This window comes from Corvus kubaryi, unplaced genomic scaffold, assembly GCF_017639235.1.
Source record: "Corvus kubaryi isolate FWS band 111438036 unplaced genomic scaffold, C.kubaryi_AGA036_p1.0 37260, whole genome shotgun sequence".
In the NCBI taxonomy this organism is placed as follows: domain Eukaryota; kingdom Metazoa; phylum Chordata; class Aves; order Passeriformes; family Corvidae; genus Corvus; species Corvus kubaryi.
The window spans coordinates 2,755,920-2,892,869 of record NW_024581077.1 but is presented as its reverse complement, the minus strand read 5'-3'; the positions used below and the strand labels follow the sequence as shown (position 1 = coordinate 2,892,869).

The 136,950-nt window shown below is 43.5% G+C and overlaps 3 protein-coding genes and 1 long non-coding RNA gene across 8 annotated transcripts in view; 2 read left to right on the top strand and 2 right to left on the bottom strand.

The window, feature by feature from the left end:
- The first annotated feature begins 26,617 nt into the window (after nucleotides 1-26,617).
- RAB30 (RAB30, member RAS oncogene family) lies at nucleotides 26,618-75,347 on the top strand. 4 transcript variants are annotated; one of them, XR_006015368.1, is made up of 6 exons: nucleotides 26,618-26,698; nucleotides 58,278-58,378; nucleotides 59,788-59,871; nucleotides 64,569-64,752; nucleotides 66,895-68,274; nucleotides 70,144-75,347. XR_006015368.1 is itself a non-coding variant. In XM_042024047.1 (5 exons), the coding sequence occupies exons 2-5, from the start codon at nucleotides 58,286-58,288 to the stop codon at nucleotides 67,143-67,145; spliced, it is 612 nt and encodes a 203-aa protein (XP_041879981.1). In that variant the 5' UTR covers nucleotides 26,618-26,698; nucleotides 58,278-58,285; the 3' UTR covers nucleotides 67,146-75,347. The 4 variants fall into 4 exon arrangements, 1 of the variants encoding a protein (XP_041879981.1); XR_006015369.1 differs by having other exon boundaries at nucleotides 66,895-70,982; nucleotides 71,482-75,347; XR_006015370.1 differs by having other exon boundaries at nucleotides 66,895-73,608; nucleotides 74,277-75,347.
- Nucleotides 75,348-79,953: 4,606 nt separating this feature from the next.
- Nucleotides 79,954-89,258, bottom strand: DDIAS (DNA damage induced apoptosis suppressor). Its single transcript, XM_042024040.1, has 6 exons — nucleotides 89,153-89,258; nucleotides 88,919-89,043; nucleotides 86,848-86,976; nucleotides 85,695-85,856; nucleotides 84,484-84,601; nucleotides 79,954-82,701 (listed from the first exon to the last, which is right to left on the bottom strand). Exons 3-6 carry the CDS (start codon nucleotides 86,958-86,960, stop codon nucleotides 80,212-80,214), a joined length of 2,883 nt encoding a protein of 960 aa, XP_041879974.1. The 5' UTR covers nucleotides 86,961-86,976; nucleotides 88,919-89,043; nucleotides 89,153-89,258; the 3' UTR covers nucleotides 79,954-80,211.
- Nucleotides 89,259-89,453: 195 nt separating this feature from the next.
- On the top strand, nucleotides 89,454-119,877 carry LOC121662660 (prolylcarboxypeptidase). The gene is made up of 9 exons (XM_042024045.1): nucleotides 89,454-89,846; nucleotides 105,330-105,470; nucleotides 107,237-107,338; nucleotides 107,666-107,847; nucleotides 108,575-108,732; nucleotides 109,341-109,513; nucleotides 110,985-111,149; nucleotides 112,292-112,479; nucleotides 116,757-119,877. The coding sequence occupies exons 1-9, from the start codon at nucleotides 89,469-89,471 to the stop codon at nucleotides 116,959-116,961; spliced, it is 1,692 nt and encodes a 563-aa protein (XP_041879979.1). The 5' UTR covers nucleotides 89,454-89,468; the 3' UTR covers nucleotides 116,962-119,877.
- Nucleotides 119,878-129,542: 9,665 nt separating this feature from the next.
- The window catches only part of LOC121662662, an 11,201-nt gene continuing 3,793 nt past the window's right edge, over nucleotides 129,543-136,950 (bottom strand). For both annotated transcript variants that reach the window (XR_006015365.1, XR_006015366.1), the window contains one exon: nucleotides 129,543-135,327. This is a non-coding gene — a long non-coding RNA (uncharacterized LOC121662662). The remainder of the gene's footprint in view (nucleotides 135,328-136,950) is intronic.

Genomic DNA, 136,950 nt, shown 5'->3' with positions numbered 1-136,950 from the left:
TATTTGGGTCATTTGGGGTTTTTTTATAGATGCAGATATAGGTTCTTCTGGCATAAAACCCGCTAAAAAGCTTCTAAACTAGACCCACATATAGCACACATGACTTGAGAATCACCAGCAACTGATAATTAAGGAAGTTTTGCTGGATAGTTATGAAATTATAGTACTACATAAGAAAACATATCAAGGTAAGACACCTTCCAGGAATTTATTACATTCCGAAACATCTAGAGTTGAGAATAGTCATGCTTGTGTTTATGTGTTTGTTATGAGATGAATTTTCTTAGGAAGTTTAATAAAATTCCTTTAAACTGTTTTCAATCTATATGAGGATGGGGGCGGGTCGCGCCGGGGGCAAGGACCACTAGGCATCCAGAAATGTTCTTGCTGCTTTTCATTCTGGAAAAGTGAAAAAAAAAAAACCTAATTGAAAATGCATCCTTTTTGACATGTCTGGAAGAGGAAAACACAGACACTAGAGAAACAAACACAGTGTCGATTTTTAAATATTGTTTTAATGAGATGTAAATTACCCCTCCATGTATGAGCTGAAGTCCTTTGTTCTCCAGCTGAGATTCTTTTAAGGAAGCAGGCCGTGTTTCTCGGTGGGCCTCGCAGACGGTGCGAAGCTTTACACTTTCTTCAAGCCTCTGCTGTCACCAGCCTTGCACTCTCCAGCAGCTGATTTCTGGAACAGCCTTGACTAGAGAGGTTTGCCAATGTAGCTGCAGTAGAAGACCTGGTAAACCCTCCTAGAGACAGGATCCAATTTAAATTGCTTTAGTAACTATCTCTTGTTTATACCAGAACTGCAAAGGGTGTTTTGCTGTTAAAACCACACCTGTGGATTTTTGCTGGCAAAGCTGTATTGATTGGCAAGAGTTGTTACATCCTGCTACTGCTAAATCAGCAAAACTTTTAAATGTAAACCAAGCCCCTGTTGTCTGCCAGCCAGATTACTCCTTCTGTGGGCTACACAGGTGTCAGGCAGCTTCTCTCACTTTTATTCACCTTTAGAGTTGTACCTTGGTGACCTCTATCCAAATAACCACAAGCTTTTTCTAACTGGATTATCTCCTGTTTACAGCTAAGCACCTGGGCTGCTCCGAATGCGGAGAGCCTAGTTTTGTTCACAAGGTCAAAATACAGGAAACACTGGAATTGTGGATTTGCGGAAGCACAAAAAATTGCAGTTTACTTTTCCAGTGAATAGAGGTGAATTGGAGATGCATGATGAAGGAACCCTCTAACATTTCTTTACTTACAACATTTTAGGTATTGTAACTTTTCTTATATGGTTTGGGTTTCATAGCCTCAAAAATTCTTAAGACATGATAAATATATTTAGTAAAAGATCATTTGCTGGGTTGATTATTAGGAAAAATTCAAATACAGACATACTGAAAAATATGTTTAGTATGTCTAGACAAATATACTAATCTGTATTGCCTTTCACAGCTTTGCAAGACAGTCCTGGCAGCATGTAATCTCTGTAACATTTTCATTGCTATGGGTTCATCTTTACAGGAGAGCAGACAGACCTCAAACAGCAATGAGCCAAGATCAAAGACTAAGGATAGATAGGAAAGAAGCTGTAGGATCTAAATATTACTGTCTTTGTCAATCTGCACTAAATACCATGGCAATTAAAAACAAACAAAAAAAGAAAAGTAGATGTCTGAGATATTTTGGACAGTATTATCAAACCTAGTATTTGGTATGTGGATATAACACCCAAAGATGTGACAGTAAGTTTTGTGAAGCACATCTTTATTTATGCTGACTTCAACTATGTGGGCTGCCACTAAAAGCCTGGCCCCAGTGCCTTGTGTTCCTGGTGCTAGAGACTTCCTGTGTTCCCAGGAAGGTTTGTGTAATCTTTGGAAACCCCATGTTGTCACAGCTAGATTGTTACTAGTACCCAAGTTGACATGCCACCAGCTCACCTTCTGAAATGACATCTTGGTGGATATTGGGAGACTGGAGAACTCAAAACCCAGATATATTTTACTCTGGCACATCTGTGTCATTTTCAGCTACCCAGACAGATATTTATTACCATCTTCTTTTAGCTGGGTGACATTTTGCTGGGCAAGGTTCTGGGTTGCTACAGAAACTGTCTCTGCAGATCCATTCAATCAAGCAAGGCTCTAGTGACAAGACTCATGCTTTCAGCAGATACATAAATAATTCACATTTTTGCTGGCCAGCTCTCTGTGCCTTCCCTACAAACAGGCTGGCAGCTCCAAGGAAAGCAGCTGCGATTAGCTGGAACTAATATCTAGAGAGTTAAAGGCATGTTTACTAAAGTATACTATATTTTGGAAACATTTTGCCTCAGGGCCTAATTTCTTTCTCTTTTTTCTTTTTTTTTTTTTCTTTTTTCATTTTTTCTTTTTTTTTTCTTTTTTTTTGAGAAGGGCATCCCCAGCAAGCCTCTCTGCCAACTGTTTTCCAGAAAGATAATGGGGAAGACTCCTCATTTAACTAAATCTGCTCCTATCACTCCCCATCACACTCCCCCAGCTACTCCTCGTGCAGTACAGCTGCCAAGGAGGCAGCTGGCTTTGTCACGTAACACCATGGAATTAACCTGGAAAGGATTCCCTGCTGTTTCAGCTCTGCCTGGCTGTCCCTGCCTACGAGCAGCCATCGGCACAGATAGCACTGGGTACCCACAGCAGTGAGGGACTCACAACATTGAGGCTCTGTTTACGCAGGGCACCACAAGTGCTCGTTAAAACTTGGCGTTAAGCTGGATAACTGAAATGCTGCTTCTACACACAAATTCAAGAGGATTCCCTCTGTAAAAGTTGTAAACCCTTGTCAGTCTGGCTTCTTCCATCTATGCAAACTATCTGTCCAGTATTTAATCCATCCCCTTCTCAACCACGCTTCTGCTGTTCGGTTCTGAGAGTTCAACTCTTCCTTCTGCTACATCAACATCACCCTTTACAACTTTTTTCTATGAATGTGGGATGAATGTCAACAAATATGGGATGGATGTCAAGGAGTAGGGGATAAATGTCAATGAATATTGGATAGATGGAGTCTGCAGCAGTGTTTGGGTGAGCCAAGGTCTCATCCATCTTCAGCAAGAAGAATTCGCCCAAGAATTTTCTGAGTAAATTCCATGCAGTTAAATAGTATTTGGGTTGTTTTAGTGTTTAATGTGGCTGCAGCTAGCCCAGCCTCTGCTCAAGTCATGGACTGACCTTTTTTTTATTATACAGTGTGGTCTGATAAGAAGTCCTTTAACACTTCAGTGTGTGCTGGTTTTGGCAGAGGTAGAGTTAATTTTTTTCACAGTGGCTGGTGTGGGGCTGTGTTTTGTATTTGTGCTGGAAACACTGCTAATAACCCAGGGTTGGTTTCGTTATCCCTGAGCAGCACTTACACAGAATTAAGGCCTTTTCTCCTCCTCACCCCACCCCAGCAAGGGAGCTGGGGGTGCACAGGAACAGGACACAGTCAGGATAGCTGACCCCAACTGATGCAAGGGATATACCAGGCCATAAGGTGTCATGCTCAGCATATGGAGCTGGGAGAAGAATGAAGGAAGTGGGGATTTTTGGAGTGATGACATTTGCCTTCCCAAGTCACTGTTACCTGTGATGGAGCCCTGCTGTCTTGGGGATGGCTGAATGACTACCTGCCCATGGGAAGGGGGAAATGAATTCCTTGTTTTGCTCCACTTGTGTGTGCAGCTTTTATTTCACCTGTTAAACTGACTGCATCCCGGCCCACAAGATTTCTCACTTTTACCCTTGTGATTCTCTCCCCCATCCCACTGGGGCAGGAGTGTGAGTGAGGGGCTGCATGGGGTTTAGTTGCCATCTGGGGTTAAACCACAACAACGTCACGTGTCTTTAGCTGTCACCTGCATCTGCTGACAGTTGTAGGTGCCAGATCACTGTGCTGGGAGCTGCCACCTGAATCACAGCCCCTCCTGCCTCCCCTGTTCTCATCACAGCCGTTTCTGGCTGTGGGATATTCTGGGGGAGGGTTTGAGGCTTCTGTGCATTGCACCAGCTTACTAAATGTTTGAAGTTGGTATGGTAGAATGCATCTGATTTTCCTAGGTCCCTTTTTAGAAATATTCCTAGTCTGCCAACTCTGTGGAATAAAGAGACTGGAAAGCTGTAGACTTCTGGTTGTGGTTTCTACTCCAAACAGCGACAGCACACAGATCCACATGAGAGTAAAGACCTAATGCAGTCATATTCATGCAACTGATATTTCTGCCAAAGACAACAGTTGCAAAGTATGACAGGTGATGGAAGGTGTGTTGTGATTCGTTTTACTTCACAGTTCCTTGAAGATCTGTGAAATTGGGAAAACCAACTGCTCACCAGCTCCTACTCAGCCTATGTGTCCAATTGTTCATGCCTTAGTGTCTGACTTTGTGCTGGTCCCTACTGAGTTGCAGTCCTGAAAAGGTTGCTCTGGTCACTAAGTTTGCTTTGAATTTAAATCCCATCCTTCATTATAACTTCCCAGTAAACTCTCAGTAAACTTCAGGCATGTATTTTCTATTCCATCACCTACATTGTTAGTAAAATATTGCAAAAACTTGGATAGACCCCTGTAGCCACCTTTCTGTGCTGAAACTGTATGAAACCAGATTTGTACTGGCCCTGTAGGGCTTTTGGCTAGCTTGTTATGAACATTCACCATGACAAAAATCTCACTGAAGTCCACATATCTGATGATATCTACAGCTTTTTGCTTATTTATTAATCTTGTTAGTCTATCATAGAAAGAAATTTGATTGCAGTCGTTGCTAGATGTAATTTATACCTGATGAATCCATGGTAGCTGCTACTCCTCTCTTTGTTATTTTCCAAATGCTTACAAATAACTCTTTATCTACTCCAAATTGAAGGAACTGAAGGTGGCTGGTCTTTAATTTGTTAGTTCCAAAGACCAAACCCATCATATCCTACTTCTTATTGATGGTATTGAAGTTACACACCTTACAGTAACCCACTAGAAATGATGGAATTGATTTATATAATGAATTTACAGCCTGCACCACTGTGTGCTCACAGTGACTGAGGACTTGACTAACAGAGGAGCATCTGATCTTTGCACTAACACTGTAAAAATCAATTGGGAATGAAAAAGACAGTGTAAACAGCAAGCTCTGAAGAGGCAGAGCTACTCCCTTATGGCTTTATGGAAGCGGATCTGAGATGGATGCCTGCAGGTGCACATCACTCTGCTCTGACAGTGAATCACTGATAAATATTTTCTGAGTACAGTTACACAACCAGTTCTGCACCCCTTTAGAAGTTGTAGCTGCTTTGCTTATGGGACTGTTATGTGAGGCAAAAGCCCTACTCAAGTGGACATTTTCAGTGCTTTTTTCCTCTCCAAGAATCTGTTTATCCATGCAGGGTTTGCTATTGGTTTGATAAGATTTTTTTCAGATAAATCAATGTTGCCAATTATTAATGTCTTTGTTATCTACTGTGAAAAAAAAAAGAAATTGAGATGTTGGCAAAGATTTGCAAGACATTCTTTAAAATGTATATTTGTGGGATTTTTGTTTGGTTGGTGTTTTCTAATTAAAAGTAAAGCTCCAATTTCTCTTTTAACAAAAGAACCCTGTCCATCAGAAAATGCTTCATTTGGCAGTGAGGTGCAAAGTAGTTTTCCCAAAATCAATAGATAAGGTAGGTGGTGTCTTTCTTTTTAGCGCTTCATTTAGATTAGAAGGAACACCTTCTAACTGAATTGAATTTTATACTGCTCCTTGGGCTATTTTTCTGGGAAGAAATGTGATTCTAGGCTAAAAATCTCCTTTCATTTGCCTGAAAGTGTCCATTTTTGGAGTTCAGCTTACACTACTAGCCCAACAATAGCTTTTTATAGTGGTGAAAAATCTTTTTGTGTGTATCGTATTGCAGAAGGTTTCCAGCATTCCTCTTGAAAGCAGAGCAAATCTGGTCTCAGGATAATGTTTTAAGTCTTACTTAACACAGCTGTGGTTCCAGCTTTAATGGTTCCAACATTAACACCCACGGAACCTTGAGTAGGAGGCAAGACAGGCACCCTCCCTCTCTTTTCCCACTCCCATGATGGATGGCTTGAAATGTTATGCATTTCCCCACTAACACAGCTCTTCCCTCTCTAATTTTCAGCCTGGACAAGAAAACCCATGGATCAGAAAACAAATTATTCTTTCAGTGCCCCCAAGCTCATGTATTCATTAAAATACAACTATCGCTAGTTCAATTGAAGAAACACTTCCCAGAAGCCCTTCTCTCCTTTTCCCATCCTGGACAGCCCCTGAAAAATATCAAACCACAGTGGGCTGGACACCGCTGCCACGGTAACCACATAGAGGGTGGGGAGACTGCAGCATTATCAGGACATTATCTCCTGTTATCCAGAATAGGCTCTTCCCTGATTCTTCAAACAGGATTTTCCTGTTACTGTGTGTGGGCTGGGAGGTTTAACTACATTCTGACACTTCCTATGCTATGCGTGCAATTGTCTCCCAGAAATCTTCAGGGAAACCTTTATGCAAGGAGGCGAGGCGTAAACCTGCTCGGGAGAGTAGTATCAGTACTCGACAAACCCAATCCTTCTAGGGGACAGCTGTCATCATCACAATACAGCCAAGTGAGCAACCACCCCCCTCAACCCTTTACATTAAGGAACAGTTTTTGACTTAAGCCTATTTTGTATCTTGTAAGAAGATTAAAAGAATTAAAGAGAAACCAAGTGACCTGTTCAGTCCATTTAATATTAAGCCTATGACACATAGCTTCATCTTGTACAGGGTCAGAATAAACAGAAGGACTTAATGACTGTGCACATTTTATGCTGCTCTTGAGGACCTCTAAGCTGGAGTACCCTGCCTGCATCCATCTCCAGAGGATCCCCAAAGCCTTGTAGCTGCATACAGATGCCACCAGCCACAGTTCTTGGAAAAACCACCCTATTTTGGTTATAGCAGAGTAATCACTTCACTATACAGAAAAGGAAAGCTCCCTTGGCTGTGTTGCAAAGGCTTTGTGGAGTTGGAAGGTGGCTGGCGGTGGGTAGGATGGGGCTAAAGTCATGGCACCCCTGCAGACCCTGCCCAAAGGGTCCCACACAAGGTCCACATGAATCAGCACTTTCATCAAAGGTGTGAGTAGACCCTGCTCATCAATTGCATCAGTGCAATGGTAGCACATTAGTGTGGGGGACATGGTGGGGACAGATAATATGGCCTTGAAGCAGAGGCCCTGCAGCAGATCTGTGCCTGCCAGCCCATTCCCCAAGACTGAAAGACAAAGTGATACAAGCACGATGACTTCTTCCGGTACTGGCCATGCCTAAAGCCCTTGCCTGTCCCTCAGTAAATGCCAGACTAAGTGCAGTCATTTTGAGGACTCCATAGGCTCTACAGTAAAACAATTCACTGGCCAACCTAAATGGAATGATTACAGAAGTACTCACAATGTACTTCTTCACAACCATCATAAAAGTCCCGGGCTAATTCCCAACTGGTTTTACAATCTGTTTGCCTGAGTTGCTAGCAGGAAAAAAACTCCAGCTATAGTTTATTTGCATGGTGTAGGAACATACAGCTGCCTAATATCCCTATTTATTTAAGCACTGTGTTTGTTTGATATGTACATACAGTAAATATTGTCAATCATAAACAATCCATAATGAACTAACAAACTGTTGTCTTTACACTGGGAGCAGCTGGTATATTGGGATATACCATGAGAATCAGCATTTGCAGATGTGCCAGCTGAGATAGAATTGAGACAGGTCACTGGCCTCATCACAGCCAGTTGTTGCTTTGAGCTGGGTTTATATATGACAACACTGTGTTTGGGGATCTTACACATTTTTAAACATATGAAGATGAAGGTAAAAGTTATGTGTTTATGTGTCTAATTAACCACTTCAGTGCTGTGAAAGGAGACACAATCTAGCCACATAATAAAACCAACCCACAATAATCCATATATGTATATACCCTACATTTTAAATTATTTAGGCTGCAATTTCACTTAAGTCAATAAATTTGCAGATTTGAATTATCCAGTCACCAAGTAAGTACAGCAAATAAGCAGCATATATACATACTGATGAGCTGGTTATTTACAGCAGAACTCATTAGCAAGCAGACACATTAGTAGGTTGCTCAAATAAAATCTTTTTAGATTTTCTCTATCTGCATTTTCTTCCTGATAGCAGAAATTCTGGCTTCCCCTTTTGTCCTTTCCCCCTTGCTGCTTCCATCAGGAATAAGAAAGTGTAAAGGTACGTATTTGTTTCACTCACACTATGTGAAACACTGCAAAGTGTACACCCAGGCTCATAAACAGGTAAATATGCTTTGTTCAAGCTCTGCATCTGTTATAAAGGGCCCCATGGTGCAAAGTGTGCAAAGGCACAAGCATTTATAAGGGCAAAACTCAGACTGATTAATACAGTCCAACAGGGTACATCTGCTGAGGTGCTTTATGAGTCCTTCTCTTTTGCCTTGCCCTTTTATTGCTTTTTACCTCTGAACTCACCTTCTGCAAATGTGAGTGATCAGAAGAACAACTTGATGCTTCCAGGCCAAAGTTTAGCAATGGGTTTACATTCAAATCTTTATGTTCTGCAATTTTCTCTTGTCATGTAAGTGTGCAAATCTACTAAGTGCAAATCCACTAAGCATGGGGCAGAGGAACAGCATCTCCGGCAATTAACTAAGGAATTCACATTATAATCCTGCAAGACACCTTAAGGCAGGCACCTCCTCATTTTGGAGGTAATAAACATATATAATTATACTAGCACTCTGGTGGACTCAGCAGATCTTTGAGGTGGACCTACCTCCAGTTTTCCCTTGAAACAAACATCCCAAAACACAAAGCTCTTAACTTCAGAAATCAGATTTTGTTCAACATGAAGGAATACTTAAAAAAAACCCCAACAACAATAGAGAACTCTTCAAGTTAGGCAGAACAGAAACAGAAACTTTCTAAATTAGCTCCTTGTTAATTTAGGTTCTTTCTTTCAAACACTTCTCTGTTCATCTTATCCCTAAAGTGGTTCACCCAACTCATTATGCTTAACTGCACCAAAGAAAAGCATCTTGTCCCCTCTCCAGGGTTGCAACCACAGCTGCAGCATCCAAGACAGAGGCAGCATCTTTCCCGATGCCAAAACAGCCTGTATGTGTGGGGTATGCCCAGCCCCTGCCCTGGAGAAATCTCTTATCTCAGCAGACCTCATCACCAGCTGTAATATGTATGTTTTATTACACACCATGTTCCAGGGAACACAATAGATGGTGAATACAAAGAGAGCAGGTACTCCCCTTGCAAGCTGCAGAAGGAGGCCTGAAGGCGGTGGCTGCTTTGCCCTGCGGCGGCTGGTTTAGATGCTCTGTAATTGCCTGTTTTGTCCTGTTCCAAACCAGCTGTGTGTCCAGGTAGGTGTTCATTAGAGGTGAAGATATTTGGCAATTTTGTGTCTTGTGTTGACTTAAGCATGTAAATGAAGGCACGTTAGCAAATCCAGAGTGCACAAGCATGTTTATACTCTATATAAACAACTACATTGTCTGTATTGCAAGATAGGTATCTCTTGTGGTCACTTTTATTGGGGATGTAGAGCCTGTGTAATGTCAGGGATGTAGGTAGTCACTTTGGAGATGGGTGCAAGAGGCTGGTGATTTCACCCCAGAGCTGTATGCCCTCACAGACTGTGACCCAGGTTGTGGGCTGATGAAGTAAACACATCTCATGTCCCATGTATGCATGAATCTCACAAAGCACGTTAACCCAATTTACTTAAAATTTCAACAGACTGATGAAAAACAAAGCAATGATCTATATTTTAGATGATTTAGACTGTGTTTCCAGTTAAATCAATAAATTAGCAGATCCAAATTATCCAGTCACCAAGTTACCACAGCAGATAACCAGGTCACATTATGAAAAAAGTAAAAAAAAATTAAGCTTATCTTGGAATATAATGAAGGTCTAGTTTTCTTTTAACCAGAAAAGCCCAGCTACTCTTTAGCTAATATTTCTTTGACACAGTTAACATGTCACTGGAAGACCCTGTCATTACTGGGCATAGGAGCCTGTGGAATATTAAGTGTATATTTTGGTCTTTGGCCAGTGAAATGATCCAAGCAGACAAGAGCTATACCTGAGCTCAGTTCAACAAGTGCAGTTATACAAATGCTTGTGACACATCCTTAAATCTCTCTGCTTTTACATGTTAGCAGTTTTACATTGTTTTTGCCATCTCTATGCAGTTACAGAGTATTTTGAAGATTTAACATGTAGACAGATGATGGTTGAATCATCTCCAACAGCAGTTTTCACATAGCACTGGCTTCTTCACTGAGAAGAACATACCAGTGGCAGTGTTTTCCTTTTTTAGCAACTGTAAGAGACACAGTTCACCCTCCTCCTCTCTGGCCATGGCTTAATGACACAATAAATCCAACGTCAGGGCCCTCGGCATTGGACGAGCTATACCATAACCTGCTACCCAAGGTGTAGATCCAGCTTTCACTCACACTGTCAGTTAAAATTTCTTTAAAATTTTGCTGATTTCTTACTGACACACTTAATGTGATTACAACTACTGCTCTCTCTGTGCCATTGTCACTTTATGTCAGATTAGATACCAGCTACCAGCTGTTACAAAATTCATATGAACTCCATACTAGAGATACTTAATTCAATGGCAATGTGGTCGTGTGCCCACACTGAACTGGAACCAAACCCATATGCTTGGAGATCCATCACTGCACACATCCAGTAATAAAAATGATGGAAAGAGTCTCATACACGCACTGCTCACACTACAATTAAGACATCCTTTCGCTGAGAAAAAGTTAAAAAACATGAATGGTTCAAGCAGCTGTTTATTTCTTAGGATCTCTCTCTTTAAAGTCATTTTGGGATTTTACCAAATTAGGTGCTCCTACATAAGGGTGCAAGGCACGGTGTGTAAGGGTCATGGTTGCGAAAACAGCTGTGGCTCCTGGCTCAAACTGCAAATGCAGGACCTCCATCAGTATCAATTTTGTTTTACAGAAATAATGAAAATTTCTTCAGCACAGTATGTCCTTACATTCCTTCTTTTCTTGTCAATCACTGTCATGCTCTCAGCATTTTTAAAGCACTCCAAATTCTTACTGTGGAGGAACAGAAGAAGTAATAAGAGCTCACAGTTCAACTTGTTAGCTTTCGGCCTAAAAAAACCTAGGCCGTTTGGCATTTTGTAAGAGGACATTCCACTCATAGCTAAACAGTTTTCTTGTACCAGTTGTCAAGGGGATTTTAAAAAGCTTCCCATGTTCTCCTCCATGTGTGAATGAATATTGAGGCTTGAGAAGACATGGTGTGCTGTTGGTTTTGGTTGTAGTATTTCAGGGAAAGGTGAGGAGAGAGAAGTGGCATCATCACTGTTTTAAGTTAGTTCTTGAACTCCTGGTTACTTGTGCTTAGTTAGATTTCTGAAAGATAGAACTGCTCTGGGCACTACCTCACATTTTCTGCTGCTTGAAGTTTGATCTTTCAGTATTAAAAAATGGCATTTTTTAACCACTCAAGTTTTGCACTGTTGATTTCTCTCAGGAGAGTGACATGTCTGCCCCACACATGATTGTTGTACCAATATGTCCTTGTTTCCCTTGCCATAGAAGCTGCAGCATGTGTTGATTGAGTAGAAAAACAGACGCTGTAATAACTGTGAAGACTTCTAATCCTTACAGTCTCAGCTTGTTTTAATGCTTGCCTTAGCTTAACTCAATAGAATGACTGGCACTGCAATAGCATGTACAAGGTTGTTGTTTAATAAATCTCTTTCCCTTGGCTTTTCACAAGATGAAGCATCTCCATAGCATTGCTGCAAGGCAGAAACAAGACACATGCAGGAAAGAATAAAGCTTGTTTTGATGATAGGAAACTGCTTTTTGAAAGAGCAGACCCTCCTCTGAGCACGCGTTCTCTTCAAACATATCACAACTTCCCTGTTTCTAAAGTCCATCCTGTCAATTCCTTCCTTGTTGATTTTGGCAGAAAGTTCAGACAAATCAATTAACTGGTGACAAATCTCTGCTCTAAGAAAGTAAGATCCCACTGAGAAAGCCAAGTATAGCCATTAAAATGTTCCACAAGAAAATGTATCATGTTGCATCTGTATTTACTTGTCAAAGACTTTGCAAAATTCTGTGCCTTGATGAAGCAACTGTCAGTTGTCAATATCTAAAGGCATTGCATTTCAAATCTGGAAAACTGTTGGCTCTTTTACTCCACCGATGTAATTCGGCTTGTTCCACCTTCTTTCCTCCTTCTTTATAGGATAATAGCTAAAATGAGCTGCTTCTAGGAAGGCACGATGGCTGTAAACTGGCATATACATTATGCATGAGTTCACACCGGGTCCAGCCATGGGCAGGACCAATAAGTGACTTACGACACTGTCCCAGAGATGAACAGGAATGTCTCTCTGGCAGAAAGGAATTAACAACAACACAGCCCTGCAATCTCCAGCTATTTGGCAGCACACCCAGCAGTCTGCACAGCTACTAGAAATGCAGCTCTTTAGCAAAGACCTTATGTCAAAGTTAAACTAAACTTAGCCACTGTAAGTTAGGGCCATCCTAATACCGTCCCTGCCCGGCTCTGTGGGGTCCCGCGTGCCCCCACAGATGCATGGGTGGGTTCAGTATTACAGTCGGTAGCTAAGAGTCGAGCAGGGCATTTGCGTGCGTTCCAGCAGGAGCATTTATTGCTGCTACACTGTCGAAAGTAGCAGAAGCAAATACGAAATATGATCCCGAGGTTCACAGTTTTGTCCGGGGGCGGGGAAAAGGCAGGACTACGGAACGGGGACCAATGGGGAACTCTGGGGGAGTGACGATGGGTAGAGGCTGCCAGCCAACCGGGGAATCCAAACTGGGACAGATTAACAAAACAGAACAAGCATCCCGGGAGAAGCCCTTTCTGGTCACCCCAACATAACGTGGTTCCCGTGGTGCTAAGGACCCGTCTTACTGAGAACTCTCTGTCCCTTGTAATGTATGTTCACCGGCCACCACACCATCCAACCTGCTCTACCTAAGCCTCTGCTGTATTCTGTAGAGAAAGGATCAAATACCCAAGGAAATACCTCACGTAAGATTTTGTGTTGTTTTCAGGCACCTACTCCATTTCATCCTTTGAAGGGACAGATGTCATATTGCTGAGATTTCACTGGCATTAGGGCTTCTCTCCAAAAGGCAGTGAAATATAACCTGGTGGAGCATTTCAGTATGTACTTTCCATCTGAATCCAGAACTTTGTGGACTGCTGGACTCATTACTCTACGGGAGGACAGTTAGGTACATACAGAAAATTCAAGTAATTAATCCCCCAAATCAAGAATTCATTCATTCAAACCTAACTACATACAGATGATTTTTCAGTAAGTTATTATAATCAAATCAGCACTGATGTGGATCAAACCTTTTCCCTAGGAAAGAACAGTAATTCATCCAAAACTGGTAAAACTGGGACCAGTTCAAGGGAAAACAGTTGTCCAGTATCATCAATCCAAATCCCAGGGGACAGGTCGCAAACAACAAAGAACTTGTACAGGGAAGGCTTGAGGGTTAGAGATGACTCAATATTTCACTGCATCATTGCAAACAGGAAGAGGCTATTTTGTAAGTCATGGGTCATTTCCATAACTTGAAAGCCCATCTGTATACAAACAGGTCATTACAGCAAGGAATCACACACAGGATTTTCCATGTTATTAACCTCAAGCAGAGCACAAGTGCTGGGCACGCTTAAATCCTGCAGAAAGCTTTGTATAGTCTGGTGTAGACTGGAAACTTCCAGAAGAACCACAGTGTATGCTGGTGTCATGAATACACCCTTGTGTCTGCAATAACCTTCTCTTATCCTCCTGACCCTTTTCCTCTAATCCTTTAATCATTGTTGTGGCATTTCTCTGTGTTTAAATACATCAAACACACTTCTTGCACCATGGACACAGTTTTGGAAACAGGTTCAAAAGGCTTGATACCTGCAGATGAGGAGGAGGTGAATCCTCTGCATGTTTGGTATTGCCTGTCTTTTGTGGAAGAGAAAGCCAGATGTCATCTGCTGTTTGCAGCCTTTGTGAAGATGCCTCTTCAATTTTTTGCTTGAGTTGGTCCCTAGGTTGCTCTATTTCTGTAAACAGAGAGGAGTTTTACCTACTCGAGTAAATACTAAGGCTGGATCTGTGCTGTTCTTCTGCAATAGTTCAATACTGCTGGTACCCAGGTGTTTGGGTTTTTTAATTAAAGAACTTTAGATAGGAATTCCATTTTGAAAATAATTTCTGAGTGGCAAAGAAACTGAAATAAAGGACAGAAATGTTTGAATTTTTGGTCAAATCTTTCAAAACTACTTAAAGGTATATAGGAAAATTCTGAACACAACATCTAATTCAGAACATAAATCACAATATATTAGAACATGAAACATTTTCCATCATCATTTACTACTACTTTTTTGAATAGCTTCTCAACAGGTCTCCAGTCAACAACAGCCTGAACTACTTATTCACTCACACATGGTCCCATGTGGAATTCCACTGATTTCAGAAAAGTTAATGGCTGTCTACTAATTACGTGACTTTAACTGTCACACTTTATTCCCTTATATGTGAAATCAGATCCATAAAATCTATTAAGTGTTGCAGACCTTCAAAGATGAGGCAGAGTATTACCCAATGTTAGCAGCAGCAGCCTGCAGGCACAGCAGCTGAGCTGTATCTCAGCTAGATGTGGAGGTCAGATATCTAACTTTGAGCTAGTCTAACCTCTGCTTCCTCTGTGGTCAACGGAAAGGAACAGACATCTCAAGAGACAAATTAGTCTCCCTGCAATACAGGCACAAGAATTGAGCCCATTCCTACATAAGCTACTCACATAATTAACTATCTAGTCATTAACTGTAGCACATAGTGGGACTCCACGTGAGAATAATTATGCACACACAAATGCTCTTTGGGCTCAGGCTCCTGCTAGCTTGTGTTCTCTAAACTTTCTTGAATTAGGGTAAGAGGTGCTGAAATCAACCTTGGGATGTGTGCAGTCCTCTCCACAGACTGCAAGGAAAGCCCAGGCACAGACTGGGTATCTGTTAGGTGTCTGAAGTTCAGGGAAACTACTTTGTTCACTACTAGTGTCTTACGTTTCAATCCCTAATAAATGCTAGAGCATTGACAACTTATGCAGTTATTTATTTCAAATACTTTGTTCCTAGGCAGAAGTAGTTCCCAATCAAGACCAACATTATTTCAAACCCATCTTTCTAAATTTGACTATATTTGGTTAGTCTCACCTGGAAGAATAATGCCAGAGGAAAAAAAAAAACCAAAAACAAAACAGTGAGGAAAAGCTGAAACTAAAATCTTTGCTAGACACTTTTTTCTTGTAATTACTAACTAAAGATGAAGTATTAGGAAATAAAGGAAGCACTACAGCCGTCACGCTCAATATTCACACTGTACGGTGTTTAAACATTAAAGCAATACATAAACGGTCTTAGAGCCACCCTCTGCTGGTGGACACCCACCGCTACAGTGGGCCAGCACGAACAGCAGCCTCTCCAGTTTGAGAGCCAGCAGAGATCAACGCCCCCGACGAGCACTTTGCAGCACCCCGTAGTGTTCGGGTACCCTGAAGACCTGAGCAGTGTCTCAGGGGAGCTGGGGGGAGCTGGGAGGGGGAGGGACCGAGGGAGGCCTCTCTGTGCCCGTTCGCGTTACAGGGTGCCTCGGGTTCTGCAGCGGGGAGCTCTGCCGTTCCCTCCCTCCCTTTACAGCTACATCCAGACCGGGTTTCACCTTACAGCCATGTCCCTAGGAGTCTGCCATGGAAGAAGACATGAGCAGGATTTATGACTGCTAACACAAACCGTGCTCTCTTTGCTAGTCTGCAAGCAAAACAGGTGGGCTAGGAAACCACAAACCCTGCCCAAACAAGCCCTGTACTGACTTGCACAACCACCTGCATGCATTCATTTTATTTAAAATAAAATACAAATCTAATGTTTCTGTTTTGAAAATTAGCACTTCTTTTATGTCCTTTACTGTTTTCTAAAGAAATAACACAAAGCCACGTATCTTGGACTCAGAAGTGTGAACACATCTGCTGATGTCAAAATCAGGCCATATGAAAATGGGTGAATAGTTAAAACTGTATCAAGAAGTTGCATTTATCTATGGATGGCTTCCAATATAATCCTTATTAAAGAAGGAGCAGTAGTTGACTATGATTATGAATCATAGAATTAGAGGAACCCTACAGAAGTACTGCTAAGTCTTTGATTCTCCTTGTTAAAATGTGTCAGCAAGCTTTCCAAGGGATAATAGCTTTCAGACAGAACACCGTAGACATAACGAGTACAAAGGGCTGGGTTTGCTCAGCCTGCTGATGGCTTTTTGCACTATTGTATTTCAGCGGTGACAGGTTGGTTCCCAGCAATACAGTGGGTCTGCATCTTCCCTGGGCATCTGCAAAACACCACTTCTGTGCTGGAGGTATTTGAGGCAATTGGCTACAGAGATCTGTTTTTATTCAGGTGTAATCAGTTTACGAAATAGAAGGTACTACTTTAAAATTTTAAAATGAAAAGGTTAAAAATATGAAACTCAGCACATGAAGAGCACTTTCGGCCTACTTTTGAAGTGTTATTACATCTCTTTCCCCACCCAGATTCAAGAAGGAGGGCTCTTTCCTCCAAGCGTACTTTTTTCTTTATAATGATGGGATGCTATAGGCGGAATTCTGCAGCCACCAAAATCCCCATCTCCCCACAGCTAACAAATTATTACTATAGGGAATTATCCTAGGGTTTCTCACACACTAAACACTGAGTGCAATGTACTATGTATAGGTGACAAGGAAAAAGTAGAAAAGAAAAAAAAAAAAAAGGGAGTTGGGAAAACCTGTGTGTTGGCACACACCTACGTATTAGCTAGAAACAAAATGGTGATGAAAACCAAATGCCATCTGTGGATGGTGGATGTGAGCAAAATAATGCCTTGCTTTTCTTGCTATGTCACTGACTGCTGAGCAGTAAATTCAGGAAAGACTGGGATAGCTATCCCCTTACATCCACAGAGGTGAACATTACCTGGAGGTTGCACACATAAAGCACTGCCAGAGCACAGGGAGCATTCAGGGTGCATGTTTCCTTTGGAAGAAATAAGATGATAAATTGACAGTACCCAAAAGGCAGAGCCACTCATACCAGAGAGAATGACTGAGGCAGGCATATTCCAAACCTAGGATCTTGGCTGATGTGATTTGTACCTAAACTTACCTTCAGGTAGCAGAAAACTGACTATAGCAAAAGGCTGGGATATCTGAGGTACCATCAAACCCATGCGAATGAGGCTGCAATGCCACTCAGAATAAACAGTGGCAATGCCACCCATCCCAGAGAGCCACATCACTCAAGTGTTGACAGAAACTTGTGAGAGACCCCTCACATCCTTGCTTTCATGGCCAAGCCTGTCACATGCCTCAGTACTCATGACAAGGTTAATCCACCCTCTCAAGGATGAGAGTTTAAAAGACAGATGTGAGCAGACACTTTAACAAAACAGTTCACGCCAACTGTATCTGTTGGGGACCAGACATTTGCGTTTGATTTGTTATCAAGAGGGAATAGCTTCTCCATCCCATGAGTCTGCCAACAACACAAAGCTCCTCTCCTCTTCCATGATTCTCCCAATTTACTATATTTTAAAAACTGCTAAATTATTAATAATACATAAAACAATGTATACAAATGTATTTAAAATATACATTTTATATACATATATGCCTAGATTTCCAGATATGTAAACAATTTACACTAAAAAAAAATGTATTACTATTGTATAAATATTTATAATGAAGAATATTCATTTATTCTCATTTGACCTAGTAAAATAAACTCCATTTCATCACCCCCGTGTTTCCAGGAGGTAGCACTGGGACAGCAGTTGCTCCAGTCACAATCTGCCCTGGAGATGAGAGGAGCTTTCTGTGGGCAGGAATTTTCAAGAGGCCAAATGGACCTCAATCCTATGACTTAGTGAAGTGTGACTGCCCTTCATCCCTGGTGATGCACCACACCCACCTGGCTGCCAACTCATGTGAGGATTGCACCTGCCTCTACTTCATGTTTGTTTCTCCAGAAAAGTTAACAGCAGCAACAATCTAATTCTTGGGGGACGCAATTACTCTCTTAGCTGGCATCCACTGAGGCAGCACATGTACGGTGAAGCCACCACATCTCTCTTGAACAGCTGCCACCTCATTGTCCTTGTCAGAGGGTAACACTCACCATCATCAGAACAGAAGAGTTCACAGCAGTGCAGCCTTCACTGGTAGCAGGAGCACTGCAAAGATGTTGATAGGGAAAACTGAGATTAGCTTTTCACCTATCATATGTGAAACATTTTAGTACCTCGTTCTCTCTTTTGCCGATCTACTCTGCCATTATTTATAAAATTACATTTGGCTATGTGTGTAGGGGTAACATGCAACTCCCTATATGTAAGAATTAGTTCCATCAAAGGAAAATATATTGGTAGTCTCAGTAACAAAACAAAAAACAACCCCAAACTTAGAAGAAAACTGTTCCACATCTTACTCCAGCGCTGTTTGCACAAGGATTTGTCTGGACTACACTGAACAATCTCTCATGCTGCTTACAGACAGCAGCAACTCTTGAGCTACTGCTGCCTGGTCAGAAGGCTACACACAGCAAAACCACAAAAAGGCTCTGTCATGAGACCTAACACAGAAAAACATAGTTAACAAAAGCACCCACGTACACAAGGGACACTGCTGGTCCTCTTCCACAAAATTAACTACATCCTTAGATGCATGATTTAATGAGCCAGACACTTCAGCAACAAGCCCAAGGACTTCGGACTTCTGACTCCTGGCATGCACCCAGGTACCTGTTTTTTGTGCTATGGTGCAAATGCTCTCAACCAGGTCACAAACCCAACTCAGGTTTCATAAAGCCACAGAACTACAAACCTCCTCCACTTCTACCATGACCCACAGAAAAGCATACCCACGGCAGGGAGTGTGTGTTAACACCCTGATTAAGACACCGATAGCTCTGTATGCCGCTCCAGGTAGTTGCACTGGCGTGAAAGGGAATGGTGTACTACAGCATGGGAAGGCAAGGGCAGAAGGTAACACCAAACTCCTTAAACTGGCAATGGCACTGCTGCCTCTGCTTCGTGCAACTGCGTTTTTTGAAAGCTCAAAGCAGGAAGCTCAATACACCACCTAGGAATGCATGCCCAAAGAGACCCTACTAGAAACAAAGTAACTGATATGCATGACACCAGAACACGAGAGTAAGATACCTTGAGCAAGGTTGCTTAAGTCATCAGCAACCATCTCTATGCTGGTTTTGAAAAACCTTTCCTGTATTGTGGCATGTCAGCCCTATTAAGACATGAAGAACATAGCCTTCTCACCTCGTGAGCCCTAGGTGTTGTGCATGCAGAACAAGGTTCAGAAATGATTCTGGGTCATGCAACTCAGCAGGTAAAGTGACCAACGCTAGCGTAACCATCTTTAAATCTCTGCAAGAGCAGTGTAACATTATCTTTTTCATAAAGTTGTGCATCAGGAAACCAAGTGCTGCAAGAGTAGCCACTGAATTCATGAAGAAGCAGATTTGTGTAAACCTGACCTATGGGACTGCAGCCAAGACATGAAGGTTAGCTCCTCACTAGCAGTCCACTAAATTACATCCTTAGGACACTGCAAGTAAATAACTTGACAGAATGGAGCAAGTGAAATCATGTGACTGGAAACTTGGCTAGGAACCTGAGATACTTACTGTTGCTGCCAGTTTTCCAGGAAGAGGCATTTGCAAAGAAACAGCAAAAAAAGCCCCACTCAAAAAATGAGAGAGTCAACCAGTGGTAATGTACAGAAAAACTAAAAGCTTCGGTGAAGAGTCCAAGGCAAGGAAGAGAGCAAACCAAGGGAACTGTGGCACAGGCAACATGATCAAATGCTGCGGTCCTAGGAGTTGCATGCTTTTTCACAGTACAGCAGTACTTCCCAGAAGGAAATGGTTTGTGTGCACTGAGGAATGCTCTGACTGCAATACTGTTGTTTAGGTACTCACACTGCCCAAGCTTGTATTTTAAGCTGAATCATATAGGAAGCAACGTGCAATTTTGCACCACTACACTCAAACAGCTGAAGAACCCAAAGACACCTGCACACATGACCAGGGATTCCAGTGTATCAGTTTAGGTGCAGGACTGCCTTTGAAAATTAATAATGGTGCATCACTTCACATAAAAATATAGTTGCTAAAATTAAATTGTAACCTCTGGTTATGGCTTTCACTCTCGCTACATCCAACACTTTTCCCCTACAACCTCACAAAAAAAAAAGGGTCAAGGAATGGTGTTGGAAGCTTGCCATAACCACAGGCTCATATTGCCTTTGTCAAAGGAGGTAATTTCCCAAAACGTATTCCTTCAACAAAGATACTTAGTGAGCTTTTAATTTCAGTAGAATTTATGTGACTCTTAAAAATCCTCTGCTCTTCCCCCTCCCACCTTTTAAATTTTTTTTATGTTGAAAGAAGTAAAAGCTAGTACCATGCTTGAATATTTGTCAGCTCATGGGCTGCTCTCCTGGCACAGATAAGCACATCAGCTGAGCAGTATCTATTACCAACTCAGGTTTACCACATCACAACAAAAATAGCCCTTCCCAGGATTAATGGCAACTGAGTCAGGTACACACCAAGCATAACCTCAGTGTGATACCTCCACTGCTTTATGCAATACAGGGTTTGATCGAGCTTTGTGCTGAAGAGGGCAGTGCACACTCAAAAGTACATGTAAATATGCACTCCAAGTGTTTCTTGTTCTACATGGAAGTGCTTGGGGCACCCATCGTGTATATTAAAGCCAGAACAGTGGCAGCCAGAAGATTTATGCTCAGCCCTGGAGCCCACCTGAGCCATGTTTGTGTGCCATTATCCAGCAATCCAGGGGTGGGAATGCTTATCTTCAGTGCAGAGCTGCAGTCAGCCAGCTGGCTCTGCAGCAGTTAGGTGGACTGAGAAAAGCTGTTGTTCCAGGAACTAAGAGTATTTGACAAAAACTGAAGCTGTTTGGGTGGTTCTGAGCTGGGCAGTGGCATACATCCTTTTAAAAGAAATGTGGTCTGCCTACAGCCTTATGGTCTTCAGTGGTCATGTCAGGGCATCCCACCTTAAGAGATACATCCATGTGTAGCTAACAGCTGCAGAACTTTTGATTCTCCTTGTGTTTAGAAAGTTCTCCCCACTGCTAGTGCACCTTCCCAAAAGGCAGCTTCCCACAACTGGAGCCTCTGAGTCTCCTGTACTTGAGCTACTTGCAGTTTTTCAGTGTCCTGACTAGCACTTTTAAGTTCTGCATAGTGATTATCTTCCCCAGTATCTAAAATAAAATCAATTTCCTGTTTCAGTATTAGATGAGCTCTCTTTTCAACTCAAAAGGGTTTGAAGTTGTGGAAGCAACAACCTTTTTCTCTCTACTGAGTTCTTTCAGATACCAGATATTAGGAACACAGGGACTTGCAGCAGCCTGCACACCCTTTCCCTTTGTGTAACTGCTATTGAACTGCTGCCATCTCTCAGTTGAAGAACATGTCCGTGCTAAGTTGACTCTTGACTGCTCTTACAGCACTCTTCTTTTTGCTGAAAGACAAAAAAAAAAAGGGTAACACTTTATAATTAGTCATTAGAATTATTTCCAGTCGCTTTACGCTCTTTTGGCTATGCACAAATACTAGGCTCTTCCAAATATTGGTTTAACAGCTGCCTCCCCACAATTTCATTGAGAACACTTTAAAAAGGCACAGAAGCCTTCCACTCCCTCCTGTTTTTCCAGGCTCCCCTATCAAAGAACAAAGTAGAGTACACAACGTATTTTTAGCGTTATCATTAAGATACTTGGAAACAGTAACATGATATACAAGTACTTACCTGTTCCACCCAGCTGAACTCATCCTCTCACCTTTCCTCTTGCAGCTCCGGAAACTTTTTGGTAAACAGCTCAATGGGAAACAACTAAAATCAACCAACCTTCATCACAGCTTCTTCATCCACTATCATCTGAGCAGTAACTTTAACGTGAAAGAATTTACACCCCTTCCCCCATAGGCTTTGAAATAAGCAGTTGGTCAGTGACACTTCCACTCCTTCCTCCAAGGGGACTGCAGACAACTAAGTTTTAGAGCTGGGGTAATTAAGAAAACACGATATTAAAACAGAATTTATGTGCCAAGACTAGCATAGATGGTATTACCCTTAGAAACCATATTCTACTTTCTGTTTGAAAGCACATGCAAATCTTTTCATCCAGTTAATTTTCCTACCAGGGCTGACATTAGGCCTGGTAGGAAATTTCCAAGAACTGAAACAACCCCAACAGTTCTCTGTGCTGCACTGACACAGACGTTGACAGTGACAGCAGACCTATATCACCACACATCTTAAAATTTATGACATGATATATCTGTACACTTCATCTCAAAATCTGTGTTTCTCATGCAGCCTGGCTTTCTATACTACCCAGTGCATACTCAATTTAGAGCATCCAAATGCTTGAAGTTTCTTTAAGAGGAAACTTGTCACGACGAGCGCTGAGACACAAAGACAGGTTTCTATGTATGAACTTAGATTTCTTAGACTGAGCATTTTCTTCTTTAGGCGAAGTCATCACACATTCCTACTTATCTTCCTCATCCCTCCTTTGGGATCTTTCAACTGATTCTTCAGGTCAGCAAAAAGGGTGGTTGCTTACCAGAGTTCAGTGACCAGAATCACTTCAGTAGCAACGAGAAGCCATAGGTTTTGCAGTGTAGGATGTCAGCATAGTAAAGTACACACAAACCCATCAGCATCACAGGCTGAGGACCAGACACACACTGGAGTAAGTTTTCATTAACAGCATTAAAGCAGAGCACACCAATCTTTAAGAAATGCCAAAGCGGGTTTTCAATGCTACTGTCAGCTTGTACCTCTTCATATGAACTGCAGACACGCCACTTATTTCTTCAATAGGACTGGAAGCTTCTTACAGACATTGCAACTAAGGCCTGTTGGGTCAGGATAGATCTGGACAGTAGCACTTTCAGGTGAACAGATTATCCAAGTCTGAGACACTTAACACAGATTTCATCATTAACATCTCTGACACGTTGTGATCAACCTGCCAATCCACACACTGGCAAGTATAAAATCCCCCAAAACTGACCAAAGTGAACAACACACACAAAGAAAACTCTTTTACTTCTCTCTTGCATCAGGTGTTCATTTGAGTAGTTTCTGAAGTTGTTTCCTTTTTCGTACCTCAGCTGAGACATCAGTGGCATCTACATCTACAGATAAAGAAGATATAAATAATGAAATACAATTATCTGTAAAGCGGGACGCACAGCATCCCCCCCAGAGCGGCAGCACTGACTGCAGGGGAATGGGGAGGGAGTGAAGGGAACACTGCATGTAAAACCTATTGTTTCTAAACCAGTTTAAGGGAACATACTGCCATTAGGCCAGCAGACCATCTTGGATGAAGATTTCACATGCACTTTTTCTGACAGTTATAGAAAAGATAACCAAGCTTGACCCAACTATTCAACTGCAACACTTATCAGCCTTACCAGGTATCAGCTGCAGAGATAAAAAGCATAGGCCTAAAGTCTACAGTGAACAACTGTTGTGACAAGTCATCATTCCAGTGCCCTTTATTTCACCCCCAGTTCACCTAATCTAAAGGTATCTGCGTAGAAAAGAAACAGAATTAGAAAAGAAATAAGAGGGGCTGTACTTATAATTCAGAATTCTCCATATATATGGAACTATTGATGCTATGAATTTTATTAACAGAGCCTTACACCCTCACCATTCCTTTTCTTCAGAGAGGAATATGATAAAACAGGAGAACCTGGCTGTGAGGAGAAGCACCCTCAGGACACTGGACTATTTGCAGGACTGCATGCAACCAGTTCAGCTCCTTTAACTAAAGGGAGCTGCACCTAAAGTGATAAAGGAACAGCACACATTGCTGTAGTACCAGCAAGTCTTGAAAGGCTGCAATGTTCAGGGGAAGTAACTGCACCAGAGAATATCTCACAACATCCTTTCTTCAACACTTTTGTATCCTGGGGCAAACACGCCATCTCAGTTATTGTGTAGCAATAGTTATTCTGTAGCAATACCCTGAGCAAATGCCTTGTACTTACCTCCAGGAGGAGCCAAAGTATCAAATAAACCCTTGTATCTCCGTTTTACCTGAGCAGTAACACCAGTGGTAGTAGCCAAGACTTAAAGCAAGCCTGCAAAACTCTTCACGACTCTTCAATTGTCTTCCTGGCATAATAAAGTGCTTTATTTCACAGGAATCAGCTGTAACTAGAAACGGTATTATTTCACAAGCCACGCAATACTTTGACAATCTTCCCTTCGGGTTTTGAGCACAGGCCTTCCACACATGGTTTCAGGGAACTCCAGTCGCCTTAAGCCTCACAGAGCTTAGATTACTCTCATCTGGTGAACATGTATTTCCCATTCCCCAACACAAAACACTAGAATAAGCAGGGATAACGTTCAGTACAAGAAAGCCTAAAACCATTGCTCAAAATTGCATCCTACTTCCCCCATGCCAGCCAGAGGGCTGAAACTAAGACAGCACCTAGTCAGGTGGCTAAGCCATGCCAACCTGAGACAGCAAGCACAAGTAAAATAGGGGGGCAGCAAGTTGGCTTGGCTGCTCCCATACCACGCTGAGATGTCTTATACCATCTCGTCTGCCTTCTCAACTTTTTCAAACTTGTTTTATGTGTCTATGGACATAGAATTATACATTTGGGCTAGAAGTAACCTCAAACACCATCTGGTTCTAACCCTCCTCTGCCATGGGCAGGGACACCTTCCAGTAAACCAAGTTGCCCCGTGCCCCATTCAGCCCGGCCTTGAACACTTCCAGGGATAGGGTGTCCACAGCTTCTCTGGGCAATCCTCACAGTAAAGAATTCCTGCCTTGTATCTAATCGAAACCTACCCTCTTCCAGACATACTAAGGCCTTTAGAAGGAAGCAAAGCTCCTCCTGCTGGTCACACCAAGAAGCATGTCTCTGACACCCAGACACCATTAGTGCAATTATCAGACCTCAGACAGAGCCACCCACAGCCCTTAAAAAAACCACTTAAACCAGCGAAGCGCAGGCTGTCACCTGGCGTACGACAAGGGCATGTCCCAGTCTGCTCCCTGCTGACGGCCACCCCACCAAGGCCAGCCCTGCTCTTTAACCCGCAGTCCGTACTTCGTCCAAGGCCCAGACACCAAAGCTGGTACAGCCCCGCCGGGCCCCTCTCCCCGGAGGAGGAGAGCGGGGGGCCACAGCCCCGAGAGCCACCGGACCCGCCCCGGCTCCTGCGCCACAGAGCGGCCTCCCCGTTCGCACCCAGCACCGCCCCAGCGCCCACACGCCCCGGCAGCCATGACCGGCCGTCGCTGCAAGGCCACGCCGCCCGCTCCTGCCACACTCCCACCGCAGCCGGACGGGCCCCTCCAAGTCCCGGGACAGACTCGCACCCCACGGCCCCGCTCCCACCACAGAGAAGCGCTGCCCCACCCAGAACCGGCAATCACCGAGTGACAATCGGCCGTGTCCTTCAGAGCCCCCCTCCCTACCCGCCGCGGCCCTCCGGCTACTCCTCCTCAGCCTCCCCCTTCTTCCTCAACCGCTCGCACAAGCTCTTTCTTGTCCCTTAAACCAAGACAGGACTACCGCCCTTCCCCCTTCTCCGACATCTTAACCCGGCTCCCCGACCGCTCCTCCCGAGCTAAGCGTCCCACGCCACCAACATGGCGGCGGCAGCCACCTCCTTCCCCACCCCGCTACCCAACGCGGCCGCACCGCACGGGATCTGCCGGGAAATCGAGTCCACGTCCTGAACGCTGCCGCGCTATTACTATCCGAAGAAAACTACAAGCCCCAGAAACCCCCGCTGCCAAAGGGCGCCAGCCAATGGCGAGACGGCAGCGCGGGCAGTGGCCCCGCCCCGGCGGGCGAGAGGGGTGATGTCATTGCCCAGCGGGGCCGCGGGGGCGCGCCGCGCGCCGCCGCTCATTGTGCTCGGCCGGTGCCGCCTCCGCTGCCGGACACGGCGGGGGGGCCGCGCTCCCGCTCCTGCGCTGCCTGGGGCGGGCGGCCCTGCGCACATCCCCGCAGACTGCTGCCTTGCGCCGAGCCCTGCTGCTCCTATCCTGGGCGTCCTGGCTCCAGGGTAGCTCGACACCGTTCCGGAGGGCTGCGCTGCACGGCACGGCACGGCACGGCACGGCACGGGCAGTGGGGACTGAACACCCATTCCCGAGTGGGACTGCCTTGCGCCCAACCCTGCTGCACCCATCCCGGGGAGCTGCCCTGCGCCGGGAGGGTGGTCAGCACCCATCCCAGTGGAAGTGGGCTGCCGTGCGCTCATCTCCGGGGTCAGCACCTATCCGGGGCGTGCGGGGGCTGCAGCGCCCAGCCCCGCTATCCCCCGCGTGCGGCGGCCCGGGGCTGCCGCTTCTTCCCATCGCCGCTGACCGGCTCCTGGCTCCCGCCTCGTTTTATGGTCGTGGAGAGGGAGGAAAAATCCCAAACCAGGTGAGTTCTGCGCGCATCTTCTCTTTCTGTGTGCTTTTCCTTGTCCTGTTACCCCCTCCCTCCCAGGCCCCCATCTCCCGATGCCCTTCCCCGCACTGTGTGCTCCTCAGCGAGGAACAGCGCTGCCGAGAGGGACTGCGCTGTCGTTCCCTGGTCCTGCTGAAAAAGGAGGGGCGCAGGGACGGAGGAAGCGGGGAAAAAAACCCTAACCCGCTAAATGGTCTCATCCCGCGGAGATGAGTCCCCCTCGCCGCCCTTCGGGCCCGGCGGCAGCTCCGCGGCCGCGCTGCGCGTCGCGGAGCCCCTGGGAAACTCCCGCAACTCCGGGATGCTCCGGGCGCCCCGAAGCTGCGCGGTCCCGAGCCGGCGGGGAGCCCTGTCTGGTTTGGCTCCCTCGCTGGATAAGAGTGGAAAATAAGATGGATTTTGAATTGCTGTCGTTAAGCGCTGCAGAGCCTGCGAGAGCCGGGCTCCTGCGGACAAAATAAATACGAGGTGTGTTTTAGGATGGTTTTTGGGGCGTTGGTGTGCTGTCGTGCGGCTTCGTTGTTTTGACACCGCTATTCCTCCCCCCTTTCAGGGAAACGGGGGACATTTGAATCCAACTGACTCTCAGTCCTGGCTGTGTGCAGTTGGTCCAGGTTTCTTCTCCAAGTCACATCTTGAGTTAGTATCTTAAAAATTCTTGGTTGACAGCCTGATGTTTTATTTCAGCTTCCAAACCACTGCTCTGATCTTTTTCAATTTTATCGTAAATATAAGAAATGCCTATATTTTAAACTTTGTAGAAACTTTGTGGTCCAGCAGAGCTTCATTGTCGTGTGGCTTTCTATTCGTTTCACTGTTCCTTTCTGTTTGTGAGGTGAAATTTGGATTTTTACTTGAACAGTGCTAAGATATTAGTGCAACATACAGATAATTTTTCCTTAGTATATAACATCAGAAGGTTTTATCCCCTTTTATAACTGAACTACTTCTGCAGTTGCTAGTGGACTCTAGACTTCTCATATTGTGCTGGTGGCAATGAAATGTGTGCACACAGAGGGGTCCTGCTTGCTTCAAGTCTGTCAGTATCTTTCAGTGCCCTTTAAAGTTAATCCTCACCAAAGCCCGACTTGGAGGCTGTTCTGAGAGCAGCAAGAGTGTGCAGCTGAGTTGATATTTTTAATTTTTTTTCCTCCCCTGTGCTTCATATTTGCTTCTGCGCTTCTCTTGTGTAACTGGCGCTGTGTGTCCTCTGGCAGGGCTCTCCCTGGAATTGCAGTGCTGGGGCGTGGGTAACATGAGTGCAGTGGGGACAATGAAACTCCCTGTTTGGTTTGCTCAAAGTGTTTGTAAACACCCGCGCGGTGTTGGGGTGTCTGTGTGCAATGGACGGTGTTTTACAGCTTCCCCTCTTCGAGTGGAATAAATATGCTGCATCCACACCTCCTTGCATTTGTTTTATCTGTGTTTTTTCCTTCCTTCCCCTTTACTACTGACTCAAAGGGGAAGAACAACAGTGCACACAGGCGTTGCCTTTGGTTGGTCTTTTTTTAACATTTTTGTTTCCTGGAATGGCGTTTTCCTCCTTATTTTACAAGCGAGGGAACAGATAATCTAATAGAGGGTTTCCCATATTGGCTGTAAAAGGAGAAGTTTTATAGCACTGATTTTGTTAGCCTGGTATAGAAGGCACTGGATATGAAGTGATAATTTGAAACTGTAGCCTGGGAATTGTTCTGGGAAATACTGCTATAGAAGTTGGTGAGAACAAGCAAGGAATCCATGGCTGGTGATGTCGCATTTAAGTAAGACAATTTTTGTGATGCCCCTCTTTCTTTATCCTGTTTTCATCTTTCTGTATGTATATATCTTGAACAAAACAAGCATAAATAGCAATACATATTTATATATATTTCAATATTTATTACATTTGTTGGATTTAGAAATACTTGTGACAATGCATGCTAGCATTTTCAAGCTGTATTATACTGTATCAGGAGGTAGATTAAAAATGTACCACAGAAATCTACACTGTATTAATCAGATTAAATTTTGCCTTTCAGCAACTGAAATACAGACACATAAGAAGGGACCAAAAGCTGAAAATCACTCAATCTTTGCTGTGAAAAAACTCAGATGAGCTAGGGGATCCTTCCTCTTGTCCTGCAAAGACCTAAATGCAGTGTATGTGTTTACTCTGATTCAAGAATTCTCTGAAATGCCAGCTGCTGGAAGCAAAGAGAATATCCCAGGAAGGCAGCACTAAATATTTCCTCAGGTCTTTTACTTTTTTTCCCCATTTCTTACTAGTGTCCAGTGTTTGAAGGGAAATTCAGGGTTCGGTGGTCTCATGGTCATATTCTGCAGAGTTTTCTTGCATTTTAGTCCTGTTCCTCATGAAATTGAGTATGATGCCAATTACTGGCTTCTTAGTCAAGCCAGAAACCACACCCTTGCAAATTGGTTTTATGAGTATCACCCGTGTGCCCTGAACTGTGTTAAATTGCCCATCCCAGAACTGTTGCTGCCCTGGGATGTTTGGGTGTCACCCAACCTCATGTACAGGGGAACCCAAAGACTGGTGAGATGAGAGGAACTGGGAAGGGCCAGAGCTGAGCCAGCCTTGCTGACTTTTAAGCTTAACTTTCCTCTTTGCTCCAGAGATGAGCTAGGAGAGGACAGGGATTTCTGTAGCCTGGAGTTGAGATCTGGTGAAAGAGCTGAAGTTCCTGAAGCAAGAGATGGATGGCTGAAGGTGGCTCTCCAGGGAGGACCTGAGCAGTCACTTTCCAAACCGGCAAGGGGAGAAAGGCATCTGCAAGCAAACAACCCCCATTTGTCACCCTGCTGTGAAAGAGCTTTTCTCTGTTGACTGATCTGTGCTGTACTTCCCATCTTCCCAGACCCAGCTGCAGGTGGTAGGTGTTGCTCACAGCCTGAGCTGGAGTGTGGTGGCTCTCTAATGCGAGCTGTGGAGAGCTCCTGGCTTCAGCTCTGGAGCTGTCTCTGTTTGGTCCTTGCTGGGACAGCCAAGCTGGCATCCATCAACTGGCAAACTGAGACACTTGCTCTAAGTTTTGTGGTGTGTCCCAGAGAGGTGTATTCACAGCTGGGTTTTTTGTGGGTGGTATAGGTTTATTGGCCTTTTCTTATTTTTACATAAAATAGCCAAACAAGGAGTTACAATAGCCGGGAGCTAGATTGATTCCATTTCTCATTTTAAGGCTTATTGCCTTTTTTTCTAAGGACAGGACAAGCAGTTTGAGTGCAAGCCTTGCTCTGTGTGAGTACAGAAGGAGGAATGGGGAATATGCTAGGTGCTAGTTCATGCATGTTGTCAAATAACCACCCAGGCAGTGAGAAAGTAAGAGAGATTCATTTCAGCTGTGTGGCTGGCATGGCAGGAGTGTGGAAAGTAGCACAAGATGGGCATACCTTGCAGTAATGAAGCTGTTTAGGTACTGATGCTTGTATGGATGTTTGCAAAACTTTGGAACAGGAGACTTAGGAGTCAGTAAAATAATTTTCTATATTACAGATGGGTTTCTGACACCAAAAACATTGGCCCAGTTGGAGAGGTCTTGGCGCAGAGACGCTCAGCAACAGCTCTGCTTTGGCTGGAGGACAGATGAGATGACCTGAGGCAGTGTTTTGATTGACTTTCTAGTTTCCACAATTTCATTTTGCAGCAAGTCATTTAGCTTCCTGCTCCCTCCCAGTGCTTCTGTCAATAACTAACTAAATTCTCATTTTATTTTTAATGGCTCTTACAGTGGGAAAGAAGTAATCTGTCATGTTTGTCATACAATCCTGATTGGTCTGTGCATAAATCATGAATTTAAAGTGAGGGGAGGGAAGGGGTTGAGTCAAATATTCCTCAGGTGCTAATATGTTGAAATAATTAGGGCAGAACAAGGATCAACTTGTCCCTTAAAATCACTGTCAGCTTTTAAACAGAGTCAAGACCACATTGAAGTCTGCTGCTGTTGCAGTAGTTTCGTGACTAATCTACGCTATTAAACATTGGCCCTGCATAAGGTATTGGTGAGATTTATGTTGTAATGTCATTTGATTTCACCTTGCATAGATAAAAATAATTAGAGAGCTTTGTTGCTTTGAGCTGAGGAGAGATATTTAGGCTGTGAACAGCTCGAGACTCACACACCATTTATCATCTTGCCTCTCCTGGAGTTACTGCTCTCACTACACTGCAGAGGTACACTCTTCCCTAATATACTTAAGGCAAAATTTAAACCTATTTAAAACCTATTTAACCTGGCTATTAGTTTCCTGAGAAAATTAGGGAATACCTGTACAAACAGAGGAGAAAACCTTCAGTAAGGTCTCACAAATCTGCTGCCCTTTTAAACATCACAGGATACCCTGTTTATTTTCTTTCCTTTTAGCAGAAATACTGTCTTTTAAGCACTGCTGAACTAAAAGTTAACTGTAAGCTTTAAGTATCTGAATAGTGTTTTCTTTTAGACCTTGAAAAGAGTAATGAGAAAAGGGAAGAGAGAAGAGGAAGGGGAGGAAAGGCTGTACCGGCATGAAAAAAGATGAGCTTGTGCATGGTTTCTTAAAAGACTGTATCCTGCAGGCTGAATTTAAAAGAGAAAAAAAAAAAAAAAAAAAAGGTGTTAGAGTTGCCAAAGTACAGAAGTTGAGCGGTGCTTGGGTTACTGTGTCCTGCTAAAGATGTCCTCCACAGAGAGAGGGACTTCATGCAGGGCCTCAGCAGCCCAACCCACTGCTGCACTGTGCTTCTTCTCCTCTGCAATGAAGGTTCCAAAAACTAAATTCTGCTTTTTCAATTAAGCAAAATCTCAGTTACTCAAAGGGCAGCACGTGTGCATTTAAAGTGGGAGTATTTCTTGATATAAATCCAGGCTGTTGTTTGCAAAAGAGAATTGTCATGGAACTACCATCCTGTAGGCTGGTGCTGAGCCTTGATGCCAATTTTTTTGGAACAGTGCAGAAAATGAATCCGACTGCATATGAGAGTCTCGCATCCCCCACAGTAACAATCATTTGCATGTGCTTTCCTGAGTGTTTTGGACCAAAATCCTTGCAGCCAAAAAAAACCAAAAAGAGCTTCTATTGCTTTGGCAGGAAGGATTACCCTGTTACCTGGCTCTGGAAGGATGGGACCCCTGTCCAGAGTAATCAAGCAGTTAAGAATAGAATATTTTCTATTCTAAATATTGTTGGAATATTGGAAGTTGAAAGGGACCTACAAGGATCATCTAGTCCAGCTGCCTGAACAATTCAGGGCTGACCATAAACATGTTGTTAAGGGCATTGTCCAAATGTCTCTTGAACACTGACAGGCTGGGGTATCAACCCTCTCTCTAGGAAGCCTGTTGTAGTGTTTTGCCATGCTCTTGGTATAGAAATACTTCCTCATGTCCAGTCTGAACCTCCTCTGGTGCAGTTTTGAACCATTCCTATGCATCCTATCACTGGATACCAGGGGAAAGAGATCAGCACCTCTCTCTCCACTTTCATTCCTCAGGGAGCTGCAGGGAGCAACGAGGTCACCCCTTTTCTCCACACCAGACAAGCCCAAAGCCTTTGCTGCACTTCATAGTGCTCTTGCAGCCCTGATGAAGCTGTGTGGGGTTGTACAGGATGTTTCACTACTCAGTGGGATGTTGCTAAAGAGACAGCACCAGCTCCATGGGACTGCTAATGTTCTTGTTCCCACCTGCTTTCTCCTTGCTTGTTTTCCATCTGCCTGAGCCTCTTGCTCTAGTGCAGCCACCCCAGCTGCACTTTTAGGAGCTTGGATACTCCCAGGCTACAGATAATTCTGAGGACTAGGTATAAATGCAGACTCTTAGCTGAAGAAGATGTGATGCCTGTAGGAAACAGATTATTAAAGGTGCTGAGTAGAAGAATTTGTGTCTGGTTAGAAGATCACCCTACCTCTGCTCTTACCTGAGACAGGTGAAACTTTAAGCACAGGAGCTTGTCAAACCTTCCTGTCTTTTCAGTGGTCATTCTTTTGCTCCAAATAGTCATTTATCCATAAATATGAGTGTGATGAGAGATCCAGAAAAATCTGTGCTCCAGAAAAATCTCAGATCCATGCTCGGGATGTAGACCATTAGTTGAGACATGAACACCAGCATTCAGATTTACAACCAATCAAAGAACAACTTAAAGGGATTGCCAGGATTAGAAAAGAGATTTTGGGTTTGCTATGTTGCAAAAAATGCTTTCAATAATGAAAAGCGGACTTGAAAAATAATCATTAGCACTTTTCTGTGATTTAAATTTCATTGCCTGAACTCAGAGAAATGGAAAATAGATCAGTCAAGGCTTTTCATCTAACAAGTTTTTAAAGAAAGCCTGATTTGTGTCTAATTAGTGAGAATTTCTTCATGGTGCTTCTAGGACCTAAAGCATGGTGTTTTCATGACAGCTGTGGCTGCATGGGGATATTTACTGAAGATAACACCCTTACTTGAAAATGTAGTGAGACAGCCTTGTATAACCTGATTTGACATCAAGAAATCCACTATGGCATCTCCATACTGTGTGCTCTTATTTTCCTGTTGCTTTCTGATGGTAGAAGGGAGTTGTAAATTCCATCTTCTCCAACACTGGAGATTGAAACTTTATTATAATACCTACTGAACTTGATTAACTGAGAGAGGGGACAACTGCCACTTAAAAAAATAATTATTTTTCTATTGTTCTTGCATTACATCTATTAATGCAAATACCTGAAAAGTAAATGTAGGCTTGAAAAATCTTTCCTGGCTCATTTGGTATCCCTGCTAGTCCTCTGGAGACATCAGACTATTCCACCCTGTGACGAGTAATCTCTAGACGCGAGAATCAGATAGCCTGAAATTGTGGTGGGGGTGTCAGCTTATTTTGGCATATTGAGAAGAAGGTTGAGAGAAGTAACATTAGCCTTTTTATTCTTGCATCCCCCCCCTGAAGTTCATGGTACAGCATGTCCTGTGGAGAAAAGGTATAAATTCATATAAACCTGTGGTAATGAGTTTAATTAAACCCCAGCAAAGACTGGAGAAATCTCTAGCTTTCACAAAAAGGTAAGGGCAGGTTTGGGGTGTCCCTGTATCTATGGACTGCTGAGGACCTCAGAATAGTCGAGTATCTGGTTCACTGGAGATACAGCAACAAGTTTAACCTGTGTGATAATGGCTTTGGGCTCTGCTGTTCTTCTCTGTAATCCCTTTTTCTGTGGCATAATTACAGAAAGTGCTGTTGCTCTGAAGGGGGTGTTTTAACACAGTTTGCAGCTAATTCCATTTTTTTCTGTCTAAAATATACTCAAGTGCAGTGAGTATCTGCACCATTGCAATTACTCCAGCCTTGTTGGCAATAGCTGTCTCCTGCCTGTAGCCAACAGAAGATTGTGGCACCCTCTGATTTCTCACATATAAAAATCCTCACTGTAAATATTTGCTCTTTGTGTTAGGTGGTTATGGGGGGATTTTTTAACAATGTTGGGTCTATTGAAAAAACCAAACATGTAAAGACTGCGTCAGAGCTGCATGTACCAGCAGCTTGAAACTGTAGAAGCAGAGTCGGTGCCTGATTTCTCTATTGCATTTGTCCTTGTTCTGAACAATTTGTTCCTTCTAAAAAGGGAACTGTGCCCATTCCCTTCAAGTCAGCAGTATTCACATTTCTAAAATGTGGTAGTAGCATTTTGCTTGGATTGATGTGTTTGTGGACACATAGAAACCCCCCAGATAAACACAGGTTTCTGTTAACTCTTTAATTTCAGCAGGCAAACAGGAGTCTAAAGTTGAACTCTTTAACTCCAGGATAATGGATTTCTGCTCGACTTATTTGGGAGAAGGAGGCATGAACATAGGACTCAGATGGAAATTGCTGTGTGGGATCTGTAGGAATGAAGTCTCATCTTGTGTTGTGACCTGCTGTCAGCATGCCCATAGCACCTTGTGCAGGGATGTAGTGCATGTTCAGTGCAGAAACAATCAGTGTCTTTTAGCAGTTGTTAGCTCCAAATTCTGTCTTTTGCCTACTACCCAAAATTGGAAAATAAACTTAAATATATCCATATCGTGATCCTGAGTATGATTCTCAGTATTTCCATTATGTTTGTAAATGACTTTTGCTAATGTAGAGTGTTTCCCTCTTCTAGGAAATATTTTTTCCTTTTATTTTAAGTAGCAGTTCTGTTGTCACAATTCTGCAGGAAAGCTGTGTCTTGGTGCACTTGCACTTAGCTATGCAGGTCACTGGTCCCTATGTGTCACTAGGAAGCACCAGCAAAATGGTCTTGAAAAGCATGGCTTGTGAGAAGTGTCTGCTGGGTCACATTGGACATCCCTGTGCTGGAGATGCTTGAGATTGCCCTGTCCTGTGCCATAATACATGGTTGTTATGGACCACTCCTGAATTTTCTACTGCAGATGTGAATGTAGTATGGGGAACTTGTAAAGCTCTTTCTCAAGCTGCTGTCTGGCCTTTGTGCGTGCTTCCATCATGAGTAACTTCACCTTGCTCATTGTGAATGTTCAGTCTTTTGTCAAGGACTGTCACATATATATCAGTGTTGTCTCTAATCTATTGTGCCTCTGGATTGGGAAACTGCTTGAATAAGTCAGTCTTAAAATTAATCTTTTTTGTTAGGTTAACTTTTTGGGATAGTGTCCTCGGGCTGATTCATTTTCCAGCCATGTGGGTGGTTAGCTGGTATTTAATAATAATAAATAAAGGCACGTTTAAAACAAATCCCCCCTAGTTTAGAATTCGCAACTGAAGAAATTCAAAATAAATTGAGTATTGATTTGCACAATGAAATAACCAAGGAAAACATTCATTGTGGGCTGAAGCTAATTCTGTTAGAGTAAAGGAGGCTGATTGTGAAATAAATATTAAGTAAAGTATCTCATTAAGTTCCGCAGTTTTGCAAAAGCTGTTGCCACAGGGAGGAAGAACCTGGCGTGAATGATTGTTTGTTTACTGCAGCTGTCAGTCATTGCGGGGGTGAGTGTGTTGCATCAATTTGTGGAGTAGCCACTAGTAACCAGGTCATTCTGCTTAAATGTCAGGCTTCTTGCTGGAAAATGTGTGAAGCTACATAAAAATTCTTTCCATCATCTTAGCACATCTCTCACAATATTTCTCATTTTGCTTGATGACATCAGTTCTTGGAGATACAGAGGAAGGTTTTAAAAATATCTCCTGGGCAATGCTGGGTGATGCTTAGCTAATGAATTTATTGATGTCTGTCTGATACTCCGGAGGGTTGGTCCATTTCTCGTTCTTCCTCTGATGCACTTTTTGAGTCATTAATCTCTTTATGACTGCTCCTGTATTGTGTGTATAGATTGGGTTTTATTATCCATGATAAGGTCTTTGGGATAGAACTTCTCTCTGTTAGTCCCCACTTTCTACAGTGAAAAATCTGCAGTTCTGTGCAGTCTGTAGGTATTACTGTAATGTGAGTAACCAGTGCTGTAACTTGGGTGGGAATAGCCATTAGTGGTTTTGGGGAAAGACAGTCTCCTTAATTTCATTGCAAATCAATTTATATAATTCACAGTTTCCTCTAGTAATTACATATTTTGTACTTTGAAGGCAAGACAATTGAATTCTGCATCTCTCTTGTGTTCATTGGCAAGTTCCTTCTAAACTTTCTGTTTCTTGGTTGCCTTGATGCATAAAATCAAGATAACCTCAGAGGGATGCCTTGAATATTCACCAATTATTTATTGTATGCCACTGAAGAAAAGTGTTGCCAGCAATGCTAATGAACTTTATTACTCAGCCCCTCTGCTGCACATCGATTGGTATTTCAAAGATCTGCAGTCTCCACAGTGAGCTCGAGCAAATTCTTGACTGGACTTAGCCTGTAGATGACACTAATAACTTTGATTTATGTGGGGCTTTCCCTTTGGAAGAGCTCCAAAGAATTTTATAAACTGCAATGCAAGCCATAGTGTAAATATTGCCTTAGCAGCCACCAGCTATCAGAGGGTGCTGTGTGATGGATATCGCAGTGCAGCTGGCAGCTGGATGTGAGGGGATAGCAAGGAGGAAAAGGAATTCTGCAAGTGTTGGAGATGACATAGGGAGAGAATTAAGAAAAGAAGCAGGCGCTACCTGAATTCTGATTTTTATCTTTGATGTGACCAATTCGTAGAGATCAAGGGACTCTCATGTGGAACACGGCATTTTTGTCACAGCCTCATGGTGCTGTGATACTGGTTCAGTTCAAGTCGAGCAGAAAGAGCCTTGCTAGCAACCAGGGTTTTCTTTCCATGCCGTGAAAAAAACCATGTGTGTTTCTGGATGTCTTAATTAAGATACTGGGGTGCAACAATGTGATTTCAGTGGTTCTTCAGGCTGGTGTGGTTGGCTCTGTGATGTCCTCTCTTGCAGAGGCAAAAAGCACAGTTGCTTGGAGTTTGCAGTGTATATGATCCAACAGACTTGAAAGCACACCCTCTTACTCTTAAGCTGATGTCCCATTAACCCTAAATCCTTTTAGAAAGCGTAAATAATTTTGCAAAGATGTTGGGTTAGAATTTGCTGCGTTCAGTTGGGTTTGTTCACTGAACGGTGGAGCCTTGGCTTCTCCCCTGAATCATAGGTGCCCAAGTTGTGTTGTCTAAATAAATTGTTGTTGTTTTAGGTCCCAGACACCATCACCGGAGAGAGATAGCAGAGTCAGAAGTGGGTCATTTTGGTTAATTCCTCAAAGGTGGGTGAGACAAAACAGTGCCACCCTGTACAATGTGATCTGCCAGACCAGTTAGGGTTTTAGTGAAACTAGGCACAGGGCTCAAGGTGTCAGATCACTCATTAGTAAAGGGGTGGTTCAGCTTTTGTGTCCCATGCGGGAGCATCTCTTTTAGAAAGGTTTTGAGCACTTTCCACTCTGGTAGCTGAGTGCTGCAGCTTCAAGGGCTCAGAAGCAGTAGACAGAGGCCCAGAAACTGGATAGCACAAATGAGTTGCTAGACTTGGAAGCTATGATTGGAACTGTTGGAGAAGAAATGCATAAGTGTGCAGTGTGGCTGCTAAGTGTGCTCTTGGTTGACAGGCATCAGTGTCCTAAACCACCAGGCAGCTGTAGCCAAACAAAAAATGGCAAGACCAGAAGTCAGCCCAATAGTGACAGGGTGGATGCTGATTCTGGCCTCATCCCAGCCACCTGGGGATCAAAAGAATTGCATAAATTATATTGTTCTTTGTAATTTTGCCAAAACACTCTTTCCTTCAATAACTTTTAGGTCTGTTGGCCAGGTTAGATGATAGCAAAAGCTTGTTTTCCTTAGAAAACAGGGCTAAAGTGTGTGTAATGCTTTGAGGAGCAGGAAGCTTGTTGAATTCGGATGCTTGTTTGGCAGTGCTTGTCCAAAGCTTGCCTGGCATGGAGAAGAGGTTGCACTGTATCATGTTTAGGCTTGGTCTGGGCAAATGAGTATTTCTGTTGGAGCACCTAATGGAGACCTCAGCAGTCAACAGAGCACAGTTTGTGGCTTGGCTTTCTGCCTGGCTATAGGCTTACACCAATCTTCACAACAAGAACAAAATGTGAAGTGTAATTATAGCCTGATGGATGAATTTATATTTTTGCTCTATTCTGTTTCTGGGACTATTTTAATGCCTCAGTGTCCAAGATTCTGGTCTTTCTAGATATTTAGTTCTGTATTTTCCTAGGCCATACCTTTATATATATATATATATAGATAACAGTCAATGAGAGCATTAATGTTTAATTCAGTACATTTTTCAGTTTTAGGATCCCATTCATCCATATTGCTGTAATCGATTCCTCCTGGAAGTGCTGTGGTAATTAGAGGAGAGAATGATTTGCAAGCAGTACTGTGACATGTGTAACCAACCTGTCTTGTTTAGAGCCTTTCATTATCTTAGCTTATGACTATAATTGTGTACCATCTCAAGGAGGAGTGTGAACTTTTCATTTGCATGTTAATAGCACTTTGTCTGGGAAGGTGCTACAGGGATTCCAGCAGTGCTATGCGGAAAAAATAACGTGTCCAGTAAGCAAATAATTTTGATGGTTAGTGGTTCAGACATTGCTAATAAATAAGGGTCTTTTTTTCTTCTGATGTAGCAAATGCATCTTTCAAATGGGCAAGGCAATTGGTATGGTTTAGGAAGAGAATTGTTACGGAGAACTCCTTCCTGTAATCGGCATCTGTCTCTTCTTAGGAAAGAAGAAAGTGCTCATTACTTGTGTACCCTTTTGAAAGGGAGAGTGTATTAATTGAGTCTTAATATGTGTTGTGATACACAGAGATACATTGGGATGAGCTGTGTGCTGAAACTCATTGGCTTTCTCATGTGCAAGAGATGTGAACCTTGTTTGGCATTTCAGGGCTTTGTCCCAGGCTCTGACATTTTGTTCTCCAACTTCTAGTTTTAAAAAGGAACATATGTGACTTTATCCTAAGCCTGAAGTGGGTTCCAGTGTGCCTCAGTGTGTGATTGAGGTTGCTTGTCCTCTTGCAAAGAACAGGCTCATAATGGCTATTTTGGTGCTCCTGGGAAAGTAGACTCTCCATCACACTTCTGCTTTTGCGTGGGAAGGGCTCCCTCTGAATAGTCACAGAAATCCCTGTAAATATCAAAAATGCATCTTGTGTCACATTTCAAATCCTTCATAATTCCCTACTCTGCTGCTGTTTGCAAGAAACCTGAGCCACATGCTTTCATCTCACCATCACCTCTCAGCCTGATGGATCCAGTAGGAATTGCTATTCTCTGTAGGTCAGACCTGGAGGAAAATGGGTAACATGGGTGTAACAGCTTAACATTTCCATTTAGGAACAGTTGGATAAGCCTCAAGAGGGGAAACCTGCTGCTTTACATTAAGAGTGACCACTCAAGCAAGATTTCTTCTGCCTCCTGCCACTGTGTATTGCTGCAGCATCCCGTGGTCCATCGCTGCATCCTGAGTAACTGTCAATGGCAAAATGCGCTTTCCACCTGGCAGAGCTCAGTGCTTGCTGATGGGTGACTACAGGTTATGATCAGTAACAGGTAGGGAAAGGCCAAATAACAGCAGTATTTTTGAGCAGGGGAAAGCTCAGTGAGTGTTTTCAAAGAGACCTGACCAGCTGTGAGGGAGAGCATGGTTGACAGGGCTGCTTTTGCTTTAAGAATAATTAGTGGGATGTAGGCTAGGCAGTAAAATGAATGTGAAAAGTAATAACAAGGAGTTGGAGCCATAGAAGAAAAACTGGAAACCCTGAAGATACAAATTAAGCAAATTGTGCTTTAACAGGATCTCATTTTTTGGGGGGTTTTTTTGAGTGGGGATGCCAGTGATGCAAGATGAGATCTATCAAGGCTAGAAAAGTACAATTGCAATAACTGAGATGTGAGAGGATGCTGGGTAGGATTAATCCTGAAGGAACTTTTTTTTTCTTTTTGGAAGGCTTCACTGCTGTACTTCTGCAGGAAATAACTCTCTTGCCGGCTGAGATTAAACCAGTTCTTCACATGAATGACCTGTGTGAACAGTGAAGTTGCAGGTTGGTGAGGCTTTGGTTGGCAAGGGAAGGGCTGTTCTGTGAGCAGAGGGAGGAGAGGGTTTAAGAGAAGGTGGGTGGTGTCTGTTTTAAGCTGGAAATCTGAAATCTTCTTAGGTAAGTATCAGCTACTTGAGAACTGCATCAACCAGTTCAGTTGATGCATGTAGAACATTAAATTAGGGTAGGGAGCATTTCTGTTGGAGTCTGGGGACAGAGGTGGCACTAAGGCACTAGTGGCTAGGAGAGGATTTGGACAATTGCAGAGCAATGGGATGTGGCCTGTCTGCATGGAGAAGTGGTGATGACCCCAAGAAAGGCTGGGCCGTCATGGGTGGCCTGTCCTCCAGCACCTAGGAGTGAGTGGGAAGAGAAGATAGAAGAAAGTATTGTCTTCTCTATTTTGGTAGCTCTAGTTTTTATACAAAACTTTGTTAAAAGGGGAAATTTCCTGAATATGGCACAAAAATAGTTCCCATAGTAAAATACCAGCCCTCTTACAACTTCCTTGGCAGACAGACAAAAATGCGCATAGACAGCATGATACCAGGGCAGAGGAAAGTTGGTATTGAGACTGCAGAGTGAAAAGATGATCATCAATGATAGTAAAGAAAAGCAAAGCAGAGTTGGGGACGTCAGCGGGGAAAGAGGCTGGAGAGGTAAAATAGTTCAACAAAGATAACATGAGGCACAGGTCTGGTTTACATGGGGTTATTCCTGAGTTCCTCTCTTTGGACAAGTCACCTGATCTGCTACTTTTTCCCCATTTTGCCTGTGTGTACAGAGTGCTCAGAGATTGACAATAATTCTTAGTAAGGCATTTTTCTATAGCACAGAGTATAGCCAGGCAACCAGCCTCTAATAAAAGTTTTATCATGGTACAGGCTTGAAGTTACTGTTAATGATGAGGAAAGGGGAAATATGTATGTACTGTCTATGTGCAACTTGCTCTCCCTTTAAAATTTAAAGGATGTACGAGGGGGTAGTGTGAGGTGGAAAGTGTGCTCTCAGTAGTTAAATGTTGAGTGAAGCTTTTGACCTCAACCTTTTAAAAATGCCACAAGCTTCTTTCAGTGTGATAGACCAAACAAAAGTAATATATTCCCTCAAAGCACAACTCACATATATGTTGTTGGAGTCAATACAACCTTCTGTGCAACCTAGTGTAAAGAAAACTCGTGTCATTAACAAAAAGGAGCAAATAACAAAAGGGAGAACAGTCTAAGGAAGTGTGTGAAGCAGACACACCACACAAATAGGGTCTGTAACACTCCTCTGGTGCTCTTACATAACTCAGCTAATGTTCAACTTAGTTTCAGGTTCAAAGTGTTGTTTGTTGTAATGAATGAAGGAATACCTTACCTTTATTCTATATTACTTATTTAATTGTGGCTTTCTAATTCTTATGTGCTTATCACAGCCAGGCTCTGGATCTGTCCAGGAGTGTATTTGTGTTGAGGTTGAAGGGGATCATGTTTGTAACCATGCTGAGGCTTTATTTTGCTGGCTTTGGGGCAGACATGAGTGGACACAGACCTGCTCTAAAAAGCACACACTGTCTTCACTGACTTTGTAAGTGTAATTAATGTACAAAAAAAAGCAAACATGGTGCTTTCCATGTGACTCCCATTATCTGCAACTCTTGTGCTGTACCTGGGAAGTCTCCCTTGGTGCTTGTGCAATTTTGTGGGAAGGGAGAGAAGAGGTTAATAGTTGCCAAGAAAAGAGACCCAAATCAATTTCAGGGAGCACTTGGAGCCGCTGGCTGTAACTTTGGGCAGTATGTGAGGCTCCTGCAGAGCAGCATTGAACGAGCTGTGAACCAAAGCATGGGGTTAGCAAGCCCACAGTGAAAACTTCTATCTCCCCACTGGAGGGGAAGTTCTTCACTCCAAATGCTACATAGACTTTTTTGGATGTGGAACACTTGTCTTTGCCATGAGCCCACCTACGTGTCTATGCCAAAATGATACTCAAATCTGTCCCCTTGCATTGCACCACAAATGGGATACTTGACCTTTAATGCCTAATATTCCCCGATTGTCTTGGATTGTTTGGTGCTGCTGACAGCAAACCAAAAGCCTATTTGTGACTTACAAATGCATGTTCTGTTACAGATGGATGTGTTAGCTGGGGCTGTAATGACTGTTGTTCAGGCTGGCACTGAGATTTGCATTGGAACCTGATTTGTGCTCAGAGTTTGAGTTTGGATTCCCAGATCCAACACACAGTCTTGCTAGGATATGCACCTCCTTTGCAGTCTTAAAAGCAGAGGGTGTTCTAACTTTTGGCAGCGGTAACTCCATTGCTTTTATCTCTGTAGGTAGCTGGCAGGTGTCATTCCAGAGTTAGGGATAGTTTTTGCCATGTGTTCTTCCCATCTTCCCCTCTGGGCAGTATTTTTCCTGCCCTTTTTTGCTGTGCTGGGCAGGGATACTCCTCTCTGCAGTGCAGCTGGCTGGGCTCATGTCTTGGTCCTCCAGGAGCATCTGCCTAGACATCCTTAGCCCAGATTCATCCCATATTATTCTGTTCTTCCTGTTTCCCCTGTCTTTTAAACCGATAAATTTTATTTCTTCCTTTTATAATCATAACCTAAAATTGCCTCATGGGTTTTTTAAACCACCTTTTTTTTTCTATTTAAACCTAGATTTTTACAGCTGTAGCATGTTTCCTTTCACCATCATGTGTAGCAATTGAGAGTACTGCCAGCTAAGCAAATATCCCAATCCAGATGAAGCCAGTTTCACAAGCCTTGTTACCCTGCCTGGATTCTTTACCACCACAGCAGCTTCTCTGTTGCTTTTTATCATACATGTATCCAGTAGTTCAAGTTGCCTCCATTTAGGTTGTTTTTCACGTGACTATTGCAGAGACACTGGGGTGCTTTGGCTACAAGGGAGCAGCAGCACACGTTAAGAGGGAAGGGTTTTTTTTTTCCTTTGGAGAGAAGCTAAATAGGTTGGAGGACAGAGTAGTTTTAAAAGGTGGTTCAAAGCTCGAATTCTTATGTCCTTGCTGGAGTTAAATGACTGGAATAAAATTGTGCAAGTCTTTGTAAACCCTCTGTTTTCAGAGAGAAAACTAGTGATTTTTAATAAATCTGCTTTTAAAGTTTAAATGTAATATAATGCTTCTGTACAAGTTCCTTGCACAGAGCTTTGCAGGATGGGTAGATTTGGGCTTGCAGTGCCATTTCAGGACAGTGCTGATGACTGTTGCCTTGGAAAGAGTAAAATCTAAAGTGCCGTACAGGACCTGTCCTGCAAGCAGTCATCAGCAGAGCCAAAAATCATCTTATATTCTGACTTGTGGCCTTGGCCTTCACCTCTTTTACCTGCTAAGAGGATAAATATGCACCAAAAAAAACCCCAAAAAACCAAACCCAAAACTATTCTGTTCTCTGCATATCCAATTTCAGTCACATGTAGTATAGAAATACATAGAGAAGGAACTGGAAATAAATATAGAGCTTCTACAGAAGTCTTGTCTTTGGTTTACACAGACTTTGTTAGACATGAAATCTCTTTAACTTGTGGCAATTTGCTGTGCAATAGGAGCTGTTTTTCGTGCATCGCTTTACACTTGGTGGGAGCATGCTGTGCTGGGGGGCAGCGAGACTGTGCTTGTGTTTGAGGGGATAAATGGCAAACTGAAACATGATGTGAGGGAATTCTTTATTTTGCTAAATAAAAATGCCTTATGTTGAGTTTTGAATTACAAGTAGTATTTTTGGCTAGGCTGCCCATTTTGTTAAAGAACAAATGGTGCTAGTCCAAATAGTTTTGTGCAAATTTGGGAAAATGCAAGGGATGAACAAATGTGAAATGTGCCTTACCCCCATAAGCACAGTCTGTCTGGCTCATACCATCTCAATTGTCAAGCTCTGTCCTAAAGGAGAATGTGTAAGTATATAAGTATTTTAGAAGCTGAAAATGCAGTCTTTTTTGTGACTGAAGCACTTTTCTTCCAGGACTGTGTGTCAAGATCTTGAACACCTGAGTGTAACTAACTGTAGCCTAAGTCTCCTAGTCAGGATGGAAAATATTTGCTTTGTCACATCCTTTCAACTTAAAGCAGTAAAACTGTGTGGTGTCCAATAGTGCCAGCCTGCTCTGCTGTAATACCCAGAGAGAATTATTCTTGCTTGGTTTTGGTTTTCTGTTTCCCTTTTTCTTTCGCAGCCTGCCTTCTAATTTCCTTTTGGCCCATGCTCTCTCCCTTGCCCATTCATTCCTGCATCCACCCATGTGCACAGCAATCCAGAAACACCCTGGACCCTGAACCACCAGGGGACTGAGTGTGCAAGCCAACAACCCTTGCAGGGAGGGGATGCTGCAGGACCAGTGTGATGAGGGGTAGTCTGGCTGGAGTCTTCCATGGAAAAATCATGTTTTCTGTGTATTTGACTTACTGGATGGGTGAAAGAGCCGAGTTCTTACATCCCTTGGCTTGTGATTGCACTCCCAGTAACTTCACTAACCTGAATGTTTCATCTCCGTGGTGTGGGTAAGGGTGAATGTACCAGGCTTGTGATACAATTCAGTGTTGCAGCTGAAGTTATTGTGGTAATCTATTTATCTCACAGTTGATACAAAGTGACCTCGTTTTGGTACATGCAGGCTGTAAATGAAGGGGGGTGTCTCACCCGCAGTCCTGCAGGAGCGGCCTGGCTGGGGAGGAAGGACGATGATGTCTTGCCTTCCTTCTGCCTTGTAACCAAAAGATAATGGATCCAAATTAGTTATGCATGCGTTATCTCATTACCTTTAGCTTATTTTATGGGCATCCCTGATTATGGATGTGGTTTGTGCAGGAGCATGGTTTAGCTGTTGCTAAACATCCAAACATGGATGTGATTTGTGCAGGAACATGGTTTAGCTGTTGCAATGAAGGCTCTGCAGTGCAAAGTCACTGAGGCTGGGGACCTTGGGAGGATGTGGCCCTCAGTGTACGTACACAGCCAGAGTTGGAGTGCCGTGGTGCAGGTTGACACAGAGCTGCTTTGTTGGGAAGATAAGGGAAACAGCTTGTGGCTTTCCTTAGAGAAGGGGCTGCTTTCCAGGCAGCTGCCTGTCCATGGTGGTGCAACTTCTGGTCCCACCCCACAGTGGATGGGGGTGTTGGAAAAAACCTAACCCACAGGGGAGCACTGCTTACCGCACTGTACAATAAACGTTATTCCTTGGGGTCCTGTTGTTCCTTCTAGACAAAAGTACTGCACTGAAGACCAGGAGGGAAGAGCAATTTGCAGGAGGGGAAGGGCTGGAGACAGACCAATGAACTAAAACCTGGTAGTGAAATGAGTGATGTAAATCTGCTGTGGGGCTATTCTCAGCCTCCCGGATTTTTAGCATGCAGCCAAAAACAAAAGGCAGTGTGACTGGAAGGTGCAGGCTCTCTGGGGACCTGCTCTTGAAGTTACAGCCAAATTATCTCCCTATATTTAGAAAATCTACTGTAATGAAAGATGTGTGATGCTGGTCATGCAGGCAGGGTGCAAGGTGCTTTGGATTGCCTGGGTGGGAGCAAACACCGGAGTGTCTTTTCTGCTGTTACCTGTCTGGCAGATTAAAACTCGCACAAATATCCATGGCTCTGTCTTGCTTTGAGAACGCAGGAAATGACACCCATTGTTGGACGTGTGGCAAGAAGTGGCAGGGTGATGCCGAGTGTGGGAGCAGAAGAGGGGGCTCACGCTGCTGCCAGCTTCTCCTGGCCGTGCTGTGCTGGCAGCCTCCCCTGGGCGCTGGTGGCTGAGCCCTCGTGGAGCTGAGACCCCCCTTGCAGCTAGTTCAGGCTCCCTTTGGCAGGCAAGAAGTCACCACATACAAGAGCACATGATTTTCATTACCCACGCCTGAATGTCTGCTGGGGCTGAATTGCCTGGATCCCCAAGAGCTGCTCAGTAAGAAACAGCAAACATTTTCCCTGAGAAGGAGCAGCTGTTTATATATAGTGTGCAGTGGGTTCATGAGTGATTATTAGGAAAACATTCCTTTCTAGTCATAAAAAAGGGCATTTTTGTTGTCTCCTTTCCTCTAAAACAGGCAAGTTGGAGAGTCAGGGATTTTCATTTGCCATGACAACCAATGAAACTGCCAAGCCATGTGATATCTTTATCCTTCCTATGATTAAACCTTTTTTTTTTTTTTTTTTTAATTTTTAAGGCCATGTTGCTAACAGTTGGGAAACATCAGGTGTTATTTGCTTTTCTCATGTAGATTAGTCAGGATTTAATCTGCATGTTTTTATTTAAGAGCTGTAGAGAGCTGGGGGATATTGATATTTCCATGATTTATGGTAAGGGCGGTATCTTAGTTCAGAATTGCTGTATTGTACTGAAGTCTTCCCCCCTCTGCCCCTCTCCCCCTTTGAGACAGGACCACTCAGCTACAGCACTGTCTCCCACAGGACAAAAATTATCGTGGGACCCATCAGTGGTGCTGAACAGTGATGAGGCTCAGAGCCTTGGAGATGTTGGTTTACATAGGATACAAATGGCTTAGAGACTTTATGAGCCAATAAATCTTTTCCTGTTCTTATGCCAGGGCAAGGTATTGCAAAGGCAGAAATTGTGAGGGATATGACTCTTGATGCTTGGTCCACGTGAGGGCTTCCCTTGGCTCCCGGTCTGAGCACTTCGCACTCCAAGAGCCAAGAGCCTGGTGTTGGTGTTGCTGTCAGCAAAGTTGAGTGCCAGCATTTATCCTCCCTTTTAAAAATTGCTATCTTCTGTTTAGGAATTTCCTCAGGGTGCCAAATATAGATTCAACACACAAAAGAAAGTCCCACAAACTCAAAGCCCAACCCCAAAAGCTGCTCTGTTGCTAAGGAATAAAAATAGATGGTCACAAACACGGTGTTGACGTGCCAAGTTGTGTCCCCATGACCATGCAGCTGTGAGTGCAAAGGTCCCTGTCCCAGTGGCAGCACTGCCCAGGCTGCACACGTCATGTTGGCGTCAGTGTCTACGAAGGACTGGCTGCTGCTTGCTTTAAGTGAGAAAGAGGAAGTAACTTTGTTTCCTAATCTTAGTCCCAAAGAGGTAAAAACTTCAGAGGGCTGCTGCCAGGAGATAGTAATTACAGAGGAAAATATATATATTATATTTTTGGGTGCTATTATCTATAATACAGCTATGTCTATACTGGAAGAGCCCTGGGAGATGGGACCAGATTTTTGAACAAAAGCCCCATTCTTTGGGAGATCCTGGGCTGTGTCACAGAGTTGCTGGTCATTGGTGACATCAAAAGGGTGAATATCGGTGCCGCAGAAGCTGCGGTTGTGCCTTCACCTTCTCCCCAAATGCAAATCTCTCTCTGCAGATCTCTGCAATAATTTATTAACCCATGTGGCTGGAGATGGGGAGTAGCTGAGCTGGGTGTGGAGGTGTGCAGAGGTGAAGACATGATTTATCTGGGCTGGAGAGCTGCTGTGACCAATGCCATCTTTTAATATGTGTGTGCATGCCCATGCGGTGCTTGGTTTTGTGGGGCCCTGTCTGCTTAGTCCTTAAGGTACTGCTTGCTGCATCAGCTCTAAACAGTAAATCTCAAAGACCCTGGAACACAATTTTTTAAATTATGTTTTCAGATTTTGTACTTTTAGGTAAGCTATTTGAGTAATATCCCTGCAGTGGTAGGAGGCCTGGAGCAGAAAGCTTCTGCTAAAGAGCTGCTTTTTTTGTGTTTAAGGCTTTGTTTTAGTGCCAAATTTTCCCTGTGCAGTTTCTTGAATTGCAGCCGGTCCAAAGCTGAGATGAGGTTTTAACAGCAGTTAGCTGCCCTAGAAGACTAACTGCACATTTGCAGTGGTTTAGGGCAAATAAAAAGTACTGTAACCACCTGAAACTATAAGGGGAACTGAAAACAGGCTACGTGTTAATGTGTGAGCTAAAATGTAACCAAGACATGAAAACTGTTCCTTACCTTCTAAGAGACCTGTGATATCATCATAGAGATCTTACTTGGGAGCCATGATATGAAGTTACTGTTACTGAGATACTCGAGATAGTAAACATACTTCTTTACAAAGTTAAATTCTGTAGCCCAGGCTGTAATATCTAATTCTGCTGCCCCACCCTCGGGTTTTTTTTCCCATCTGGCTTGGGTCCCTCCTGCAGATGTCTGGAGCAGGCACGGCTGGAAGCCTTCCCTTTGGAGACATCATCTTAAGCCAGTCCTGAAGCTACACCCAAGTCTCTATTGTTTCTTCTTTCTTCCCTCTCTGAACAATTTGTTTTCCTGAAACATCTGCTGCTCTGGCAGATACCCACAGTTAAAGCTGTACCGCAGTGTTTCTTTGCAGAAATGCAAAGAATACTCCCTGCCAGCTCAGTCACTTGCCAGACAGGATGGCTGATCCCGGCTGAGGGGTTTCCATCAGATGAGGCCATTTTTAGAGGGGAAAACTTCTTAGAGGGCACACACAGTGCTTGTGCTGGTAGTGTAGTTCCATTAGGAAGCTGAAGCATATGTGCTTGTGTGCCACGAGCATGAGTGTTACAGGTAAAATGTGCTTCCCACCTGGAAATAGGAGGTGGTAAATTGAGGGGCAATAATCTGCCTAGGAATAGCTGAGAACTTATCACCCCAAACTTGACTTTAGTGGCAGAGAGGGATTCCAAGCTCATCTTTGGAGGCAAAAGCCTGTAACACTCAACTGTGTTTTATTCCTCCTATCCTATCACTTCATGTTCAAAAATGCTACCACTTCTAGATAGGAATCCTTCCTTTAAAAGGTATAACAGAGGCAGAAGTTCTTCTGAAGTGCAAACGTGCTGTGGCAAAGTGCTGCCTTTCCTATTGTGGTGGCATGGATGTGATGCACAGCTCACATATGGCTCACACACGATGTTGCATGTGTACTTGTAAAAAAGGAGCCTCCAGCCGAAACACAGGGTCACTTTTTAATTTCCTCATGTAAGTTGAAAAACAACCACAACAAAGAACCCTTTTCTCTTAACAATCCAACTCTGTAGTAGTAGGCTTGCACTTGAATTAGGGGGCATGCCTGAAAGTTTTGCCTGGGAGTGACAGCCACCTTCTTGAGTCACCAGGAAGAAGCTGCCCCTGTAACCCAAATGCAGATGCCTGACTGAAGGTGGGTTACTTGAACTTTGCAAATTAATGCCCTGATAATTTTTTGTGCTTGTTCCTGGGTAAAGTTCCTTTAAGCAATTGTCTTGAGGGGGCTGCATCACTGCACTTCACGCCGTAACAATGTATGAGAGGAGCTGTTTAGGGGTTGACCTCCTCTCAATGAAGTGTTATTGTAGAATCCTAGAATGGTTTGCGTTGGAAGGGACCTTAAAGATTAGCTGGTTCCAGCTCCCATGTTATGGGCAGGGAATCTTCCACTAGATCGGATTACTCAAAGTCTCATGCAACCTGGCCATGAACATTTCCAGGGATGATTTTCACAGGTCCCTTCCAACCCAAACTATTGTATGGATCTATGATTTTTATCTTTCTTTTTGCCTCTTCCTCTGCTGCTGGTATTGCTAATTTATTAATATTTCAATTACATATTTATGATATATATAAAATATGTACTATATATTTAAATATATATATATAGAATGTATTTTGGAATATATTTATATATTTTATATTCAGACTTTAGGTATGATATATCTGTCCTGAGCCAAAAGCGGTTTTTTTAGCTTTTTGATTGTTATTCCAGGATGCTGTTGAGTAGGCACAACCTGGCTTTCACCAGTGGTATGGCATTGGCATGGCATGGCATGGCAGAGGAGCATCATGCACAGGGCTGCATGGAGCCCACAGCCCCAAGCTGTGAGGCACCAAGCGCAGCCCAGACCTCAGACACCTGAAAGTGCAATTAGCTGAGGTTTAATTACTTGTTACTTCTAATAGGTTTGATGGAGAAGTGATGTAAATCCCAGTAAATCACAAGCTTACTTAAGCAGAAGTGAAGAGATGGAAATAATGGCTTATTTTTTCAATTAAAAAGCATTCTTGCTAAATAAAACCTTATTGAACTTTTTTTTATTTTGTTCATACCCCAGTCTGACACAATGAAAACAAGAAGGTCAACAGCAGTAAGATATGTCACTGCAGTTAAAACTCAAGAAAATTTTCTTGGGTAGGCTGGCTTATGAAAGTGTGTCTAAGGCTCATATTCATATTTCACAATACGTTTATGATTCTTATGTCACTGCTAAATGGCATAGTTACACTTGTGCTAATTCTGCACTTGCAACCTCATTTGAGTCACGATGTTCCTGTAAATACTTTATTGAAATTCCTTGGTTATGATAGCTTTTCTCATCTATTTTCAAAAATGATGGTGTCAGTCTGTCGAATCTTGCCAGTTTTTTAGCAGAGTCTTGTCACCTAGTTTCAAAACTTCTCCATGTATGATCATGATGCCACTCAAACCCATGCCAGCCCAGCAAACTAATGCATCAGGAGACTTCTTTGCTTTTTATATATTTGACATGCACAAGCCTTTCTTCTAAACTGAGGATTGGTTTCTCCACTGGCTTTGCCTCCTTGCGAGTTGGGTGCTTCGCTGCTTGTAGGTGCACTGTCCCCAGGAACCTCGTGGGAGACACCTGGGGTTCAGCCTGATCCTGCACCTGGTTTCTAAGGACACAAAATCTCATGTAAGTTGCTGATGGGTTCCCCATTTTGGTGGGTCATGTCTTGGTGTGGGAGCTTCATTTCACATAGAGAGCTGGGTTTAGTAAGCTTTCCTGGCTTTTCCATGCAAGATATGTTTCAGTTACCTCTTGGCTGTAGCTTAAAAAAATAATTCTGTTGGGTTTTTTTTTTTTGGTTTTTTTTCCCTTTGGGAAGAGGCTGTTGTTTTTGAGTGGATGAAACAGCATTTTTTGGCTGGATTTCTGGCAATGCAGTTTTTTCCACACTTGGAAGTCAGCCTGTCTGCTGTGCTGGCTGAGTGTGACTGCTTCAACACACAAAAACATGTTGCTTCAGAGTGTGCAGCTTGGTGGTTGGATGATGTGCTAAAACGTGGCCAAGACCAAGGGAGTGTTGTTTTGAGCATGCAGTGTTGTCTCCATCTCCAAGCATGTCTTAAAAGGTGTTTATAAAAGCATGTGTTAATATTGCACCAACTTTTTTTGCAGTGAAAACTCAGATTCTGACAGTAAATGGAGTGTCAGGCTGTTCTCATGCTTCTGAAGCTGGTGTGTGTCCTGGGGGTGCTGGTGTGTGGTTTGGTCAGACACTGTTGAGGCATTGTGGCTGTGCATATCAGCAGGATTTTTTTTTAATCCTAAAGAAATTAATTTTCTATTTATCATTTTGTAACTACGGCATGTACCTCATTATTCCTATGCAACACAGAAATCTGATTAGTTTATCTGTGCGAGGAGAATTATCATTGATTAACAGTTCAGTCCTCAGATGTGTTTGATGGAATATAACTTGCTGTCTGCATGTGATATTTAGCACTTCCATGGCCGCTCCCAATGCTGACGTGCACAAATGTCAATGACTCCCCTTTCCCTCCAGGAGGTGAGAAAGTTAGATGAGGACACTGCACCAGGCAAGCTGTGAGTTGCCTGATCTCTCCTGAAGGATCTTTGGTGGTGCTGATCCTCGAGGATATGTCCAACCCAAACACATCTTTCCACCATCCAACCAAAAAGGATTAATCCTGTGTGCTAATGCCGCTCTTGACACCAGCAGTACCAAAGCCCCCCAGAGGACTTTGCCCAGACGTGGACAGACTGGACACGAAGCCTTTTCCCTATCAGGGGATGTCAGTAATATGTGAAAATCCAAAGATTGCTCCTGAATGTGAGATCTGTAACCTCTAGTGTTAAGCAAAGCAGGCAGATGGAGAGGGCAGTCTGCAGGCAGTTACGTCTGGTGTCCAGCCAGAGGTAAGGCTGGCGCGTCTCATGATAAGTGTGAGCACCACAGCAGAGCATCCTGTTCTCTGGAGCTCTGGCTCCGGGCTCTTCTTGGGGATGATATTGGTGCTGGATTTACCTGCTTGTTCCATGGTGAAGCAGCTGTAGTTGCTGGTCAGTGGGTTCCTCTGTAGAACTTGCACAAGCTCCTGGAGGCCAACTCATGTGTGAACCATGACCTGAGCAAAGTAGTCCAGTGAGCTGCAAATTTTCCATGGTGGCAAAAGAGGTAAGGGCTGTGTGATCTGTATGGTCATTGATCTAAAGCTTCAGCTTTTCTTTTATTTATAAAAATGTATCTGTGGGATAGAACATACATCTGATACATGACAAGTTGTACCTACTCAACCTGCTTGGTTGCTGTAAGAGAAACATCCTGAGCAAAGCGTTGAGGAGCAGGAATCTCTCCATATAGGGTAGGGCTGAGGTTTTTGTGATAAGCTGGTTTTTTTTCCAGATGCACTTTTTAAAATGTGTCCAGACTTTTCAATGATCAGGAGCTCATCAGCCAGTGTTGCTGGGCCTGCTGTGCACGGGGAAGCCCCGTGCCTTCCTACACTATGTGCATAGTTACTTGATGCCTCCTGGAAGTGTTGGATGGCTTTACTGAGCACTGTTTGGACCTTCTCCCTTCCTTGAAGAGGTATGTTTAGGATTGCCAGAGCACAGGCAACTGGATTTAGCTCACCTGCAATGGCAAGTGTGATGGGAGGAGTTGAGAGATGTCAAGCTCTGCAACCCCAAGTGCCTACAATACATCTTCCACCTTTGATTTTGGAGAAGGCATTCCCGGAGTTTTAATGTTGCACCACGCTGAGAGTGTGGATCCCATGCACTTGTGGCTTTGTCACCATCAGCACAGAGGCGTGCATGATCCAGACTTTCTTGGGAACTAAATCCCTCTTAATTTTTCTAGTGTGAATGGAAGTGAAATTTAACCCCGTGGAGATGAGGAGTGAGGAATATGGGCAGGGAAGCAGAGGGAAATCCAGGCTGCTCGAGGGGCATGAGCTGGGCTCATGCTTGCTGAGTGCAGGAGCCTGCTTGGGTTGGCAGGTGCTTTGGAAACTAAAATATTTTATCCTGAGTTGCGTAATGCAGCAGCATGTCCAGACCTCAATTCCCTGCGATTTTCTGGCCTGCAAGGAATAATTTTCTGCTTGAAATATTAGCCTTAGCTTTGAATTTTGTGGCTCATATGGAGTATGCAGTCAATGTAATATCTATATACATAACTGCTGCTCTTTGAACTTGAGATGTTTGGGTAAATTTGTTTTTGTTTATAGCTGTTGGATGATGAAAGACAGAAAAGACTTGTTTCTTGAGAACTGTATAAATACATCAAAACTTGCCCTGGCCTACTGGTTAGATCCAACAGGTGAAGAGGCTGCAGATCCTTCTGTGTCTAATTGCAGCAGTAGGTTGTAATGGGATTTTGAGGTGGGATAGAGCTGAGGTGCAAGTTATCGGTATTCCTGGCTTGATATGGTATTGGTATTAATCCTTAAATGTGGAGAAACCTTTGCAACTGTGGATAGTTTGGTTTTAGTTCTGTTTTTCATCCAGCTCTTTACTGGGAAAAAACTGGCTGGATGTCTGAGCCCAGTGAGAGGTGGTGAATGGAGTTGCATCCAGCTGGAAGCTGGTCCCAAGTGGTGTTTCCAAGGGCTCCGTTTTGGGGACACTTCTGTTTAATATCTTTATCAATGGTCTGGAGAGAGGATCAAGGGCACCCTCAGTCAGGTGGCAGATCACACCAAGTGGAGTGGGAGTGTTGATCTACTGGATGGCAGGAAGGCTCTGCAGAGGGATCTGGACAGGCTGGATCTGAGGCAAAGCTGGATCTGAACCTCTGTGTGAGGTTCAACAAGGCAAAGTGCTGGGTCCTGCACTCGGATTGCAGCAACCCAGGCAGCACCACAAAGTGGGGGCAGAGTGGTTGGAAAGCTGCCCGGTGGAAAAGGACCGGGGGGTGCTGGTCAACAGCAGCTGAACATGAGCATGGGAAAAGCAGCCCACAGCTTCTGCATTCCTTTTTCAGGTGTCTCTGTGGGAGCAGGAGCTTGTTTGTACAAGCTTGGGTGAGAGAAGGAGAGGTGAAAGCCCCTGGTCCCTGTGCTTTTGGTTTGGGTGGATCTCACCAGTCTTTTGGTTGAATTGGAATTAATAACTGAAGAACACCAAGAGCATTTATTGCACTGTCTTGCCCAAATGGAGAAACATTGAGGTTCTGGAGCATATCCTGAGAAGGGCAACAGAACTGATGAGGGAGCACAGGTCTGATGAGGAGCAGCTGAGGGAGCTGGGGGTGTTTAGCCTGGAGAAAAGGAGGCTCAGGGGGACCTTCTCACTCAACAACTGCCTGAAAGGAGGCTGTAGTGAAGTAGGGGTCAGTCTCTTCTCACATGTGAAAAGCAGTAGGATGAGAGGAAGCATGAAGTTGCATCAGGGGAGAATTAGATTGGGTATTAGGAAAAATTTCCTCATAGAAGGGTGATGAAGCACTGGAACGGGCTGCCCAGGGAAGTAGTGGAGGCACTGTTCCTGGAAGTGTTTGAAAAACATGTAGATGTGTCAGGGAAATGCGGTAGTGGTGGACTTGGCAGTGCTGAACTTGATGATCTTAGAGATCTTTTCCAACCTTAATGATTCTTTGAATCTGTGAAAACTAGCTAAGTCTAAAACATGTCCAGCTGTCCTTCAGTTGCATTCCCACTGACAGACCACCTCTCCAGGTGGTCACCCTGCTTCAATTTATCCCTCTTGTTCTGTCCAGAGTCACCATGTGCGGGGTTGCATGATGGAGTGAAGCAGAGCAGTGACACAAATGAAATAAAACCCCGCAAAACGGATCCCTTGTGAGGCTGGCAGGAACAGCCCATGGAGGCTGGTTGGGATGCCAGCTGCATAAACTGCCTTGGGGAAAAACAGCTGTGAAACCAAATTTTCTGCCCTGCTGCCAGCCTTGGGCTCTACTCCTGCTTCATCTCATGACAGGGCATGTCTCTGTGCTGCAGTGTTTGTGATTGAAGTTAATGTGGTGAGGGGTGGCTGAGGCGTGGACTGGCATCCCATCCCCTGCCCTCACTGCAGGGTCTTGTCTCCTCCAGAGGGTGGGACAGGCAGCTGCATCCTGAACAGTTTAAATCACTGCAGGGATGCAAGGCAGAGCCCTGCACCTGCAAACACAAGAAAAGAGAGGGGAAGAAAAAACACAAACCCACACCAAAAAATCCCAAGAAAACAAAAACAAATAGAAAAGTTGTGCTCTGCATTTGTTTTGGGTTTTTCTTTTTAAGCATATAATTCAGTGTGCTGTATTGCTGAGATGCACATTCCCCAGCTGTGGCCAGTGGGGTAGAGGTTGAGACACATCTTCTCTGGGGAGAGGGGAGGGGAGAGTGAGCCTGAGTCAGCAGCAAAGGTCACTTGGCTGCAAGGCTGGGCGTGTGGCCGAGGCTGTGCCTGTGTGTCCAGCATCAGTGCTGGGGTGGTGTGTGTGCACTCAGAGGGAGAAACACCAGCTGGGTTGGCAGGGCAGCGATGGTCAGCTTCACCTGCCCACTCTGCCCCACAAAGCACTTAGCACTCTTCTGTGCTGCTTCCTTTGCTTGCTCCCTTCCCATGCCCTGACTGCTTGTATCTCATCATTGCATGGTTTGTTTTATGGTCTTGGCTCATCTTTCAGTTCCCATTTGGGGTCATTATCACATGTGATTAGTCCTAGAGCCTAATGAACGGGATCAGACATAACTCTAGGGTATGTCTGAGCCATTTAGCATTTCTGACCTCTAAGATCTGCAGAGAAAGTTTATTTTTAAGCTTCCTAAGAAGATAAATTTGAATTTTGGATTGTTTAGGGTTCAAGTAATGGAACTGATATCTCTCCAGGGGGAGCATACCCTCTGGCATATGAAGAATCCTAGGAATAATTATGCGGTGCTGCGTGAGTATCATTAGCCTTGAAATAGTTTTTAGTGGATGATCACATTTTTCTTCATGGAAGAAGCTAGTGTGAAACCTTGTATTAACATTTAGTCTTCATTTAAGAGCACTGTCAACATGTGTTTAATATGCTGTTGTTATCCATTCCCACTCTGGGAAAGCCAGACACAGAGATAAGAAATTACTACACAAAATAAGAACCCCAGAAAATAAAACACTGTGCTTTTTTTTTTGGCTATCCTTTAAGGTCCCACTCTTTCACTCTGCTGAGAGGAAGGATCTGCAAGGACATGTGTGTTGGAGCAAGGTGAAGTCAGAGCATCCTCAGGACACCTCCAGCTGCTACTGCTTGGTGGCACTTTGCTGCACTGTGTCCCTGACCTGGTGAAGTGACACGTCTATGCAGTGACTCAGCCGTGTTCCTACTAATCACCTGCTGATGTGATGCAGCTCATTAGTCACTAACTGGTGTGGTTACCCTTTTTTCAGGCTGTTGGAAAGGCCAAGGGCCACATAGATGTGAAGCAGCTGAGTCAGTCTTCTACCTCTTTTGCCCTCAGATCCACCAGACTCTTGGTGGTGCTTGGAGAGCTGTTTCAATGTGCCCTGCCAGGCAGAAACAGACTGTCTCAGCTTTATCTTGTGTTCTCTGGTTGCTTGACTATAAGCCTATCACAGCTGTTTGGTGGGACTGTAGCTGGAGCCTTCTGGTGTGTGTTGTAGTGAACCCTCCAAAGGAAGGACCTCTGAAGGCACTGGGAGACAGCACCCTGGCTTTAGACTGAGCATGAGAAGCTGGTTTCACCCAGGCTGCATTTGCTCCCTTCATCAGCTCTGTAAAAATCCTCTAAGTTATCTGGGGATTTACTGAGGATAGGACTTTCATAATACATTTTTTCCCCCCATTCCCCACCTATCTGCCCCATACTTCTGCTGCACTTACCATCTTTGACTCTATCACCTCACTCTTTACCTAGTCTATAGGTACTGGTGGGTTAGGTACTGATGTTTTGGTTTTGCCTTACGTGGTATCCAAACTGATGGCATGTAAATCTGTCTCTTTTCTGTTCTCTTGAGAACAGGTCTTTGGTGCCATGTGTAATAGCTGGATCCTCCTGGATGTAGCTGGGTTTGGACACTGCCCTTCTGCTCCCTTGTCTCTGAGGTTTTCTTTCTGCCTAAAGTCTCCAGCTGAATCTCTTCTGGCTGTTGTTGCTTTCCTGGAAGGTTACAGACCCCTTCTCTGGCACAGTGTTGGCAGCACCCTTGGGAGCACTGGAGATGGAAGCGTGGATGCTCATCCCTCATGACTTGCTCAGCTGCAGCAAACTCTGCATTTGTCTTTTTGGTCCTCCCTGTGCTGTGAGTGGTGTAGGAAGCTGTGTGGGTCTTCCCCCATGCAGGCAACCCTGCCCATCTCCTGTGACATTGCTGAAATATCAGTCTCTGCATCCTGCCAAGGAGCTTGAATTTGGGCATGGAGTATGCTGGATAGTTCCTAAGCGCCTCTCTGTTCACTTCCCATTTGAGAAATCTAAATATTCCTCACAAAACTAAAGAAAATTATCATAGTGTAATATTTCTATTAGTGTCCATTATTTCTTCTCTTCTAAAAACCTCTTGTACTTCAGCTAAACTGTTGCCCCACTTTTCATACACTTTTAATACATGAACTCTTTCTGTTTTTAAGGCAAACACTGCTGCTTTTGCTTAAAAATGAAGTCCCTTACCTGTTCTGCCCTCATGTGTGCCCAATCCCTGCTCTGTGTGCACCCAGTGTGCTCCTGGAGGAGCTCATGGTGAGGTTTGGGATATTTCCCTAACAGGAGTAAATTACATGATCCTCAGAAAGTGTGACAAAGTCCATGCTGTCCTTTGGAGCTGGTGTAGTTAAAAGCAAAACAAACATTTGGGAACATCTGGGAATCACTGTCTCAGGTTTGTGGAGCACTGCTTGGAAAGCTGACAACCAGCATCTCTAATTTGTTGGCAGCCAGGTGAGAACCAAAATGGGGCCAAGGTTTCACTGCAGCTGACTTTGACTATGTGGATGCCCCGGCTCAGAGTGAAAAGTGCTCTTCTCCCTTATCTGAGGAGCCATGTGTGTGCCAAGAGACCTTTGTTCTGAATATTTGGAGTAATAAAAAGTTCAGCAGGGATAAAAGGGCATGTCCCCACTGACTTGGTTCACACAGTGGTATGCTCTCTGTCTCTCTTGCAGCTGCGTAAATGAGTATGGAAGATTATGATTTCCTCTTCAAAATTGTTTTAATCGGCAACGCCGGTGTGGGGAAGACCTGCTTAGTCCGTCGCTTCACTCAGGTAAGGTTGGCCACCTCTTGGGTTGTGGAATGTTGGGATGGGGACAGCACAGGGATGGGAGCATGGAGCCTGTGGCTCTGCACTGAGAGCTCTGCCAGCATCGCAGGTCCGAAGCATTTTGTTGTTCACACCCTTGGTGCATTCATCACATACAGTGACATACTGGCACAAGCAGCACTTCTGTGTCTAATGCTGTACCTGGCCCTGTTCTGGATTTTGTGTTGGAGAAAGCTCATTCATCTCTGAAGGTGGAAAGTCCCCTCTGAAAGCCACTGGGACAACTCTTCCTATTTTGGTGGTATTCTGGACCAGTACAATGGACCAACAAATTGCCTGGTCTCCCCAGCCTTTGCTGCACAGTTCTCCCTGTTACTTGCCATTAGTAAATAGATAATCTGGGTCCTGAGCTGTCAGTCCAATGTCTTTTTTTTGTGGCAGAATAGCAGGGAAAAGACCATGCTTCTGTGGTCTAGGGGAAGGGAAGGCTTTACGTGATGCATCATAAAGCACAAGTTGCAGGGTTTTGGTTGCACTCTCCACTAGGAATTGTCAGCAATTTTCTCCTTCACTGTTAATTTTAGTTTTAAAGCTATAGTGATTTTAGATGCTCTCCAAAAACATGTGGCAGTCAGTGGCACTAAAGCTAGTCAAACCCAAAAGGTTAACAGCAAAAATCTTTGGCCACTTCTGATGCTTATTTGGTAGCACAGCTGCTGTAGGGGATAGATGTGCCCCAAAATCAGCATGACTTGGTAGACCAGAAATCAAAAACTCCAACTCTCATTTCGTTTGCTGCTGCTCCTTTCTGATGGTGCTGCAATCAAATACCACCAGCATTGTGCTGTCCCTTGCCATGACTGTGGCACTGGTGATGGCTTGCTCTGTGCTTCACTCCTGAGATGCTGTGCAGAGATTGACCCTGTTGTTGAGAGCTGCCAGAAATGCCTGTCGGTGCCATGGGGTGCTGTGGAGGGAAGAGGGAAAAAGTGCTGTGGAGGTTGCAAAAAGTTGCAAATGCATCTCATCCCACACAGATGTTCACACGTCTTTCAGTGCATTGGGAAGTAGGATGGAAGGTCCTCACCCTTCCCCTGCCTCTTCCAACTGCACAGAAGTAGAAGGGCTTTTCCTCTCTTTTTTTTCCTCCTTTTCCTGTGTTCTTACCTCTGAAGTCAATGACTTGCTGCATAACTAGGGGTGTATTAGGCAGAGAAAACACAACAGGGTTGAATTTATGGTAACCTTCATGCTGGGGAAATGTCACACTCTAAATGTGATGGAAATAAGTGTCATGGGAAGGGGACAACGGATGAATAGTTTTGAAGATGGAAAAGGGTGAGGATTGACACCCAGTGAGAGTTTTGTCTTGCTGTAGACGTAAGTTTAATCAAACTCTTGTTTTCTTCCAGGGGCTTTTCCCACCAGGGCAAGGAGCCACGATTGGGGTTGACTTTATGATTAAAACTGTGGAGATAAACGGTGAAAAAGTAAAGGTAGGAGCCTGATGACTTTAAGTGTAAATTCATGTGGCAGTACTAGAGGCGAGGTTTCTTGCTGCAGCCTTTCCACTGCTGGAAGACACTCAAGGAAGTGCACAACTGTCTGGCGTGGCTTAGGCAATGCAGGGTCTAACAATCTGTATGCCCCTCTCCACCATTACCATCAGGATTGTAACAGTGAACCTACTGGAGGGGAGAAAATGGAACAGGGAGATCTTGCAAAGCTCTTGTCCTTGCTTAGGACATGGTAAGGTCATGCCTGGCTGGAGGTGAGGAAGCCCGAAGTGTTTCAGTGCAGCATCTGCTCACTGTGTTTCTGGTAGGCAGAAACTGGGCTGTGCTTGAGGAAAGTCTTCTCCTGTGAGCTCCAAGATGGCCATTGGGGAGAACAGGCTTCTTGTATGGTTCTGCACAACAAAGGCTCATCTTCCACTTCTGCCAAGTTATGGATTTGGGAGAAGCAGAGATGATTACAGTACTTGTGTTTCAGCCAACAGGTTGAGCTGCAAAGGGCAAAGTTCTCCATATTTTTAACTCTTTCACCCTCTAAAATAGGGTGGTTGCAATCAAACCACTGCTGGGAAACTGTCCTTGTCCTGAGCTAATTCCCAAACTGAGCCTGAGCATCACTTGGCAGAGGACTACTTTGCCTGGGCCAAAACACACTGGGGACCAATCTCATGCTTTAATGGGATCCATGGTTGGGTTCCAGAGCCCAGAAGTGTTGGCTGCTACCACTTTGTTCATTAGAAGAGGTTTCACTTGAACTACTGTGGTGTCTGAGATGAGAGAAGAGTACGGTTGTTTGAGCCTCTAATATCAAGGTGTCCACGGTCCCTGAGCTGCTCCTGGATTTACTCTGCCTGCATGAAATTCAGGGGTATCAAAGTGAAAACCAGCAGTTTTCCCCTTGCTGCCTATATCAAACCCAATGTGAGAGTGGCACCAGTGTGACAGTGGCTGGGTGTGCCACTGAGACCTGTTTTTTAGGCTTGTGTAAGTAATGGGATGGAAACAGTGCCCTTGGGCAGTTTTTCAGCCCTGGTTTTTTTTTTTAACCTGTAACACAGCACCACAGAGGGTTTTTAAGAAGAAAATGGGGTGTTGTGTTGCTAAGTTTAGGACATATTTTAAGAGCCATGGTCACATCAGCAGGCTGCCACTCTGCTGAATGAGGAGCTTACAAACCTATGGGAAGTGGTGGTGTGTCACCAGGAGACCTTCCCACCTGAGGAGGTGAAGGACAAGATGTAGAAATCCCTCACTGGGTAAAGACCAAGTTGATACTCAGCACATGGCTGTGCAGGTGGGTCAGAGCAGCAGGCAGGGAAGCAGTGAGGATCACGTGTAGCCCCTGCAGTGCTGGTGCTCAGCTTGGTGGTTGTGATTAGCAGGGCTGGCCAGGACATGAATGCTGCTTGTCCCAAGCTCATAGACAGCAGAGATGTTTCTCTCAGCCAAACCCAGTTCCAGTGAAGCAACTCAGAGGATCTGAGCTGGTAAATGGCTTAATCACTGCACTGGAGGTGGAATTCATTCTTTTCCCTTATATACATAGTTTAAACCAGCAGTCTCAAGACTCTCTTGATCATTAGAGGCAGAAAGGAAGTCCTGGAGGACACGAATCCCATCTACTTCAGGTATCTCTCCTTTTCCAGCATCTGGCTGGAGCCTTAAGAACATCACTTGTACATGAGGTCTGGGGTTTGTACTGGTGAACTTGCCCTAAGGATTTGTCTGTGTTTGAAGTGTTGCTCCTGTGATATAATCCTGTTTTAAGACTAATTTGGACTGAGGGTGCAGAGTTCCTCAGAGAGTATTGGCAGTAGTTGTGCCAGTGTGGGCTGTCCCAGGGGCATGGATGAAAAGCTACATGAAAAGTCCCTGCTGCCCTGCAGATGTCTGATGAATGCACAAGTGTCCTCTCTGAATCACCTTGGGGCAGGATTGTGTGTCACAGAGCCTCAGCAAGTGCTAGCTGGTGTATCAGCTATAGTTCGCATGGCAAATACTGGGTTCCTAAAGTCCCTGTCCTGCCCCTGCCAGTGCTGTAAATTGGAGTTGCTGGAGCTCAGTTTCAGTGACCAAGACTTAATAGGAGCTTAGTATGATACATCTGGGCACTGGAATGAGCCTTCTGGTGTCTGGAAGGCAAACAGATTTCTTTCAGTGGTCTTGTAGCTGAAACTTTTTGAGTAAGCAGTGCTTGTGAGAATAAACATTTAATGAGAGGGAAAAGCAGAAAGAAGTCAGAGAGCAGAGCTGCTCTGGCTGTCAGCTCATTTAGCACTGCCCAAGCCATGACTCTTGCCTCTGTTCTGGGCAGCCTCCCCTGCATGTCTGCTGAGATCCAGAATGAGGGAGCAGAGCTGTTTACCAAAAAAGTTTTCAGACTTGAAAATAAATTATGGATTTCTGGGGAAAAATACTTTCCAGCTTTCAAAACAGCATTATACAGTCAGTGGAGAGGAACTTCCTAGTATGAAAGCTGTGTGCCAGCTCCTCCAGATATGAGCAGCTACCAAAGCTGACTGCCCAATGAGCTGAGAGAGCACTGTGCAGTTGTGGGGGATTTTGATCTGCCTGGCTTCTTCTAATAAACTCCAAGAATGTGCACAGCACTTGTACCAAGAGGGCCCACAAATTGAAGCAAAGCAGATAGCAGTTACTGTGCTGGTCAAAGCTAAGCACCATCAGTGCTGCAAGCAGGGGGCTGTGCTATATGGACCAGTGATCTCATTAGTGGAAAGCTAAATATGTGTGCAGGTGTTGGGAGGGCAGGAAGCATCGGCTGACACCAAGAAAAATAAACATCTAGATTTTCTTCAGGCTGAGTCAGACACTGTCTTTGCTTATGCTAGGGAAAAAATACTGTACAAATAAAATAAGTGCTGTGAAATATTTTATTTGATGGAAATGACCAGTGAGGGAAAGTGTGAGATGGGTATTTTGTGTGCAGGAAGAGTTTATCAGTGACTGTAAGACTGGGGGCTCTTCCCTGTCTTCTGCACCCAGCTCACAGGTGGACTCATGTCTGCTCTCCCCAGCACAATCTCTTCTGCTTTCAATGTCTTAGGTTAAAGCAATGGAAGAACACATTCACATCAAATTTTTATCAATTTAGAGGTCATCTCAGTAAAGGCAGAGCATATATAGGCTGGAGTTAGCCAGTAGACAGTGATTAAATGTTTTTCCCGGGAAACAGCTGAGTAACAACAGAATTATCTGTATCTTTCCATCTGCCAGAGTTTGGAGGCTGGTTTGTTTTAAGGAGGACTCATTCATTATCTGGTTTTCATGTGCAAGTAATTTCACTTACGGTTTTGTGTGTCACTTTACAGATACCAGATTCAGCCATTTAAGTACAACTATGCCAAGAGATTAAAAGCACAAAGGTGCCCAGGAGCTGTGAGCCAGCCACAATTACTTTCTCTGCAAAAAAAAAGTGGGCTTTTTTTTCAAAATTATATGCCACATCTAAAAGCTGCTACTGAGAGCTCTCGTTTCAAACTAACATATTTATGATGATTGGCTGGCATAGCTCAGCTTTGGAACTGGGCAAGAATAAGTTTTTCTCTGTACAGGCTGCTGAATATATGGAAAAAATCTTAAATACTTTACCTTTTTCGTCCCAAAGTACACAGGATTTTGGCTAGAAATCATCCTTCCACATATTTAATTCCAGGGAGAGGTGCTTTAAAAAAATAAAAGCTGAAGCAGAGAAATAATCTTTTATCTTGAAATTATGTTAATCATGGGTGTTTGTTTCTTGGACTTCCTTTTTGAAGAATTGAGGTTTTGGTGACCCACCAAAAACTATCAGATGATTAAAATATAAAACCAGTATAAGTCTAGTTTGTATTGGGAAATATATGTTGTCTTTGTGGATCCAGAGGGTTTGGCAAAAATTCATGAGTTCTTTGATGGTGGTGAGACACAGGAACAGGCTGTCCAGAGAAGCTGTGGATGCCCCATCCCTGGAAGTGTTCAAGGCCAGGCTGGATGAGGCTTTGAACAACCTGGTCTAGTGGAAGGTGTTCTGCCCATGGCTGGGGGGCTGGAACCCAAACCATTTTAGGATTCTTTGATGTAGTTAAGGACATGTCAGCCAATTCTACATGTTGGGAAGACAAACAGTGAGCAGCTGGATGAGATGGCTGAAGTTGTAGAGAGGAAATGTGTTACCAACCTTAGATAAGCCTTCAGCTGAGCTCCTTGTTCAGTCCTGTGCTTTCCACCCATCACTGCATTGTCTCTGGATAACTGTAACCAGATCTGTGGGCTAGAGGAGAGGCATTCCTATTCCTTCTTGGGAATGGAAGCTGCTGTTGTTGGACTTCAGGGGTGGGAGAAGTGACTTTCTCCCTCTAGCCCCTCCAGGCTGGCAGTTCTGCCCTCTGCAGAGGGAGATGCTAGAAGTTGCATGGAAGCTGACAGACCTGCAGCATCCAGGGCTGTCGGCCTCAGTGCCAGCTGACTTTGTGCCTTGCATTTCAATCCACAAGTGCAGGAACAGAAACAAATAATGCTGGGGGAAGGGAAGCTGAAGGGAGAAGAGCTAAGTGCTTTCCCAGGATTGGTTTTGCCCTGAAGGGGATTTTTTTAGGTCAAAATGGTGCTGCTATCAAATAAAAAAAATGTAATTAACTTTTTCTTTTGGCTTTTGCTGCCCTTCCTTGCCATGGCAAAAGCTGCAGATCTGGGACACAGCAGGCCAGGAGCGGTTCCGGTCCATCACGCAGAGTTACTATCGCAGCGCCAATGCGCTCATCCTGACCTATGACATCACCTGCGAGGAGTCCTTCCGCTGCCTGCCCGAGTGGCTGCGGGAAATCGAGCAGTATGCCAGCAACAAGGTCATCACCGTGCTCGTGGGTAAGCACCACGGCCCCTCACCACCAGGAGGTGTGCGAGGGGGCGAGCTGTGCGTGCCTGGCGTGGGGGGCAGGTGGAGATGTTAGCAGGAGGAAGACCTGGCATCTCTGTCCCCTGGTGGTGCAGGGTGCTTGGACTGGTGTGCTGGATCTTGTTGCCAACCGGTTGTAACTGCAGTGGGCACAGTGTGCGGCCTTGAACCCAGTGCTTGGAGCGTTCCTTCTGTAAATAACCCCAGGATGCTGATAGTGGTGTTCAGGATGCCATGGCCACTTCTTAAAATGTGGTCCTGTTCTGGGTCTAAGGCTACTGCCTGCAGAGGGGGATGGGACCACCAGTTGGTCCCATAAAGGACTGAAGTGTAGATGGTGCAGCTATCACTGAGCTAAGAATAGAGCAGTTCCCCTTGTGACTCCGGGATCAGATCTCTACAAATATGTGAGGATCTGCTCGAGCTGGTGATGTCTGCAGGTTGCTATAGCCCATAGGTATGGAACAACCAGTCTTGGCTTAAGTGGTAAGGATCTGTGAACCACATCAGGACGTGATGGTTGTGTGGATCATAGCATTCATAGGTGGGGCAGAGCTGGAAAACTGGATGTTCTTGCATGGGTTTTAGGGAAACTAAAAATAAATAACTGAATGTTATATTAATCTATAGAGCTTCAACTCAAGGCAAAACAGACCTCAGGCCATCTGTCTGCTACAAGCAAGGGGAAGGTTATTTTGCCTACCAGTGCTTTTCCATGCTCTGCTTTCAGCATCTGATAGTTGGGACTTGGCTTTTAAAGGTCCAAGAATATATAAAGAACAGTAGAAAAATAACTTGGGGAAAGCTAAGAAGTTTCCTGCTACAGTGTGACCTTTAATAGTTTGCTATTTAAATGAAAAAATCTAGGTCATTGTAAGAAGTGTCTAAAAGTGTATTTAAAAAAAAAATCTTTTGAGTTTTATATGCCCCAGTGCTACTTCAAGTGAGCTGTTGGTTTTATAGAGCTTCCATACAAGAAACTCATACTCCTTGAGTATGGCCTGGGTACAAATGATTAATACAAATTAGTACAAATAATTAATAAGTGACTAACAAATGTATATTAAAATTTTCAGTGAACATTAAGCTAATTGCTAGCATCTACAGCACAACATATAAATCATATTTTAGTCATAATGCACACTTCGAAGATGGTGACACCCATAAATCACTTCTGTTGAGTGATAGTCTGTTTAGAAGGGTAACTTCAGTGCATGCAGTGGGTCCAAGACACTGCTTTACTGGGAAAGAAAGACATCTTGGATCTCCTTGGATCCCTCTTGGATAAGGGGAAGGCAATGAGACAAGGCTTGCCAATGGAAACACCACCTTTTCCCACGAACTCTCACAAAATTGCTGGTAGGAGTGGGGCCGGGAGATGTTTCCTCCTGAGCCTGCTAAGTCCGGGGGCAGAGCTGCCTGTTATTGCAGGTCCTGGTCTGTTACCTTTGCTGTGAGATTAATTTATGGCAGAAACACCATGTTTGAAGTTAAGTGGCCAGCAATAGGGTATAATCATATCAGATGCTTGCTTGAAGCTTTAATCAACTCTCTGCTAAACAGATCTCTCTGAACCAAGGGGTTGGTTTCTCACCCCGCCTTGCTGTGCAAGTGCCCTCCAAGCCCATCCATCTTCCAGCCTGCACAGCCAAATCCTATACTGGAATATTGAAGTAGGGAAGCTTCCTTCCATGCCAGGCTTTTTTAAAAGGTTGTAACAACATGATGAATATCACATTTAGTGTCTCATATGCTATAATTGACATTTTAAGTGCTCCTCAGAGCAAGCACAGGAGAATTTTCAATAGATGCTAGAATGGAAATCCTTTAATGTTGGTTGATAGCAGCAAACAGATGCACTGGTACTAAATTAAAGCAAACTGACTTGGATGCTCACAGGGCATATTTCATTAAATGAGCTGATATTAAGTGGACTTGGGTGTTTCAGGGAATCCATTATTTAGAGGGGAAAGCAAGCACTGGGAGTTTCATATCCAAACCACTGTCCATACATATATTGAACCAAACTCTTATTTATCCTTTATAGACCTCAGTTTCTCTTGGTTTTGAAATCAAATTAACTCCTTTTCTAAAATATTTTATCAATGCAGGTAATAAGATTGATTTAGCTGATAAGAGGGAAGTCTCCCAGCAAAGAGCTGCAGAGTTTTCTGAAGCACAGGACATGTACTATCTGGAAACGTCAGCAAAAGAATCGGATAATGTGGAAAAACTCTTCCTGGACTTGGCCTGCCGGTTGATCAGCGAGGCACGACAGAACACCCTTGTGAACAATGTCTCATCCCCCTTACCAGGAGAGGGGAAAAGTATCAGCTACTTGACTTGCTGTAATTTTAATTAAAGAGCTGGCTTGTGATTGCCCCTTCTGCCATGGGCCAAGTGGATTTTTTTTTTTTTCCTATGCTGGGATTTATCTACTTGAAGGAATTCCTGCCAATCTGACCCATCTGGTTTACTCAGAGTCAGGTTACAGTCCTGGAAACATGGCAGGCTGATGGCTCCAGCTGCATGGCAATGTAGCAGAATACAACAGGGTTTAAATTTCATTTTTCTTGCAGTCTGTGGAGCAAGTCAGAAAAGGAAGAGTTACATGAAGCACAAGTGCTTCATGTAATGCAGAACAGGAGCTGTTTTGTTTCCTTCTGGGGGAGAGTAGACCAGCCTTTCTTGAAGATACTGAAGAGATCAAAATCTCTCTTGCAGAACAATGTGTTTTGATCCTTTTTAAAGTAAAACAAAGTAAGAAAAAACGCAGCAATGAACACTGACTTTGGACTACACTGACGATCTCCTGGGCTGTCAGCTCTTAGGACGTGTACATAACGTCTGCCCCTGCGTCCTCACGGAGGACTCTGGTGTTTGAAATAGTGTTATGTCTCTCATCTACCGGCACTTTCATGAACGTGGAAGAAACAAAAAAGTTACAGACAGCAACATTTTCAAGATTGAAGAAGACATGGATACAGCTCAGTTGCTCCCTTTGGTGCTAGCAGTTCAGCAAATATTCCATAGGCCAAATGTAGTCTTACCACATTACTGTCTTCTGAATGTGTAACTTAGACTGGTTAGGAAAAAACACTAATTAGCACTGTTCATAAAAATAAAAAAAATGTCATTACCTCTTTTTCTAGGCCTGAACATAGTGGGAAAGGACTGTGTGCTTCTTTGATATCCAACAAAGGATAAAAAGACTTTCCAGAAATAAAAATAAATAAATAAATAAATTAACCATTCCTCCTCTACTTAGTCATGTCCTGATGTAAAAAGTTAGCCTTGGGAAAGATTATTGGTGGACTTGGCAAAAGTGCACCAGACATGACCAAAGTCTTGTGTGTGCATGGATTGTGTATAAGGGTTCAAAGGAAGCACGGTGTGAACTGGCAATCTGCAATGTGTCCAGCTGAAAAACAAAGCTTGTAGATACAGCTCTTGTTGACAGGCAGGAGTACAAATCTGCAGAGGGTTTGACGGTAAGTGGGAATAGCACTGGGTTGCAAGTGGTGTCATTCCATGTCTGACCCATCCAGCTCTCACCGTGTGGAACTGCTCTCAAAGATGCTCTTGAAGGTCTCTTCTTGGCATCTAGTCTCTCTGCTAGGGTAGCTTATAGGTTCAGGGCTGTAGAGTCATTCTGTTTACCTGATGCTTGCACCCTTAATCCCAAACTCTGGTACACGTAACTGTTTAGGCAACTTCTTCCTGCAGAACCCCTGAAATGGAAGCACCCTGGAGTTTGTGATGTTACTCCACCTCTAGTGCCATACAACGCATTGGAAATTTACACGTTGGCATGGAAGCGAAATCAGAAGATAGTGAATGTGCACATAAACAATTATATTTAGGAGTTTGAGTTCAGTTTAGCTAATCTGGATAAATCTCTCCTGGCAATTACATGGCTATGATATGCTGCAATTTAGAGGTAATCAATTTAATATTATTTGGCTTTTACTGAAGATTATAACAGAGCTTTTATATTGACATAAAAAGCTGCCAGTAAGTACATCTTGAAAAAAAAAAAGAGCAACTGAAAAAAAGAGGCATTTTGAAATGCTTTTTTTGTTTCCTGGAAAGATTTCTTTGGGCTGTATCATATTGTGCCTTTGATATGTAACGGGGAGTTGACTGTGTCAGAGAGAGGGGGGATTGGTTTGTCATATGGCCATTTTTAATATTTTCTTGTTATTTTTAGGTCATTTTCATGACTAGTGGTAAAAGGAAGATGTAGAAGTTGTGGTATGAAGTTTGTCATTTAGGTAACATTTAGCAAAGAGCTGCTGTAAGTGTGAGAAGTTGGGGAACATGTCAGCTGCTGCTCTGCTCTGGTTCTTTTCAGTCTCTGCTCATGTTGTAATCTGGAGGATTTGGAAATGTGTGGGACTTGGTGGCTTCTGCTGTGCTGGACCATGTGATACAGCCTATGCTGAAGAGCAGTATCTTTCTTCTTGAGCATTCCCTAAATCACCAAATGCAGCTTAATTTGAGCTTGTGAGGAGCACCTAACTGCAAGACAGCTGATTCTGCACAGCTCTTAAGTAGTTCTCTAGAGCTGGGCTCAGGGTGTTCCATGGCAGGTAGCACTCAAGTTAAAAATCAATACCACGTGTATTTAATTTGTAGTAGCCCTTACTCCCCAAAGCTGGACATGTCAGCACATAATTGATAACAAATAGGGCAGGACTCTTTGATCAGCTTAACCAGGGAGGAAGGAGACTGCCAAATAAAAAACCCATGGGTTACTCAGCCTGGTTTCCAAAAAGATCAAAGCTGGGCAGGTATTCTTCATCCCTGCCAAGTGTACTATAAATGCATTTTAAAGTGCTCCTTGCATCACTTCTGGAAGTGGAACTCTGATGCATCAACATGACTGAACAAACTGAGCTGGTCAAATAGCAGAAACTGCTAACTTTATTTTCTTGGATATTTACTTTGAGATTTCTAGAAGCCTAAATCTTTTCCCAGTGCTTTCCTAATCTGTAGGTGACTGTTTTGGAGACTAGCTGCCTACTAGCAACCTCAAAGCACTGGTTCTTTTTATTGCTAGGGAATCTTTGTGTAAGGACTCCATCTCCAGACAGTGATGTGCTTTTGTGGCGGGGTGGAGTGCTGTGGTTGGGCTGATGTTCAAGTGAATTACCTGACTTCTCCAGTCAAATTTGAACTGATTTCTTTCAGTGTTTATTCTGTGGAGACTTAAAAAGTTGAAAGGAAACAATGGTGGTATGTGCAATTTTTACAAGGTCATAAACCAAAGCTGTAGTTTTGTACACCTCTGAATATCTCTGTAGTGCATACAGCCAAACTTTCCTTGTAGCACTGAGGGCTTATCTTCTCTTCTACAGTCTGATCTACTGCTGAAGGCTTCCCAGCTGGAAGAGGAACTTTATCAACTGCAGAGTCTTGAAAAATAAAAAGACATAAAATAAGTACAAATTCCAATTATGTGATAATCAGCTCTCCAACTAAACACTTTTCTAGATTTTTGAGAGAACTGTCAGTAAAAGCCTTGTGATGCTTGCTGGATAAAGTATCAAAAACCCATGCAGAATTGATATAATGGGGCCAAATTTGACTGGGAATGTTCTCTACTATCATGAGAGCCAAGCTTTTAGTGTGGTTGCTGGATTTGAATGTGTTTTGATGATGGTGATATATTCACAGCCATGGAGTAATCTTATTTCTGGCTGAATGTTAATTTTTGTTGTAGTCCTGTAATGAGGCCCTTTCTTGACATTTTTAGCACAATGATTATGTCCAAACAGAAGCCAATACTGGATGATCAGCAGATGTTTGCTTAATCTAGCAAGCCTGTTTGCAGAGATTAGTAAGAGCATCTCTGAAAACTGGATGGTCTAAACTCTGATTTCCAGTGGGAGTCACTGATTCAGTCAGGCTGATCTTGAGTAAACCACCAAACATTCAGTGCTTCAGATCATGGGTGTGAAGTACTCGCTGTGAAGTTTTGCATTGGGTGTTGACACCTAGTGTTTGCTGACACAAGCCATGACTCCTTTCTGTCCATACTTGTGTTCCCCCATGAAAGGGAAAAAAACTCAAATAAAAAAAACTCTTCAGGTCAAAGAAATAAGATGGAAAAAGTGAAATTAGGAGCTCTGTAATGAAAGAGTGTGCTGGGTGCCTCTTCCTACCTGGACCCCTGAAGTCTTGATTTGACCTCCAGGTAAGCTGCTTGAGCATGTAGTCGGATACGTGTTTGTGCTGAATGCTAAATGGCCCTGTGATCATTATTTAATGAAAACCACACATGACAAATTGTCAGGCAATACTTTGTTCTTTGCTGTGGAGCACGTGAAACAGCCCTTAAAATCTGTCAGCCTGCTGGTGTTGTTTGTGATTTTTTGGAAATGGCTGTATTGGTAACAGTTGGCTCCCGCTAGTCTAGGTTTAGCAGTTAATGGCTATCCAATTCCTTCAGCACCAGTAATAACAGCAGCAGACTGAGGCTGACACAGGAGACAGTGATTTGAAAAGAGGGAAAGTCAAAGTTAATGATGGCAGAAGCACGGTGGGGGCACGCACATGGGACAACAGGCTTTCCAGAGCTTTTGCTGACAAGGGATGCAATTAGTTAGAGTCAAATCCGCTGGGTTTTGCCTTGTTTGTTATCCCTAAGGACCACTGTTTGTTCAACTGCTTTTCCACTTGTCTTCTCTTTTCAGTATGAAGGACTGTCTGTAAATCAGGCTGAAATGTTGAGCTGGCATGATTCCTGCGGTCAGAGGCTGAATTCAGTTGGAAAATAGGTGAAGTTCTCCAGCTATTAAAGTAGGCTGAGCAAACATGCAGGATATGCTGCCCTTTGGGAACCTGTGGTGCCATCGGGGTCAGATATGGTTGGAGACACTGTCACAGAAACCCTCTCCTGGCTGTGGGGCAGAATGAATGCTACAGCCCTTTGTGCAAGGGAAAGATGACTCTGGAGTAGAAAATGCAAGTAAAGTGATGGTTCCACATGCTCAGGATTTTCTCCATACCATCCTCTTTTAAAATTGCATCTATGGATTCGATATTAATTGCTCTGGGCTTTCGTAAGGGTTTGCTTTGAAATTTAGTCAGAAATTCTGCATTCTTTTACTTTTAGAGTCAAAGCACTCAGTATCCTCATGTGTTTGGCTCCTACCAACAAAGTCCTTTTTGAATTAATTCAGTTAGAAAAAGGTGTTTCTAGAGGATACTTTGTGAATTCCCAGTGAGCAATTATGGAAACTCTTCATCCTTTTAAAAATGTCTCTGTACATAAGGGCTCACCTCTGGAGCCAAAGGAAATAACTAATCAATTCTAGTAGCGAAAACCCAGTTAAATCAAAACCTTTTCTTCCTCTTTTTATAAACTTTGTTATCTCAACAAGTTTGGGGTTTGACATCACCCTTTTTCCTTGCATCAGTTCTGTCTTCTTGTTGCTGTGGGTAAGAATTGTAGCTGCTGTTGGCAAGCAGCAAAGGATCATCATTTTGAAGGACAGTCTTGTCTTATGATGATGAATGGTGGGGAAACAATAGCTTGATTTCTTATAAGCAAGTAGTGCATCCTAAGCAGAGCAGCCTCAACTGGAACTGGTGATGTCTTTAAAATGCAATCATCCACTTGAGCAGTAGCTAAATGTACCATAAATGTTACTGATCTCACATCTGCCTCAGTTCAGGATTTAGCTTGGCTATGAAAGCAGACAGCAGGGTAGTCATCCTCACCATGATGCAGGGCTCCCAAAGCAGCACACTGCCTTGCTCTGACTTACCCCTCTGATCACCACTTCACTCACCTGACCCAAAGTCACCTTTGCTGTACTAAACCATATCCAGCTGGGATAGAGCACCAGCTGTCATCACTCACAGATGCCATCACAACCTTCCCCCTCATGTAAGCGAGCTGTAACTTAAACCAGAAGTAAAAACTATGCCATGTGAGTCACAGGTGTTTGTTTCTTTCCGAGTGGGAGCCACATATCCAGAAAAAACCCCTGTATCTCTAAAGCTTGCTCCTTCAAATACAGTCAATGGAATAACGGGGGGAAGATAACCCAGACAGAGCAGAAAATGAGATGGCAATGAGTGTAATTTTGACTGTAAACATTGTCAGTGAAAAATTAGACTGGTTTTAAGAGCACAGACAGGGTCAACAGCTCAGCTTATCTGTCTGGATGAACAGGAGCTGGGTTAACAATACTTGGACATTGTCTCTCTTTTCACATTAATAACTTGCAATTAGGACTTGGTGGATGTGACCACATTTTTTGAACCAGTTATCCTTTTCCAGTAAGCTCGATAATTTTAGCTCTGGTTAGTGCTACAATATTACTCAAAAACAGATGCCAGCTTTACATTTGCACTTTTGCTTTTTCCACTTCTGCTTATCTTGGGATAACATTCTCAAGGACCTGCACATTCGTGAGTACACTGTGGTGGTGTCCCTGGTGAGCATTTTCTGAATGCCTGGTCCTCAGGCAAAAAATGACATGGCCAAAACCTGTGTCAGTCATGGTTTTAGCTTTGCATGGTTCCCTGGGGCAGAGGGGATGTTGAAAGTATTCTAATGTTTTCATGGGCAGCAGTCAAGGGCTCGGGAGTGTCTGGTGTCATATGAATGCAAACCTTGGCACTTTTCAAAGCTTGATTCCTCTAATACCTCTCATCAATGAATCTGCTCTTCTCTAGTTACTGTTCATGCCTCAAGCACTGTGGAGGGATGATCTGATTGCATGAACCACTGGATCTGACTCCTGCTTTAGTTAGAAAGAAGAGCATCAGAGGCTCATCTTCTGTGCCACCTCAAGCTTCTTACTAACTCAGTAAGTCCTTTCCAGCCAGGACACCCTGTAAGGAATACTTCCCTTCTTACAGGACCAAAACAAGAGATTCAGACATTAAGGATTGATGGGAGTTCGGTGCAAATGAGTTGCTCTCCAGTGAGTAGGTGGGTGCTGCTCTCCATCCAGTGAGACTTGGGGCAGTGTGGAGGAGGAGCTGTCACTGGGGGATGCTGTGAATGTCTCCGAGGGCCGGGGTTGCGTCACTGGCACAGAGTTGTAGTAAATGTAGTGTCCTGCAGTGTCCCAGCAGCTGAGTCTTTACAGAAGGGCAAGCAGAGGAGAGGGAATGCCATTTTTAAATTTTAATAGAGGGGGAATAAAATACCTGGTCTATGGTGGAGAGAGCTGCTATGATTTCAGGCACTACCATTGCCTCAGCTCTTGCAGCCTGTTGGGAAGAAAGGGTTACTATTCATCCTCACACACAGCCAGCACTGAAGGGGGAAAAAACTAACTTCTGAAGCCAACATTTTAGTGGAGAAAAGGCCCTCTAATGAGAGTATGGAGCAAGCCCAGTGCTTGTTACTATGCTGATTTGGAGTGACAAGTATATCTCTGGATATTAGGGAAGTAGTTTAAAATATGCCATAGTTTTTAGCATAATAAGATGCACTGCAGATATGTCACATCCATTTTATTCTCCACAGCTGTTTACAAAAGGAAAAAAAACCCAAAACCCTGAGACTGGAGCAGCTGCAGTCACTCAGCTGTCAATATAGGACAAGGCTCTTTCTGCTCTTTTATTTCCACTTCACTCTGTTCTGCTGCACATATTTGGCTGTTCTGTGAATTTGCAGATCATGAGATTTTTTTTCAAACTGCCTTTGATCTATACAGAAAGACTCACCCAGTTCTCATTTGAATTCATTAATACTTTGAGTAGGCATTTTGATTTTATGTTTACTGGCTTGTTTCCCTTTGTAATGTTATCTAACTGACAAGTTTGTCGTGCTCTGCATTACCTTTAGACTTTTGAATCTAAAACATTTCCTCTTTCCTGAAAGCTATGATAATTTTTAGAGATGCTACAAAGGCATCTTCATTTCCTCAGGAGAAAACCTGAATTACCCTCAGCTTTGATTACTATCAAATCAACATTGAAGCACGTAATTTCTTTTACAGTGTGAACAAAGTATGTTTTATACCATCAACTATAGTTTGAATTGTAGTTTAAAAATCTGCTTAAGCACTAACAGCAGCATTTTGTTTGTGATTTCCATGCCAGGGAAGTCACAGCATTAAAGGAATTTCCTGTGTTGGAGTTTTTTCCCACAAAAGTCTGTTGTCTTTTCCCCAACAATTGTGAATTTAGCACAATGTACAGAATTTTAGCAAGAACTCTGATTCCTAGACATGTGGCCAGAAGGATGAGGAGAGGATGTGGTTTTTGTTGATCAAGCACAACCATTTCAGTGGAAAAAATGCACTACAGCTGGTCAGACCATTGATCTCGTTACTGGGGTAGTGCTGTCTTTGGGGACAGTATAGGTGTTAGAAAATCACCAAACTGTGAATCATTCACTGTCAGAAGCATTTGGCTTGTCTCTTCTTTAAGTTCTTGTGGTCAAGTTTGGTACAGTGGGCTTGAGAAAGGAATGTCTTTTGGATGACCAGGATGATGAATGTATGATGCTTCATGTTTATTTGTAATGTCCTTTTTATACTTAGAAATTGCTTACATGTGTATCTGTATGTAAATAAATGTTTAATCCTTTCCACTTGGTGTTTAAAGTGTTTGATTTTTTTTTCAATTTGGACTGCAAAGCACAGTTGCCTTAAATACAAGGCCTTCAACTGACATACTTGATATTAGACCAGCAAATGAATGGGTGCTAAGGATTTGCTGCTTGGGCTGAGAATACTGAGGCTCTCACAGCACTGAGACCTCACAAGAAGAGCAGATGTAGAGCTGCTGCCCATGGGAGCAATGTCCCTTTGTACTAGAAGAGAAAAAAAAATATTCAAAGCAGGAGAAATTACAGAGGTTTGAAATGCCAAAGAAATGCCAGCATCGGGCACTAGAGGGTGGCCTTTGACAGAGGCACCATCCACTCACTGACCTTGCAAACCTGTGGCAGGTTGAACTCTTGTCCTAGCAAGCTGCTGGGTTTGTGTAGGATAAATGTTGGATGATGGTTGGATGCTTCAGTTATCTTTTATTCTTTGACCCAGTCACTTTTTTTTTTTTTTAATGCTATTCCTTCTGTTCAGCCTTCAACTTGCTGTTTTCATTCTCATTGAACTCCACTGGAGTTCCCTAGTGACCCGCCTTCCTCAAGGCCTAGAATCCTTTTGGACAAGATCTCCCATTTTAGGCCTTTTGTCTTTTGGTAAATACATAAAGTTTGTGCTCTGACTCATTCTGGGGATCAGCTTTCCTCCCCTGTGCTCTGCTCCACATCAAAGATGACTCCTGCTAACACTTACACTGAGAAACGAGCTGTGAAGCTTGAAGACACCATGTGTCTTTTATTGCCTTTTCTACTGACCTTGAAGCTCCTTCCTTGGTAAATGTCTGACATGAGGGCTGGGCCATCTGCTCTTCCTTCCCCAGGAAGCTGGCAATTTGAGTCAGCGAGAGAACAGAGAGGTATTTGGATAGGGAAAAGTCCCTGTATGCTTCTAGGTAGGAACAAGGCAAAAGGAGAGGAAGGAAACATCCTTCAGATGCTCAGACCACTTGGGAAGTGAGGGCTGGAGTGTGTTGCTTTTGGGGGTGAAGGCTGGAGGAAATGGACCAAGCTGTTCCTGAGGAAAGGTAAGGGGCAAGTGTAGAGTAGCAGCTCTTCCTTGCAAGGAGCATGTATCCAGTGGGATGTGCACCTCTTGTTCAGCAGGTGTAGCAGCAAGGGTACAGCCTGTGCCAGGCTTTGCTGAGGGTGAAAGGAATGTGAGCACACAAAGGCTCCCTGCAAAAAGGGAACAAGCTACCCAGGGGAAGAAATGCAAGGCTGACTGACTACAGGAGCAAAAGCAAGAGAGCTTTTTCTGCCTCTCTTCCATCTTCTCATGGTCAAAATCTCCCTACTGAGCATGTGGGGAGCTCTGCCCAGAAGGTGTCATCCTGCTGACAGGGGCCTGTCACACAACAATACTTTTTGCTCTCTGTGTGCAGTCCTCTTGCACAAAGCACAGGAGATCTGAGTGTCCTGCTTTAATTTCAATGGTATGGCACAGACAGTCCTGCCTAATTTAAAATCTAGTCTTGATTTATGGATTTCTATGCATAGGGAATCAATCACAGACCCAGTATGCATTTTCAGGAGTTTTATTACCCTCAGAATTAAACATGCTGAGCTTTAGTCTTTTTGTACAAGCTTATAATTATAATCACATCAGCCTGCACCAAAGCTATCACTTACCGTAGTATGTGAATGTATTGTCTGCTGAATAAAATCACTCATGCTGGACCAAACATTTCATGTCAAGATGCTGTCAGGTATATGATGTAGAAGCTCTGGCAGTGTTTCATAGCTAGCTGCATCAAATCTCTGGTGTCTCACTTGGATCAGGTCTAACTCCTGGTGATAGAGTGGGTGTCTGTCCAGTTCATCACAAGGGAGTGCTTAAAGAGCCAATGATAACTGCAGTACCCTATTATGTGCTGCAGTAGAAAAAAACCTAGTTTCAAGTGTTATAATGTCTTAAAACCTTTTCTGTATTGCCTTCCTTATGCACAGTGCTTTAGGTGTGAGTAATGCTGTCTTTCCCTTCATTTCTTCTACATAAGCTATACATGCAGATTTATAATTTCCAGGCAGGCAACATTTCCTACTCCTTTTCCACTTGCCCCAAGGGTTCATCAAGTAGGATTTTATTTGCAAGATATAAAATCTTTTCAATAGGCACAGCACTTGGCAAATGCAGGCACAAGCCCAGGCCTTTTCACTTGGCCTCATGCTGGAGTCCTGCCCTATCCTGACTGAAGCAGCCCTGGTGTGGTTTTGGTGCACTGATTTGCTGGGCTAAAGCTCAGCTGGGCAACTCAGCAGCAGCTTGCAAAGCCCATACGGCTTCAGCTCTTACCTCCTGCCTCTTTGGCTGTGCCAGGAAGCCTCGCACAGGGAGCTCTGTGACCTTTACAGCAGAGCCCTGCCATGTTCTGCGACAGTGCTGTCATTGGCACCACACTTAGCAAGTGACTCCATCCACAGGTTACTTTGGTCACAGAACCACGGAATGGTTTGGGGTTGGAAGGGACTTTAAAGATCTTGTTCCAAACCCCTGCCGTGGGCAGGGACACCTTCCACCAGACCATGTTGCTCAGAGCCCCATCCAACCTGGCCTTGAACACTTCCAGGGATGGGGCATCCACAGCTTCTCTGGGCCAGTGCCTCACCACCCTCACAGTGAAGAATATTTTCTGCGTATCTAACCTAAATTTCCCCTCTCCCAGTTGAAAAACATCATCATCTTATCAATTAAATGTTGTTAAAAATTGTGATGTCTAATTCTGCTCTTTTTCTGTCTCTTTCTTTGCTCTAACAAGATGTTCCTTTTTCCTCTGTTTATGTCTAGGGTTCAGGGACTGCAGGGCTCTAGGCTTGGACCTGTCAGAAGAAATCTTGCACCTCTTTCCACTGCCATCTGCTGTTGCAGGATTCTTAGACACCAGGAAGAACTTTTGCAGTGTGCTCGAGTATCTTGCTGGGGACAGCAAGAAGAGATGGTTTGCTAGTTAAGGTCTTCCAGTGATCTTCAGAGCAGTGCTCCATGTCCTTTCAAAGTCAGGCAAGCCTTTGAACCTGTGCCAAGATTTCAATTGTAAATGAGGAGGGGGGGAAAAAAATAACCAAACCAACCAAGGCTGACTTGGAAAAGTTTCTTTGTAGAGGGACTTTACCTGTGCAGACCTGCTGCACAGCCATGTGTAACTTTTTCCTGGGTCAGCCTGCTGGAATACCTGCAGCCTCAGCACATCCACACCCTTGGCAGGAGAGTCCGTATCCCATTTATACCCTGCTCAGCCACAGGAGAAGCTTGTTTGATGCCAAGAACCCTTCTCTCCCACATCCATCAAAGGGAAATGCATTTGATTAGAAGGTGCAGAACTTAGGCTAGAGACTGAGAAACTCAAAAAGTTTACCTGTATGTTCTGTGATAGTAATCCATGCTAAAAATCATGGATAAGGAACAAGGTGGTGAGAGTAAATGCCTTCATTCCTGAGTTTCCTGAAATCTACGAACAGGTACATAATTATTTTGTAGAAGATATATGAAGACATGCAGATTACAGCTCAAATTCTAAAGGTGTTTTTTTCATCCACCCCAAACGTGGTTTCTGTTGGCTGCCTTAAGAAGGTCCTGCCTGCTGGTCTGTGTGGGTGCCCACTGAGGCACCTATTGTGGGACCAAGGGACTGTGAGGTTAGAGAAACCTTTCAGTCACACAAGAAGCCCTTCTAGCCCTGACTCCAACAATGATCAACAACATATAGTGAGTAAAATGCACAGGAACAAGATCAGCACCAAATGATACATTCCCACAATGCTCCTTTAACTTGCAGCAACTTCTGCCTCTCAGGTTTCCTACAGCAGAAGTGGTGTCTTTATAACCTGAAAGCCCTTTAGACATCAGTATTGATACAACTTGTTCCTTGCATGCTGAGACATAAAACTCTTCTGAACACAGAGTGAGGCTTAACGAGGTGCTGTGGAAATTATATGAGGCCTCAAGCATAGGAAGATAAAAACATCCACCTTGCAGCTGAGAATGAGTCAAGTAACCCCTCCCTGTCACCAGTCACAATGTAAATGGTGCATATTCATTTTATACCCCAAAAGAAAAAAAAAAGTCACAGCAGGTACTTTTAGGTTTGTTTCTGGTTCTACAAGTGTGGTGGTGCATCCCCTCTACCCCCTCAGGCCACACTGTAACCTTAAAAACACTCACAACAAAATGTCAGCATTTTCAGGCTGCTCAGATACTGTGCCACCAGATTCCCACATCCTTCTGCAGGGCCTGCCTTACAACTTACAGCAGCAGATCCAAGATTTCTCTGTTCAATGATCCTAAATGCAGCTGTTTTGGATTGGGGATACGGAAGACGTTAAAGCAAGGAGAGGAAAGACACTGTCAGGAATCTGCCACTAGCAGTCTTTAATTTGAAAAAGCCTATAGGAAAACTGGGAGCTGCTACCAAGCTCTTGGCTCCCTTCACCCAACCCAAGGCTGTGACAGGATCCCAAATGGGCTCAGATAGAAGACACCATCAAATCTTTAATGAAAACTTGGCCCTTCTCCCCAGAGCCATCAGGCAAGAATCTGGAGTGGATGTGGATTCCAGTGCTGCTCTTGTGATGAAAAGACAACAGTGAACATTAAAACACTTCACCTACTTGTACTTTATTAAGTGAAATCTATTCAATACTCACACATTTACAAAAGTGTTTATTGCACATCCTAATTAATTTTCAATAAAATATAGTAAACTGCTGGTTCTGATTTCCAAAACTCCTCTTAGCAAGACATATGCCAACAGGTGTATACAATTTAACTTTTAACTAGATCTTTTCTTTCACTGGCTCCTCCCCAAAAGTTTAAAAAGATATTTAAAAATAACAGCATAGAAATGTATCTTTTTTAGTGTTTTGGCTTACTGGAAAAAGGGGTCCGTGCTTGGAAGAACAGCTCAGGAGACCAGACAGTTGGCCCTTCCAATACTACCCCTGAATGATTTCCACGTGAGAGGTGATTCTTGCCTTCTGAAGGGGAACAAGTTTCCAGGATTTTATCATTTAAAAATGAGGTCTTGGTGACACTTGCAGATACAGGAGTTGTTAGAATCCTAGCTCTATCCCCAGGGCTTATTCTCTTATTTTGGATGAGATTTTCATCATTTTCACTGTTCTTTCTGCTTTCAGGAGTAGGGTTCCTGCCAGTGTGCCCACAGGTGGATTGCAAGTCAGCAGCCCAGCTAACTGTTTTTAAATTTGAAGATGCAGTTGGTTTCAGCCTCTTCTTTGAAGATGGAGGGATCCACTCCTCAAAGCTGGCAGGCACGTGGTTGTTAAAGAACTGCTGTGAAACGGGGCTACCACTTTCTTTGTCTTCTCTGTTCCTTGGCCTCCCACGTTTCACTAACTTGCTGGTAAGCTGCTGCAGCAGAGTGTTCTGAAAGGAAGACCTAGATCGCTTGCATTTGGAATGGATTTTAGTAGGATTTTTAGGGGTGAAGATGGTGACAAAAGAACTTCTTTCCCTAAGAGGCCAGAGTTTCTGCAGAGGTTTTGTCATAGGGGTTGACTGTGAATAAGGAACAAAGTCCTGAGCACAAACTGAACTGCATTCTGAATCACAAAAGGAGTAAGCTACAGGTGTGCTGTGCTTGCTAAAAGCATGAGGGGATGTGTGTAGGGATGAGCTCAGTTTTGAACTGTTACAAGGAACACCTCCAGCAGAAAGTATCAATTCAGTTGTGACCTTCTCCATCAAAGTATCTTCCTGTATTAAAGAATTACATGATTTATTTAAGAATTCCACAGGTTTTGCTACCTCTCTTACACTTGCATCAAAGAGATCAGCAGAAGCATTGTAGCTGCCTTCAGCGGAGATGATGTTCCACTGCAGCTCTTTCCTCCTCCCAACACTTTTGAAGGTATTATCTGACAGTTCTGTCAATGGTTTTAATTCTCTCTTATATATCCTTCTTGCCTTGTTGGGAGTTGGTGGATCAGAGACCCAGGCCCCTGTAAGATCTGTTTTTTGGCTTGTTACAGAATAATTTTCTTTATTTTCACAACCGGCTAAACAGCTTTCATGTGCAGAATGCACACAGGTGACTGTCTTGCTCTTATTTAAACAGGAGGTTTCTCCATGCAGCCTAATAAAAGACCAAGATGAATTTGCAGGGTCACTATTTGCTTCTTTGGACTGCACACATATGCTCTGAGAAACAGAAGGCTCTGGTGTAACTGGCAAGGATGCCCCACATTCCTTGAGCGTTGAAGATAAATCACTAGGGGAAGACTCACATTGTGACACATCACTCAGAGGGTCTGCATTTGACTGAAGACAAGCAAACACTGTGTTCTCTGAACTATTGTTCTCTGCTGGCAGCGAGAGCCTCCCTGAGACACTGGCTGCAGGCAAATCAGGCGGGGCTTGCCTGGGATGCGATTCGTTAAGATTTACACCCAACTTGCTGCTTTCAAGATGCACACATTTGCCTGCATCAAGGCCGGGTGATGCTACAACACTCCTGCCCTCCTCTATTCTGGCTAACAATTGATTCAGGCTTTCTGAGAATGGGAGTTCTTCCCAAAGCATAGAGTCCATCTGAGACACTCCAGCTACATTTACGCGATTAGGAGCTGAGGCAGCTCTCTTGCAAACAAGGGAGTTGTGGGATTTTTCTGGGTAACAATAATTTATACTATTAATTTTTGGGTAAATGTTTTTTATCTCAGATTCCAAGGGATGTTGTAACAACTTAGAAGTGTTTCCACGTGAACATTCGCTGCTTGAAGAGGATGCTCTCTCCAATTTATCAGTTGCAGAGGTACCGTCAGTCTGACTAAGCTGTGAACTCAATTCATTACCCTTCTCTTTATCCCCTTCCTTCACAGATGAGATAAGAAACTGTGAGTCCCAAAGAGTTTGATTGTTGAGGCTTACACTACCCAATTCTGCAGAGACAGGCCTCTCCTCTTGTTCATGCTGTTCACTCACCAGCTTTCCCACTTCCAGAGTGGGAAAGTCTTCCGCTGTTACCCAAGCAACAGATGAAGTCAGACTGAAGGACTGCTGCCAGCACCCTAAAAAACTTTCCCTGCCACTAGACTGAACAAAACAGGAGCTCCTGCTCAGGCTAGACAAGCTGCTGAGATCACTGAGAGGTTCATCTATGGGAGCTGATGACGCATCAGGTAAATATGAGCTGTTATTACAGCTACTGAATTTTGCCGACTGCAGGAGATGATCTAAGTAGCTGATAACAGTAAAGCCAGTAACAGCAGCATTTGGCAGGAAGATCTGGCAAGCTACAAGGTTTTTCATACTTCTATTAATTCTGGAACGCTTCTGCAGGATGCTGCTGGCAGCAGAATGCCCTCCATCTTCCCTTGTACAACCCTGGGGGGGGGGAAGAAAACAAAAAAACAACCAACTTAGAGAAAAAAAAAAAATTAACACGTCTTCTAAGTCAGGCGTAAATTTAGGACTCACTTTTTGTCAGGATCTGCAAGGAAGAGAATACAAAACAGTCTGTCACACAAGGCAGTCCCTGGGAAATAAGCCCTGGCAAGGGCTATAAAGGGCATCACAGTGAGAGGTTCTTTGCTTGTTGCAATTACAGAGTTTTGGAGCTGGAAAAACAACCAAGAACTCTGAGAAAGGACTTCACAGAAAATGTCTTCCTCCCTTTAGGGCACTGGATGCTTCCGGGCTTCCTCTGGAGCAGTTCAGTGCGAATGGCTGGCAGCCTAAGGCCAGTGCTTCTCTTTCATCCAGGAGGCACTGGGCAGCACTTGAAGCAAAGCACTCTGGTACCAGCTACTTGACTTGGCAGCTCAGCTACCAAAGCCAGCACAGTACTTTCTGTGCACTACATCTGTGAAAGGGAAATAAGCTACAACTGTTATCTGCTCAGATTTTTTTTAGAGAGCAGTGTTTCAAAGGAGCTTTAACTGCAATTCTTTATAAAACCGGCTTCTCTCTACATAGAAATTACAGGTGAAAAATGATGTTAAATGGAGAGGGAATTAGCTAATATTTTAAGAAGCGGATAAACCCTTTCTCACCTACCCCTTAAGGTCTGGCAAAGCCAGAGTGGCCAAAAAGCAGATATAGTTATCTCCAACAACCCTCCTCCTCCCTGAGTCTTTGCAAGGGTTGAGGCTGAAGACTGTTAGCCAAGGACAACACCCTTCTAAGTAAGTCTTTAAAAAGTGTGTTATGCTGATTCTGAGGAGGGTACAACTGTATACACAGCTGAACACAACTATACAGAAATGTCTACAGCCAAGGGCTGAACAAAGAGTCTTTGAATGTGTGTTCAGCCCTTGTGTGTGCAGGAGCAGCCACAAGGCTGGTGATATCTAGGATTAGTTATCCTTGTCAAGGCATCAGGCCCACAGACCTGGTCAAAGGTTCCAGGTAAGTAAAGTTAATCCATTAAGTCCTCCACGTTCCATTACTTAAGATGCTGTACATCAGGAAAAATCTCAGTTCAGATACAAACCTCATCGTACCTATGGGAGAGGCAAAACACCTGCCAGGTAGGGTTTAGTTCACAGATTTCATAATATGAAAGACTCACATAAGCACCACTTGAAGAGAACCTTGAAGACTGTTTGTACAGAAATATTGCTAAGAACTAATTTTAAAAGTGTGTTAAACACATAAAAGAGCCACCAATGCAGATATTGAACAGCTGTACTTAAACAACATTTAAGAGCATTTTGAAAATGCTCTTAAATCCAGAAATATTAAAATGCTACAAGGGTTATGTGCTTCTCGTTACATTTCAGACTGGAGAGGAGACTACACAGCATGGGAAAGGTAGGGCAGTGCTTGGAAAGAGAGTCTGTTTCTTGCTCCAACCGTACATGGTTTTTTTACAGACTCCAAGCTGTTACTGACATGCACAGGAGCTGGCATTGCTCAGGCTCTCCGAAAAGCACCCTGACAATCTGTCAAGATGACTACTGCCATTCAAGATGATTTTTGGATATGACTCATTTAAAAAAACCCACAGGAGTCTTGGGGGAAAGAAGCAGAATCCTTCTCAGGTCCCAGCCTTAAATTTTCTCAAATTTCCAAAAAATGTTGTACATGAAGCTTTGACAGCTCAGTCTATACCCCTAACTGGCTATAAAAACTCACTAAAAGGCCATGATGTGGATTAAAAGTTACCTTCACTCCAAATATGAACCTTTTTCCAATGAAACAGATTTCCACTGCTTGAACTAACGCTCTTGTAGATGACTCTGTGTTTGTTTCTCCTGACAGCTGATTGAAGTCTTGAATATACCTTGAATAAAAACATACAGAAGTATTGGACCAACAGAGGAAGCCTTACATAGCATTTTAGCTGTAGTACAGTGTTAATGAGGACACATGTTAAGGAAAAGATTTTGTGGTAGCTTCAACTAAACATAGAATGAAAGCAGTAAACCATGAACCTGTAAATTCAATTCTTTAGTTCACCTAATTTGTTAGTGAGATAAAGTAAACAAAACAACCACTCTGAACAGGTTTAATACACACACAACTTTCAGGCGTTCCCCACGTGGTTGTGATTTTTCTGCCAAACCCAGTGACTGTACAATGATGTCAATATGCTCCTATTCCTTACACATCCTTCCTGCCCAGGCCTTTACAGCACAGTAGTATCCACGTGAGACATGGAAATAACTGCTTTTCATGGCTGACAGCAGTACAGCAATGTAGGGCAGAAGGCCTGTCATGACCAGGTTATTAATGCTGCTAATATGGCATTAAAAACGATTCATCTTTGAGCCAGTGATAACACAAGGCATTGGAAAATTATAGACTAGAGAAAGAAGCAGGGAATCTATCTGAATATCCCATCCTGGCAGTTTCACATTTCAGAAAATCTGAAGCCTATAATGTGGGTGGTCAGGCTCTGAGGACTGACAGAACTTTCTCAGAAATCCCTTCTTTCTTCAGGAAAATTTGGTCATATTGAAAAAAATCACAAGGTGCATTCAAACTGTTAAAAAAGAAAACTCAGAGGCTCTATCTGGAAAAGCCAACTTACTTACACAAAGGAAATTCAATCATCTCCAAAAAAAAAAGGAGAAAGGATATGAGGAAGAAGCCAAACCAACCAACCAGTGAAGCTCACTTAACAGGTAGTAGCTGCCTTCAATAGACAAGTGGAGCATTTCTTCTACTACCTAGAAGTAATCCATCTCAAAGCATCAAGATTTCAAGAAGAAACAAATTTTGGCATTTTCTCAAGGTGAGGGGTACCAAGGAAATGCTGGAAGGAAGCACTTTAGCAGTTACTTCCCACTCATCTTCCAACCATCTAGGCTCATTTCAGTTTTTTAGGCTGAATAAACAGCAGCAGCTATATGGTCAGACAATCTATTCCTTACCTCTGCAGATTTTCTGCAGTGACCCCAAAGAATGGATCTAAGCAACTTCCAAAAACAGTGATGTCAAACAAATCATTAGTGTCAGCAATCTTTAGGGACAATCTGTATCTGTAGCTTGCATCTTTAGCTTCACCTGTGCAGCCACATTTTAGACAGTTGAAGCTGAAAAAAGACAGAAAAAGGATAAAAAAGATTGAATACACAAGCTTCTGTTAATCACTCCTGAGGTAAGAACTTATCTGCAGTCATAAGTATTACTACCATAATGTATCAAATATTCCATAAAAAACTGCAAGATCTTTTTCTTATTCTTTATTCCTTGAGGCATTAATCTTACCAAAGGCTCAGAGCAAGATGTGTATATTATGACAATGCCTCTGGCTCCTTTTACTGATTTATTAAATACTAGCCCGTTGTGAAATTGAAGGGACAGTGGGCTTTGAGAGATGGTTCGGGTGCAAGTTTGAATTCCCTGCACCCATTTTTTTCAGGTTTCATTCTGGTTTGGGATTTTTCTTCCTGCAGCTTGAGTACAAATACCTAGGTTCAAAAAAACAATCAGGAAACAGCACTGTTATTTGTAGTTCAGCATTTGAAACAACAGATATCCTTGTTTTACAAAGTCAGCTCCTTCCATTTAGTGCTGACATTCATTGATTTACTGTTCTTCTGTGTGTCAGAGATTTCACCCACGACTGCAATTAAAAAGGAAAGCTCATGCATTTCTGGACATGCACTCACTGAAGAGTCATACAGGACTTCCAGGTGTGCCACACATGTAGAATGAGATGAAAAAAAATAAAATCAGGGTTTGATCTGGAGGGGCTTTCAGACAATGTCTTCCAACTTAGGAACAGCACTGAGGGACTGGGTGGACTGCAGGGGATGCACTTGGAAGCACTAACACACATCATTTGTTCTGCTAAACCATTTATTGCTATTGCATAACACTGAACACAAGAGAACTCTCGATGCATAATGACCTCCAAGCTGCTCCTGGAATACAGAGATCTAAACAGGCATAAGTAACATAAGATCTGAAATTAACACTTATTTCTACAGTGGCTGGATTTTCACTGTTTTGTTTTGTGTTCAGCTAACAGAGATCCCAAGTGAATGGAAATCAGTAAATGATCCCCAAAACAGGACGTACCTCCTGGAATCCAGGATCAGCCTAGAAAAGCAGTTTTGACAGGCAGGATAGGTGAAGCAGGAATTCTGGATGGAAATCACAGAGGCAGCCAAGAGTCCCTGCACACTATTCATGTGCTCACCGCATCACCTGAAACGAGTAAGTCAAAATGGTTCAAAGAGTTCTCATTCCATGAGATGTTAATATTAACTGCTTTCAGTTGGGTTATTTTAACATTTTGAACAGCAGTCTTCAGGAAATGATGATCTCTGTTTGAAAATAGAAATTCTATTAATTAACTCTTTAAAAAGGAAAAAAAAAGGATGAAGTTATACAATAAGAAGGAAGTGTTCCTGGCATTTGCACACCATTGCAGACAGATCATGCAAATTCTCACTTGCATTTACGGAATCTTTATTAGAATTATTCTTGGGTGCAGCACTACAGCAAATTGCTTTCTGATTCTTTTCCTTAATTTAGAGTGAAGTCAACACGGGGTTAAAAACTGAAATGATTCTGCACTTGTAATTCTGCAAATGCTTCAACATCAATGACTTGCAAAGGATACTCAGAAAATCTCGAAGAAGGCTCACAATAGCAACTATATTCCTCTTATATCATGCTCTTTGAGCTAAAGAGGCGGCTCCAGGTGTTTACTGCTGATTTCAACAGAGGCTGTACGGATTTGACAAATAAATGATGAACTAAACATTTAAATAAATAGGAATGAATTAATTTTTATTCAGTATTACTTTCCTGCTTATTTATTTTGGCTTTATTATACTACACTGCCCAAAACATCAAGTTTTAGGAAACTTCCCCTATTTTAGATAGACAACTTTTTTCTCAGGAGATGTTAGAAACAAGTAGCCAACAATCATAGAATCCTAGAGTGGTCTGGGTTGGAAGGGACCTTAAATATCACCTAGTTCCAGCCCTCCTTCCATGGGCAGGGACACCTTCCCCTAGACCAAGTTGCTTGGAGCCTCAGCCAATACCTCAAATCACAGAGTTCCAACTTAAATGACCAAAATGTTCTCTACAGCTGAATTAAATGACTCCTTAAAAGTCCATACTAGCAAAAGCTCTTTTATCATGGTCATAGCTAAATATAAATCTCTCTTCACTATAAGCTGCAGAATAAATTCAGAATAGGAAGTGAATTCCATATCTTTATCCCAAAGCTCTCTCAAAGGGGCAAAAGACCAAACAGACAAAGGAGACTCAAGTCTCCTTTTTTTTTTTTTTTCAGGTTTTATAGGTTAAAACCGCCTCACACTCAGTAATCAACAATTACGTTTTGTTACACTTACAGGCTATTATTCCTTTGCCCTTTGGGACACCTTTCTCAGCATTTTGGTAAAAACAAGATCTGTAGCAGTGAGTACTAGAAAAATGTGAGTGACTAAATTCATTACTCTGAGTAGCTCATATGTTAAAAAAAAAATACCAATATTTCCTACATCTGGAAAAGAGAGGTAGGGAAAGGGGAAAGCTTTTACAGAGGGCCAAACAAAATGGGAAAAAATCATGTCTTCAGAACACACATATTAACAGAGACTCATTTGACTCAGTAAATTGAATGGTGCATGCTTTCAACTCTTGCCAAAAGGGAACTATTTTGTTCTAGTACAGTACAAGATAACAGTAAAAAGTACATGGAAAACACATCAATATATAGAAAAGGAGTAATAAAGTTAAGTCTGATTTTTTTATTGCCCAGAAAGGTGGGTTTGGAGAAACTAGCAGGTGCTTCACATTCCCACCTGTTTTCAACTCAGAACTCTAGAAACAAAGCTTACATAGTTTGTGTTATCCGCACTTTTAAAAGACATTAACAAAACAAAAAAAACCCAAAAGCACACCCCAGAAAACACAGAACACTGCAAGTATTCAACTGAAATATGGAAGATAAAGCACAGCATCTAAGTGCTCACACAGGTTCTGGCAAGAGCAAACAGACTCAAGATCTACACCTCTGCTTCTCTTTGGAAGAAACACAGAACTCGCTATCTGGCCGCAGACTGAAAGAGGACAGCACGAACAGGTCTGTTTTACTTGAACTTTTTGTAATAAACAAAACAACCCAAACCTCAGCGCCCGGCCGGGGAATCGCACAGCCCTGGAGATGCGCTCGCTGCCTTTCAGCGGCCCGGCTGCCGGCGCCGTTCCTATCGGTGCCTGGTGCGCTCTGGTGATCCTGCTGCCTCGCTCTCCCTGACGAAAAGCAAAGCACGAGTCGTTAACACATCTCACACCCGAGTTTTCACCTCTGAGCCTCCCCGAGGCCGACAGCGAGCGGCCGGGCCGATCCGGTCCGACTCACCCGGGCGCGGGCTGCGCTCGGTGCCCTCAGGCCGGGCCGGGGCAGCAGCGGGGGCTCGGCCGCCGGCGGCTCTGGCAGCCCGAAGGCCGAGCGGAAGGGCGGAAGTGCGGCTGCTGAGGGCCGCCGCGGGGGCGGGACGAGGCGGCGCTCAGCCAATCGCCAGGCAGTCCGGGGGGAGCGCCGCCCCGCTCGCCCAATCACAAAGCGAGCACGTCGGCCGCGCCCCGCACGGAGCGGAGCGGCGACGCGGGAGGGTCACGTGCTTCGAGCAGCCAATCGCTGCCTCCCCGCGGGAGGCCGAGCGGCCGAAGCACCTATGGAAGCCGCCTCAGCCAACGGCGAAGGCGCGCGCGAGCTGACCTCCGACCGGCAGCCAATCGGAAGGTGCCGCTGCTTAGGCCCCGCCCCTCCACGTGTGGGGCTGGCCCCGCCCCCAGGGTCCCGCCGCTGCCCGCGGGGCCGCGCGGGGCAGCCCCGGGCGGGGGAGCCGGGCTCGTATAAAGCGGCGGGGCCGGCGCCCCTCCTGCTCCTCCTCCTCCTGCTCCTCCTGCTCCTGCTGCCCGCGGCGATGCTGCGGCTCCTCCTGCTTCTGCCGCTCCTCGGCGCGGCCGGCGCCCTGCCCTCACCGCTCCGCCGCCGCCGCAGCGCCTCGCTGCCCGTCGGTCCCTACCTGACGCGCTACCTGAGCCAGCAGGTGGGAGCCGGTTGGGGAGGGAGGGAGCTTCCCTGGGGAGTTGGGGGGTATTTTCCGCTGTCATTAGCCTCACTCGAGCCACAGGCGGGACAGGACTACCCGCAGGTTTTTAGAAAGACACTCAGTCCGTTTGGTAAAACGTTCCAAGCCTTGAGTGTTCCGGTTATCTGCAGCTGTTTAACCTGTCAGGTCGTCGGCTCTCTTTGGTGTCCGTGCACTGAATCCTGGCCCTGGAGTCCGTATTCCCGCACACGCTGCACGGCGTGTCAGCAGCGAGGGGCCGCGCTCCGCGGCTGCACCCTGACCGTGTTTGCAAACAGCAGCTGCGGGACTTTTTTGTTCGTTTGTTTGATCACGGAGTGGTTTGGGCTGAGAGGGACCTTAAAGATCGTCTAGTTCCACCTTCCCCGCAGCCATGGGCAGGCACACCGTCCCCTGGATGGAACAGGGAACAGATTTCTGTTATACTAACTTGAGCTTTGTCATCCTGTCTTCTTCAACAATTCGTTGGTGAAATCCATGGCATGTGGATAGAATGGAGGGCTCTGCAGTGTTGTCTTTAAGTGTTGGTGTGGTTTCCTTGCATATGACTTGAAACTCCCCATGTTCATGGGTTTTCATAAAAACAGTCAGCAATTCCTTTGGTGTGTTGGGGAGTGTCTGCATCATCGCTGTTCTGTACCTGGGTTTCTCAGGGGAGGCAATGGCTCTTTTTACTGGGAGGCATAGTAAGGGAGGAGGACGTTTTTCTAGTGTTCTCTTGGTCTGTTTAGAATCAGGCTTTTAGCATGCATCTGAATTTAATGCCCTGGTCTACATAGGGAGTGATGGGAAGCAGGTGTTTAGTTTACAGGCATAGAATTGTTTAGGTTGGAAAAGACTCTTCAGATCATCGAGTTCAACCTTTAACCCAGTACTGCCAAGTGCACCACTAAACAATGTTCCCAAGTGCCACGTCTACATCTCTTTTAAACACCTCCAGGGCTGTTGATTCGACCACTTCCTGAGCAGCCTGTTCCAATGCTTGATAACTGTCAGTGAATATATTTTTTTTTGTTAATGTCCTATCTAAACGTCCCTTGGTGCAACTTGTGGTTGGGCATCTTGGATGATATGAGGATTTAATATCTCCTGTTTCAGCTTTGTACAAGGTGGAGTTATGATGGAGTGAGCAAAATGGGAAGATTATGCTGACAGAGAGAATAGCTGTAAAGAAAACAGATTACCCTTGTAAGATTATCCTGAATAGCTATGGAATAATTTTAGGGTCAGGGTCCCTGTCATTTGAGGTGAGAGATTGGGAAGGATTTTAGTGAGAAGTCCATCCACTGAGATTACAATCTTCTGCAGATAGTGTTACTGGTTTGGAAATGCTCCTGTTCCAGGGGTCTCCCTACATAAATAATGAAATTCCTGTGTCTTGAAAACATCTCTGCCTAATGTTCACTCGGGTAATGATTTGTGATTTGTGTCCCTGCGTCAACTCCTTTAACAGCTCTGGAGCTTGTTTTGTGAGCATAGTGCAGATACTTTCCACAGTGTGTGGCCAGCATTGGCCAGGATATCGCTCCTGCAGTAGTGGTGTAATTAACCCTAATTGTTGTGGTACACTGGTTGTTACACATTGTTATCATAGTATCAGTGATACTAATTCTGTGCTGTGGTCTGAACCACCCTTTGTCAACATCTGTTGCACCTCTGTCGTCATCTCCTCCTGGGGCTGTAGTGTTGCCTGGCTTTCCTCCTCAGCTCTGGCACAGACAGCCCAGGTGCCATCCAGCTGCCAGCAAAGCAGCAGAGCTGCTGTGTGGTTAAGATCTGTGGATTTTGGGATGTAGATAGGTGTTGAGAGAAGGAAGAGTCACAGTAACATCCTATTGTAAATACTGATGCCACATCTTGTTCTCTTCTGTCTCTTATGTGTTCTTTTCCTCTCATACATACAAACAAAAATCGCATTGGCTGAGAGTGGCTGCTCCAGGAAAGAGGGAGCCCATTCACAGGCCTTGAAATCCTTGCTTTCCTTATCCAAAGACTTACTAATATTGTTGAAGAGAGTGTGAGAGGTGTGTTCATCAAAGATTTGAATGCTGCTGCCTGGCACTTGAAAGATAGAGGTAGCATGGGAGGTCTAATCACACAGAGAACATAGGACATGCTATCAGTAGCACAGTGTGTAGAACTGATAGCATTCAGCCCTCATGAAACATGCACTCAGTGCTGTTGTCTGGCAATTTGTAATTGCATTGTTATTCTGTAGTGCAACATAAAAACGATGATTAACATGTTAAATATGGGCAGTGATACTTTGCCACCTCTCAAGATTGTTGAAGTTTAATTACTTACATTATATTTACTTATGACATGGATTATCTGCTTGTGTTCCTTGCAGCCAAGACTTTCTTCTTAGCTAAGGTTCCTGTTTTCTTGTTTCTCTCTTATGGTTTTCATCATAAGCTGAAATAATTTATATAAAAGCATTCAATATAAAAAAATACTTTATAATATGGCAAAATATTATGCTGTCAGAAAGGAAACAGTTTTACACCTATTAATATTAAAAATCTCTTTAAATAGAGCCTTTAATATTTATTGGTTGTACAGAAGAAAACTTTGAAAGTGTAAATAGATTCCTTATGTGATTTGTTGCCTAAAAAGTTACTTCTTGATCACTGTGAATAATTTATTACTGCTGCACATTGGAACATCTAGGCATGACAATCTATAGATATGTAACATTGTTTGAGGGTTTTAGTGTCAGCTTTTACTGTGAATCAGCAACATTTAAGTCTGTTTTCATAAAAATGGAGAAATAACAGGGTCAGAGTTCAGTGCAATGCTCGTTTGCATTAAACTTCCTCCTGTTTACCATTTTAAGTGTCAGACATCCACGATGATGGGGCTAAAGTCTAGAATATTGAGAAATCAGTCAAGCAATGCCTGTGTCAGTGTGACTAGCATCTTAGCTTGTTTGCTGACCTGTCTGTGTATTTAATAACTATTATTTCGTCTTGGAGGTGTGATTTTTTTTTTTTCCTCTCCCTTCAAAAGTAACTGATGTCTTTCAGCTCTCTACCCTTCCTATGCATGAGTGAAATTACCACAGTGAAAAGGTACCTCATTCAGACCGAGAAGAGTAGATGGCCCATGAAGCAAAACTGTCATCAGCCACATCTTTACATCAACAAATTTTATCTATTTAGGGGATGATTTTTAGGGGTCTCCTTTATAGTTTTTCTGATGTACTAATGTGACTTTTGTAGGCAAGTCCACAGTAATTTGCTTGCCTGCTAAGTGGTTTGTTGTGATTTGTGTGTTAAATTAATCCATCCAAAATGGAACTTTACAGAGAGAATGATGTGGAGAATGTATAGAGCTGTATCAGGATCACCACTGTTGGGATGGCTTCTTTGTAAGCAGCTGTGTCTGTGACCACAGTTCAAATTCATTGGAATGACTTGGTGAGGCATCCAAGATCCATCTAGTTCTCTTTATCCAAGTAGAAATAATCTTACAGCATACTGGGGAGAGTCTGGAGTCAGTCAGTTCTGACCTTTGGGGAGCCTTGTCTTGTACCTCTGTATGTCTGTCATTGGCACACGAACCAGTGTTACAAAAAACCATAGCCTGAGAACTTGTTGTGCTTTATGTGCAGTACTGCTGAGAGCATGATGTCTTAAAATTCCTGATATTTGAAAGCTTCTCAGTGATAAACTGTTGTCTTAGAGAGTGGATGTGGTGTCTCTTCACTCAGTTTGATAATTGCTGGCTGTGTGAGGGTCAATGTGCTGGTGAACCCTTCACTTGTGAACTGCTATGAGTTTGTCTAAGAACCAATGTAACAAGTACAAATTAATTTTTGTTCGGCAATTTACTGAGCCTGGTCCTTCAATCAGCTTGTCTTTTGATTTAATACATGTCAATTGTGTCACCCCTTCCAAAAGAAGGATTCTGATTGCATTTAATAACTTTCTAGGTTTCACACCTCTGTAATTATTTCATAGTAAATTCACATGCAAGTGTTCATGCTCTGAAATGCATCCACACTTCGTATTGTGTGTACATAAAAGGAAGATATGTTGAAGCTTCAAAGTGATGAAGTTTAAAAAGTAACGCAATTTGATCATTTCTGGCTTTATCAGGATTCTTTAATACCCTATTTTGTATTACAGACTGAAATTCTGAAGTATAGAAAATAAAAGCCCTGATTGAAAATGTAAAAATTAGAATGTAAGTTTCAAGCCAGAAAAGAATTTGAGAAGAACTGCAAAGAGGAAGTGAGAACATATATATTTTTTAGACATGATTCTCTCTGTTTTACAGAAAAGATCTATGAAAGAGGAAGCAAGCGAATACAAGAATGTAATGCTTTAATTGTAAATCAGTACTACATCAAAAACCTATCTGACTTCTGTCAGCTTACTTCATGAATGTGCAGAGTAGAGAAAAGTGTGGTGAAGAGCTTGGCTCACATTTTTATGACAATGTTGTCCTAATTTATCAAATTAGTCAAAACTAAGGGTGCAGTTTTGCTCTTAAATGCTGCATCTCTTGAACTCACAAGAAGGAAGTTTCGTTTGTGGAGCAAGGTATCTCTAATCCAATTCCGCATTTTTCAATATTTTAAATTTTTACTGTTGTATGTAAATGAGTGTCACTAAAAACCTGTATACAACAGTCACATATGGAGGTCTTTTAAACCTAATGAAGTAGTTTTCAATCATGAGTCTAAAACTGGCTTAGGAAGACAGAGATGGATTGAGGTTATAATTTTTAATTGTGGTTAGCATCTCATTTAGCATCTTATTGTGACTCAAGTTGGTGTCTCAGAATAGTAACAGATGTTGGGAATGGTTAAGATGGGTTGTTTTTGATGCATAATATAATAGCACTCTTGGCTTCTGGTGAAGGAAAAAACAAAGTACTTTTTACAGAGCCCCTTGGTACCAATTAAAAGTTACCGGTGTTTAGAGAAGTGATGCTGATGTTTGTCTCTGAGGTGAATTACTTGGAATATGTTTTACTCATCAAGTAGTGCAGGAATACTTGGCAGCTCTTACTCTGTGATTTCATAGCATGATTTAAAATGGGAACTGTAAGCTATAAACCAGGTCCACACGCAGGAACAATAGCTCTTTTTCAGTGGACAGGAAAACGGGGAAGTACTTGTTAAAGCTTGTCAGTGAATTTTTATTTTTATGCACTACTTATCTGCGAGGTCACAATGCAGACATCAGCTTCTCAAATTAAGCAGGAAACAATTTCCTCACAACTTGCAACCTTTTCCTTCAAGTGAGCAGTTAATACTAGTGACTCAAAAAACATCAATGATCACTACTACTCCCTCACTGAAAGTGAGCATTTCATATCTCACTAGCTTTAATCATTAAAAGCTGTAATAGGCCACTGACAGATTTCTGATAGACTGTCTAGATTAATAAAAGTCTAAAGAACAAAACATTGAGCAGAACTGCATATGGTTGAAGTAGCAAGCTGATCACAAGCCAGATGTGCATGAGAACTCTGTTAACTTCATTGAATTTGACTTGTACCATGAGCTTCTACAAGTTGAGGCAAAGTCTTAGAGCTGATTTTTTTTGTTTGGTTTTTTTTTTTTGTGGAGGGGATTGGGTGGGGAGATATGGAGGAAAATGAAGTTCAAAATGAAATTTTATGCTGATGAGTTCTGTATCTATTTCTTCATCTGACTTTGGGGAGATCAAGTGGTTTGAGTTGTTGTAGATTGTGCAGATAATTTGTGGCATTTTGCCAAGTTGGTGAGAGACCAGAAGTCAAACTTGATCATTTTATTTTAAGCTTTCAAAAACGGAATACCTTAATTTATTTCATCCATCCTGTCATTATTTGGATTGTGTATCTAAAGCAGTGAAGATTATAAGAAATTTAGTGGGCTAAACTGGACTATACTGGGCCATCTTACTAATACTTGCAAAATGGTTAATTTCTTTGTTTGTTAATTCAGAGAATTAAACAAAGACAGAAGAATGGGAATTGTGTTTCTTTTAAGCACAGTGGTGTAATGGGATAATTTTCTTTTTTTTATTTAAAATTTCTATTTGCTGTCTCCTATGCTTTAGTTCAGCTCTAGCACGCATGTAGTATGTTCTGACACTCAGAGCTGTTTTAGTGCTACTGTCAGCTGTGCTGTGTGTGGTTGTTGTTCTCTAAACACACAGAGCAAAGAACAAAACTTCTGATCCTCGTGGGTTGTTGTTTCTAACTTTAAATTGATGTAACAGCTTTTTCCATTATTTGTGCCCGCAGCCAAGACACAGTTTATATACAAGTTCACCTTTGTGTCAGGCTTAAAGCCAAAGTGATTATGTGAAGATTAGCTGGAAAAGGTGCTTGTAGAGTGAAATTTGAGATGTGTCTCTTTCCTGAAGAGGAGATGGCTCACTGAAAAGCCTACCTGCATGGGATAGCAGGGAGCTATGATACTGTGTGATGTCCTTTCCCTCTGATTACTGATATGGACACATTTGGTGGTACAGGGAGCCACAGATGATATTTCCCTGAATGCTGCTGATTTCCCCATCACCCTGTCTACCAATATCTTGCAGCCCTGCAAGCAGAAGTTGTTCCTTGGTGTTGCAAGCTTGCCAAAGTAGCAGTTGCTGTGGTATTTTTGCTATTGCATCAGGGCTGTAGAAGTAATTGCTGCTTTGATGCTTTGTGTTCTGAAGTTTTCTCTCCCCCCACCTCGATGCTCATCAAATTTGGTGGCTGTTAAATACATGATCCACAGTGGCACATGTAAAATACTTAGCCTTTCAATACTGATAAACTGCCATCCCTGCTCTGAGCTGTGTCATTTTGTCTGTGCTCTGCCTAATTAGAAGATTATCTGGATAGATGACAGGACAGCTTTCCTGTTTACTGTCACTGTTCATCTCTACTTCCTTGGATCCTCTGTCTTTTGTAGGATTAGCAATAAAAAATAAAATACAAGTAATAGTGGTTGAACTAAGGCTGCGAGAATGATAAAGCAAATTTAATTGTAGTTCTGCAAACCTGGCAAATAAAACAATATGCAACCTGAATTAAACCTTTTAAAAATATTTAGCAAAGTAGACAGTTCTAGACCTTTTTGGGGTAGGGGTAGATCTGGTTTAAATATTTAATTTGACTAAATAAAAATATTCTCTTGGATCTGAAATGCTTTTATTCTCATTGTCTTTGTTTAAAAAGAAGAGCTGAAGTCTTTCAAATGAAAACTCTGTTCATCAGAGAAGATGAAACTTCGCAAATTCTTTTGCTTAAACAATTAGTCCTACATAGAACTTTAGTTCACTCCTAAAACAACCTGGCATGTTTTTATGCTGCTTAATCTGTGACATATTGACATTTCACATCCAATTTTTTCCTCTCCTCTGAAGTTAATCCTCTGAATGTGATGGATTTGTAATTCAATCTGGCAGGCACATGGAAAAAATTAGTGGCCTTTGCCTGTTAGGGGTCTGAGAGACCTTGCACAAGGGTAACTTTGCTCTTGCTGATTTAGTGCATCTGTGTGCTTTTTTCAGCCTTGTGAAATCACACCTCATGAAGTACAGCTCTGAGCTGGTTGTTCCCTATGCTTTGCCCCATCCCTTGTCCTGAGGAAGAATTTCACCAGGAAAATAATGCCTTGGATGAAAACAGCAGTGGTGTGAACATTTGGGGTGTTTATTGCCGTATTGTTGTGGAGTTATGTAGCTGGTGGAGTCTGAGCAGCATGAGCCTCTTCATTTCTCTGAGAGGAACTGGGTGGCAGGAGAATGGAGACTGTGGTTTAAGGAGTGTCAGCAGTAAAGCAGATTGAATAGATTCTTGCCTTGGTCAACCATTCTCCCCTTTGTGCTGGAGCTTTGTGGCTCTCAAGTCCGGGACAGAAAATGTTGAGAATGCCTGTGGTACTTCTCCTTCCAAATGGAGGAGTTTTAATGAGAAATAGCATCTTCACTGTGTCTGCTGGAGGGCTTTACACCTAAGTAGTTAAAGCCTAAATGTGTTTATGGAGTTCATTTTTACATGATAAGCAGGATCTGGAGATTCAATTGCAGCACAAAACTGTTAATGGTTTGTGGAAGTTGAAATCAATTTGTTTGTGTTCTTATTAGCCAGTTGGGCTTCCGACGTAAAAATAACCTTTCATCATGTACTGTTTGTGTCTAACAAGGTCTGACCTGAGTACCCTGGTGCTTTCCTACAGCATATCCTGTAGCTTTTTAAATGTTCTTTGGTCTTTTCAAGTGCCTGTCCAAACTGTGTGACTCAGGGCAGGGGTAGATTTCCTGTCTGAAGTTTTTCTTGTCCATGTCTTTTAATCAGTGAAGAGATAAATCAGTGATAAAAATCAGACTTCCTTAAACAGCATCACCAAGAGAAGGTGCTGTGATTTCTGCAGCCTAAGAGAAGCTTCAGAAAGATACATGAAGTGTAGAATCATAGACACAACTGGGGTGGAAAAGACCTTTAAGATCATCAAGTCCATCTGTAATGTAACACTGCCAGGTTTATCACTAACCCGTGTGCCTCGTCAAAGGCCAGTGTATTCTCAAGGACACAGTTGAAATGATAGATCCTTTCTATTACAAGGATCCTAAGCTTGCATTGGCTTTGGGGGCATATTTGGCTGGAAGCTCATTACAGTCAAGGAAAACTTGATAACAGGTGCTCTAGACTACATCAGTAGTTGAATAGAAGTTGGAAACAGTAAATGGTCAAAAATCATGTGTGTTATTATCTGTATGGTTTGGTAAATGTGATGGATTAACAAATAAAATTAAATCTGGTGAACAAAACCTCGGAATTATGGAGCTTGTGGAAAATGACAATGACAGAGTCAGTCTTGGCTTGGATGCGCGTACTCTTTGCTGGGTAGAAAACTGGCTGGATAGCTAAGCCCAGAGAGTGGTGGTGAGTGGAGTTAAATCCAGCTGCTGGTCTTCTGGAGGGCAGGAAGGCTCTGCAGAGGGATCTGGACAGGCTGAATCAATGGGCTGAGGCCAACTGTGTGAGGTTCAACAAGACAAAGTGCTCAGTCCTGCCCTTGGGTCACAACAACCCCAGGCAGCACTTGGGGAAGAATGGCTGGAAAGCTGCCCAGGATAAAAGGATCTGGGAGTGCTGGTCAACAGCAGCTGAACATGAGCCAAGGTGTGCCCAGGTGGCCAAGAAGGCCAATGGCACCTGGTCTGTATCAGCAATAGTGTGGCCAGGAGGACAAGGGCAGTGATTGTCCCCTGTACTCAGCACTGGTGAGGCCACACCTCAACTCCTGTGTTCAGTTCTGGGCCACTCACTGCCAGAAGGACATTGAGGGTCTGGAGCATGTCCAGAGAAGGGCAATGGATCTGGGGAAGGGTCTGGAGCACAAATCTGATGAGGAGTGGCAGAGAGAACTGAGGTGTTTAGTCTGGAGAGGAGGAAGCTGAGGAGAGACCTTAATGTTCTCTACAGCTCCCTGAAAGGAGATTGCAGGGAGGTGGGTTTCTGTCTCTTAGGTAACAAGCAATGGAATGAGAAGAAATGGCCTCATTTTGCAGCAGGGGAGGTTTACATTGGATAGTAGGAAATCTTCCTTCACTGAAAGGCTTGTCAAGCACTGGAACATGATGCCCAGGGAAGTGGTGGCATTGCCATCTCTGGAAGTGTTCAAAAGGTGTGTGGGTGAGGCACTTGGGGATGTGGTTTAGGGGTGGGCTTCTCAGTGCTGGATTAATGGTTGGACTCAGTCTTGAAGGTGGTGTTCCAGCCTAAGCAGTTCTATTATTCTAATCTGTGATTCTGTCTCTTTTAAATCTTTGGTATTACTTAAGTCTAAGACTTTCCAGTTAGTGGGTTACACAGCCTGATGCAAGAAGGTACAGTTTACATCTCCCTGCTCTTCCGCAGAGCTCCAAATGATTATACATTTCAACAGATGGGCGTAAGTCTTCAATCTCTGCTGTCCCTTGCACAACTATCAGCCTTGAAAGCAAGGAAACACCTCATTACTTGCATTTAAAATGGAAAAGATGAAACAAAGCTAAGCTTGATTTTCTTGTCTTTTTTTTTCCCCCTCCCTTTTCTGCACTAAGTGAGCAGGGACAAATAGAATCTCAGCAGGTACTGGTGGGATGAAACCTCAGTCCTGGCAGGCTCAACAAAATCTGCCTCCCAGCCTCTTCCCCTTTGAACATGGTGTTATACAAAGATGACAAGAAAGTCGCTGCCTTTGTGAACTTCAAATTTGAATAGAGGAAGCAAAGGTTATAAGAGGAAACAAAACTAATAGGGCCCACAGCCCATCAGGAGTAAAAGCAGGAATAGAAATAGATCAGTGAAATCCCAAGGAGGCTAAGGTCCACACTGCCATTCACACAGGAGGATATCCTCAGGCTATCCTGTATCTTCCTGTCCTCGGGAAATAATTCAGACAGGATGAGCACTCAAAACAATTCCATGGACATGTGGAGAGTAAAGCATGGCTTAAGGTCCCCTGGCTTCTCACCAGTAAAACAACTGGTTTGATTTCACATGGAATATCCAATTTGGGAAAATAAAGCTATCACGTAGTGGATTGAAATTCAAGGCACCACAGAAAGGCGTTCAGACGCTCACAGTCTTGCCAGAAACTTAAAAGCATAAAACCATCAGGTGCTGATTTATCACCTCAAATGGTATTAGATGCTTTTGGTTAGAAACTGCCCAGTGAATTATAGTTTTTTTTGGAAAAGGCTTGGCTTTGCTGCCCAGTCCCTGTAGTCACTGGGTGACTGGTGACCTTACGGTGCTGCTGAGAAGGAAGTGGGTTTTAGCCCACATATCCTGTTTTGTATTTGTACTCTACTCATTGCCCAAGTTCCTGAAGTACATTAAGCAGACTAACATCTGTACAATAACTAACATCTCTTGTGCCTTTTTTGTCTCCTCCCCAGGGGAGATGTGTGGCAGAGTGGCTTGTTCTATTTTAAATGGACTTTTAAAATAACAAAAAAGCACATTACAAAAAAACTACCATGAGATAAGTAATCTTTGAGAGCTCAACAAAAGCACATGGTACATGTGCATAAATAAGATAAAGATACAGAAAGGTGCTGTATAGTTCAAACAGAAGGCACCAAGGTGGGGTTTGGCCCTTCTTCCCACTGTAAGTTTGTTCAGTAAACCAGTCTGGGGAAGGTCCCTCGCCCTGAGCTGATGAGCTGCACTTCCCTGTGGAAAGTTCCTCTGAGCTGAAGGATTAAAGCTGCTGACTTGAGCCTTCAGTCTGATGCTCTCATCAGCCTCGTGGGCTCATTGCCTTGTGCTGCCCGCTGATGTTTGTCATCCAGCTCAGGGAGTTCAGTTCCCAGTAGCCATGCCGTGGGTAGTGGTTACAGTCTTCCATCAGAGCTGCCTGCCTCTCAAGCCATCTGCTAAATGTATGGTTTTATTTTGCCCAAATGCTTTGTGAGTCTTTGGACTCAAAGATGTGCAGGAAAATACAAGGCTTTCTTAATTGAACAATGTTCACAAAGGTTTTCGTATGTGCAACTCAAATTTTGTTGCTCCTTTTGCCATCCTGCCTGCCTCAGCTGACAAGAGTTTCTCTTAAAAACTTACTCATAACTTATGACTTTCAGTGCTGCTTTTTCTAATTTTGTCCTTCCTCTTACTAGTATCAGAATGACTGTTCCTGTGTCAGTAGATCATACTTTGATCTGTAAAACATTTCTGTTGCATTACTGATGATGACTGTGTTATTTTTTATCAAAACTGCTGCATAGTCCTCTTTGCAGAAGCTTAGAACTTTGGTAACTGGTTTGCATTAATTCTAGAATAGTTTTGTTTTAGAAGGGAACTTTGCCATCATCTCATCAAACCTCCCACTCAAAGCAGGGCCAATTTCAAAATTGTGTTGGACAGCTCAGGATCTTGTACTCACTGCTGACATCCTGGCCGCAGTTGTAATTATGAAAATTTTAATTGGAAAAACCACGTATCTGTTAGTATACCATTACCATTGTTTTAACCAGCAGTTAAGGTATTTTAAATGTGTAATAAACAGACTTTTTCTTTTTGTTGTTGTGGTCTGTTCTAATCAAGTCTGGTTGTAAAAGTCATTGCTTTTACCTTACTCCTTTTGCTAAGTATGGGGAAAATCCCTTTCTGGTTCAACTTTTTAATGACATTAAGGGAAAAAAGCTGCAAAAATACCTGGTTAATTTGAGTTGTACAGTATGCTTCACACGGTTGCTGGGGTTTATTACTTGTTTGCATACCTGTTCTGTAAAGAATGGTGAAATAAAGCAATTGTTTGAATGAGACCCAGCAGCTCCTGTGCACAGACCTGCACACTCCTGCTGCACACTTTGGCTACACAACAGCTCCATCTGCTGTTCCTGAACTGCAGCTTTCCCTCTGTGTCCAAACCTTTCACTTCACGATTTTATGTTGATTCTTGGGCTTCCTCCCTCTGGCTTGACACATTTTCGCAGAGTTTTTACTGTTGTGAGAAGATACTCCTTGGGACACCTCCACACTGTGTTTTGATGTTCTGGTTTTAGAATGTCTTTGAATTTCTTTGAAATAACCAGCATTTGTGACACTTTCTTCTCTGACTGCTTTACAAACATTAGGTGTTGTTTTGGTTTGGATTTCTGCTTTTACTCCTCTTGTATGTCATACCCTTGCAAAGACAAGTTGCTACAAGGTATGAAGCCCCACCATCTAGTAATAAAGGAATTTCTGCTCTTCAGCTGAGTAATAGCTACTTGTGATTTTTTTTTTTTTTTTTTCTGGAGAAGTCTGGACTTGTCCGTTCTTCCTGGGATCTTGCACTTGCCCGTGGTTGGATGTGCTATGAATACGATGAACAGAGGTGATTAAGTTGTTGTGGGACTATCAAATTTCTACAGATTGAGGGAGGAATAGGAAAGAATAACATGGCTGATGGCAGTGAAGGGGGTGTACAGCATGTCAGAGTCAAGACAGAGAATCATGTCGCTTTGGTCAACATGGTTACTAAAACCACCAAAAGAGAACTTAAATGCCTGTATTTTTCTCCCTCTTGGTTTTGAGAGACAGACTCACTAGAGCATTGTGATGTTGTGGTTTGTTTTGGGGAAGTGGATTTGCAGATCAAATGAGGAAAACTGTGGTGAATCACGTCTCCAAAGAAAACTAGCCATAATTTGGGAAAATATATGCATGTTGGAGTATCAGTATCCTAATTTTCTAACTTCTGTGAAAGGGGAATAGTAAGATGGGCCTTAGAATCTGTTCTGCACAATACTCCATTGGATAAGCTCAGCCTGGTGTCAAAGTTTTTCTCTGTTTTTTTTTGTTTGCTTGGGATTTTGTTTTTGCTTAGTTTTCCCTCTGTGCTCTTTTTTGTCTGTTGCATGTTAAGCTGCCTGCACTGGTATATATCTTTGTAGTTAGGAAGGTTGAATACTTTTTGGGGTGTAGTCCTCTAGTTGTCACTCTGGCTTCAGGCAAGAAGGATGCAGAATCAAGCTCTAAATCTAAGTGTTTAATTTTAGGTGATTCCATAAAAGACAAACCAGACACATGGGCCTGTTTTTCCTGTCTGCGACAAGCAGCCTAACCAAAAATTTTAAAAAGAGAAATAATTTCTCCCATTTACAAACAGACATGGAACAAAAGATGTATTAGTTGTATTTTTCAATAGTGTTGGAGTTTTTTAAACTATACTGTGACTTTTTAGATGTGCCTTAACTGATCCTTCTCTTTAATTGTCCCAAGATCATATGACCAAAGACTCTTTCAGTTGCTGAGCTTTTTCTGCCTTTCTACATTTAATCACTCTTAATAGGTGAAACTAAAATTAATAACTGCAGATGAAAAAAAAGCAGGTGAGTTATCAGTGTCAAACAAGCCCAGCATGTGCTGTCAGTACTGAAGTTCAGTGAAAGAGCCCTTAAATATGCACATGACATCACCATGTGCTTATGAGTAAGGAGCAAATGGCCTCCCTGAGGAAAACTGTGAAAGTACCTAGAATAGTTTTATTTGGGTCTGGAAGCAGTCACTGAAGTTACTTATTGAAGGCAAAGACCTTGTCTCTGCCCACACCATGCCCAGACCTCCCCCTGCTCCTGCTGTTGTAGCAGTGAGCTGCAGCACACACATTCTCCCACTAGAGTCCAAGAGGGAGTAACCTTTGAGAGAGTTCAGAAAAGACATTTTGCAGCAGATTGTATATCTGAAATAAGTTCCTGTGCTCTCTTTGACCCAAAGCAAATATGAGTAGCTGGATCCTGCAGGTCAAGAGTTAGGCTTTTCTGAGGTGCCTAAAGGAATCTGCCTAGCAGATGTTACTGTGATAACAGCAAGTGCTTGGATTTGTGTGTGATCTGATGTTTTTCAACATAAACTTGCAGATGTTCCCAAAATAGGGAATGTGAAAGTTTGGTTCCTGTAGCATCTGAGAGGTGTGGCAGAGTTTTGGGTGTAGAGGCAGATGGATGGGTGAGCAGAGATCCTCAAGCCAGCAGATGTCAGGCTGTTACCACCAGCAGGAGCTATGAAAGGAAAAGGTGAATTGATGTGCTGATGAAAGTCAAAATTGGGAAGCTACAGGTTGTCTTCAGCTGACGAATAGAAATAATGAAGAACTGTGAATACATGGTAATTAAGTAGGATAGGTCTTCTGGGGTAATTCTGTGGTTTGGTTTGATTTTTTATATTTCATAATAAAAGCCTGCATGGGTATTCCAGAATAAGATTATGCCTATGCAGGGAGATACTTGTAAAAGCAATTGATAAACTTTCCAGTGTGGATGAATTCTAAGGGAAGGGTTGAGGTGGATAGTGAATACAAAGCAGTGTGAGTAAAAGCTGGAAAGAAATGACCTTAGGAAGTGAATTTCTAGTGAGGGAATAAATCTAACACTGTGGAGTTTGGGTTAAGGGGTATGATGTATAGGCTGGCAATATTTGTAGAGCAGTAGAAAGCAATAAAAACCCACTTTCTAACAAGAATCTGTTTAAATTTAATTCTTATGCCAGAAGGAGGAGAGAAAGAAGAGGTGGGGGTTTTGTTGATTTTAGTTTTAGAGTTCTTTTTTGTTTAGTTTGCTGGTTTTTTCAGTTTTTTTAATAACAAGGCTAGTAAGGTTTTCCTAAGACTCAAAACATCTTGTGATGACTCTTTTTACTTGTTGATACAGTTTCATTGCATGAGATACTTTGTGGCCTCTCATCAGGTTTGTCTGACTTCCTAAATATATTTAAAATATCTGATGTGAAGTAGGATGCTATAAAAAGGGCAGGGATGTTTTTTCTTAATGGCTGAAAATAGCATTTCTCCTTCAGTATATGCACCTGTAATTTTGACTTTTTTTTTTCACAAAGCAGAAATAATGTGATGAATTAGGAAGGTAAATTAATGATTTTTTTTTTTATCTGCAAAGTAACTGTCAGCACTCCCAGTGGACTCCAGGATCAGTTCTAGCTTTCTGAACACGTTGCTGTTCCTTGTTCTTACAGATTGATCACTTTGGATTTGATGAAAATCGTACCTTCCAGCAGCGGTATCTGGTAGCAGATCAGAACTGGAAGAAGGACAATGGACCAATACTGTTTTATACAGGCAATGAGGGAGACATCACGTGGTTCTGCAACAACACGGTATGTGGGAAATAGGGGAATTACAATCCTACCTGCCAGGAATGACATACTGAACAAGTGAGGAGGAACAAGAAGACAGTCTCAGAAGGTTGTTGAAAGATAAGTTTGTAATGATGGTTATAGGAGGAAGAGGAAGATGAACAAAAGCACAGAAAAAGTTTAAGGTGGTTCAGGGTCCTGTTTGAAGCCCAAACAAACCAAAGGGATATACTCGTATTAAGTTCCTGGAGCAGTGAAGAAAATTTCTAGAGGAAACACCATAAGGCGCCTTGAACTAACAATTCAGAATTTTGGACCAAATTAAACTTTTCCTGGTATGTTAGGTTCCTCGAGTAAAATGGGAGGTTTTCAGGTTTGGATTTTTGTTTCTCTGTTAAGAAAAATATGAAGGGAGCTGGAAATCAAAGCTAGATAATTCTTGTTCTATGCAATAGCTGTGGAAGTTTTTGCTTCCCTGACTGATAGAAATGCAGAATGGAGTGTGCTTATTTTTCAGCCATTTCAATACAAAGTCCAGTAACGCACCAGGAGGTGGCTTGTGCTGAGCTCGAAGCCACCAAGGACTGCTTGTATGCTTTGTGCTGCCAGCAGACGATCTCTGTCTCCTTCATTCCACAGCTGGTGGTGTTGAGCTTTTGATGGGATACCCTTCCTTTTTGGACGGGGGTGAAAGAGCAGAGGAGGCTGCTGTCATTTCATAGTTCTTCATTTCATAGTCTCATAGCTTTCTGAAGGCAGAGTTTGAAGGGGTTACACGATAAGGCCAAGCAGTAGCAGCAGCAGGCAAACAGCAAGTAGTAAACAGCTTCTTCCATTATCTAAACTTACAGAAGTGTGGATTATATTTGCTAACTGACCAATAAGACTAACACATGATTCCAGTTTTCCTTTTCCTAACCTGTCCTGGTCTAATTCTAACAGTTGTAAGCCTTACACAAGTGTTACATAGGTATTACACAGATTTGCGTGCACAGTTTCTGTCAGCTCTTGTTGTTTATGTGAACACTCTATCTAAAAAATGTGAACAGTGTAGTTCTATCCATATGTTTTGTCTAAAGAAATTCTGTGAAAAGGTAACACTGCTGCAGTAAGAACTGTGTTTAAGATCCCTTTGCTGCAGCTTTTCAATGTTCAAAGCATATTTCTACTAAAAGTTAAAAATCTATATTTCTATTTCACTTTAGTGTGACTTCATGTATCTCAGCTTGTCCAAAGGTTTTAATTCAACGCCTGTGATTTGGCTTCCCTCTGGGCCTGGGTCCAGAGGAGCTTTCACTCCAACATGGTGGTAACAAACTGTTATCAACAAGTAATAACAAGTTGTACTTACTTGTTAGTTGAAAATAACTGTATTGCAATGCTCTAGGTTATTGCTTATTGCCAAACAAGTTTTGTGTTTTCTGTTATGTAGTCCTAGCTCAAATGCATGCTTTTCACCTGTAGCCTTTTTTATTTCCTGTGGATTAAACTCCTTGTGCCATAGGAGTTCTGTTACAATTGCCTGTGTGTAGTCACAAAACAAGGATATTTTGCAGCGTTAAAATGCACATACTGTCTTTGTATGTATCACCTTCTCTGGGTCGATAGATGTTTTGTGTGTTTTCTTACTTCAGTGATACTTTAAAAGCAAATTGCATTCTGTCTTTCTAGTGGCATTTTGATAGTGATAGCCTTCTAATCAAAGTCTTGGAATACACTAGACTGAAAGTAGAGGCTTTTAAACAAGTTGAGTCAATTACTTTCAGTGTCTGTTTTCCTCCAACCAGGGTTTTATGTGGGATGTGGCTGAAGAACTTAATGCCATGTTGGTATTTGCTGAACATAGATATTATGGAGAATCTTTGCCCTTTGGGAATGAGTCTTTCAGTGTAAGTGTCATCTTTTGTCTTCCTAATAAATGTATTCCATACAAACACAATTCTGTGTATTTTAATTCTTGCCAGGGCAATGAGTGTTAACTTGAGTAAGATGTAACCTTTTTGTAACTATCAATTCTAGGGTAAAAAAAAAAGCCTAGAGATTTTTTTAAGTGCTTCAAGGGGCACCTGCAAAGAATGTTTCATTTGTTCTCAGGCACAGATTCAGACCTGTGATTTTAGCTGTAGACCTGGTTTTAGCTGTAGCTACTGTGGGGAATAGAAAGACCCCTGCTGGAAATCACTCATGCTGTCCATAACCTGCCTTCTTTCTCTCAGGATTCCAAGCATCTAAATTACCTGACATCAGAACAAGCTCTAGCAGACTTTGCAGTACTTGTTGAGTACTTGAAGATGACCATTGCAGGAGCCCGGCACAGTCCAGTCATAGCTATAGGAGGATCTTATGGAGGAATGCTTGCAGCCTGGTTTAGGATGAAGTATCCCCATGTGGTGGTTGGGTGAGTGTGCTCATCCTGCTTAAACAGAGCAGGCATTTGTTACTTCCCTGCTATAAATATTACAGCTCTGGGAGAAGTACCATAATTCAAGCTGGCTTGAATTTTTCAGTACTGGGAGAAGGAATCAAGTTACTTTGAATTTTGGAAGAAGCACCTAATAAAGGCAACTGTAGGTCAGCAGGTACTGGATGGTGTATTTTGTCAGAGTTACCTGTTAGATTTGTGAAAGCAGCATGTGAACACTGCCTTGGCACCTAATTTTTTTAGGGTCTCCAGACTTCCTGATGACTTTAGGCAGGTCTTTAATCTCTTCAATGCCCTAGTTACTCTCTTGGAAACAAGAATAGTAATTCCCCTGCCTTTGTCTGCTAGAGAGTATATTTCTGTGGACCAGGGCTCTCTTCATTAGATTTCACACAATGCCTAGTGAGAAAGACTTAATTGATAGACAAGAATGAAAAACAATTAAGTAATCGTCTGAATTTCTACTTCCTGTATTTGCTGATATTGTTTTACTAGTGTACAAGACTTGTATCCTCAGCAGCCTCTGCCTGCAGACTCGTGGAATAATTTTGCAACATTGTGGTTAGTTCACCTAGAGCTGTGTCCTAGAGCTTGTTCACGTAGAGCACAGTGTCCAAGCTGAATTATAAATGCTGCTTAGATAGTGGCTGTGGGGTGGAAGTTCACTTTGCAGGGGTTCAGGATCTCTTATGTCCCTTTGCAGAGCTCTGGCAGCCTCCGCCCCAATCTGGCAGTTTGGTGATTTGGTTCCATGTGGCACATTTTTCAGCATAGTGACCAATGATTTCAAAAAGAGTGGCACGGGCTGCTCAGAGAGCATTCGAAATTCCTGGGATGCTATTAACCACCTTTCCTCAACAGGTAAGACCTCACCAATGTGTTTTCAAAGAATAGTAATGATCAATACTGTGTTATGACTTCCACCTCTGTATGTATTGGGTTTTTTGAAACTCTACTCCTGATATTGAAAACTGCTAAGTGAACGTAGCACTATGTTTAAATGCCTGTTTGGTTGTATCACAAACTTCTTTCAGGCCTGGTGGGATGCAGAATCCAGGTCCAAACATCCCTAAGGTTAAATGAGAAGAGGCTTCAGATCAGAACCTCAAAGCTTATATTCCTTCTGACCAAATAGGCCAGATAGTCATTACTATAAAAAAAATGCTTTGTTTGCCAACTGAGGCATTCAGGAAAAGAAAATTACTGTAATCATTATGAACTCAGTGATAGGAACTCAGTTGGCCTTGAGGAGCTTTTCTAATCTAAGTGATTCTGTGATTATACAACTACCTGAAAAAAAGGTTGTAGTGAGGTGCTGACTAAAATTTGATCTGCTGTGCTTATATGTATGTGGAATAGTTTCACTAAATTAGGCTAAGCAAAAATATTTTTTAGTAGCAGCACAACTGACCTATGTGTTAATGGTACAATGCACTAAGTATTGTTTTATCCATTTATTTTTATTAAAGATGCAGGTTTGCAGTGGCTTTCCAACACATTTCATTTGTGCAGCCCTTTAAAAAATCTTCAGGATGCTGCTGTATTGAAAAACTGGCTGAGTGAAACATGGGTAAATCTGGCTATGGTGAATTATCCCTATAAAGCTGACTTCTTGCAGCCTCTGCCAGCTTGGCCTATACAGGTAATTTAAAACTAATATCTTGTAATATCTTGACCATTTGGTTTAATAATTCCTCTCCTAGCTTGCACCTTTCCTTTTATTTTCTCGGTTCCGTTGAACCAATGTGACTGAGAAAAGACAATCAAGATAATATCGTGTGCATGAGCTGGTTTGTTGCCCCACTGCCACTTGTAGGTATAGTAGGTTATATCAAGAGCCCAGGAGAAGAAAAGTGCCAGGGATGACTGAGAAACCTCAGCTGTCCTGCAGAGCTGTTCTTGAGCAGTAGAAATACTGCACAAAATCTAGAGTTTCTGATGTGAGACTTAGCTGACAGAGCTTGCAACTGAAAAAGTTTTGAGCCTATGTCCTTTTTGATGTGGGAAAACTAGTGAGAGAGAAAATGTGGATTTTCGCAAACATATTCCTTGCAGGGTCCCTTCTCAAAGCAGAACCTCTTTTTATGCTTGCAAGTCTTCCTTGTGCAGTTCTGTTTATCCACAGTGCTTTCTCCAAGGTTTCTATTTCCTTGGAGTGTTTTTATTCTTTTAAATACTCTGGCTGAATTTCCCTGCTGGACTTTGGGTTACTGTGTAAGGTAGGTGAGGCAGATAAAATATAAGTATTTTAGGCAGTAGTTAATTATAAACCAAAGTTTTTCCCTTGTGTAGAGCTGCCTGTTGGAGGAGAGAGGGAAATTCATTTGTCCTATGTGGCTGTCTGCAAAGAGCAGTATGAACACATTGAAAATTATTTCTGATTTTTTATCAGTCTGAAAGAACCCAAGAAACCCAAGCTCACCACCACCACTGTCCATGTTACCTGTTAGACTGAGGTATAACCCTAACCTAGAAAAAGCCACTACCCATCTGGACAAAAGCCACTACCCATCTGACGTATGAAATCTGATTTATATAAGCTGTTAAGATACTTTCTTTTCTGAAACAGAAGCTCTAATACAGCTCTGAGGGTGAGAAAGGGAGGAATATGTGGACTTGATGATCTTGGAGGTCTTTTTCCAACCTTAATGAGTAGCTGGATAGATATATATATGTATGTATGTAGTTTAATCTGTTCTCTGTTGTGAGTTGCCACATCAAACTGCAGGGAACCCCAGTCTATACGTGGAATGTCTCTGTTATATATCTGTATGTGCTGTCTTCAATTACAGAGGTACTAAATACTATTTATTAAATATAATCTATTTTAAAGTATGGGAGATGGATTGAAAAATTTGGTGAATGAAACATTAAGGTGGCACTGTTGGGTTTGTTAAATTTTTTTTTGACCAGGAAATATAAAGTTTCAGGTTCATCATAGTAGCATGCACCACACACATGTAATACTACTTTTTGTGATAATCAGGATATATCATTTCATAGACACTTTCTGGAAGTGGTCCAACTGTACTTGGAAAAGAAATTAATATCTTACCAGGTATCATGTATTAATATTTAATTCCTATAGATTTAGACATCTCTTTTCATTGCAGGAAGTCTGCAAGTTCTTGAAGGATCCCAGTCTCTCTGAAAAATTGTTGCTGCAGAATGTTTTCCAGGCAGTAAATTTATATTACAATTATACAGGAGAAGCCCCATGCTTAGATGTGTCGCAGACTGCAACAAAGAGTCTGGGTGAAATGGGTTGGTACTACCAGGTATGCACACTAATCTTTATAAATTACAAGTCAGTGAGGGTTTTTTGATCTAGAGCTGATGAGAACTGTCATTTATCTGTCAATATATTGTGTCAGATGTATTGCTGTACTGATGACAGATGTAGTCACAAACTAAGTATGATTGTAGTGTGGAAGGCAAGGGAAAAGAGAAGCAGCTTTCCCAGGAGGTTTAGGTTGTATCTTCATTATCTAGCTAATTGTTGAGTTTTACCTCTTCATATAGACTGGAAAATGATGTACAGCAAGCAGTTGTAAATTATCTACAGCAGTCAATTGTATGAGGTTTAACAAGGCCAAGTGGTGTGTCCTGCACTTGGGTCACAACAACCCCATGCAGGGCTAGAGGCTGGGGGCAGAGTGGCTGGAAACCTGCCTGGTGGAAAAGGACCTGGGGTTGCTGGCTGACAGCAGCTGAACATGATCCAGCAGAGTGCCCAGGTGGCCAAGAAGGCCAGTGGCACCTGGCCTGTATCAGCAATAGTATGGCTAGCAGGATCAGGGCAGTGACTGTCCCTCTGTACTCAGCACCTGGTGAGGCCACACCTCAACTCCTGTGTTCAGTTCTGGGCCCCTCACTGCAAGAAAGGCATTGAGGGGCTGGAGCGTGTCCAGAGAAGGGTCTGGAGCACAAGTCTGGTGGGGAGTGGCTGAGAGAGCCTGGGATGTTTAGTCTGGAGAGAAGGAGGAGGCTGAGGAAAGACTTTAATGTTCTCTACAGCTCCCTGAAAGGAGATTGTAGGGAAGTGGGTTTCTGTCTCTTAGGTAACAAGCAACAGAATAAGAAGAAATGGCCCCAGGCTGTACCGGGGAAGGTTTAGATTGAATATTAGGAAAAAGGTCAAGCACTGAAACAGGCTGCAAAGGGAAATGGTGGAGTCCCCATCCTTGGAGTATTTTAGAAGACACTATTCACTTTGGTGCACATTTAGCAGTGGACTTGGCAGTTTAGGTTTATGGTTGGGCTTGATCTTAAAAGATCTTTTCCAGACTGAATGATTCTTTAATAATTTGGTGGTAATTACTGATTAAATGCTGTTTGAACTTTCTTTTTAAAATACTGCAGTAACAGCTATTGGATGTTCTTCTGGGAATACTTCTTACTGACCTGCCCTTTCTTTCAGGCTTGCACTGAGATGGTGATGCCTTTATGCACAGATGGTGTCCATGACATGTTTGAGCCTCAGAAGTGGGACTTTGATGCGCTTTCAGAAGAGTGTTACAGGATGTGGGGAGTGAGGCCTCGCCTCTCTTGGATTCTTTCTATGTATGGAGGAAAAAACATCAGTTCACACAGCAACATCATCTTCAGGTGAGCTTTGTTTCAGCTGATAGTGTAGAGGCTTCCACCAGTTTGGGTTGTCAGTGCAGAGAATCTGCCCCAAGTGGTAAAGGGATCTGTCTCCAGCATTCCAGCTGAATAAATGATGGGCATACTTTGTGTTGCTGTTGAGAGTAAAATGATCAGTCTGCAGTGGCCAACAATGCCAACTGTTCTGTTACTGCCTGTGTGACTGTAAAAGAAGAATCTGGGCTGGGATTCTGCCAAACATCTTTCCAAGTGGATTCCTTCTTATCTTGTGGCCAAAATCCAGGTTTCCCATGCTGGTAAATTCCTACTTTTATGAACCCAAAGCACTGTTCCTTACGTGTAAAAGGAGAGTCTAAATGAGCTCTAGCTATGACACAGAATCTTGGTCACCAAAATTATTGCTCTGAGTGATAGCCTTGTGAAGGGGCTGGCATGGCATTCCTTTTTCCCTTTTGATACAGAAAAGAGAGGGAATTGACTTTGGGAGTTTTTCTATTACTGCCAACAGCCCTTTTTCTTTCAGTGGCATTTAGGCAAGTTTCAGCAAACTTGTATAAGATCCAAATACAAAGATGTTTCTATTTTGGTAAGGAATACTGGTAATAAAACAAAAGTTTGTCTGAAACACCTTTGTGTGTGGCCAAAAAGTGAAAGAAATGCTTCAGTCTAACACAAGAAACTAGTGCATGCTGCTTGCTCTCTTTTCAGCCTGCCCTTACATTTAAGATTAAACTCTTTAAAGGGAGGTTCATGTAGTTGTACTTATGCTGGGAGGTGATCCAGGTGAGTACTCTGTCCACCAAGTTCTTATGTGGAAGGGAGGTGTTCCACACACCCATTGAGGCCTCAGGAGTCCTGACTTGCTGTACCTGTTGCCCACTGTGGGAAGCTCCTGGATATATATTCCTCTGTGTTCTGGTTTAAATTGTTCAAGGCCTTTTTGTAAAACACCTTGCCACTTCTACAAACCAGCTCAGAATTAGTCTTTTGGATGTGGTAGATAGGTGTGCATTTCAAAAGTAGAAAGTTCTCACTTGATTTGGGGATTATTTTCTGGATTGCAGCTGTTAGTGTCGGTCTGTTTGGCTGCAAAGGCCTGTTGCTTTCCTCGTTTGCCTCTTGCTGTTTCTATCCCAGCAGGGTATCTACTCAGAAGTGAGAAATCACACCCTTTTTTGGAAAACTTGTAAATAAAAAAAATTTGTTGGTTTCACTTAGTTTCTGCAGAGTGTTGCTTATTTCCAAGGCTGCACAGCTCTGTACAGTAGAAATCTGCTTTGTAAGCGATACAAAGCAAACAAATCTAAATAAGTGTTTAAGAATTTATGCCAGCTGAAGGAGCTGGAAATGAGAAAAGCCTGAAAGCAACCAAATGAATGTTAAAGTAGTGCTGTACACACAAAGCTTTTGGATCTCAAGCTGGGATGTTTCTCTTCAAACAAATACATTGTCAACACTGTACATTTTATATAAGAGCCTTTTATCCTCAAACACTGCAGAGTGCTTTACAAAAAACATCCCAATGTTTACCAGGGGATGTGGCTCCCTGTGGGGTGAAAAGGACTGTGTTTCAAGTGACAGGCAACTTGCACAACAGTGTAGTGCAGGAAGGGAAAAGTGCTCCATCTAACGAGAACCACTGTAGGGTGGATTTTTCCAGACGCAGTAGGATTTGGCCCAGATGCTTAAACTGGTGCTGCTGCTTCTCCCTGTGCGAGCAGTGCATCACTCTGCACAGTCTCACTGTAGTTTGTACTGTGTGGCATTAATGCAGGGAATTCCATTGCCCCTCTGGTACCTTCCTGGAGTTGTGTAGTGTGTGAGTGGTTACTTAGGCTGTGAGCAGGTGGTAATTGCCTGTCCTGGGCAGTACGTCTTTATTAAAACTAGTTTGAGGAAATTAGGGATTTCAGACCACTGTTTCCCTTTTCTCTTCCAGCACTCCTCTTTTCACTCCTCTTACTGGAGCACTTGGTGTGGAAGTGCTGCACGGTGGTGGGAAGTGACATTTTAACACTGTTCATGCGTGTGGTAGCAGCTGTAGTGTCTCATCATCAGTGTGCTATGGTAGTCAAAACCAGCCCAGGCTATATCAGACAGTATGAAATTTGGTGTGCACAGTCCAAAAATGGGTATTTTTCATTCTCAATGAATCACATCTAGGTTGTAGGCTTCTGAGTCAGGGCAGCCACATATCCAGTTCTGCACTGGCAGGGGAAAGGCAGAAAGTGAAGGCTCTGTTTTAAGAGATTCTGGTGCTCTGTGCAGAAGGGAGAATTGTAAGCACTAAAGAAGGGAGTGGTGGCAAAGAAGAGAAGGCACAATGATGCCTGGCTGAAGAGAAAAGGTGAGAGAAAAAAGCTAGTAACAGGAAACATGACGGTTGTGGAGAGTGGTCATGTTAAAAAGAGGATGCACAGACAGGGCTGCTAAGATTGTGTAAAACTTCTGGGCAGGGCAGGAGGGCTGAGGAGATTGAAGAGAATATAGGAGAGGGAACTCTGTGCTGTGGGGTGGGCAGAACCTTATGTATGCTGTCAAGGAAGTATATGAATTGAAAACAGGACTTGCATGCTGATTTTTGCATTGGTTTTTTTCTGAAGTCCTGCTTGCCTGGCCACTGCAAAAAAAGTCTGACTTTTATTCTTTCTCTTCTTCTGCTTCTTTGGTTTATGCTGGGAAATTCCTGTCCTGTGAGATGGGCAACTGAATACTTAAATGCATGCTTAGTTTTAACACATAAATAATTCATTCCAGTTGGAATGATCTTAAATCTGCAAAAACTGTCAAGATTCATGGTTTTGTGGTGAGCCCTCCATCCCCCCTACCTTCAAGTTTCACTTCCCAAACTGCGTCAGCACCTCTGGTGCCATCCTTTGGCAGGAGATACAGAGGATGCAGCCAGAAGCTCACAGAAAAGCCTGTGGCATGCTTAGTTTCCACATGGCTAGGACCAAAAGATCCAAATTCATGTGCATCATGGGTCTCTCAGCAACTCATCCCCCTGTTGCCAAGGTGCTCTGCTGATTCAGGTGACCTTTTAAATCCAATGCTTTTGGCTTATTGGGCAACTCTCTATGCTTTTTGTTTTGTGGATACAAAATGTTTCTCTTGTTCTAAGTCATATTTAGAATCACTGAAAGTAAAGAACTACTAGTCGGATTTTTTTTTTCAGTGGTGAAACAAATGAAATATTAGTTCAGACCCCATCAGGTTTTTACTCTTGGTTATTTCTAAAAAAGCTCTTGTTTTTATTTGCTATTTTTCTGTTATTTCATGGTGCTGCCATTGTGGTATTTTTCTAGCTCCAAATCTGTGCCCAAGGATGTTTTAATTTCTTAGATCCCTCTAGAAATTTACCCTCTCATAGCATAGGTCATCTCTGACATTTCCTTTTGTGGGCAGGTCCAGTGTTTTAAGTGAGGAACAGATCTAGGTTTGTGTAGTTCCACAAGTATATGTTTGTTTTCTTTGTGCAGAAAGATGGGCCGTGTGTGGGAAGGGCATTGCAATAAAGGAAAATATGATGTTGTAGAGGTTATTGGGTCAAGTCCAAACCTAGGAATGAGAGATGGAAAGCTCTCTCCCAGCTGAGCCATTGGCTTGCTCTATGAACTATTATTTGGAGCCATATCTATAGTGTAAGGAATTCTTTTAATTGATTTGGGGTGAGAGAGGAGGGGGAGTAAATGGCATTAAATTGTCCTTTCACAGTGGAAGAGTAATTTTAGACAGTTTTTTAAGGGGTAAAATCTTCATTTTCCTATGGTTGTTATTAAAGTCAGCAGGCTAATCCAAGCATTTCTTTGCAAAACCAGGTTGGCACTCAGCTGAGACAGCAAAAGGTAGAACTTCCTGAAAATTCAGCTCTAAAGGGTCCAGTGAGTGATTTTTTTTATGGCAGGCTGCAAAGAACAAAAGTGAAGTGCTTTGATTTGGGAATTTGGACATGTTTTGGTAGAGGGAAACCTGAAACTTTTATGACAATTACAGGTAGCAGCAGATTTCTCTTCAGAGGCTTTTGCACTGTTACAGGTTATTATCTGAATTAGCAAATAACTAATGAGAAGTGTAGCCTTGCTTAAGCTGATGATAGCTCCATACCTCTGTCAAGATGACTCCTCTCAGCAGAGGGGTGGGCACAAGACATTAAGACAGGGCTGAGGTCTCTTTCTGTTGCTGGCATGTGCTAAACTAGTAGCAATGTTGATGTGAGCTACAGCCTCACTGCTGACTGCTGTGCACATGTACCCTAATGAAATAGTCTTTCCTTCCAGCAATGGTGGCCTGGATCCGTGGTCTGCAGGTGGGGTGACCCAGAACATCACCAACTCCCTCGTGGCAGTTGTGATCCCAGATGGAGCCCACCACCTGGACCTACGCAGCCGTAACCCTTTGGACCCCAAGTCTGTACAGCAAGCTCGAGCCTTGGAGATCTGCCTCATGAAGCAGTGGATTGAAAAGGCCAGGCACAGCCACTGAAGTGGCACTGCAGCAACTGTGGCCATTACACCTCTCTTGGCTTTGCTGGGAGTAGGGCCAGGCCTCGTGATATGGTCATTGGAGCATTTCCCTCCTGCTTCCTCACCTGCACTGCAGTGGTCATCATTGCTTGTGTCCACGAGAGAGGCAGGCAGCAGATGGATGGAGAGCATTCTCAGATGATAAACTCCAGTCAAAGTGCAAAGGATTGAGCTGCCTGCTCTGGTTTGCTTTCCTCTTCTGCTCTTCTCAAATGCTGTACTTTACCACATAGTAATGGGTTCCTGTTCTAGGATTGTTGCCCTTCTCCTTGCTGTGCTGAGTGATTGTCCCATGTGGGATGTGGCAGTACTGTTGATGGTGAAACTCCTGCTGCCTCCAATGTGATTGAATTTCAGACATCCTCTGCTGGTGGAGATAATGAGGGAACAGAAATCACATCTTACTGTGATGTTTGGTGGAGAGGTAGGGAAGGGCTGGGAAAGCTGGCTGTGCTGTTTGTAAGGAAACTAAACAGCCCTTACCCTTTGTAATGAGTATTGGAAAAGAAATAAAGATACAACTTTTTTTCTACCTAGTTTTCCTGCAGCTTATTAATTGGTGGATTTTTGTATTCTGTGCTGTATTGAATGGTCAGGGCTGGGCCCAGACTCTATTGATAACTGGCTGAGCATGCACAATATGCATCAGGATTTTATTTCTTCTTTTGCTATGTCTCCTAATTCTGAGAGATGTCGCTATCTGTGATGATGGTTACCAAAGAAAATGAGTATATTTTGTGTGTGTATGTGTGTGTATCCCTCACAAACACTTAGCTTTTTAAAATCAGGAAGCTTTTGAAGCTCTTCTCTTGAAGAGCAAGTGTGACACTTGTGGTGGCTGGATCTTATGAAGTGACAAATAATTGGGGCTGTGCCTTGTGTGGGTTCTTCCCTCCCCTCCATTCTGTGTATTGTTCAAATTCTGCATGATCTGTTTGCTGATGGCTCTTCAATAAAAGCCTTTTAAAAAAAATTGTTTGCTAGACAAACTATTGAAAACACAGAATGCAGCTATTCCCTTGGATCAGCCTAAAGCCTGATGCTGAGCTCACCAAGCCAGGTGCACTGGGCTTTCTGTAAGGCTTCCAAACCAGACAAACTGCCCTGATTCATGAGACAGCATATTTGACATTAATAAATGGCTGGGGCAGTCCCCTTGTTTTCCAGCTTTGGCTTCATTCACACTGCAGCCCTTCTTCAGAAAGGATTCTTTGCAGTTTAAAGGACAACTCCATTTTAGAATGACTCAGGCAAGTCTTCGTGTCCCCAGACTCTTAAAATTCCATCTGTGTTGAAAAGTTTTCTCAGCTTTGATGATATGCCTGATAGTTGAGTATTTTCCTAAAATCCCAGGTGGCCTTTTCTGTTTCCAGTCTTGTCCTGTCCTCTGGGAACAAGGCGAGCCCAACACTGAATTTTTATCTTTTGAAACACTCTTACGTATCTTCTTTCCAATAGATTGTCTTTTTCCTCATCCAGTGTTAAACATGGCATTTATGTTCAGACTGCAATCGGAACCTCCCATGCTTTTGAGCAAGGTAATTTCTTACAGAGACTTCAGAGAACAAGACCAGAACTACAGGGCTAAAGGATAAGCTGTGTAGGATTTGCCTGAAACCTGTTGACTGAAAGCTGTTAGTGTTCCCCTTTTCCAATAGTTCCAGTTTTAGCTGTAAATATACTCCAGACTCTCACTTACAGACTTTATAATAACATGTCCTTGATTCTTTTGAAACAAATAAAATGTTATTTTTTCATCAGTTATGTTACAGCAGAGTTTTTAGAAATTCTGTTGTATCTTCTTACATGTTAATTGATGTGTGGTTATGTCCTGGTTTACTGCAGGGCAAGGAATGAAACCTATAAGAGTTAATATAAATTTGGGGATCAGAAATGGTTTAATTGAGCAAACAAGATCCTGGTCCAGTTGCTCCCACTCGCCCACTGATTGCTCAGGATGCTACTCAAAGTGAAAATTTTAGGATAAGCATTTCTGTGTTGTATGGATAAAGATGTGAACAGCCCAAATTAACAGCTACTGTATATTATTAGTCAGCTTGTGTCTCCTCTCTCTCCCCTGCTAGTGAACTTGCTGTCTCAGGAAACAGCTGCTGCTTTGTTGTATGGAAAACACTTTTTAGTTTCAAGCAGCATAAGTAATTTAAAGTTTCATTTCTCTTTTTACTCCTTTCATAAGTAGAAAAAAATTACCTTCAATAACATTTAAAACAACATACAATTTTTAAACTTTAAGATTTGTAAAATGCCACTTAAAATTTTTTTCAGAGGGGTTTTGTTTGTGCTTTTTGTTTATTCGTGGGGGGTTGTTTAATAATCTCACTATTCCATTCAGTTTCTGTCTGTGAGACTGATTCAAGTTGACTTTGGATCAGGTTCTTACTGGTTGGACCAGCTTATGAATTTATGTGACTTGTTTTTACGTGATTTTTAATTGATGTTACTTTTTACTGTTTTCCCATCAAGCTGAGTAGTTGAAACTTTAGGTCTTACTTATCTCAAACATTTAGACTTCATCTTAAAATCCATTTACACATCTCTGAATGCTACCAAGGGAGTGTCTTGTGGTTTGGCTACCTCATCTAAATGTTGGCTCTCCTGTGTGTTTCATACAGGTGAGAATGAGTTGGGCCATAACAAATGGTTGATTTATCTTTCCAGGCATATGATGGTGGGCCATACTTCATCTCAGGCTTATGTAAGTCCTTGGCATGTGTCAGAAATTACTGGAATTTAAAACTGTATGTTTCTTGCTCACTGGGAAAAATGCAGCTGGAAAAAGAATTAATGTTTTCCCCAAAGCATGAATCTTAGAGGTGAACCTGCAGTTTGTATCAATAAAAATGCATTAAAATAATGTTGAGTTTCTGGAACTGGATTTTGTTTTGGAGGGACATGAATCTTTATCCTTTGGCAGATTCCAAGTTCTGCAAGCGATACTGTCTTGTTTGTACTTGTCTCTTGAGGAGTGAGAGGAAAACTGGTTACAGGAATCCTCGAGTCACATGCATGGATGACAGATGGTGAGTCTGCACTCCTTTGGGAGTTTCTCTCTTCAGAGCTTTGGCTGTGGTGCAGAGCAGGTGTACGGGCTGGTTGTTCTCTGTAGGTGACCACACTGAATGCAGTCAAGCTACCTATAATGGGGAAAGTCCATTTTCCTTTTGAAAGCTTTCCCAGGCAAAAACACACTTCCCACACGTCAGTAATGAGGAAGGCTGTGAGGACAGATCTGTAAGTCCCCTGACCTGGCAAGGGGAGGTTTTTACCAAATAGTTAATAGGGCAGAGCTAAGGCTGCAGAGTCTTGGGAAGGAGGTAAATAGGTTCTGCAACTCATTTTGTTTGTAAGGTAATTTTAATTTTGAAGATGATCAAATATTTAATCATCAAAGGAGTGTATAGAAAGGGAAGTCCCTCCTGGAGCATGGATTCTACATCACAGGAAAAGTGAGAATTTTTGTCTCCCATGCTGTCTGCCCACCAAGGATATTGCAAAAAATGTTATTATGCTTTAAATAAAGGGATTTGTTTTTCTATCTGTGCTCTTAAAAAGGGTATTTAGCTGTTGTGAATCGAATCTCTAAGGAATCATGAGTGACCTAAAGAGCTTTATGTAGGTTAAAGACTGCACATAGACACTTGGGTATTTTAGCTCCTTGCCGGACTAAGGGTGGAATCGTTGTGTCTTTCTGGCAGTCAGGAGGACACTATAAAACCACTAAACATGGGATGAAAGAATACAGGGGATTGTGTACTTCAAACCTCCATTTTTAGTTCTCCCCCGTTGATTCAGAGCATCATTGTTATGCTGTAACTGGTGTCCTACTGGGTGTTACTACTGTAGCCTCTAGGATTTGGGGTTTTTTTTAATAGTCTAACCTCTCTGTGTGTTTTTAAAGTAAAGTCTTGGTCTTACAGAGATGACTTTGCAAATCGATGGTTTTTTAAGACTGTCCCTGTTAAAAAACCTGAAATGGTTTGTTTTAGCAGTGCAGGTTAGCAGAAAATGTGCAGCGAAGCAGTGGCAAAAGATATGAATTGAAGATATTTGTGGTAAATTAACGGTGCTTAAGTACTTTTTAATTTTCTCCTTCTATTGTTAAAAAAAAGATGGCTTTTATCATTTAAAGATACTGGGCATTGGAGCTTCCACTGGTGTGAGAAGACTCGTGCTCCTATATTATTTTGATTCCTTGATTTCCCAGCACTGCCTCCAGCTGCAGGAATATAAGCCTTTCTTTTTTTACCCCCCAGGCCAACTTCATCTTACCAGCAAATGTGAAACTATTTGATCCACATGCTTTGGGGCAGTGTCCTTCTCTGTGTCCTCTCAATAATACGAGCCCAATGAAGAAATTGCTTTACAGCAGAGTTAGATTGCTGACAGCTGATGGCATTGCTACCCTGAACCCTGCTGAGGTGGGGACTCGCTCTGTGCTCCCTGCAGCCCCAATGGGGATTCTGTCAGAGACAGCAATGCCCTCAACACCCACAACAGGGAGCAGTGAGGATGTGCTCCTTCAACATGGAGCACTTCATAGCTGTGCTCTGTAAGGCAGTGATAAGCTCAACCTCAGCTGTTGCTAATCTTGCAGTTGGGTTTTGGGTGCCAGATAATCAGCAGAGGAAAATCAGCTGTGGGGATGCTTTGGGTGTAACCTGTGGGCATCTCCATGTGTAACAGTGTTCTCTCCAAAGTCCTCAGTGCTGTACCCAAGTGTTTCCTGGGTGGGGAGAGGGCTCCCCAGGGTGGGTGGGGGCTGCCCAGCTCTCAGGGACTTTTCCCTCCACTGGTGATTTGAAAGATCTTTTGGTTCCATCCCCCAGTTTAGAAAGTAGAGGCAGTGAAACACTGAAACCGGGAATAGCAAATCCCTTCCGTTTGTCTTGTTGTTTTCTAATGTATGCGACCTCTCTGGGTGGTTTAAGCGGTTTAGGTACTTTCTATAAAAGGGATCTTTTAACGACAAAACTAATGTGATTATCTTACCAAGTGTGAGAGGCGTATTCAAGGTTTAAAGAAAATCTGTTAGAATAGCTGAATGTATCTGCTTAATCCTTTCTCTAATGTGGGTGGACAATGCTCTGGGAAGCAATTGGTCTTTCTTTCTTAGAGTAAATGCCTGGTCTCCAGAGGTAGGAACTTGTTTGCAGCTTTTTATACCCTTACGCTTCACCTTCTAGAGAATACAAAGGCGCAGGAGAGAGGCAGAGAGCTTTGAGAGGCCAAGTTTTACCTCAAATAGCTGGGGGTGTAACCAATACAGGGCCAATTCTGGCAGGCTGAGCACTCTCCACTTCTTTTGACTGCCACCTGAATAGAGGGTCCTCCTTTTTGCCCTCCTGCAAAACCACATTCCCTGCAACATGGAATATAGGAATGCTTTCTCCTTTCTGAGCATGTGGTGAAGTCATCTGCAGTTACTTGGATGACAAGACCCTGTCTGGTTTTGTGCCTTGGATGAGCAGCCCTACCCATGTGGGTCCATGGCTTTAGACCCAAAAGTCCAGTTTTCCATATCAACCCCTTGGAAAGATTTGGACCTGCTGACAGGGTGACGCCTGATGGCTGGGAGGACAGCACCAAGGGGCAATGCTGCAGGATGCAGCCACAGCTAGACCTTGGCTGGCACCAGCCTGGTGGTGCTCAGCTTTTCTGCTGTTCATAGGCCTGTGCCTGTGATTCTTTGGTTTCCCCATGTCCATCTGAAGGCACAGGTCTTAGACACATTAGGAAATCTTATTGTCAGGAGCAGTTAGCAAGATAGGTAGAACCCTCCATGTTGCTGAAGCATTAAAAAGCAAGTAGTGGCTCTGGGACTCTTTAGCACTTGGATTTATAGTAGAAACAAACAGGTTGCATTTTCTAATTTGTTATCTGGGCATCCTCAAAACAGCACATCAAGAGGAAAAGGATATTGAACTATTGCCTCTCTCAGTTGGAATGAAACACAGTCTCCTCGTACCACCCAGCAGAGCAACACAGGAAAAAGAGGTACCTCAACATCAGTGTATCTTCCTCACAAAGACAGACACTCAGCTATAATCCTATGTCTCATCTACCTGCCTTGGCTGTGGACTTGGTGCTGGGTTCTCTGCTCTGAAGAGAGAGTGTTCAAGAACTTAGTTCACCACCTAAAAACCAGTCCCAGATTGTATCAACCTGAATATTCTGAAGGAGGGAAAAACAATTTGCGCAGGTGAGGCCTTGTTGTCTCTCCCATCTCCCCCTGCTGTACAACCAGTAATCGTGGTTCAGGTTGATGGGACCTCAGGGGGTCTCTTGTCCACCTCTCCTGCTCACAGCAGGGTCAGCAACAGGGTTAGACCAAGATGCTCAGTGATGTATCCAGTTGGGTCCTGAAAATCTTCAAGGATGGAGTCTGCACAGCCTCTGAGTGTTTTGCTCATCTGTCCACATGGTGGAAAGATATTGCAACTCGTCTGAACCCCTTATTAAGTTGACATGTGTTTTTATCCTCCCACCATGCACCACTATAAAGAACCCTATTCTGTCTTCTTGGTGAGCCCTGGAGGCTTCTGGTAGGTGCCACCAAAGCTATTCCTTTTCCAGGCTGAATGAGTCCAGGTCCCCTGTCCTCTTCTCATACGTCAAGTGCTTCAGACTCAGCCATCTCAGTGGTCCTCCACTGAACTTGTTCCAGCTGATCACTGACTTCTACTGGGAGGCCCTGAATTGGCTGCGGTATATGATCTGTGGCCACCAAGCACCAGTTAGAGGGATCCCTTCACTGGATCTCCTGGCTCTGCTCCTATTCATATGGCCCAGGAGGATGTTGGTCTTGCTGCCAGGACACACTGCTTAGCTGGCTTTATGTCCAGTTTGATGTCCAGCAGGATCCCCAAGACCTCTTCCACAGAGCTGCTCCGCAGGCTGTCAGTGCCCAGCCTGCACCACTATAATGGGCCCTTCCTTCCCAAAGGGACAGGATTTTGTGCTTGCTCTCTTTGAATTCCATGAAATTCTTATCTCCTTCTTTCAGCACATGTATGAATGGTCACCCTTCCTTCAGTTCTTTCCTCCAACTTGGTGTCATCTGCAAGACTAAGACGTTCCAAAGAACTTGAAATTTGAGAACAACATAGCTACTTCATTGTCTTTCTTGTAGAAGATATCCTTGGACTAGTTTTGAAAGCACTTGTTCTCTAAAGTTTTTGCATCAGTGACTACCTTCTTGCTGTCTGCATCCCTACATCAATCCTGTCACGGATTCTGCAGCTGAGATCTGACCAGCTGCCAGGACAAGGGAGGAAAAACTTTGGCTGCTCTGAGCTTTAGAAGTGATGTTCAGTCCTCACAGCCTCTGTGCTGCAATGAAAACAGAGCCCAGTCATTTTTAAGAGGGACTGTGGTACAGGTTTAACAGTTAGTCACTGTCCAAGCAACTGGGATGAGGAAGAGGAGCAGTCCGGGCTGCCTCCATACAAAGGGTAAGGGATTTCTTTTGGAGGGTGGTTCGTAGGGCCAAACGAGTCTGGGAGAACTATGCATCAGATCACCAGTGTTTTGTCACAGGTATTATATACCCATTTTGTAAGTAGGCAATTTGGACCAGAATAAGACAAGACAGGTCTTGACTGTTTTTCTTCAGAAGGAATTATAGACATTTTAATGTGGTATCTCTGTCCGAATCTTGACCGGTGCTCCAGGGCTGCTCAGCATTCCCAGGGAAGCTATCCAGTAGCTGAGTCATGAGGAGTGATGGCAGGCACAGCTCAATGTGTCACTATTTCCAAGACTGGCTTCCCAGAGCACCCAGAGCTTTGCTTCCACACCTGCACGTGCATCAGTTTGACACAAAGCAACCCAACTTTTTGCAGTGTCTGATGTCCCTTGGTGTTGCTCCAAGCATCTCACAGATCCACTGGCTGCCCCCAGCTCCTTGGCTGGGGCAGGCTCTGGTGATGTGAGCCTCATTCCTTTGCTCTAAGGGGAGAACAGTGGATTCCCCTCCATGGAACACGTATCTACGCGTGAGCACACAGATGAAGCCAGTGCTTGCTAGGCAAACGAGACTAATAAATGTTGGGGCAGCAGGAGGTGAGTGCAATCAACTGTGAGAGCCTGAGTTATAGCAGTAACCTGCTGAATTCCTGGGTCACAAAGTAATTTACAGAACAACCCCAATGTCATTCAATAATTACTCCGACAGCCCGGGCCCTGGGGGGCGCAGCCTCCTGCCGCGGGTGTTATTAATACCATCAACAAGCAGCAGGATGTTGGTGTGAAGAAAAGAGCCACAACACAGGCGTGTGAACCTAAGGAACAAATGGAAAATGGTATTAGGAGGATATTGTACCAGACTCTAAAAACTGATCTATCTTGTCCTAGCAAGTCATTCAGCGAAGTATGAATGTGTCCCCTGTGGCAGTGGAGATGGCTGACGGTGTTTGCAGCAGAAGGGGAGGAAGATCGGTGTGTCAGTGCTGCTCATTTCTATCTCCCGGCCTCTGCGATAGTCCCCATGGAGACTGAACGGGAACGGGGGGAGGAGGTGGTTTCCAAGCACCCCAGAATAATTTAAATTAATATCCAGTGAACAATGTAAACCTTCCCTTTGACGTGGCGTGGGAATAGGCAGTCACAGCACTCGGACTGGGTCAGCTGAAAGGGAAGGTAATGCCACAGCCCAGGAATTGATCAGCAGAGTAAGCCAGGGGCTCGACCTCTGCTACCTCAGTTCCTCCCTTCCCTTCTCTTCCCACCCCCCATCCTCCAGAACATCGAGAAATGGCAGCAAAAATATCTTTTGGTGAATGGAGAATTCCTGGACAGAAAGGATGTATAGGAAACCTGCGGGTGGGTGTAGAGGGCAGTGCCTTCTGCAGTGTGTGTGGACCCTGGCCTGTGGTGCCAGGAGGTGCAAATGCCAACAGAGTAGCACTGGCACAGCTGCACTTGTAAATCATTTCACACCACCACTTGGGGTTTTCTGAACCTTCTGTTCTCAGCTGAAGCTCTGTGTGCTCTAAAGGTGACTGCAAATACACACTAAGGAATTATGTGGGCACAGCCTGAAGGGAATCAAGCCTGAAGTAGCCCTGAGTTCTTTCTCAGCCGGGAAATGACAGCAGAGGGCTACTTGCTACCTTGCTTTGATGGCTAACAAAGAGCCAAGCAGAGCCCTCCTGGTTCTGATCCTTCCTTGTGCAGAGGAACATACAGTTCATTTAAACATGAGGGTAAGCGATTCTCCAGGGCCTTTAGAGCATCAGAGCCATTCCTGGCTGTTATGTCAGGGATAAATAGCAGAGGATCCTTAGCCCTGTTCCTGTAACACAGTGATGGAGCTGGTAACAACCTCAAGCATTCCCTGAGGTGGTAGGCCCATGTCCTTGCTTGATCCACCCACCACATGTGTGGGGGATAGGTCACCACCACTGACCGGGAAGTGACTATCATGCCTGAGGTGCCCAGCTCTGCACAGAGCCCTCCTGGATCATCTCTCTGGCCACAGGGTCAGGGTGTTACAGGAGCAGTAGCATCAACACTTTGATTTGGGGTATGAGATGAACTCAGTGGTCCTTTTTGTCCCTTAAAAGTGCAAAATTGAGTAAATCTCCACAAAACTGTGTAGCAAACAGAAGCTGACCATGGGGAGCTGCCCAGTAGTAGGCAATACCCTGGACTGGTGCACTGGTGGGCAAGTTCATCCTCCACTGGGCTTGCCTGGCATGTGAGGAGTGAACACGGCCAGTTCACTGCTTTTTCAGAGGTTGGATAGAGTCCAGATGTCTGTGTAACTAAATCAGGATGAAGCAGAGTTCCAGCAGCTGATAAATTTCATCTGCCAAGGAGAGGTGCCCAGGAACCTGCAAAACCACCAGGCTGGAGAGAAGCCCAGGAGGGCAGTGCAGGGAGGGACAACCCTATAACTGCGGGGGTGCCTCATCCCTACAAGTGTTCAAAGTCGGGTTGGGTGGGGCTTTGAGCAAGCTAGAGAAAGATGCCCCTGTCCATGGCAAGGGGCATGGACTAGATGGTCTTTAAATGTCTCTTCCAACCCAACTCATTTGATTTAAGGAAACGTGCAGATGGGACTTCTGGCTGGGAACCAGAGGGAACTAGGATAGATAAGTGTGTCCTACACCCATGGTGAGCAGCCACAGCCTGGGTTTAAGAAGCAGCTCAGCCATACATCTTATTTCACCGGCCACAAATGACTTCTTTCTTGACCTTTTTGAATGTTTAACAATTGCTCTTCTTCAGTTTTCAGTTCTGCTTTGCTTTTATGCTGCCAGTGCCCATCAGGCAGACACAGAGCACTGCAGGCATTGATGACAGGAGGTGCGGGGGCATTCTGATATTAGTTTTAGACTCTGGGCCCTTCCTTTTGTTACAGTTTAGCAATACATTGCTGGTGACCTCCCCCCCCCCCCATGTAACCTCTCTCCCTGACTTCTCCTACACAGCCAGTGCCAGAAGTGACTGTAATTTTGTGCCTGTGCTGCTTTTCTTCATGAGACTCAGGAAAAAAGGGGTGAGAGATATGTTATTCTGATGTTATCACTGTTGCTGCCTAAGAACAGGATTACCAAAACACTTCTATTTCCTCTGTTTCCCCTTTTGTGCTCGTGCACGGATGTTGCTACTGATATTCCCTGAATTCCCCTGAAAAATAAAGAGTGTTTTATCCGTATTCCCCAAGTGCCCAATACAAATGCAAATCAGCTCTGGGCCGTTGGTTTGTTGTTTTTGGTTGTTTTGTATTTTCTCCTGTCTGGCCAGCATTGCTTGGCAGGTCTTTTCTCACTTATTTCTCTTCCTCCTTTCCTTTAGCTGGTGTGTCTGAAGCAAGGTCCCCAGGAGGGCCAGAGACCTGCTCCATTCCCACACCTTTGCCCTCTTCCTCCTCTTCCTGTTGCCCAACTTGTGCCCAACTTTATTAACCCTTTGTGCAGAAAGATCTGAAGGGCTAAAAATAAACCAGGGCTCACCCAAATTCCCTAAAATACTGGTCAGGTGGGTGACACTGGTTCCAGATGAGAACATTTGAGCCATAAAGGCTGCTTTGTTGCTGCTCTGTACAGTTCATCTCTTGGAGAAAACTGAGTAGAAAATCACAGCTATGGGGACCCAAGACCAGAGGGAGGAAAGACTTGGAACGTCCCCATCACTTTAAATAAGTCAGTGATTTTTAGATAATAAACTACCTAAATGAGTGACTCCTAAATCCTGCAAGTGGGATTTGAAAAAAGGGGATTTAAACTAGCAAGGCTGGTGAAACTAACCAGTGCTCTAAACCCTTAGGCCAAAACAGGTGCCTACTCACTTAGAACATTCATGTACCAATTTTTAAAAGGGACAAATAGTCACTAGACTAGGCTGGCAGGTTAAAGCCATGCCCTTTCTTCTTCTGCAGTTGGCATATTTCATTATGTGCCCAAATTTCAGTCTGATGCCAACTCTCTGTGTCCTCAGCGTCTCTTACCTAATTTAAAATAAATTACTTTTAATTTTATTTAAAGCTACAGCTAAAGTATTTACAGGTTGTGTTTGATATGTACAGGATTACTACAGGGAGAAGTTAAAAATGAGACACCAGCATCAAAATTCAGCTCTAGCAATCCAGAAAAGGCAGCCTGCAGGTCCTGTGGTCCTGAGCTGAACACCGCTGCCAGGGGCACCCACGAACTCAGTCAGGATCCTTGCCTTCCTCTCATGGGTTTCAGATCAACCAAGCACTTAAATACACACTGACTGTGGTGCATGAGCAGCACCAGCAAAGGGCTGGTGAAGACCAGGTGGGGCTCAGGGATGCAGTTTCCTTCCCTGCTTGGGTCCAGCAATGGGCTCAAGATCCCACAAATCTGTTGAGGCTGTGGACCTGGCTCTGTGTTGTGGTGTTGGGGCCCATAGAGACCAGGAGCTGCCTGCTGGGGGTGAATGAATTTAGGTGGGAAACAGGTGGGACCCAATATGCCTCCCTGCATCCCTTTGTTGCCATTTTGCAGGTGCTGATACCGAGCAGTGTGTTCCGCCCTCAATACTGCAGCTGAGCTTGTCCTAAAAAACAAAACCCTCAAAGGGAAAAAAATAATTTGTGTGGGTTTCCTTCTTCCCTTTTCATCTTCTTTCCTGCTGCTATTCATTTAGCATGAAATAACCTTCCAAATCAATCCGGAAGAGATCATTTGAAACTGTTGCTGTTTTCCCATTGCTAATTGCTGGTTTGAAATCCCATTTGAATCGCCCTGAATACACAGTCCAATGCTCCTAAGCTAAGTGCCTACCAGGTATTTTTCCTGATGGGCTTTTATTTCCCTGCAAAAAAACCCCCACAAACAACCAGTCCTGGATCGCTGGTTGGATTTAATGGGACAATAGCATCTCCATAGTACATCTTGTTTCTGAAGCAGAGCAGTGTTTTGGCAGGAACCGACCTCTGCTGAGTTTCACAGGCCTGGCGGCATGTTTTGGTACTGGCAGAGCCAGAAATGAAGCAGTTAATTGCCCTACTGGGAAGGAGGAAATTTCTTGTAAAAATCCAGAATCTGGTTGAACAATGTGGCCTTTTATTTTTCAGCCTTGGAATCAAGCCTGGCTGCCCTTGTAAACAAAGAAAGGAAAGAATCACTGAACCAACCCAACACATAAAAACTGACCACGTCTGTCTTTGAAGTTCCCTTTATGTTGTTTGGAAAACTTGGGATTATGGAGGTTTTTTCTTTCCTTTTTTTTTTTTTTCCTTTTTTCTTTTCCTTCTTCTCTTTTTTTTTCCCCAAGAAAAAGAGGGATGGAAGTTAAGGGAAACTTTTTCTTACACAGAGCAGAAGTCATTAATTAAGTATCCCATTCATCCCCGAGGCACCGGCTCATCAATCAGATTTCTTATTAGCATTCTGATGACCCGCCTGACCCCCTGTCTCTGCACTGTCTGCATGACGACACCGAAAAGCAGACCACACACCGAACGGAGGAGGATTATTCGACACTTTTCCTTGCTCCGGGGCGGGGGACGGAGCTGGGAAGAGGAACGATGACGGACGTTGTTGTTTTGGGTTGAGGCGAGTCAATAAGTGGCTCCTGGGCAAACAGCCCTGAGGGCCTGGGAGGGTGACTTAAGAGGTGGCTGCTGCATGCACAGGGCTGCTTTGGGGCTGGGACCTATGGCTTGGTGCTACCACCGGCTGTCTCTGCTCCCGCTGTGGTCACAGGGGGCTTAAATCCAGAGGGAAGAACAGGATTTTAGCACAGTGACCACTGTGCTCTTACTCTCGGGTAACCCCTGTCAGGAAATGATTGGGTCCTGAAAATGTGCTGGTGGCTTTGGGCTCCCTAAGTAGGCTCTGTCCTCAAGACAGGTAGGGGTCCCACATTACCAGTCCTCCAGCCTTTCTCCTTCCAGGATATCCCAATTACAAGCACTTAGCTGATTAAATCTTTACACAAGTGCTTTTGGGCAAGGTTTTATGTTAAAAAAAAGAGGACAGCGACAGCAGCAAGTTGTGAGGTGTGCACATCTTGAGAGAAAATCCAACTGCAGCAGCCCCTTGCTCAGAATGGGAATTTACACATGCACACACATGCTCAGAGCATGCAGCCAAGGGTTGAAGGAGTGTTGATTTAGATGAGATATAAGAAAGAAGTTCTTTACAATGAGGGTATAGAGACACAGGTTGCCCAGAGAGGCGGTGGATGCTCCATCCCTGGAAGCATTCAAGGCCAGGTTGGGTGAGGCTCTGAGCAAGCTGATCTAGTTGAAGGTGGCCCTGCTCATTGTAAGGGGTTGGACTAGATTGTCTTAAATGGTCTCTTCCAACCCAAAGTATTCCATGATTCTATGATTCTGTGATTCCATGATGGCCCTGACCAGGGAAAGCCGTGGCCAGTGGAGGAAGGCAGCAGTGTGAATGATGTGCCCATGTGACTGGCACAGGAATGGAACCAGAATATGGCACTACTCTTAGGGCTACTTGCTACCAAGAGTTGGCTGAGATTTCTAAATGAGATTCTTTTTACCAAGTGTTCTCAAAGTAAAACATTTTGACTTTCTTTTTAAGCTGGGGATGCTGTTTTCCTATTTCTTCATTCTTTTCTGTTTTTCTTTCTCCTTTTCAAAAGCAAAAATACAGTAATGTGCTTGTGATGTGTGGTGGATGGAAGAAAGGAAAACTGGAAAATGTGAATAAAATTCCAGAGTTTCTAAAGTATAATTGGCTTGAACCTGACCAAGTGTCACATATTCTCCTTTAAGTCTCACAGCCAAGGAGAGTTACCACCACAGATCATCTCTGGCTTTAGGCAGTATTCCCTGAGTCATGCTAAAACTGGTAAGGGATTAGGCACCTTTAGGAGTCTGAGCCTCAAGGTTTAGCCTAACAAGAGAAGTCCCTCTGGGTAGCAAATTGCATCTTCTCTCCAGCTAAAACACCAATGTATGAAACATCCTTGTCTTTGGGGCTCATCCTCAAGGCAGAGGGTTGCTGTCACAACTAAAGGGAACACAAAGGTCCTTCCTGGAGATGCAAAGATGTACATCAGTCTTTGCTGATGGAGGAGGAGATGGAGAGGATGAAAGTGGAAGTTGGTAGAAGTTTCATCTGTCATGTTAAATACCAAAGCAGCAGATATTCAAACCCAGGGCTTCACAACCCATGCAGGTGCCTTTGTCACAAAGCTACAGGAACTCTTCAGCTTTCTGTCCCAATGGATCCTCAATTATTGGACAGCAGTGTGAGGGGTGCAAGTCAACTTCTTCTGCACTGTGTTCTGAAATGAGCATTTTGTTGTGGTTTAACCCCAGCCAGCAGCTCAGCCCCACACAGCCATGCACTCATTCTGCCTGCCCCCACAGCAGCACGAGGAGGAGAATGGGAAGGGTAGAAGTGAGAAATAATGACAGTTTACTAGGTGAAGGAAAAGCTGCACACACAAGTGGAGCAAAACAAGGAATTAATTCCCCACTTCCTATGGGCAGGCAAGTGTTCAGCCATCCCCAGGGGAAAGCAAGTAATGGTGACTTGGAAACTTTCTTAAACATCACCCTGAACATCCCAGGCAGCCTCTGTGGCCACAAGTGCCTAACTTTGACTGATATTAGAGATGTATAACTATCCCCTCCATGGCAAGTAACTGTGGACCAGGGCCAGCAGGATCAACTGGGGCAAGGAAAAGGGCAAAAGAGATATCAGACTATCAGTCAAAGTGGCTGGAAACCAGTTCCCTGGGCTACCGACACAGACATATCTTCCATGTGCTCAGAAAGGGGTCTGTGTATCCCAGATACTTTAAAAAAGGCCATGTTGTTTTCTTGGTGCTGGGAAGAGTGCCTTGACAGACAGCTCTTAATGATGGTGCCTGACCCAGGCAATCCTCCCAAAGCTGCTTGTGGTCTCAGAGCCCTAAAAAATGATACCCTGTTGGGTTATGGCTGGACCTCTCTACACAGCCCTTCCTGTCATGTAGCAAATCACGGATGGTGGGCATCAGACTGTGAGGCTCATCTCCACACCTCCATCAAGCTGATTACTGGTGTGCATTCTGCAGCTGGGAAACACAGAAAGGAATTAAACCCATCACTTCCTGAAATGTTAAGGGGGTGGTTTAGATATTGACAATGAAGTCTAGTTTCCATGGCCCTTGTTAACCAAAGCAAACCAAATCTAGTTCCTCCCTGAAGTAACAGGTGGGGAGAGACTTCTATGTGGAAGATCAAAAAATGCACAGAATTGTGAGGAAGAAGGCTCAAACCCCCTCCATCTCCCTCTGGTGCAGCAAACAAAGAGGTGAGTTCAGCTGGGTACCAGTTTGGCAGCTGCCATTCTGGTGCTGGACCATCTCACACGGCAATCAGGTATTGTTTGCAAAGATGGCATAAATTAAATTCCATGGAAAAAAATTAAACTGGATCTCTGGTGCCAGCAGCTCCTCTTATCACTTTGTAGCCTGTTCGTGTTCCCTGGCAGATAATCACCATGACTAACATTTATCTTACACAGCCAATTTTGCCACCAAAATCTGTTTTCTGACCCCAGCTGACTATTCACAGACATGACAGCTCCCTCGACCATAGCATAAAGGCTAACAAGGCTCTCCTAGAAAATAGATGGGTTTTGTGGACACTACAAAATCAAAATAAGATGTAATGAGTGCCCCAGAGAGCTGGATGGAGGGGCTGAGTGCCTTTAATTTCTCTGTCTTAGTGGTCGTTTCCTTCATCTGGTTTGTTTATTCTGCTGTTTTCTGTTGTATCTTCAGATACAGATAGACTTTGTGCAGTTTGATGGCCATGCTGGAGAATGAGCTCCCTACCATACTCTTCATGCCAACTTGACTTCTGGGCTTCCTTCCTCTGTGATTTTCTCTATTTCCAAGAGGTCTGTAAGGTAGAAGAAGCTGGTACAAGAGTTTGGGAACGCATTGAAGGGCCCTGAGGATTTGATCAGGGTTCGAGTGAACCTGTCAAGATGGAAAAAGGACAGGTTTATCTTTTAGCAGCAATTTGGGGTGTTCACCATGGGGCTGTCCGTGATGCTGGCTACAGACACTGGTGGGAACTGGGTGAAAAAGGAAGGACCACCACAGCTGCACACAGGTCTGTGACTCATTAGCAGGTTTCTAATCTAAGAAGATTCTGCTGCCCTGACCAATTTCCTTTGAAACTGACCCAAGTTTCCATAGATCTCCACTCAAGTCAGCTCACTATGAACCCCCAGTTTGTCCTCTGGGACACAGACTGGGCAGGATCACAAGGAGCCCCTGCTGGACAGATATGGGAACATTTTACCCACAATGATTTTTGAAGCATTGAAGCATGATAGTTGTCTTTCTCAAGAACCAAATTCTTCAAACAAATCTGCCCACCCCTTCCAAAATTCTGTTAACAGTTTTTTTCTTTGAGTCTTTCTGCCCTCTTTCTCCTTCTGATTCTTCTTCCATGAAGCCCATACCATCTCATGAACCAAAATCACACTTCTAAGGAAAACCACCTTTAAATAGTGCACTGAGACCATGTGTAAACTCTGCACTGGTACAGACCTAGTGGTCCCCACCTGAAGATCAGAGATGAAGGCTCTAGACTGCACAGATGGCTCAAAGATGGTATCTTGCACAAAAATATCACTAGATGTACTCCAAACAGGTCTAAATAACTTCCTCTGGGCAAAATTGAGTGCACAGTGTTTATATTTCCATACTTTCATGTCTGGCTGTTTGTGAGGGTGTTGGGCTCAGAACTGGCTTGAGTCATTGGCAAAAGTGCCCACCTTGTCTGTGTCTGAGGATGTAGTCTGAATCCTCTCATTCCTCAGGGTTTTCCAGTGGATTCTATTCTTCCTCCTTGTGGTGCCACCAGAAGGTTGAATTTTGTCGCTATTGGTGAGTCTCCCCATCCAAGCTGAATGACTGCTTCATATTCCCATTCAGATCTTTCTTAAAAATCCCATTCATAGGCCCACAAAAAATGATTAAAAGTTGTTTAGAAGATAAGGCTTTTCCTCACTTTCATTTTCCTGAGCATCCAGCCATATGAACAAGGCTTACTACATCTGGCAACTATTTGTTGTAGTGTCTGTACATTCTTGGCATGAAGCTAGTTATGGATATTTTGGTGTATTAATAGACATGCTAAGCCTAAAAATGGGAGTAGGAGGGATTAGATGACTTGGAGATTTTGGGGAGAGAGATGGTCTGTGCTTTTTCCCTTTCCAGCTTTGGTCCCAGGCCAGTTTAAACCTGCAATGAATAATAGCAGTTACTGGATGCGAGTTTCCCCCCTCAAAAAGGAGTGTGGTGAACTCTGAGTTTCTAAAAACCATTTTCAGGCATTTTGGGCAACTTCCTGCACTGGTTTGACACTTGTAGCTCCAATGGATGCTGGGACAAGTTGGGAGGTGCCCTGAGTTCTTCAGATCTGGTTGAGACTAGTTTGATTAGATTGATTATAGGGCCCTTTTCAAGGTCAGCAGGAAAACAAGGTCAGCAGCATCACTGAAACAGGGCAGGGAAATTACTCTCAAGCTACCTGTTTCTCCCCATGAATAAGAGATTAGGGCTGAGATCATGTAGGGTCCTCTTTGATAGCCACAATCAATGGCTTTTTGGGTGTTTCTTGTTTGGTTGTCAGTGTCTGTATTTGGCAATCTGGTGCACAGTGCCTCGCGGTCCTTATCGAGGTCCTTGCTGAGCTGGATCACGGCTGTGGCGATGGCCGTGCCCATTCAGGCTGGCACAGCCAGGCTCCTCCTGTGGCTCCACACTGAGGGAACACCAAGATCCTTGCCCAGGTCACCCAAGGGAGGGTGGGCAGCAAACAAACCCTCCATCCTCCAGCTGGGAACCCCTGAGAGCACGGGAAGGAAGAGGAGAGCATTAACACACGAAGAGGGCAAAGCTTGAATCTGGTGATGGTGGCTCAAGCCCTGAAGAATGGTGCTGCCAGGCCCCATCTCACATGGACCCCACAGCCCCCAGCACGCCTGGCAGTCCGGACACGCTAAGCGGGAGCCGCACGTTCCCACCGCCGGGCGCGCCGCGATATGACGGCGTGCCAAAGGATCTTTGGGAGCTCAGGGGGGGAATATCCTGGCATAGAATTTAAAATGTGCTCTAACCTTTTCTGCAAACTGAAAGCAAGAAAAATGCTCATAAAACTAGTCTTTGTGCACAGAAAGAAGTCCGTTTTTATACTGTTGCTAAGTTCCTTATTGTTTTCTGGCTGTTTTTTGTGTTTCTGTGGCAGCCTTTTCTGTGGGCCTCTTTCAGTGACTTAGCTATATTGGCCTGCAGATAATTAGATCAGTGCTATCATTTTCACTGTCCTTTTTCCTCTGGAGCTATTTGCATGATAATGGCAGTTTGTGCGACTCTCTCCCTCCGTCTCCCTCTCTCTTTTAACCAGACACCATTTCTAAACATGAAATAATTCAGGGAACAATCTGTGAATGGTTCTGTTAAGAAAAGACTGAAAACATCTGGTTAAGAAAACATTTCTGGTAACCAAGAATCCAGTATTTATGTCAACTATAGCTTTAAAAAAGAGGTCTTTTCTTAACAGCATTTTTAGTCTGTATTTTAGTCTATATACAGTATTGGCTGTATGCAAAGCTCCTAACCACAATATACTCCCACTCTGGGTATATATGTCTTTATTATATGTTTGTCAATTTATAGACAAGTGAAATATTAGGATCTGAACTCTCAATGAAACCTGTGACAGGTGTCATTTAAAAGGCAGCTATGCCCCAAAAACTGTTTTTGAACCCCTCTTGCTGTGAACAAAGTATTTCGTTCTGCAAGATATGCCCAAATCTAAGCAGGAGAGCAAACACATTGAAACCCAGTGCTTGGCCTGGGTGACTGACACTGGTGTTGTGGTCATTTAGGGTCTGGGGCTTCCCATCAGAGAATGTATCATGGCCAAGGGTGGGCCAAGGAAGATCTTTGTGCAGGAGCAGAGACTCCTGCCATGCCCAGGTCCTGCAGACCAGTGGCCATCTCAGCCTCCAGGCTGTGCCACACCACTGAGAAGATTATTTTTGCTGTAAGAAAAGGGTCTTGGGACCAATTCCTGCTCCTGACGAGATTAAACTCCCTGCAGACATACCTCAGCAAGGGAGAAAATAAATAGTGAAAAAACCCCAGAGAGTTAATAAAATTGGTCCTAGTGTCTGAAGACCATGCAATTCATTTGGGATTTTGATTTCCCTATGGCAGCTCAGGCAAAGAACATCAGCTGTCCTACACCCGATAATTTTTCATATGGATCTTCATGTCACCCTGGCAAAAACATACTCCTGGTCTGGCTCCACATCCTGGAGGGCTCCTCAGAGCAGCCCAGTACTGCAGTGGATGGGTGGCAAGGCTGGGAGTAGAAAATCTTATTTGCCTGTTGAGTTAAAGCTTATTAAAGTTAAAGCTTATTAAGGATGATTTGAAATTTCCTAATAGGCAATTTTTGATAGAC

Excerpts from the sequence above, each read along its gene's own strand:
- RAB30 (XM_042024047.1), top strand. The coding sequence starts at position 58,286 with ATGAGTATGGAAGATTATGATTTCCTCTTCAAAATTGTTTTAATCGGC. Across the intron at positions 58,379-59,787 it reads TAGTCCGTCGCTTCACTCAG|GGGCTTTTCCCACCAGGGCA; the intron begins GTAAGGTTGGCC and ends GTTTTCTTCCAG. Across the intron at positions 64,753-66,894 it reads GGTCATCACCGTGCTCGTGG|GTAATAAGATTGATTTAGCT; the intron begins GTAAGCACCACG and ends TTATCAATGCAG.
- DDIAS (XM_042024040.1), bottom strand. The coding sequence starts at position 86,960 with ATGAATAGTGTGCAGGGACTCTTGGCTGCCTCTGTGATTTCCATCCAG. Across the intron at positions 85,857-86,847 it reads CTGATCCTGGATTCCAGGAG|CTTCAACTGTCTAAAATGTG; the intron begins GTACGTCCTGTT and ends GTCTTTTTTCAG. Across the intron at positions 82,702-84,483 it reads GGTTCATATTTGGAGTGAAG|GGTTGTACAAGGGAAGATGG; the intron begins GTAACTTTTAAT and ends CCCCCCCCCCAG.
- LOC121662660 (XM_042024045.1), top strand. The coding sequence starts at position 89,469 with ATGGAAGCCGCCTCAGCCAACGGCGAAGGCGCGCGCGAGCTGACCTCC. Across the intron at positions 108,733-109,340 it reads TAACCACCTTTCCTCAACAG|ATGCAGGTTTGCAGTGGCTT; the intron begins GTAAGACCTCAC and ends TTTTTATTAAAG. Across the intron at positions 111,150-112,291 it reads AAATGGGTTGGTACTACCAG|GCTTGCACTGAGATGGTGAT; the intron begins GTATGCACACTA and ends CCTTTCTTTCAG.